This window comes from Trifolium pratense, linkage group LG5 (genome assembly GCF_020283565.1).
Source record: "Trifolium pratense cultivar HEN17-A07 linkage group LG5, ARS_RC_1.1, whole genome shotgun sequence".
Classification (NCBI taxonomy): domain Eukaryota; kingdom Viridiplantae; phylum Streptophyta; class Magnoliopsida; order Fabales; family Fabaceae; genus Trifolium; species Trifolium pratense.
In genome coordinates, this window is record NC_060063.1 from 24,666,878 (window position 1) to 24,811,056 (window position 144,179).

A 144,179-nucleotide genomic window follows, 5' to 3' on the forward strand; every position below is an offset into this window, starting at 1 on the left:
GAAGAAGTGTCATCTAGACAGGAACGAGTGGGCATTATTCTCACAAAATTGGGTCTGAATATTTTCCTTCTACCTCTGCTGTTCAATTGAGGTGTGAGTGAATGCAAAAGAAACCCTTTGGAAAGTGATGAATATGAAGCTATAGAAGCCATTGATGTTCAATTCTCACACTCTGAAATTTCATCAAACTTACTGATAGTGGATAACTAACGAAGGGAGGGAGGACATATGTCAGCAACACATCATTTGTTTTTATTATTTATTTTTCTTTAGCTTAAATGCAGTTTTATATTCTTATTTTGAAAAATCAGAATTTTCCCCCTATTTTAAAATCCGAAATTTTACCGCCCTATTTTATAATATTTTGGATTTTGCCCCCACCAAAATTCTGCACAAAATCTGGATTGTGAGCCTCAAGTTCAAGTTTCGCACAGAACTCAATTTAGATCAATAATTCATCAAACTGGTACCGAAATGACCGCAATCGAGTTAGTTTTATACATAATCAAACTCCACTAAATTTGGAGTTACAGAGAGAGATTAATTACCGTTTTAGTGAAGGTTTGTCCAAATTAATTATTGTATGGAACTACTAGAGCACATTTGTCCCCAAAATTTCACAATTTAATGAATCTCACCCTTTAACTTTTTTTTAAGAAGCTAAATTAACTCACCCAAATTGGTACAAAATAGAATCGAACGTGACACCTCAAGAAGGAGCACACTCCCAGATCCCAAGCCAATACCACCAGACCAACCCAAATGGTTGTCTGACCCTTTAACTTTAATTTTGATTGCGAAAGTAAGTCCTTCAAATTTGAAAAAAGTATTTTTAATTCTCAAAGTTTCATAATCTGACGAAACTTTATACTGTCAATTTAGGGTTTGTTTGGTAAAAATAAGCTAGTTGATAGCTGAAAAGCTAGCTAATTGAAATAAAGTATTTGGTAAAATTAGCTTTTAAAATAGTTAATAAATATAAAATGACATAATTGATAATGGGTTGTTTCTTTTTTAGAGTGTGTAGTTATTAAATTAAAGGGTAAAAATGGAATAAAGTGTAAAAAGCTATAAGCTATAAGCTCAAACGTTACTTGAAATCTACTAGTAATCTAAGAAAGTAATATGATCATTAAAAACCCTTCTTGCCCTTAACTTTAAATTTTTTCCGTTTTTGTTTGTTCCTTCATTTGGGGGTAAATTTGGAATATTTTGATCAAAGTTCTCACATTGATCTCAGCCAAATTTTCGCAAGAATGACAAATACACCCTTTTGTATTTCAAATACGATTTTAATCTATAAGGGCAACACCCTCACCAATTTGGTAATTTCCGCAAATTGTTTCACATTCTCCAACCAAATTTTGAACCACAAAGTCAAGGTGTCAAATCATAACAGATTGTGAACCAAAAGAACACTCCTTCTCCTTCTCCCTCCACTTTCTGAAGCTCAAAAGAGTTGGAACTGTTTCTTCATCCAAAAGCTCAAAAATACCATTTTTATTTCGTTCTTTGTAAAGCTATTCCGATGGAGGGGATAAAAAAGGTAGACGATGTGTTGAAGTCTTTTCTTCTATTTTTTCTGATGTTTTTGGATTGAGTGATGATGAAAAACAACTAATCATTTTTGTTTGCTTTTATAGAAATCAAAGTATGGATCTACTAATTTGGAGGTAGTAAAAAAGGTTAAGATCTTTTAATCTCATTTGTTGTACTTTCTGCTTTAACTTTTTTAAGCTTTCGATGGATAGTGTGAATTTTTTGGAAGCTGGTTGTTGTTAAATATCTGTAAATGTTTGTTACTCTTATACTTTGTTGAGTAGGTTTGTTCAGTATGTGTTATTTGTTCAATATGCTTCATCTGTTTTTGTTAATTAAGTGTTATTCGTACAATATTTAACTTTATTGTACATATGATCATTATTTGTATAAATCTGATGTAGAAAACTCATGTTTCTCAGATAGATGGAGGATCTAAGGGAAACATCTATTTTGGATGACAATCTTATTATGTTTACATGTTGTCTTTGCACAAATTTGTCTACTTTATTGTATGTATGCTCAAATAATGTTTTTATTATTATGCAGAAATCTCAGGCTTCTCAGATTGATGGAGGATCTAAGGTACACATGTATTTTGGATCAATGACATATGAAATTTTTAAGTGGTTTTGTTCAAAATTGCATACTTTTTGTATTTATCATCAAAATTATTTATAACTAGCGGGCCAGACAGGCGCGTTCCGCGCCTGCCTGTGTCTAACTTATGTCCAACAAAAATGTCTTATGTTATGATGAATTTGTTAATAAAAGATTTTTATTGCTAAAAAAATAAGGATATTGTTAGTATTATGAAAAATCGACACCAAAAATATTTGTATTCTCTTTTTATATAGTATAGATGTAGTATTAAGTTGGTAATCATTCATGTATAGGCAACTCATTTGCCACTTATTCACATTTTTATGATTTAAAATTTTTTTATTTTTAAATTGATTAGCTAATGGAAGTTGTGAAACTAAGTCAAGGGTAAAATAGGTATATTGAAAAGTCCATCCCAAACTCACCTATCCTTTTTATATATTGTTATAGATGTACTGCAGAAATCTCAAGTGTCTCATAATGAGGGAGGAACTAAGGTAATTTTGTCTTATGAATGCATAACATTAATGTTAATACATACGATTTTGTTCAAAATTGTCTATTTTATCTATTTATGCTCAAAATACTTTATAATGTACTGCAGAAATCTCAAGTGTCTCATATTGAGGGAGGAACTAAGGTAACTTTTTCTTATGAATGCATAACTTTATGTCAATACATCTGGTTTTGATTAAATTGTCTACTTTATTTGTATTTATGCTCAAAATACTATTTTATATTTGCAGATATCTCATGTTACTCAGGTGGATGATGTAACTAAGGTACACATCTCTTGCTTTGATGCATAATATTAAGATGTGTACCTTATTAGTTTTATGGTTAAAATTTTTTATAATATAATGCAGAAAGCTCAGGTTACTCACATGGATGATGGAACTAAGGTATACATCTTTTGAATGAAGTACATAATATTCGGTCATCTGGTTTTGTTAACATTCTAATGAATAATGTATAATTTATTCATTGTGGCTGGTTTTTACAGGAAAAAATCCCAGATGAAGCTGTAGAACATCAAGAGGTACTGCTATTATGCTTATCAACCCTAAAGTTTGTAATTTTTACTATTGTATCTATTTATGCTCAAGTTTGTTGATAATGCATGGCAGCCATGCAAAGTTAACGAAATGGATGATGGCTCTAAGGTCAGGTTATTTTCCATTAAAATTTCATAATATCAACAAAACCATAAAATATATTGTTGAGCTTTGACATGTTTAATTATTTGTAGGATTCAAAGCCTATTGAGTATGATTATGATGCTATTAAAGATATCACTAAGAAGAAAGAAATTTGGAGACTAGGAGTGATTTTGGATGACATGTGGATTGTGTCGAAAGGAGAAAACGATGTTACCTTGGAGATGTTGCTAAGGGATTTAAAGGTACCTTATTCCCTATATAGTGTTCCTGCATCTGCATAAATGTTGATTATTCTTTTGTTTAACGATATGACAATTGCCTTTAAAATTTTACAGGGATCCACAATTCAAGCTACTGTGATGACTGACAACATTCTCAAGTGGAAAGATGAACTAACACAAGGACATACATATTATATGCGTAATTTTAAAGTCGGAGACAATGATGCACAGTATAAAATGACTCCCCACAAATTTCGCTTAACATTTGTTGGTGCAACAAGAGTTAATGCAGTTGAAATTTCAGGAATTCCAAAAACACATTTTTACTTTAAAGACTTTGAAGAATATCTAATGGGAAGTTTTGTAGTGATATGTTAGTTGGTAAGATAATCAATTAATGCTTTATTTGTTGGAATTTCTAAATATATATTTTGGAAGCTTATATCTTATAATATTCGTTGTTTTTTTTAGATGTTATAGGAGTTGTTAACTCTATTGGGAAGAATGTTATATCAACTGCAACAAGGGAAGCTAACATTGCTTTTACCATCGAAGATCTACGGTATTGTCTTTTCAATTTTTCCCTCAATACTCAGTTGTTTTATAAACATATATATTTGATCTTGGGTTTTATTTTTTCAGGAATAAGGAACTTGATTGTACTTTGTGGCATACTTTATCTGAACAATTTCTCAGTGGTTATAACCAACAATCTAATAATAACCCTGTTGTCATTATTTTGCAACATGTTCGAGTCAGGGAAGCTCAAGGTTTGTTGTATTTTTTTAACTGTTCACACCAGAAAGTGGTCAATTAGCCATATTATGATATTTTTGACACTTGTGACACTGTTTAACTTTGTAGGACAATATCCACTACAACTCACAAATGTGTGGAACGGAACAAAGATTCTATTTGATCCATCAATTCCTGAAATAGAAAAATTTCGTGCCAGGTTGTTTATAATATTATTACATCTCCTCCAGATATTTTATATAATAATAGTGATATACTAATATAGTTGATAAATGCAGTTTGCCCAATGACAACATCTATCCATCTCAAAACATAACTTTTTCCAATTCTACACAATTCTACTCCCAAAGTTATGGTGGATCTCAATACAATTCTGGTGAAACTTTCATGAATCATGCCCATGTTCTTTCATTGGGAGCTATGAAAAAGCTTAAAAAGGTAGCATATACAAATTCTGCATATTTAACATTTTAGTAATTCTTTTAGAAGTTTAACGAACTATGTAACCATCCTTCTAATAAATATATCTGCAGGAGACATATTGTGTGACTGTTGTTACCACTTCACACATCAGAGTTTCTAATGGAGGTTGGTTTTTTTATGGTTGTCATGATGGTGAGAATGACTGCTCTTTAAAATGCGAAGGAAGTGAACCCCCCTTTGTATGTCGAAAGTCACACATGACAACTGATCCTCTAATAAAGTATTAGTTTCTAAGTTCCTTTGCTTAATGATCATTTTGTTCATTTTGTTCATTATTTTATTTTTTGGTATAACCATGTCACTTTAACTAATAGGTAAAAGTTGGATGTTGAAGTATACGATGGTGATGATACAGCCAAGTTTGTTTTTTGGGATAATACTCTTAACGAATTGGTTGGCCTCAATGCAAAGACTTTACTTGATCATGAAAAAAAGGTTCGTCTATTTGTCAATACTTTTAAATAATAATTATAAATTGCCATTCACCGTATATAAAACTTTTTTTATTTACTAATCAACGACAATAACAATTATCGTATAACAAATTTAGTTCGTGTGTTTCGATATTTTTTTAAAATTATTTTAGTTATATTAAATTTTTGTTATATTTTACTTTACCTTTACACTTCAAATAAAATGTAACATTTTTCTATACCTAAACACTTTGAACATTTTTTTACATAACGCCACATTTTTTATCCAACAGTTAAGTTAAAAAATCTGCAAAATTAAACCAAAATAAATAAACCAAAAAATAAACCAAATTTTTGTAATACTTTTAATAAAATGGCCGTACATCATACGTAGTAATTAAAATACTTTTAATACTTTTAATATATATATCATCGGTATAAAATTATTTTATAAAAAATTCAATAAAATGGCGGTACATCATATGTAATAATTAAAATATATGTGTCTGACAATTATATATACTACATAAATTTTTAGAAATACGAACGCTACAAATATCTTATATTTGACATCTTTATTATATAAAGAAAATATGATTCCCATATTCGTGGGACTAATAAACATTTTGGGAACTAAATCTCCGTGTCTTTTCAAGAAAGATTTAATTTAATGTCACCAACAGTGTAAATTTATTTTACACAGTCGATAAATACCAACAATGTGGGAATCATATCAACCCACTTCAGGCCACTTTCTTGATACCAACTACTACTCTGTCCCAAAATATAAGCAAAAAAAGATCAACAAAAGTGAATGTATCTGGACTAAATTTTAAACCAAATATATAAACTTTCATTGAACAATTTTTGCTTATATTTTGCGACGGGGGGAGTATTATTCAACATATAATATTTATGTGACCAAATAAACATTCCAACAATTGCGGTCCTAATTAATTGAAAAATACCTATATCTCTGTGTATTTTATATTAAACCACATGAACAGTCACAAAATCTTTGTAAAGACTTCTTTATTGCTTACACCACATCACAAACCATTGCCTTTTTCCAACAAAAGGAATACTTTCCATATTCTTCTTTACCTTTATGAGATAAAAGCCAAAAACCACTTTCCTTTTCAACATTTAACTATCATAACGCAAGAACCTTCTTCCCAGCCATTAGATCCGCCAAAACTTTCTTCCCTATCAAACCAAAACCGTTCAGATTCATATGGCATCTTCTTCAAAATGGTAATCAATTTGTACTTTCTCAAGTTTGAATCGTTTGTTCCTTTTATGTATTTGGTCATGCATGCTTAATAACGTTTTTAAATCATCATCTTCTCCAGTTTATCATTTAAATTGATAAACTACTAAATTCATACAAATGAAGACTTTCATTGGTCATTGTTCTTAAGTTTTACGAAAATCGTAGCATATATGTCATATATAAGTTGAAATATTAAACCTATGAATGCAGGAAATGGCAACAAAAGCTAAAGGAAGTTCAAAACTGATGAGTTTGTACAAATTGTGGTCAGAATTAGATGAAGACTTTCATTGCTTTAGAGTTTAGGGCCTGGCTCCTATCAAATCCACAGCACTGCCTATCATGTCTAGGGGCTAGGGCTGTTCAAAAAATCCACAAAACCAAACCGAACCATTGTGAAATAACCGAACCACTATTTACTAAACGGTTTAATAATTGAACTGAACTGCAGTTAACCAAATCAAATAGTATAGATACATAAATGAGAGAAAGGTAAAGTGAACTCACATATATAATACAGTTACTATGTAATGCAAAAACATGTGTACATAATTGATAGAAACCTCACGTATATTCATATATAATGCAGTAAATAGATAGTGCATGCCCTACATACAACAACAACAACAACAACAACAACAACAACAACCATTTACCTGGGTACCATTTGTAACATCTGGGCAACTGCACCAATTTATAAACCTCATCATCTCAAGAATATCAAAGAGATTCCGAGCTTTATTTGGGATGTTTTCTTTCTCTGCTACAGCATTATTGTATGTTTTTGCCAAATCATACCACATGGCTCTGTGGCGGAAAGAAATAGGCTCTGTGGCGGAAAGAAATATTGTCGGCTTTAATTTTTGGGAGATATTTCTCCTCGTACAGATCTTTTAATATTTGCAACTCGGACTTCAGATACTATAAAAAAAATTAAAGGTAATTGTCATTCATATAATCTACTACATATAATCCATTTATTGCTCAAGTTCAAAGGATTTGTCAAGAAGAAGCAATGCAAAATGTTAACCCAGTGTAGTTTCACAAATCTTTCTAAACATTACTCATGGACATTCAGATTTTCATGGCTCTCTTTGTTTCTCTTTACTTCTTAGATGAAAATAGAAAACATACCTTGAGCATGCTTTGTTCTTGATGACCACTATCAGTTTTTGGTGGAGTAGCACTAATACGACTACCCCCTGAGCTAGTTGAAGTTGATTCTGTCTAAAAGAGAAAGAATTTCACATTACAAAGAGAAAGAGATTAGGTTTTCCAAGCTTTCACATTACAAAAAGAGAAACAAAAAGTGAAAGTAATACCGAATACCAGTTCTTTATGCTTTTGGACATTAGGTTTTCTGAAGTTCTCCTGCAACTTCTTTTAGGATCCGGTTCCTGAAAATTTGATCCAGTTGATGAAGCAGGACTATTTAAACTCATATTCAATTGATAAGATGGAAAGGTTTAGAAAAATTAATAGGTAGTTGGGAACTTCTTCAATTGATAAGATGGGAAGGTTCAAAAAATTTAATAAGTTAGTTGGGAACTTCTTCAATTTGATAAGACATAAACCAACCAATATACCTTCTCGGAAACTGTTTATTCCTCTTCATTGAAAAACAAAAGAACTGAACGGTGGAGGTAAAAGAAAATTTGGAAGTAAAACAAAATTCTTCTCTGTTAAACATATGGAAGTAAAAGAAATGGATTCGCCGGTTCTATTTCAAAAGCTGCGCTTAATTTGGGTATTCAGGTTTCGGATTCGCCGGGTAGAAAATTTAGCTTACTAGTATTAAGAAAGAGACACGTGATGAAGAAAAGCAATTAAGTGATGGTACAAATTGTGGGTCTAAACCGCAGAATTCAAAATACCAACAGTAGAATTCAACCATATCAATCACACAACATTCCCAAACTTATGGGAATTCAAGAACGGAAGTCACGAGTGGTTCAAGGCGGATCGAACCATGCTCTGATACCATGTTAAAAAAAGAGACACTAAAGCAGAAAAGGTGGGTAATTGAATCTCCTGCTGCGTTCGTTTCCTTTTGCCTCCTGAAAACATATGAATCCAAAATTGGAATACAATTTTAAATACAATTTTAATGGAGAGTGTAAATGTAGAGGAGTTATATCTTTGAGACTTTGAAACTTTGAGGAGTTATATCCAATTGATGGCATGTCCATTCCAATTGATGGCTACTCAGCCTTTTCAAATCACCGCCGTATGGCAGAGATATTGGGTAGGGGAAGATATGCAAAGAAGATCTGCGAAGACCAGAACAGATACCGCGTGCGATTACTATTATTGAGGAGGGATATGGATTCAGTGCAGTCAAACTGCATGCAATCAACATCTTATCCTATCCAACTACCACTTTTTGTTATGTCAAACTCACAATCTCCTTCCCAATTTGATTGGCACAGTTAACAATTGTGGCTTCTAAATACATATTAATTTTTTAATTTTATTGGTTAATATAAGTTGTGAAACTAAGTCAACGATGAAATAGATTTATTGAGAAGTCCATCCTAAACTCAAATTTTCTTTTTATATAGGCTTAATTAGTCTATTGGTCCCTTAAAGACATTTTAGGTTTCACAATGGTCCGTTAAAGAAAAAAAAAGGCTTGGATTAGTCCCTTAAAAAAAAAAGGCCCGGATCGTTCCCTTAAAAACATTTATGAGTGTCATATTGGTCGTTTCCGTTAAATTTTAAAACCACATATAACAAAAAATTCTAATGGTTAAAATTTAAATAATAATAAAAAAATTTCGTGGACCACTTACACTTAATTGCATCCACAATCCAGTCAACTAAAACTAACGTTTTTTTAAAAATTTTAAAGGAAATGACCAATTGAGAAAAAGATGTATCTTTAAAGGACCAATTCAGACCTTTTTATTTATTTAATGGGACATCATGAGGCAAAATAACAAGTTATGCTTTTGATGTACTGCATTTTATAAATCATCAAACTTTTTGATCAATATGTAAATTATGTATTTCCAATCTCTAATTTCATTTTGAAACTTATTATGTTATATGAATGTGTACTCTAATTGGGTAATATCATGATACGCTGTATGATACGCAATGTTTTGTGAATGTGTGATATATTAGCATATCAATTTATAACTATTCATTGCCATAACTTAAAAAAAATTAGACAGGTAACCCTCCTCTTCAAAACAATAAAATTATTCAAAATTTTTGCCAACTACTTATTAGTGTTACTGGTTTATCTTGATACAAGTCAATAAAACAAAAATTGAATAACACTTTGATAGGAATATTGAATTTATACATTCTCATGTAGATCAAAAACATATTTAATCTATTTGCATTCATTTGTAATAATATAATGCGTTTCATCTTTGTTTTATGTAACAAAATGATTTCAATTCGATAATACATTTTTTCCCATTATTCCAAATTTACATGTGCAAATTCAACATATGAAAAAATGATACACCTCTCCTAATTTCTAATTAAATTTTCAGCAATAAATAAGTAACTTTTCGACAAACGATTTCAAATTTTACAAAAACCTTCGGCAACACGGAAATAATATTTAGTTTAATCAATTTTAAAATTATAATTAAACTTTCTTTATTCTACAATATAGGACATATATTTTGTAGTGATATTTTTGGGTATAGTCTATATTTTCATATTAAATAAAGCCTTCTTATTTTTTTATTTTTTACATCTTTTTTTGGCCCAATTATGAGACCCATTTGGCCCAATTAAAACCTCAAATTACCAACTCCACTTCCATGTTACCATTACATAAGGAAAAACGGCTGATGGACAAGCTCCATCAGGAAAAACGAGTTTTGCAGCTCCATCAGGTGAGATTTCTTCCTCCTTCTTGCTTAATACGATTTTTTCATAGGATCTGCAATTTTCGTTTTCCCTTCTTCCTTAATAAACCATTTTTATACTTCAACTTACCATTATTATGAATTAGTTAATCCTTCAACAATCATGTTTCTTTGATTATTAATATTAATTTTCTTTATTTTTCTTAACTGATTTTGTAAATCATCATATAGGATACAAATGGATTCATCAGATAACAGGTATACTTCGGTTTTCCTTTGCTTTCTTATTAAATCAACTTATTTTTTAAACGAATTCATCAAATTTTAGTTCATATTACTCCTGGGAATTAAAATAATATAATGAACCCTAATTGGAAAACATATTAGATCATTTCTTTGACTGATATTGTTTACTCCTCGATTCTATTTCATATCAATTTGATTTATCCAGATTTCATTATGCTTCAAATTTTTCAATGTCATATTGATAATTAAACTTATATTAATTTCATAATTGATGAGCTGATACGGTTTACAACTATTTTTTTTTATATAGTGATATTAAAATTGATGAACTGGAAGTAGAATATGGAAAATTTCTTGATGAAATTGCAAAAACCTATGACAATTATGATGGTCAAGGATCATCTCTAAATCATGACAACATTTCACATACTGAAAATAACATAAATCAGTGTACTGATAATGTTTTCGGTCAAGTTTTCGGTGGTTATACAGTTACCAGTCAACTAACTGAATCATATGTTTTTGAATTGACTCTTTGTGACCTGAACAATGCTACAAAGACTCAATTTGTAAGTTGTAATTCAACCTAATGTTTATATGATTCATTTATTCTTCTACTGGAATGTTGTTTATAGTGCCATATTCTAATAAATAATCTTACTTTTTGTAGACATTACCTTCTGAATTTAGCGATTATGTAAGGCGATACAATTTTCAAAAGCTGGTTCTGCATGTACCAAACAAAGATATTTCAATAGTTCACTTGAAATATCCAAACAATCCTTCAGAGAATGTCAAGATTGCCAGAGGATGGAAAAATTTCTGTTTTGACAACAATATTCAATTGGGAGATAGACTAAGTTTTGAATTCAAACACATAAGCTTGAATGTTTGTCAGGTTTCCATAATTTAGACTAACAATTATGTTATTTCGTAAGTTATTTATCTTCCGATATAATGTTGTAATGAATTTGATGTTAACTTTTTATTTTTTATCTATTGTCGAAAACAAACATTGTGTCGATTAATGATAAGGCAAACTTTTATATCAAATGATTATACTATTTATCATAAAATTTTCTTTCTTTCGCAACGCGCCGAAGGCACGTGCAACGCGCCGTTGAACATTTACGACCTAACGAACAAACGCAACTGTTGAACTCTTTTATTATTAAGCCTATCTTTTAACTATATAGTACAGATGGACTATAAATCATAAACTTCAATTTTTAAACCAAGGAGAATATTAATTCTTAACGATTAACAAATTAAATTAACATACTTATCAACCAAATTGTTAAACCCAGACCACAAGGACCTAACATTACTCAATGTGTGATTCTTTCAATATTATACTTTTTTTCCTTCATAAAACAATGAAACGTGAATTTTTTTTATTGCTCATACAAATTAACTTTTCATCAGAGATAGCAAACTGTAAAAAGCCTATTGCAATCTCAACAATAAGATACACAACTGTAATATGCAAATCAAGATATTCATAATAACTAAATATAATAATGATAATAATTAGTTTAAATCATTAAATTTTTACAAATTAAAATCCAATTTTTGAATTTTTGTGTTTTTTCATTAGTCCATAAATAATTCATTAAATTTTGTCAAATTTAAGCTTTAAACTCTAAACACCCACTTTAAACTTTGAATTCACACCCCAACTTTAAAATCTAAATTAATTAATATAACATTAAAATAAGGCAACAACCAGATTGATTCATTACAGACCATAAAATAAATTCAACCCAAATCATAAAAAACAAACTAAAACATTCAGCCTAAACATGAATTACATAAAGAAGAACAAAGATTCTAACATAATCATCCTCCAAATCTTAAAGAACAAACATTAATAACTAAATTAACTTTAAACTAGCCTAAAAAAGTGCATACTTAAAACTAGCCTCCAGCAACTTCTCTTTCCAATCTCCCTTTTTTCCAGCAACAACAATCCTCCAACTTAATCATCTTTCCCAATTTAGATTTTAAAAACGCGCACAACATTATTACCAGAGTTAACAAGTGAAAAATTAAAGCATAATCCATCACCAGCACGAAAACCATTTTTGCGACAAAAAGCAAACCACCCAGGTCCTAAAGCAGTGACCGGGAAAGGATTGTCGTGAATTGCAATTTGAAGATCAGTCTTTGTTCCATTGTCACAGCAAGCAGTTATCACATTCACATTACAATTTCGCACAAAAATTGCAAACAAATCCCATATGCTCTGTTTTGCAAATGAAAAAATCGTCAATATATATCTTCAATAACTGTCATCCTAAACATATTTAGAAAACATAAACATTATATAAATTATAAAACTCACCAAATATGGATTCCTAATGTTCTCACGCGTGAGTTCCACTTGAAATCTAGCACAATTACCACGAGTATATCGGCTATGATAGTTTGGAATTTGTTCTTCACTTTCAAATCTTCTTGAAGCAGTGATACCAAACATACCTTCACCATGATAGGCAAAATGGATTTCTTCATTCTTATGAAGATCAAAGACCTCTCTCATTTTTGTCCATCCGTCAGTCAGAAGAGGATAGATTTCATCTTTGTTGTATGTAACAACATGATGCTCAAATCGATAATCCATTATCCTCCATTGTCCAGGAAGTTCATGTCCAAAATCACGAATGAACTTTGGATCCACCTCTCCAAATTTCTAATTCAATTATCAACATATCAACATCTATGAAACATAAAAAATTGCAAGATAATAACATAAGTTTCGTTTTACCTGATTTGAGAAAAACATGGTTACAAAGTTCCCAAGAGGTGTAACATCGATGAGATCACAGTAGTAGGTCTCCATGAGTTGTTGGAAGAAAACAGGAGAAATGATATATTGTTCACTGATGAGATGAACCGATCTATGTATCTGTCTATATCTCCTTTATTTATCTTTTGTTTTACATCAAAATAATCAATTAAAATAATAAAATATTAGATTACATTACATAAAATCTTATCTTATCCAATTAGGAATAGTAACTATGACAAGGTCACAATAATAGATACTTCTTTCGTCGTAATTTTATCGACAAAGTTAAAAGTTGTGCGTTATATAATACTTTTTTTATTTACTAATCAACAACAATAAAAATTATCGTATAACAAATTTAGTTCGTGTGTATCGATATTTTTTACCTTAACACTTCGAATAAATTGTAACATTTTTCTATACCTTAACACTTTGATCTTTCACTATATCGTTGTACTGGATTTTATGTTAAATTATTATTTGATTTAACTTTTATCGCAAAAAAAAATTGCGTCAATTACTTATAAAAAATTATATTTATAAAAAAAAAAAATCGTTGAAACCAACTACATAACGCGCCGAAGGCGCGTGCAACGCGCCGTAGAACACTTGCGACCTAACACACTGACGCATAAACGCGCCGAAGGCGCGTCCCGTGCGTACGCACGGGTTTGTACCTAGTAGCATATGAAAAAAAGTTATAAGTTAGTAAAAAAAGTTTGTTACCAAACACATCTAATTTTTTGAAATAAGTTTATAAGCACATATAATAAGCTATAAACTAACTTACTAAAGACACATCTAGTTTTGAAAAAAATTTGTCCCAATTACTTACTATACAACTTTCAAAATCATTTTCTAATAACAATCTCATTGTGGGTTTTGCTTCATTCGTTCAAAAGATTCAAACTTTGCAAATATTTCAACCAAATTTCTTCTTCCGTTGAAAATGTGGATCTTGTAATAAAAAATACATTTTTATCAGTTTCAGGTTGTTCCACTTTTTCCTTTTTCATTAGAGAAGATTAGAAGAAATTTAAAGGTGAATTAGCTTTTAGGGTTGTTGAAAAAGTTGTTACTTTACATACTAGAACTTTGACCCATGCGATGCATGGGTCTAATTAGGTGTAATATGTAACAATAAAAAATAAAATACAAAAATTCTAAGAGCATTTTCAATAAGAGTAGTATAGGGAATTTCATGGACTAATTATTCTATATTTGTTTATGTGCTTATTTTAGATTTTATATATTTTTTAAATAATTTTTGAACCCCATCGTTTTGTTTACTTATTAAAAAAAAATTGCTGATAACTAAAGGTTAAAAAATTGATGATAATTAAAGGTTAAAAAAAAATTAAAGACGTAATCAAGAACATAAACTTAAGTAGACATCCATAAATAAATAAAAATTGTGATTAATTCCGCCGTTCAAATTTATTGAAAACAGGGTTAACATATTAGGATTCCTAAATTCTTTCATAATTGAAGCACATTTTAGCGGTTGAAAGGTTTTATTGTAAGTAAGAGATGCAGGTTCGATGACAAATCTGTATATTTTTAATATAAAGCTGCAATAAAAAGAAAGAGAAAATGAGGGGGAAAAATTTGGTTTATGGTTAGCTTATGTTAGCAAGCTTATAATATAAGAGATTATCGGTTTTTAATTGTTTAAATTGTGCAATGAAAATTGATGGTGCTTAATTGTCGTATGAAATCTTTCCTATGAAAGTTGATGGAGCTTAACACTTTGTGGACATAATTTAAATCACAATTGATCTGCTAGTACATATTATATCAATTGATCATCGGTTAATATTAAATCTGCAATATTAAAAACAAAATAATGAATGTGATTAGTGACATGACTATGGTTGTGTTTGGTTGTATTGCAAAAAAAAATTGATTTAGTAGAATTGAGTTTGATAATAATTTTCCAAATTACACGTGATAATAACTTTCCAAATCTCACATGATAATTATTCTCTAAATTTATGATCCGGCAGAAAAAAATCATTGATCAGGAAAGATATAAAAATATTTTGTGATGAATAATATAATCAACAATAATTTTGATATGATATACTTTTAAAATTGATGGTGCTTATCAATTATTGCACATAATTTTAATCACAATTGGTATACTTGCCATAATGGTTGGAAATATTGCCTTGCATTGAAGGGTTGTGGGTTCAAATCCTAGTCAAGACAAAATTGTATTATTTTTTAATAAAAATTGCAAGATAAAATGGAGGGAAAACATGGAAAACAAATTAGGGTTTAGAGTTTGCTTGTGTATACAAGCTTATAATATAAAAGATTAGTGACATGACTATGGTTGTGTTTGGTTGTATTGCAAAAAAAAATTGATTTAGTAGAATTGAGTTTGATAATAACTTTCCAAATTACACGTGATAATAACTTTCCAAATCTCACATGATAATTATTCTCTAAATTTATGATCCGGCAGAAAAAAAATCATTGATCAGGAAAGATATAAAAATATTTTGTGATGAATAATATAATCAACAATAATTTTGATATGATATACTTTTAAAATTGATGGTGCTTATCAATTATTGCACATAATTTTAATCACAATTGGTATACTTGCCATAATGGTTGGAAATATTGCCTTGCATTGAAGGGTTGTGGGTTCAAATCCTAGTCAAGACAAAATTGTATTATTTTTTAATAAAAATTGCAAGATAAAATGGAGGGAAAACATGGAAAACAAATTAGGGTTTAGAGTTTGCTTGTGTATACAAGCTTATAATATAAAAGATAACATTCTACTATGAAATGAAAAAATGAAGACATTAAAGTAAATAAGTTGACTTTGAAAAACAGAAAAACCGGTGCCGGCCGGACCGGTTGAACCGGGAACCGGAGTTTGTCCGATCTGGTTCATACGTTGGATCGTCCATGCAGTTGGACGGTGGGAACCGGAAAAACCGGTGAACCGGCAGTTTTTCCGAACCGGCGGTTTGATTACTCCCGTTTTTTTCGTCAAAAATGACTTCGTTTTGTTATTATTATTACTATTATTATTATTATTATTTGTTCAAAATATTGTTTTCTCGTTCTTTTGGTGGTGTCTTTCTTTTGGTGCTGTCTGTTAGCTTTTGCTATGTTTTTTAGAGTTTGTTGTTGTTGCTGTTATGGACGTTAGATGTGTGCTTTGTGGTGTTGTAATGCTGCAGTTTGGGACTGCTGGAAACGAAAAACAGTAGAAACAAGAAGAGAAATGTAACATAGATTTTGAAGAAATTAATTAGAAATAAAGGAGGTGAAGATTGAATCTCTAAAATAGAAAACTACCCAGACTAACTATTCCCACAAACAAATAGAGAGAATTTTGAAGGGAGTTGAAAGAAACAGAGAAGAGGAGAAGTGAAGAAATTTTGATGAAATAGAAGAAGAAGAGGTAGGCGGCTGGCTGATAAGAAAATAGAAGATTAGGGTTGTTTCAATTATTGATGGTCTTATTTTAAGAGTGTGTATTGGGCTGTTATTTGTTTAAGCTCATATATTATTTTTGAAGCAAAACCCATATATAAACATTCAAAAATTAAAGAAAAATATATAAAATAAAACGTGAGAGAGAATGAGTATTTGATTAATTTATATTACTATTTTTTTATATAGAGATTTTATTTATAAAATGTGGGTGAAATTTAACCATTATTATGGAGAAAAAAATTTAAAACTTCCTCAACTTTCCTACACCATATTTATTTTTTATTAAAATTAGAAAATAGAAATAGACTTTGTTCAAAATTTATTTGAATTTCTATTTTGTACTTTTTTTTGGGTACAACCTATTTTGTACTATTTAATTGTATGTGTGAATTATGACTATGTTTATAATTTAAATTTAAAGAATAAACTTGAGAAATTATGATATTCTAAAATTTTCTCATTTTTTAGGTGTCATGATTTTTTTGGAGAGCGAGTCATCTGGTTAAACCTAGTTTAATAACTATATAGTTTTATTATAGGAGACCGGTTCATTCCACTAGTTTAATTCAGTTTAATCCGGTTTATCATGTGGTTCGACCAGTGACCCAACGGTTCGACCAATGAACCAGTGAACTAGCATCCTCACCGATTTGATGTCCGGTCCGGTTTTTAAAACACTGATATAGCTTATGAAAATAGCTCGTGATATAGATAAAAACAATTCATCTTTATTTTATCTTTTGCTATAAAAATAGCTTATTTAAGCTTATATATAAGCGCTTGTGCTATAAGCTGCAAATAAGTTGTTTATCCAAAATGGCCCTAGTCAATTTTTTTATTTATTTTTATTAAAAAGAAAACTAATTAAATTGTTAGTGACGAGATTCTATAGTCGTAGTTTACGTGAGGTTTTCATGATTATGAATAATGCTTTGGATCTTTAACTAAGAAAGCACATCAAAATTTTGTGCTAATAGAGTACTACTAGTCGAGAGAAAATTGTGTTTTGGACATCTTATCATATAAGCACTTATATATACACGCTATTTTTTGAATTATAATCAAACTTATCAAAGGATTGTGATTAAATTGTTTTTATCTAAGATATAGTAAGTTTTTTATTTTTCAGTTCATCGATGGTTTCAACAATCTATGCACGGCCCAGTTTTTGTTGTCTCGCAAATGAAATGGCTCAGGAAGCGCTGATCAACCGGTTAAAAAGACTTATATGCAATGAACAACAACGATTACTTAGGATCAGTTTGCGAATTTGTGACACCGTAGTAGAATCATTACCATTGGCACGATGTGCACTTAAGTAAGAAAAACATCATTTGAAGAATATATAAAGAGCTACATATATAATTAAAGTAACACTAGTCCAACTTGTTTGGCTTATATATGCAAAATTAACTGAAAATTTAAACTACCATGGCTCTCTTTGGGAAGACACGTAAGCTAGGTTATAACTTATAAGCTTATTTGGATAAAAAAGTTCTGCTTGGTAACAATTTTTTAAAAAGAGCTTATAGCTTATTTTACTAACTTATAGCTTATTTTTCAAATGCAAGTAGCTTATGAGCTTATAGCTTATCATTTGTTCTTTAAATTTTACCCCTACCATCTTATTACTTTTAAAAAATTAAATATTAATTAAACATATTTTTTTTATGTCATTTTATATTTATAAGCTAGTTCAACCGCTAATTTTTTCAAATACTACAAACTCAATCAGCTAATTTATTCGCTATAAATTAAAAGCTAGCTTATAAACTATTCACTATACGCTCATCTCTGATTAACTTATCTTGTGCTTTTGTTAAAAAATTCTATGTTTAGTGTTATTTAATTTAAACAATATAAAATAATAATATTTTTATTTCATTCCAATTTTGGTATTCCAAATAACAGGTGTCTATTTAGATTATGTATCATAAAATTTTTATGGCAAATCCAGCATATATCCCTGTATAAGAAAAGTATGACAACTGTAATAACATAGTTGGATTTGTTGAGAACACAATAAGCAGTCAACCATTTAGAAACAATTAATTGAGCATGACAAACTTTATTAGAATTGCTAAACGCACAATCATTTTGTGTTTTCCCTAAAGCAAGACATGCTACAAATAAAAATGTTGCATAAGCATCATTATGTGGAAATGGGAGAATGGATTCCCTCTAGTGGTCCAGTTGCATCACAGCCATCTATGTTATTTTTAATAAATTAAAATTGTATTTCTTCCGTTCCAAAACATAAGCAAAAGTCAGTCAATAAAAGCGAATATATTTGGTTCAAATCTTTAATCAAATACATCAAGTTTCTTTGACTCATTTTTGCTTATATTTTGAGACGGATTGAGTAAATGTAATCAAAATGAAAGGTTCAAATTGCACTAGACATAAAGTCTGCGCGAGAGGATGAGCTCTCGAGGGTGCTTTATTATCAACAAGTATATATAATATTAAAAAAAGACCTATTAGTATATATACTTCTCCGTCCCATAAACAAAAATATTTTCACATTTATTAAGAAATCTAAAATATGATAATTTGAAGTATGAATTTTTATGTTTTTGATGAAATAAGTTGTATGAGAAAAAATTATCCATAGCGATTGGTTGCCATACTATGCTAAACAAAGTACTAAATTTTACTGTTCTTCATATTTAATCTGAATCCTCCAAAACAATTAGCGGCGGATATTACATTATTAATTATTATTTTTCTTCATATTTTTCGTTTTCAATGTGTCAATTCTTTTTGTTTAGTACTGTTTTTTCTTTAAACTACAAAATTTAAAATATTTATTGTCAAAAGAGTACACTATATGACTTTTGTTAGAAGTCTCACATGGGGATATGACATAGATAATTTTTATAAAAGTAGTGCAAATCTCAACTCTTAAGCTAGTTTTTGTGGTTGAGTACATGTCTCCCAAATTCTGATATGGTATCAGAGCATATCCTAGATCTATTTGTTGTTTATTCTGGAGACCTCCCATATTTGGACCACCCGTTGTTGTTGATTTCACGTTCCAGCTTGTTCAGTCCTGGACGTGAAAGGTGTGCTAGAAGTCCCACATTGGCTAGAGATATGACATAAATAGCCTTTATAAGGGTAGTGAAAACCTCAACTTAGCTTTTGTGGTTGGGTATATGCCTCCTAAATTCTGATAACTTTTTTTTATATATAGCAACAAATTTAATTCATTTCATTTAACAATTCTAGCCACTTATTCACCTTAAGGGTGAAATTTCTATCCATCATACTACTTTACTAAAAAAAATAAGAATGAATCCAAACAGTCAATAATAAGTTGATTCAAGTTGTAAGAGTTTTGGTCATCTTAAATATGTGATCAGGGCTTCAATTTTTGGTTCATGTATATATAGAAAATTCGGTTGAAAGATGATAGAATCTGCATTGTGTGATAAAACTTGTAGGGTTGAATATTAATTTTAAATGAATTCATCTTGTAATACCGACCTAGATTAAGAGCGAGTTACGTAAAACAATATATTTATGTACACTCGTGTGAAAATGACTTGCACAATAAATTTGATATCAATGTTCAGTTTTAGTGGCAAAAACTCGTGAGGACAATTCTTAAACAGATTTTATTTATATTATGACCGAACTCTGAATTTCAGGGACCCATTTTTTTGAAAATCAGAAGATTAATACAAAAAGAAAAACTTTAAATTGGAATCAATTTTCAAAGAAAAAATAATTATACTTAAAAACATCCAAACATATTATTAAAATAACAAATAGTAGTTGTATGAGATATGATTTAAATATCTTCTAACTTAAACATATATCATAAGCTCAATGGTAATCGTAAGATGGGGTGGAATGAGTGGCTCAACTCGTTGAGCTAAAAGTTAAAAAGTTGGCGGTTGAGTTCATGTTCTAGCAAAGAGAAAAACCTAACATAACAATTAAAACATTGGCCCAAATTCGATTCCTGGTAAAACCAATTTAGTAATTGTACAATTCTCTCCTTTATTTATGCATTTTTCTTAAAAGTGTGTGAAATAGTCAAATAGATCATTTAAAATGAGACGGAGGGAGTACCAAAAATTAAAGTTATTCTAAAATGCCAAATAAATTTAAGGAGAATGTTAACTTGTGCCCTTAAGGCACATGTTAAGGAAAAGCAAAAATAGAAATTATTAAATGCTAATTTGTGTATTTTGACTTTTGAAGCATTAAATTTCTTGTATCATTAAATGTTGAATTTCTATTTTGGTATATCTTAACATGTGTCCTAAGGGCACATGTTAACAAGACCCTAAATTTAAAGCTTCATAGGGCTTGTTTTGGTTTTTCCATCATCCAATCCACAACAAATCGAATGAAACCCGGCGAAAAAGAAGTGAACACTTTGCTGCCGAGGAATTTTTCATACTCGAAAGAAAAATGAAGCTTCATGGTTGTTTTTCTTCAAACCCCAATCGGCTCTCGCCCGCCGCTTTTCTAAGTTGGCAATCAGAAATGACATTTCAACAACAATTTTATTGTCTATTTTTTTGTTTACAACAAAGTTAAAAATCGAACATAAAATCTTTAGTATACTATTTAAATCTTTCACCACTTGAGCTAATATAATAACTTACAATTTTGTTGTCTATATATATATAATATAGAAGTTTGTCTTTTATTAGTTGCAACTTAAATATGAATATATGTACCAAAAAAAAAAATGAATATGAAAATTTATCGATAGGCTATGTGTAAATATTTTTGCTGAGGTTCGTAGTTAATTGGTGGATTTTTTATTTTAATCTTAAAACTTCAATTTTAGTTACAATTCATATTTTTTCCAACAATTCATCTATAATTTGATCTTATAGTTTTAGTCAAGTATAATCTTATTAAATAAATGTGTCTTATCTAAATTTACGTTGATGTTATGAGTTTTTCTTTTTCTTTGACTAATTATATAATGAATCTTTAAAACAATAAAGAAAATCCAAAATTAATATTGAAAAATAATAATAAAATAAAAAATAGCAGGCAAAAATGTGTTGTGCCAACAAATCATTAATAAAAAAATCACAAAAATCAAAATAACATTAAGATTTAAGATTACAGATCTTTGAATCTACATACTCATAACATGCACTCATGACATGTCGGTAATAATTGATTTTATTTCCATTTTTTATAATTAAAAAACAAAAAAATATCCAAAAAATAAAATGTTAGAAAAACCCAAAAGCATGCTCTATCATTCATCACCCTTTTCACATTCTTCTTCTTCTTCTTCTTCTTCTTCTTCTTCTTCTTCTCACACAGATCTTCACTTTCTCTCTCTCTTTTCAATTCATTTTCTAATAACAATCTCTTTCTGGGTTTTGCTTCAATCGTTCAAAAGATTCAATCTTTACATAAATTTCAACCAAATTTCTTCTTCTGTTGAAAATGTGGATCTTGTAATAAAAAATACATTTTTATCAGTTTCAGGTTGTTCCACTTTTTCCTTTTTCATTGGATAAGTTTAGAAGAAATTTAAAGGTGAATTATCTTTTTGGGTTGTTGAAAAAGTTGTTACTTTACATATAACATTCTACTTTGAAATGAAAAAAATTAAGACTTTAAAGTAAATAAGTTGACTTTGAAAAACAGAAAAATTTCAAGAAAAATGAAAACATAGATTAATGTTGTTAATATGCTAGTAGGTAGGATATGATATTTGAAGTTATAAATCTTCAACATGTGTGTTTGTTTATGATGTTTTACTTTTGAATATTTTGAGGAATGCAAGTTAGTACTACATCTTTAAGTTTAATGTTGTTTAGCTTTAAATGTTAAGATGCTAGTTGTTAGGTTGTCATAACTCATAAGTAAGGAGCATCTAAATAAGGGTTGTTTTTGGTATTAGTTTTTGTTGTGAAAACATGAGATCAACTAAAAAAGTACTTTTAGATTCTTTTTGTTTTTATTGATTGTTAAAAAAAAAATTCAGCTACTTTTTTCTTATATTAGATTCTTGATGTTGATGAGTAGTAGTAATAACATTTGAGAATTAAGTGTAAAATTGATTATTATTGTATGAGTACTAATCAAAGACTATGTTGATATGTAGTTTGCATTAGGATCAAAATTATTAGTTCTAGCTTAGTGTAGCTTACCATTTTATAGCTTTACTTAGACAAAGATTTTGAAGTGATTAAGCATTTAAGCTTGTAGTTTTGACTCAAACATGTTACTGATACTAGATTTTTGTAACCAGTTATTAGAGCCAATATGAAGGTATTGTTTGTCGGTTCATAAGGTTGATAAAGGCACATCATTGAAAGTGGAAGAGATTTTCGAAACTTCTGAGTTTGATTTTAGTACGTTGAGATGGGGATTCAGTGCTCGAGATTTCTTCCGTGTTGTGTGACTTCACAAGTTAAAGCTTCTGTTCTTGAAACTCCGGATGCTGGTAGGTTGACTCATATTCTAGTGATTTATAATATGTTCTTGGTATTTGATAAGGAATTTTGATGTGTTTATTTTAATATTTGTTCTAGAAAATGATGATAGAAGTGAGGTTAGTAACTGGCCTACATTCCGTGAATTTACACTTGATCAACTTAAGAATGCGACGTCTGGTTTTGCTGTCGAGAATATTGTATCTGAGCATGGAGAGAAAGCTCCGAATGTTGTTTATAAAGGGAAGCTAGAGAATCAAATGAGAATTGCTGTTAAACGGTTTAATAGAAATGCTTGGCCTGACACTCGCCAGTTTTTGGTAACTGTTCCTTCTTCCTCCATCATTTATTCAACCGCACTCTTATGTTTATGGCCTGTTTGGATAAACAACGTAATCAAGCGCTTATAGTATAAACATTTGTATACGCTATTTCTTTAACTGAAGATAACATAAATTTAAATTGTTCTCTTATAAGCTATAAGTTGTTTTCATTAACTATCATGGAGAGCTTATGGAAATAAGCTGAAAAAGGCTTATGGACATGTCATAAGCTGAAAAAAGCTTATGGACATGTCATAAGCTGTTTCCATAAGCTTTCTTAAATAGTCTCACACTTGCTTATGCCGGTAGAGAAGCTCATATAAGTCAATCAAACAGGTCTTTTAAGTCCTTTTAGGCAGTCGTTTCATCTAGATAGGACACCTTCCTTTCCCACTTTTTTTGGCTTTCAATTGATCAAAATAGTAATTTTCCTTCACAACCGCAGGAGGAAGCAAGAGCCGTTGGTCAGCTACGTAACCAAAGATTGGCAAACTTACTAGGTTGTTGTTGTGAAGGAGATGAGAGGTTGCTTGTTGCAGAATATATGCCAAATGAAACACTTGCTAAACACCTTTTCCATTGTAAGTGCTCCTTCCATTCATATACTTTTATCCTTTTATTCGTGATTCACAATGTCGCGCTGTCACTTCAATGACTTGTTCTCTACAATATATTGTCATGATTATGTTGTTAAAGTGATGCTTTATATACGTCAATCAGACTTTGAGGTTATGTGGTGTGAAATATTGTGTTCATGATGTAATCATGTCTCTAATTCAGGGGAATCGCAACCTATGAAATGGGCGATGCGACTAAGGGTTGTTCTACATCTTGCACAAGCTCTAGAATACTGCACAGGCAAAGGGCGTGCTCTCTATCACGACCTCAATGCATATAGAGTTCTCTTTGATGAGGTGAGTTTTTGTGTCTACCTTTTTATATTCATCTAAATAATTAGAATGATATAAAAATGTGTTAGAATTTTTTCAGGATGGTAATCCTAGGCTTTCTACTTTTGGACTTATGAAAAATAGCCGGGATGGGAAAAGTTATAGCACAAATTTGGCATTTACCCCTCCTGAATATCTCAGAACTGGTATGCCATATGTTATCACTATTGTTTGTTTTGTTTTTCTAACATATGTTATGCAATTTGTCACCTGTTTGGATTAACTTATCTGAGTTTACCTACTGACATAAATGCTTGTGAGACTGTTTGGGAAACTTATGGAAACAACTTATGATATGTTTATAAGCTGCTTTCAGCTTATTTCCAAAAGCTTTCTAGGATAGCTTTTGAAAATAACTTATACGGAGTAGCTTATATGAAAACAATTTGATTTGATTTTATATTATATTTTATTATAGAAATAACTTATACATGAGCACTTATTCTATAGGCACTTAATTAAGGTTTTTATCCAAACAAGGCCTTATTCTATTTTAAAATCTGTATTTCTTTTTAAAATTTTCATTCATATTTGTAAGATTTGAGCAACACGTGATTTCTTGTATATATTTTCTGTAGGGAGAGTGACACCCGAAAGTGTAATTTATAGCTTCGGCACTCTTTTGCTTGACCTTCTCAGTGGAAAGCATATCCCCCCGAGTCATGTAAGTCATTCTTGTAGGGCACAAAGTTGACACTTAAAAGCAATACATTTTATATTATATATAAACTTGATTGCATGTTTCAACTTTTTGGTGAGCTGTAAACTTGTGCATATCTAATTGTTAGGAAACTTGGTGCAGGCCCTCGATTTGATCCGGGACAGAAATATTCAGATGCTGACAGATTCTTGTTTGGAGGGACAGTTTTCTGACAATGATGGAACTGAGCTGGTACGCTTGGCATCTCGATGTTTACAATATGAACCTAGAGAAAGGCCTAATCCAAAATCATTGGTGTCTGCTTTGGCTCCTCTTCAGAAAGAAACTGAGGTTGGCAGATTTATTTATTATTTATTATTATTATGATGATGATGATGACGATGATGTAGTAAGGTTAAAAAATCCTGTTTCGTGTCAGATGACTTGTGTAACACACTTCAGGTTGAAGGCATGTTTGGTATCTGATACATGTTGGTGTTGGAAACCGACACAACATCGACACATGTGGTTACATTTAGTCACTTCTATTTTTCTAAATTACTACCGGTGTCTAAGTGTCAGTGTCATGTCCAGTGTCATGTCCGGTTTCGTGTCGATGTCAGTACTTCATAGATGATGACAATATATTGTAGTTAATCAATTATGGAAGTGAAAACTTGATTCTCTTCGCTGAAAATTTATTGATACTCGTTTATTTCTAGGTTCCTTCACACGTGTTGATGGGTATCCCAAATAGCACAAGTTTTGCTACACTGTCTCCACTAGGTGAAGCATGTTCAAGAAAGGACTTAACTGCCATACATGAAGTTCTGGACAATCTTGGTTATAAAGATGATGAAGGAGTGGCAAATGAGGTTCTATATCTAAATCATATTATAATAAATTTCTACATAACTTCCAATTTATTTTTTTTGCGCAGATTGTAACTTACGTATTCTCTTTTCTGATATTGCAGTTATCATTCCAGATGTGGACTGATCAAATGCAGGACACGTTAAATTGCAAGAAAAAAGGGGATGCCGCTTTCCGACAGAAAGATTTCAGAGAAGCGATTGAGTGCTATACACAGGTAGAGTTCTTGTGCTGATAAGTTGGATTTTAATCTAAATTTGGCTTAAAAAGACATGTCATAAGTTATTTTATTTATTAAGCTCTCTACTGGCGCTTTAGTTTGAAGATAAGTTCAAATCAGTTCTAAATAATCTCTTTCTAACAAAGCCACATATTATTTGAATCTAAGTCAAGTCTATTGATTTAGCTTCTATTTAGCCGTTGTGTTCACCATTAGATTTAGTTTCTAATAATGAGAGCTCATTGTGTATAAATGCAGTTCATCGATGTCGGAACAATGGTTTCTCCAACAGTCTATGCACGACGCAGTTTGTGTTATCTCATTAGCGACATGGCTCAAGAAGCACTTAATGACGCAATGCAAGCACAAGTTATTTCGCCAGTATGGCACATTGCATCTTATCTTCAATCAGTTTCCCTTGCAACAGTTGGAATGGAGAATGAAGCACAAGCAGCACTTAAAGACGGCACAACACTCGAATCAAAGCGGAATGCAACTTCGAAACAAAAGTGAAGACTTTGTACAGAGACAAATACTTGTTGCTGATTTTGTCTTGGATGATGATAATTACCATCACAACATTTGATTATAAATTGCATCTAATAGATACACCCCCCCTCCTTAAAGAAGTCGAATGTTCGTTATTTTTTTTTTTTTGAAGACTTTTCCTTAAAGAAACTATGATTGGATGAATGTTTTGTTGGCAACACCCCTTCCCCCTTTTTGTTGGGTTGGCTAGGATGTTCATTTTAGCTCTATGATTTTACTTGATTGATTGAGCATGAATAAAAAAATTTGTTTTTATAAAAGGTTAAAAAATGTAAAGAGTGAAATGTATCTTGTTTTGGAATGTCAAGGAAGGGTTGCCTTTTCTCATGTGCAAATCATTTCCCATATATGTTGTGCAGATTCGGCTACTCTAAAGTGAGTGATTCACTTTAAAATGTAAAATAAGTAATATCAACCGTTCAATCACTTTAGAGTGTAAAATAAGTAATATTAACTATTAATTACAAATTAAGACTAAATTCATGTTGTGCTATGATAGTTGTAAGCATGCATCTCTAGTTATAAGGTAGAATTTGCCAAAATAAATCCTCGTCTATTTATATTAAATTTAAGGGAGTCATCAGAGTGGCTTAGGGAGTATGGGATAAAGGAGTTGGGAGTAATTCACCCAAAAAAAAGTTGTATAGAAAGATGATTCGGTGACTAGAGTGGAGTGCTAAGGAAGATCAATTACATTTTCACCGAATCATCTTTCTATACATTTTCATAACTCACAAATCCAGATATAAAAGGAAAAAAAACCCATTTTTTTTGTCCCAAATTATAAGGGGAAAACCTTGTCAATTACATTTTCATAACTCACAAATCCAGATATAAAAGGAAAACACAAAGGGAAGAGAAACAAACAACATGGAGGAAGATATTCAAATACATGATTTAAGAGGAAAAAAAGGGAGGTTAGGGGAAATGGGATGCACCCTAAAACATGAGTACAAATCCTCGGCCCGTAGTCAATCGAACATTAGATTGAAAACATTTACGGAGTTCACATGGCTAAAAGAAAACTTTTACTCAGAATAATATTCATTTACATGATACCATGAAGTTATGGATGATCCTTGTTACTGTCCAATTTCTCTATGTGCTTTTCTTGAGATTCTGTTTTTGATCCAAAAATATATTCTTTCACAGTGTTCTGTGCTGAAAGTAGCTGCTTTTTAATCTGCAAATAAAGAAATTAGACCATTAGATTTCTGCTAGATGATATGAAAATATCTACGGTTTGGGATAGCGGAGTGCAGGATGACCGGTATATGATATATTTGGGAATTATTATGGTTGATGATACTAATAACACATAATTGTTGAAAAATAAAACAAATTACTCAAAATTCATGAAATATTCATAAATGGAAATAAAAGTCACAAGCAAAACATGGTTGTAAATACCAACAAAATTCAAGGAAACAAACAACTTAAGCCTCTAAAGTTAAAGTAACTAAATATTAAAACTCGGATAAAAGTTCTCATCAATCAACAACATCATTGAGATCTAAACAAAACAGAGACAAAAGAAGTCAAAACCAAAATCAGAAACAGAGAAACCAGAGCAGAAGCAGCGAAGATGATGCTGGGCACAAGGGTTTTAGCGAAGAGAAGAAGAACAGAAGCAGCAATTCGCAGGAGAAGCAGAGAAGGAGCCGTCCACATGAGAGAAGAGAAAGGGTTCAGAATAGAGGTTAGGTTGTCTATTTGCTTCGTCTTCTTTGCGCCTCTGTTGTGCCACAATCTGTATGATCTGTTCTGCGAAATCATGCCACGAATGTGGCTGGATCATTTCCGAACACCTCCTACCATTTCAGGAATGGACCTTTGAGGCTTTTTCCAATTTATATGTGATATGATTTCTCGTAAACGGCCACCACTCATTTCTAAGCCGCGCCGCCTCCGCGAGAGGGGCACTATTTCCCGCTAATGGCAACATAGAGTAATGCTAAGATCACACCCTTTAACACAATCTTTTAAACACACCCACACATTTGAAGCCACGTCATCTCATTCTTTTATTCTTGTTCATGGTTACCGGTTTCTATTTATTTGGTCTTACCATTTATTTTATATTTTTATTTTTATTTAAATTAACTTTTCATCTTCTCTTCTGTACTTACCCTCCCAATCCCATCAAAATTGTTTCTTCTGGAAAGTTTCTTCGCCGATCAGTGCACTTTATGTCAATTTATCACAAGAGAAACAAGATTATCTACTGTCGTAATAACAATAATATCAATATACTGGAGTTTGCTTACACCCTTTAAGCATAAAAAATGTAAAGAATAACACACTAATAAAAAAACAGGATAACAACAAAGGCAACAATTGATTCACAATAACCAGAAAAAAGTGGAGCAAACAAATCTGAACTCCCAACAAATAGGATAGAGATCACGAAAGAAAAAAAAAAGCATATAGCTTTGACAAAACGATGGATATATAATTGACTGCAATAACTCGCGACGGATACAGAGTTAGTGGCCGATTACCAAGCGCAAGATGAATCAGATCGGAAAAACCATGGAGCTTGTGGAGATGGGGATAATGTCAAAGTTAAATTAAAAAAATTGTGTCTCTCAACTTGCACAGCCGGTTACTAGGTAAAAGTAAAATAAAATGAGGGGACGTGGCTTCACATCTATGGGTGTGTTTAAAAGGGTGTGTTAAAGGGTGTGACCCTAGCATGAACTAAATGTTCGGTCCAAGGCATGAACTAGGGATATGACCAAAGTAGTCCTTACAAGGTTGGGACAATCCTAAACCATTAATCTAAATTTTGGGTTTGAGGTAGGTCTAACCTGAATTCTAAGTAGTCCATTGAATGTTACTTTAGAAATTAGAACCTTTCAATGGACATCCTGAATACTACCAATGAAGAGATTTTAGAACCTTTCTAATGGCAAAGGATACATATTTGTTGGCATTTGCAATGCCTCAGGTTATGACTTATAATTCAATAAGGAAGCTCCTAATTATAGCCATATGTTATGCCTCAAGTGATTTTCCAGACAAAAATGCAAGTCCAAGAAGCCTACTATGGTCCATTTCTCTAGATCTAATTTTCTTTTTTACAAAAGAGAAACTAATGCAAATGCAGTCATATCACAATATACAAAAACATTAAAAAAATTGATCTGTTGACATTTTAAACGAGAAAATAGAATCAGTTTTCTAAGGGCATGAAACCCTCATGAGTCATTTCCAAATGGTATAAAAGAAAACAAACAGAAAACACAAATAATTCTAAAAACACAGCCATCGTTGGAGAAAAGTTTCTCTGATAATTGTCAACTCTACGATACATGATATGAATATTGCACTTAATGCCTTTAACATCTTAGCAAAGTGCAAACACAATTTCCATACTTCACATAGCATGCCATCAGTGCTCGAAAAGTCACTTTTTCCAAACGATCTATAGTTTTTCAAAAGCTTTCGACTTCTTACAAGAGTTACAGAAAAGTTAATGTGCTTGTGCACACAATTCTTATTTCCTAAAGCAACTTGACTAAGCTAGAATGAAATCTGATTCTGACTAACCTGAGAGGAAAAACACGTAAACAGGCAGATCGATTGGGTGGTGGGACTGCAGGACAAAGTTTTCAGTTTGAGACAGTCTTAGTTCGGCGGGATCAGATTGGGTTAAACAAATCAGTCGGAACTCAACCCGACCGAAACAATAATAATTGTTGCATTGCGACATTGTTTCTTAAGGAAAGGTAGGGTTGGGTCAAAGGGTTAAAAGTTTTAGAAACCCTAACACTATCGCCCGTTCCATGTACCATTAGAAACCCTTTAAAGTTTGATTTTTCCATTATGATCGAGATGCCTTTCATTATATTAGCCCTAAACCATTCATTCATAAGGATCTAAATAGGTGAAGCTTAAACATTGAGTTTTTACAAGAGGCGAGAAGCCTTGTGAGACTGCTCTGTTTGGCAAGAAATAGTGGATAGTTGATAAGGTAGCTTATAGCGAATAGCTTATAAGCTAACTTATTACGGATGAGCTAGATGATTGAATTTGTAATGTTTGGTAAAATTAACAGTTGAACTTAGCTTATAAATATGAAATGACATAAAAAAAATATTTAGCCTCTGTTTGACAATGCCAAATTTTGAGCTTATGGCTTATAAATTATAAATTCATATGACAAAAAAGACTCATTTGGTACCTTCTTTTTCTCACGAGCTTATAGCTTAAAGCTTAGCTTATCACTTTTTCTCTCAAATTTACCCCTATAATCTTACATAAAAAAATTAAATATTAATTAAACATATTTTTTCATGTCAATTCATATCTAGCGAAACCACTAATTTTATCAAACACTACAAATTCAATCAATTAGCTTATAAGTTCATCTGTTGTAAGCTAACTTATAAGCTATCCACTATTTTTTGCCAAACAAAATGTTTTTTTCAAGATGAAAGGGGTAAAATTGAGAGAAGCAATGATAAGTTATTCACTTATTTGAATTAGTTTATCAAAATAAGCTATAAATTCGTGTAAAAATGACAGTTACCAAACAAGTACTTTTTAATCATATGAGCTTATAGGGCATCTTAGGGCATCTTTTTGGGTCGGGTTGATGGTCTGGTGATTGTGGAGTGTGTACTAGGTGGTGTCTGTTTTTAGCTTTTTCATTGGTTTTCCGCTTATATACGGCGCCTTTGTTTTGTAGTTCCGTTTTTCCGGCCTCTGTTCGTCTTGTGCAGAGACCGGTTATTATTAATAAAAAATTTGCCGTTCAAAAAAAAAAAAATCATATGAGCTTATAAGCTATAAGCTCAAAAATGTGTCTTGTGAAATAAGCAATAAACCTACTTTAACCCCAAAATGATTCACCATTACAATTTGTTTCAATAAAAACCTTTAAAATACCCTTAATCAGAAAATTCGTCAAAAAAAACCTATGTTGAGTCAACAACATAACCCTCCGATTTGAAACTAACATTCATGAATAATAAGAACTATTCCAATTTCTAAATGATAGTATAAGTAACTAGAAACAGAAAACCCACATAGAAAAGAGGGAAACACTTACAGGGTCAAGAGCATTGGGTCTGGGGCCATAATCAGCGGTTAAGAGAAAATAAGAAGCAGTAATAGTTGCGACAATGGTTAATCTTTTCAGAAGCTTCTCGGTTTTTGGCTTGATTAAACTCATCCTTGATTCATTGATTGATAATCCTGCACTGCACAATAACTTCTGATTTATTGTAGGTTGGTTGGTTCTATGCACTCTCCTTATTTTTATTTTAATGAGAAATTCTCTATTTTCTTAAAAAGTTGTCAAAATAACATTTATCTAAATATTAGCCAAAAATTTCTCAAAAAAAAGAAATTATTAGCCAAAAAATATTCAATTATTTATTCATTAAAATTGATAGTGTGATTTAGAAACAAATACAAACTAGTTTAGGGTTATAGACTTTTATCAATATTTGAATTTGTCACTATATTAATGTAGAAAATTTATTTAAAATTAAATATTTAAAAATTTGTTATATAATATTATTAAAATATAAATAGAATTATTGTGTTAATTAGTATTTCTTGTAAATTTATTTATTCAATTTTTGATGTTTCAGTGACAAATAATGGTCCCGTGTATATTTTTAATCAAAAATTAGAAAATTTATTAGAAAAGTTTAAGGTAATTTAGTAAGTTGGATACTAATTAACTTTATTATATTATTATTAATAGTTAGTATTAAACTTTTTTTTGTAGAGTAATATTGTTTATGTTTTTTTTTTATGAAAATATTGTTTATGTTTTTTTTATAGAGTGTTGTTTTTTTTATATTCCTATTTTTTATAGGACTAAACTTATGTACAGTGCTTTAGACACAGTTTTTACTGTGCTAGATACAAGGAGGTGGTTATTATTATTAAAAAACAGTTTTCCTTTATTTTTTTTAAATTAAAAAATGTAAATAACTAACTTTTTGTGAGAGGCACAGTAAAAACTGCACCTAAAGAAAAGTATATAAGTTTTGTCCTTTTTTATATTCTTTCTATATTTTTTTTATTGAATTAACTTTCTATTATTTTTTTTATTTTTTTTCTTCTATTTTTTTGTATAGATTGTTCTGTTTTTTTTTTTCTATCTATAATCTGTTTTGTTCCTATTTTTAAGCATATATGATCTTTCTATATTTTTTTAATATTTTTTTAGTAAAATTACAATGAAGGATATATAACTTGCAGTGTGGTTAAAAATAATAAGGATAAATTAGTAAGTTTGGTGGTTATCGATTTTAATATATTAGTAATAGACTACTTTATCGTTAGTTGGTTGTGATTGACGCTAGATTTGATATGGAGGACTACGATTTATCTCCACAACTGCGATCGGGAGGGGTTCGAACCACTTGATGTCTAAACTGACACTCTATTTACACTGATTTTTGGTAAATGGGAGCTAGTTTAAATTAATTGCTTAAATGGGTGCATGCTTTGTGCATTGTATTTGAGAAAGTTATTAGTGTTCATCGTTTGAATAAACATTTATTATGTTTGAAAGCATTAAGGGTCTGTTTGGTTCGGGGGTTTTGGAGGGGAGGTGAGGGGAGGAGAGGTAATATTTTAATTTTTTTGTGTTTGGTTCAATTTTTAGGAGGGGATATGAGGGGAGGGGAGGTAAGCAGAATCCCTTCTAAACTCAATTTTCGCTTCCCCCCAAATTGGGGGGATTTGGAGGGGAGGGGAGGGAAGCTTTTTTAAAGTTTATTAAACTGACAAAATTATCCTCAATATATTTTAGAATTCCAATATTATTCTTATTACCATTTTTATTATTAGGTCTTTGTTGTGTGTATTGCCTATACTCCTTGAGAGAACGTCAAAAATCCCCATCTCTGTCAATGTTCCAGGTCTCTCTTTAGATTGCTTCATTCCCCCCGCCGATTTGAAGACAGGTTCTATTAGTGAAGCTTGTGAACTTCCTCATGATGAAAGGGGAAAGAACTCACTTGCAGTACATCGAACCAAAGTTGTTGCACTGGAGAAATCACAAGATTGCAGCATTGAGAAGATGATATGGAAGATGGAAATCTAATGATGACAGTAGGATCAATTCAAGGCAATTGTTCATAGCAGTCACTAGTTTTTGACTACTAACGTTTAGATTTTAGAGTAGGGGTTTCAATTGGTTATTTACATGTGGAAGTTTGTTTATGCCTCTATATATAATCTGTAAATAGAGCGTAAAAATTCACAGGTGTTATGCAGACCTGAGTGAATATTTATACTCGATGCAGATTCCAACAAAGGAGTTGGAGCTTGTTTTTCCATTTCGTGTATGTGATATTTCTTTTCTTTGAAAAATATGTGTTATTTATTTTGATGTAATAATAAAGAGATATTAGTTTTAAAAATATGAGTGTTATAAGATATTAAGGGTAAAAAAGTAAATTGCTTTTAAAATACCTCCCCTCCCCTTGTGAACCAAACATATATTTAATTAAAATATCTCACCTCCCCTCCTCTCCCCTCTTTTGAACCAAACACATATGTAATTAAAAAATTTCCCTCCCCTCCCCTCCCCTCCCCTCCCCTCTATAAAAATACCTCACCTCCCCTCCCTCTATTTTGAACCAAACAGACCCTAAATATAAGAAAACTTGGAAAGATTGAAATGCAAATTTAAAGGAAAAGAACAAGTTCATTCGAATGAATGAACCATTTAAATGCTGAACTGTAAATCGATGTAAAAAGATTTACTAGAAATGATAAATTGCATTGAATTGTAAAAGTTTACAAATGAGAATGATTCACAGATTCATACATTCTTCCATTTACACTATTTTTCTCGAACGCATGGATACTTTGAGTTTGTAAGGTTTTCTCCATGTGAATTAATTGTGACCATGATTTCGACTAAAAAACAAGTATATATAGTTACAAGAGAAATAACTGCTAATAACGTCCCTATACTAAGCTTCTGACGCGCCTGTCTTGCCACATATTCCTTGCATTTGAATTGCTTTTTTCAAACGACATACTGCATTAGTCGAAATCGAACCAGAATCAGGAATAAATGGTTAAATATTCTAAGTCCAATAAGTATAAGATTATGTTTTCGAGTAATTTATGTTTGAACTCGAGAAACATCAAATTCAAGGCAAGACTTAAATGAAATATGAGAATTCCAGACAATGTTTTCTCTCTTGCCTTCTCATCTACAATAAGAGGGTTCATGAACCTCTTAAAAGAATCATTAAAGAGATAATTACTCTTGTGGATACTCTATATTAGACTAATCAATGCTTTTGTTTTGGACTTGTGAATACTTTCCATTCGTAATGCTCCTCATTTACCTCATTAGATTAATTTTTTTCAATTTTAATCAACAAAGTATAACTTCAAAGATTGTTAGCAATTTTAAAATAACTATTATATATAGTAAATAAATTATACATGAGACAAATTATGTTATTGGTTCATTGAACTCATAACAATCTCAAAATAACTATCATATATACTAAATAAATCATACATCGGAAAAATTATGCTACTTATTAATAGAACTCGTAACAATCTTAAAGGTAAAAATCATATATACTAAATAAATCATACTTTAAAAAGCACTTTTTTCAATTGTAATTAACAAAGTGCAACTTCTAGAAATATCGGCGTAACGTTACGACCCGTGCATTAGCACGAGTCTATTACTAGTTGTGCATTAAATGCACTTGATCGAAAACTTGAGATAACACACCCGAACTAGTTTAGACGGTCCAGTGGGCCAGATACTAGTGATGGAAAAAAAATTGTGTGAGTTTAACTCAATTGGTAGGAATATCACATTTTATATTCAGAAGTTGGGTTCGAACTTCGAACATTTTACTTATTTACTTTAAAGTTGAAATTCTAGTCATTAGAATACTTGACCAAAAAAGGGAAGCAAATACAAATTCAACATCATTAAAACCGACACCACAATGATATTTGTGAAAATTGTTCCTGAATGGGCCAAAGCTCATATCAACAACCAAATTATCAAAGTCCCAATCCATTACAACATCGGCGGATTCGTAGTCACTTATGTAGCACATTTGTACTCTTGTACTCTCACCATAGCGAATTGGGTCCTCCAACAATTCTGGACTATTAGATTGATCTCAACGACTCTCCACCATATTTCTCACATACAGTTACAATGGACTCGTACTATTTAAGCCGAGCGTAAACCATGTTCACGCCAATGTACGATTCATTCATATACGCTTTTATTCTACCTTGATTTTATACTGACTTGAGCGTCAAAGTGCTAACATATATTTTACGGATATACATTTGCTATCGTAGACTACCACATTGTGAACCTATCTCTACCGTATCAAAACCTCCCAGAAACAAATAGCATCACCGAAGTTATTATTTCTATCTTAACCATTTATTTTAATATGATCTACATGAGCACCATTTATGAAAACCAAAGGGGAACAGGGAACTATTATAATTTGTGATTTAAATCAATGGTGCTGCAACCTCCTTGGGTGTCACTTAGAATGTTTCAGGCATTTGTTGGTACTTTTCCATTTTTATTATTGGTCACGAGGTTATGTTGGCGCATGTATTTTGCACTAGTTTGATATAGTGTTCTCTTTTTAATGAGTGTCGCATAATTTGCCAGCAAAAATTAACTTAATTGATAAAAAGTTGACTCATACTCTATAAAAATATGAGTTTAATTTTCGTTGCTAGCATGATAATCTCTTTGATATGTGATTTACCTTTATAGGGATTAAACTTTACGATCGTGTAATTTTAGTCCTCTACCTTGTTTGAGAGATTTTGACCTTGCTTTCTTCGTTTATAATTTAGAAGTTCCTTTCCAATTAACTCTCTTATTTGCACTTAGTAGATATTTTGACCTTGTTTTGACCTTGCTTTCTTAGTAGATATTTTTTATTTACTATGATTATTGGCATACCAGTGTTACACTTTTGTATCTAGATTTCATCCATCATTGCAAAAATAACTTTATTCAATACGTATTTGACACTCGGTATCTCTTCAAGATGTATTTGACGTTAAATATCTTTTACCAATGAAATTCAAACACTGTTTTTTTACATTGTTAAGAGTTTAATATCTCTTATTTTAAATTCGATTTTTGTTTATACTCACTCCAATCTAGTATATACTCCCTCCGGTCCTTTTTATAAGGAACAATTTGGAAAAAAATTTTGGTCCTTTTTATAAGAAACAATCATTAAATTTATTCTTACAATTCCATTTTTACCCTTATTAAATTGTATCCATTTCAAAGTTATGCATTAATTAGAGTGATATATTCCCTAAGGATAAATTAATACACCAAGGTTAGTTTTGGAATAGATTGTAAAATTTTAGAATTTTTATTAAGAAAGATAAGGTTTCTTGGTATGTGTGTTTTTTCCAAATTGTTCTTTATAATAAGGATCGGAGGGATTATTATATAAGCAAAAGTTGACTTTTTACTCTTACATGATACTACTTTATAAGTCACACTGTTTTGTTGACTCATCGACATGTTTTTTTGACATTTTACTCCTATCAGTATCATACACCACCACCACACCAAAGTAGTATCTATCTTTCTCTTCTCAAATATCTCTATTTTTGGGTGGAATTTGTGAGGCATATCTGAAACGTGTAAAAGCATGCTTCACAAACAAACACTTACTAATTTTTCTAAAGAAAACATTTAAAATAAAAATTGCTAACTAATAATTCCAAAACACTAGTTAAAGAATAAAAAAGTAATTTTTGAATTGAAAATATTTTTTTATTTTTATTTTTATGATAATTGAAAATATCTTTTTATATTTTAAAAGAAAAATTGCTATACATTGCTCCGGAACATTAATTAAGGATATTAATTAATAATATATAAATTTTATCTTTTAATTTGTGCATTAAATGCTCTCAAGATGTAAAAAGTTATCTTCTTATCTTCCTGATCAGTTGACGGCACCGTCAACTGATACTGATAAGGAAGAGAAGAAGCTCTAAGGAGTAGTTCAATAACTAATTTTACCCAACACTATAAAATTCAATCAGCTAACTTATCACTATAAGCTAAAAACTAACTTATCAACTATACGCTATTTTTAATCGAACCTAAAATAGTAGTAGTATGTTAGAGAATCTAAGCCCCATTATAAATAAAAAAATAAATTAATTAGAGAATCTAAACCCCATTGTAAATTAAAAAAAATAAAAATAAAAATAAACTAACCCAACTACCACACCAACCAATTTTTAACCAACTCCCTCACTCTCTTCTTCTCCCTCCACCATTAACTACCATTTTTACATCACTCTCATGCTCTCTTCTTCTTCTTCTTCTTCTTCTTCTCAATGTACCATCCCATTCCCAATAACCACCAAATCAAACCAACCACAACAACAACCCTAATTTCCCAATTCATCCCAAAATGTCACACTCAACAACTCCTCTACCAACTCAAACCCTTCAAACCCAAAACCCTAACAACAACAACAACAACAACATGCTCCTATTCTTCTCCTCCACCACCACCACCACCACCCTCCCCAATCAAAACCCTAATCTCAATCCTCCGTACAATCCCCGATTGGGCAGACCAAAACCAAGAACGCGGTATGCAAAAAAACCGCACTCTCTACAATCACACTAATTGGGTTCAACATCGTAGCTCTCTCCGTCACGTGCGTCACTTCTTCTCTAGTCTCTCCTCACGTGTCATTCTTTCTTTAGTCCCTCCTGTTCTTTTCTTCACTTCTTTCGCCGCCGTCATCGCCGCTTATAACACCGCCGTACTTCTCGACTTCTTCCCGGAGTTTTTTCCTGTGCTTAGAGCTTCTTCTCTTCCTTATCAGTTAACGGCGCCGGCGCTTGCGCTTTTGCTTGTTTTTAGAACGGAGGCTTCTTATTCTAGATTTGTTGAAGGGAAGAAAGCTTGGACTAGTGTTATTTCTGCTGCTCATGATTTTGCTAGACTTGTTATGTCTGTTCAATCTGATTTTCATCTCAAGAACGCGCTTTTGAATTATATAATCGCTTTTCCTCTTGTGCTTAAGGTTGTTGTTATACTTACTTACTTACTTACTTACACTTTCACATTGTCATTGATTTTCTATTAACCATAGATATATATATATTTTTGAAGGAAAAATAATTGCATTTAGTTTTTATAAGCTATGATGAAACACTAGTATAGACTACATGGCACTAATATATCTAGATTTGAGATAATCTGATAATACTATTTTTGAATGTAATCACATATGTCTGTGTCTTGTCCGGACACTAGACACGCCTTCAATCTAAAGTGTTGATGTTATGTAGGTTATAAGAAGTGTTTTAATTTGTGGTTGTGGCTGCGTTACGATCTTTGATGTATTACGAAAATTTGCAATCACTTATGAGTTTAAACCACCCAATTGCATTATAGTGGCAAGGATATAAAAAACATTAGTGTTGTGGCCTAAATTGTTGTAACTACAGACCTTATTTTTGTTTCATAAGTGAAGTAAAGTCTTGTAGCCAAGAAGCTAATTCAACTTAGGTGTAAGTTGTGGATAGTTGGGTTGCTAGTTGTTTGTGGTAGAAATAGTTATAAGCTATGATGAAACACTAATATAGGCTACATGACACTGTATATCTATCTAGACTCAGGATAATGGAAATGATTGAATGTAACCACAACTGAAGTGTTGATGATGTTTTGTATGTTATAAGCAATGTTTTAATTTGAGATTGCGGTTGTGTGTTATGATCTTTAATGTATTGCGAAAAATTGCAGTCACTTATGTGAACTTAATCCCAATTGCATGGTTATATAAAACATCGATGTTGTGGCCCGAATTGTTGTAACTAAAGACCTTATTTTTGTTTCATAAGTGAAGTAAAGTCTTGTAACCTAGAAGCTAATGCAACTTGGGTGTAAGTTGTGGTTGGTTGGAGTTGCTAGTTGTTTGTGGTCGAAATAGTTAAATGGTTATTGGGTGTTCCTCAATTTTTTTTTAATGATAGAGTGTTTAAGTTGTTGAGGTTTAGAATGTTGGTTACTTTAAGTACAGAAAAGTTCAGTGGTTGTTGGGATTCCATTAGTTTTGGATTTTTTTTCATAAATGATTTTGAAGGGTGTTTGAAAGGTTTTTTTTTCTTTCATTTCCCTCAAAGTGTGAAGGGTTGAGCTTTTAGTTGCTTAAGGTTAAACTAGTTCTATGTTTGTTGGCTTTTCATGTTATTTTTCTACTAAAAAATGATAATGTTGAAGTTGTTCTGTTCTGGGTTAGAACGTTGGTTACTTAAGGGCAGAATTGTTCAATGGTTGTTGGAATTTCATCAAGTGTTTCTTATTTTTATTTTTGTGTAATAATTTTGAAAGGTGTTTGTAAGGTTTTGTTCAAGTTGTGGGGTAGCATTTTGGGTTGGTAGTCGGAATTGATAATGAAACTGTGAACATTTGAATGTAGTGACATGCTGTCTAGGGTTGGTTTTAGTTGCTGAAGGTCAGACTAGTCCTATGGTTGTTGTGTTCTGCTCAATTTCGATTTTTCGTAAATGATAATGCTATTGAAGTGTATAAGATAAGCAAGGTTCTCTATGGTCTGAAACAAGCTACCCAAACTAATTTATCATGGTATCAAAGTCTGGTTAAGGATAACAATGTCAGAATTGGACCTAGAACCCGCACTAGGCGTGTAGGTGGGTATTGAAGTTGTATTGGACTTCCAAATTGCTAAGGTTCCTAGGCAGTTCGGTATATATATGTGCTTCGGCATCCTCATCCTCTAAGTTAGCTTTTGGGAATGAGGTTCATGCTCATTTAACAATTGAAAGGGCTTTATTATGTGTATTCAAGTTGTCTATGTGTATGGTTGAGTTTTTAGTTGCTCAAGGTCAGACTAAGTTCCATGTTCATTGGGTGTCCCTTTGTTTTTTTTTTAAGGTTTTGTTCTATTTGTTTAGAGTACATTTTTTGGGTTGGTAGTTCTAGTTGTAGTTGATGGGTCAAACTAACCATTTGAATAATTTGAATGCAGTGTCACGTGTTGTATGGTTCAGACATTGCGAGAGATCTTCAAAATTTGCTAGAAGTAGATGATATAGCATTGATCATGAATTCGAAACATCGACCTCGCTGCATTATTGAGTTTATATCGCAGAGTATTCGGCTACTAAAATTGGAGGATTCTAGAAGAAATGTCCTGGTAAGCACACTGTTAGAAATAATATAAAACCATTGATATGGCTCTATCCTAACACCTTAAGGTTTTGGGATAATCGGTTATTTGACATGGTATCAGAGCCTCTATGACTAAGTGGTCTAGAGTTCGATCCCCGCTCCCCTCACTTTCTAATTAAAAGGTGGAATTTAAGCATATGGTAGGTGGGCCTATGCATTATCCACGCTTCAAGCCCAAGTGGGCTCTTGCGTGAGGGGGCGTGTTAGAAATAATATAAAACCATTGATATGGCTCTATCCTAACACCTTAAGGTTTTGGGATAATCGGTTATTTGACACACACATGTTGGAATTGTTGAACTTTAGTACGTATTGAATTCATGTAACATTGTAGTATAAAACAAAAAAGAATTTAGGTAAAATTATTTTTGAAAACACGCAAGTGCCAGAAATGCAAATTTGTAATTCCTTGGTAATTAGGTTGAGAAGTGTTCGATGCAAATCTATTGATATAAAACTTCACTCTATTAATTCTTTGTTTTCAAAACATTTTCCCTAATTGTGGCACAGGAATCAAAGATCACTTGTTTCCATGAAGGAATTGGCTTATGTGAACAGCTTATGGGTATTCCCATTCCGTTATCATATACTCGCTTGACTTCAAGGTTTCTTGTCCTATGGCATCTGACGCTCCCTATCATACTTTGGGATGATTGTCATTGGGTTGTGGTTCCTGCTACCTTTATTAGCGCTGCATCTTTGTTCTGCATTGAAGAAGTATGTTCCTCACCTTACTTCAGTCCTAGACTATTTGAATATATCAAATTGAACTCATATAGAAGTGATTGATTGATAGATTCTTAAATGCAACTCCGATTTTTGGCTAAAAAGCTAATTGAAAAATGTGAAAAATGATTGTTGTAGGTTGGAGTTCTTATAGAGGATCCATTTCCGATGCTTGCACTTAATGATCTCTGCCAGAAGGCCCAGAAAGACATTGAAGAAGCAATTGCAACCGAAAATGTGATTCATGCGCACCTTGTTGCAAAGCGAAACTACCACTCTAAAGAGCATTCACCAAATGGCTGGCCTAACTCCTAAAAGGAAGAGAATTTTGCTTTGGATGTCTTCTACTTTTGCTTATGAGGTGGCTCTGTATGTTGTACTTGTTTGGAATTATATCATGTAATTAATCATGATCATTGTGCTACACTTGCACTAGCTTGACAATTTCTTTAGGAAATTGCCTCAAATACATCAGGATTGCTTTAGGACTATATTCTGCTAATGTAGTGGGTGTGTATATATCACAAATCCATAATCATGTAAATATAAACATCAATTCAGATATTCATTTTGATGGTTTTATCGATGTACATTTAGTTTGAACTGTAGGTTCTAATAGTTGTTCAATAAAATAGCTCTACAATAAGTAAATGTTGTGAATATTGCACACACCAATTTGCACCTAGTGCACTAGTTATGTTTCTAAAATCTTTTGAATTGTTTAGTTACCAATAGTCTAGATTAATGGTTGCACCTTTCGTCCCCCATCCCTCTGTCGCCCCAGCCTCTGCCTCCGCCTCGAATATTCTCTTCCTCCACTTCCATTCCCTAGATACAAGCCTCACTTATGCTAAGGGACAATGTGCATGACCTTGACCTTATTTCCAAATCTTTCTATCATATCATCAAACTCTCATTCTTATTGGCCATGAGACCACACCCTCTTCTTTGTCTTCACTTTGCCTTGTTGTACCTTACTAGTTGTCCGCGTCGGCTCTCCAAATCACACTCTCAATCTTCCTTCATTGATCACAACTTGTCATTGATCACAACTTGCAATCTCACTAAGATGCCTTGTTCTAGCCTTGATGCCCATTGTGCATATTGGATCTTTCTAACTTCTATCACTGGGAGATGACCTCCCTTCGATGCTGGCAATGAACCAGATAAAACAAAATTGTTGAAAGGCTTAACCTCCTAAAGATGTTCATATAGTGTTTCAATTCATTCTATATTCAGCACATAACTTTGGCATGCCGTAACCTAGAGCACCTCCTCCTAGCTCGCACTTTCAATTTGAGGTACTTTAGGTATGTTCATGATGATGGATTAAGATTGATTAAGATTTACTGCTGTTATAAATACATGTAGTTTCACACTACAAAATCAGCTTCTAAGACGAGGATTGTCTTCACTTATAAACACATATCCAAGTCATCTCACAATCGATGTAGGACTTCTTTTAACAGTGAATAATTCAAGCCATTTGCATTCCAGTGTTGCTCTATTTTAGTGCCATGTTGTTCATACCAATTATGGCTTAGTATTGCAGAATTTTTATTTTCAAAAACACTGCAACTGCAATATGATGTACTCAGCAATTTATATATAATAATATAATTCAGTCTGAAAATATTAATTGTAAAAACGACAATCATTAAAGTAGAGGAAAGAATTATTGTCAAAAAAAAAGTAGAGGAAAGCATTACCGTTCCTTGTCATACACAGACCAAAGGGTGGAAGCAAATATCATGAAATGTGCTAAAAATGAAAAGAACATTAATGTCTGAGCCCGGGTTCGAACCGGGGACCTCTAGTGTGTGAGACTAGCGTGATAACCGACTACACCACCCAGACGCTTCTTTTGTTGTTGTGTTAAGTGTTCCAACTAAATATACTTATAGACAATCGTTGCAAATACTGAAATTAGAAACTCATGAACATAAGTGAAAATTCAAAATTAGCTTAGGAGTTAGGAGGGTATAAAGTATAAACATGCTTTTATGATCTGGACCTTATGTGTGCACAAAGCTGAATGAAACATGAAACCGAAAAATAAAAAATTTATATTTGTTCCAAGTGTTTAACTATTAATTTTTATTTAGGAAAATGCTAAACAGTGCCCCCGGGGCACTGTTTAAGGAACCAAATATAGTAATATCATATTGAAGTTTGTGCAGTCAACGACTCGAAAGTCTAAAAAGTGTTATTTTCAATTTTAAAATTTCCTTTTATGGTTTCCTTAACCAGTGCCCCGGGGGCACCGGTTAGCATGACCCTTTTATTTATTTTATTCTTCCTAACTTTTTTGTATCACACGCTTAAATTATTTTTTTAATAAGTCAAAAGAGATATATTAAGGGCACGTTTGAATTAGTTTATTTTTGAACTTATGCAAAATAGTAGTATATAGAAATAAATAAGTTTTTATGAATTATTATAAGTTTGTTAACATAGTTTTACACTAACATCCAATAAGAAATCACCATTCTTCTATGTCATGCAAGAGTTTCAAAATCAAAATAATCATACGTGAGTGAGTTCATGTGACAAATTGGTTGATTTTCATTAGATGTCTGTGTAAAATTGTTTTACACTGACCATGCATATCTTTAAATTCAATTTAAAAATGTGGATTTAAAGACTATGCAAAGACAAAGTAAAGTGTGTTTACACAAACATCCAATAATCTTATTTTATTTTTCCATGTCATTATTTTAATTTATTTTTGGTCAAGGTCATTATTTTAAATTAAAATAAAAAATTTTGGTTTCACATTGATCCTTAATAATAAAAAGGCACTAATAAAAATTCTGCTTTAGTCTCTTTTAGATACACAAAACATTAACAATCGTTTTTAAGAGGCAACATATTGTGTTGTCAAGGTCTAAAAATTGCAATTAATTCAATATTTATAATATTCATAAACCAAGTTTCATCTTTGTTCGTTAATGAAAAGATGCAAACGGAAAATCATTAGGTTTGGTGGAATATGGATAGTATACTAGAATTTCTGGATTGGATCCTGAGCTCATATAAATCAAAGAAAAAAAATGCAAAAGGAGAATATAAAAAAGTAGAAAAGAAAAAAAATGCAAAAGATCTTAACGGGTTTAAATACATAAATGTTATAGACACACAAAAATCAAACAAAAATACAACACAAAAGGGGTATAATGGTCAATTTGCATGTGAACTGCTTTTCAGTTTTTATATTTTCATTTTTTTTCCTTCTCACTTCCACTGCGCAACCTCACTTCCTTCTCATCGCAAAAACCAACGCGAGAAACCTCCTTACTGCGCAAGTTGCTCCATCATCGCCATCTTCATCTCCATCTCAGCTCAAGCTTCTCCCTCTCTGCAAAATTCCTTCTCCCTCTCTGCGACAAAACCCTAACAGATTTGTCCCCTCACTTCAACGAAATCAGAGATGTTACTACTTTGAACTCATTCATACGATTAAAGGTTATTTCATTCTTCCTTTTGATTATGCTCTTCTCCTTATTCTTCAAAATATTCTGATTTTAATTTCCCTTTTCCTTATGGTTATTTGATATGCATGATTTAGGGTATAAATTGGAGATTCTAATTCGTGAATATGTTTAATATTGATCTTCTCAACTTAATTTCATGATTCTAGACTTAGACAAAACTGCAATCATATTATTAGTAGTTTAAGTTGTGGAATTATGTTTGTTGTAATTTTATGAGTTGAAAAAAAATAACATGATAATAACAGTAAGAAAAAATAAACAGTAGTCATGTGTTTGAAATCCTTCGCAAACATAGAAATCCTTTCCCTAAATGATTTATTGTGGTCAAACAATATTCGTTGTTTTCTTAAAATAGCGGTTGCATCAAAGTCGGTGTCAATATCATTCGTATGCATAACTTCAGACTGTCGAATGACTTCAGCAACAACATCGAATTGTTGGTCTTCTTCGGTTGGAACCAAATCTTCAACCAACTAATCACATTAAACAAACTTGATTAGTCAAAAACAAAGTGAATTTTTTTTTATAAAAGCATACACATGCATTAATATACAATGTGAGTGTTAACCTTTACATTTGCAAATATATTTTGCATTTCGTTACCGTGAAATGAAAGTGTTGTCCACTTATTAATACATGGAAAACACTTTGTTGATATGTTACATAATTGCAGTTATTCAACAACTCATATCTATATCAAAATAAAATAAAATATCACACACCAAATCATAAATAATTTATAAATTTATACAATTAAACCAACAATCTGAATTATCTATGGCAGAACAACCTGAAAGAATCATTTCTTTACCTGAGTCTCCTCCACTTTGAGCGTATTTGGCAGCAGTAGTGTTTATGCTTTCGACTAAATCTTCATACACCGCTTGACCCCAATTATACGTTTCAAGCAAATTTAGATCGTCCAGCAACTTAAATGGTACACTAGTGACATTCATACTTTTCTTAGGAAATTATAATGCAAAGAAGGCAAAATGTATATATACTCTACAAAAATCTTCGATGTCTTGTTCTATGTTAAGGACATTAAGTTTTTGTTGTATACTATCAATTGTAACATCCTCCCCATTAAACAATGATTTAACATGACAATCACTGTTATCGTTAAGAGGTACAGGTACGGTTGTTCCTACAATTTGTAATCCTAATGCAATACATACATCTGCCGGTGCAAATGCAACTGTCTTACAACCTACTCTAAATCCATGACTAATAGAGTCTCATCTACTCAACAACTCTTCTAACAAAGGTCCACTAATTAACCTTTATGTGGTATGTCATATCAACAACCCATTTAAAAGGAGTTTGACGAAGTCGGTTCTTTTGCGCTACGTTCAAGTTAGGATTATAATCGATCAACTTATTTAGATGGTTCAGTGTATTCTTTATCCTCATCTGAAATTAAATATTGATATGCATAAAGTAATAATAACAAATGGTTAAAGAAACATTACACTATCATATTAACATGTATCATTCTTTAGCAGGATATGTAGTTAAGAAATTAAAATTCATGGTTCAGGTGCTTTTTTTTTTTTGAAAAGCTAAAGATCTATTAATAGTAAAAGTACAAGAAGTACTTAAATATGTACAAGGGGCCAATAAGCCTAAAACGGCCTAACAAAAACGCCAAAACACAACAAAAGGGATACAACAATACATAGCACACACAAACAAAAAACCAGAACATAAAAATAGTGCAGCAATTCATGCCTCCCTGCCCAGCAAAAAAAAAACACAGACACACCATGAGAAATCTGTCAAAACCACACACAAGACTAGCTACCAGCCCCAACCACCAATTATCAGAAATATATCAAGACTAGCTATCAGCCCCAACTACCAATCTGTCAGGTGCCTAACTTAAACATCATTGCAATTCTCATTCCCATTTCATCTCACGAACCACTTTTTATACAATCATATGGGACAGGAAGCTAGGAGAATTCAATACATGCTCAATCAATGAAGCATATGGTGAAATAACTTATCAGAAATTAAAGATCTATTAATAGTAAAAGTACAAGAAGTACTTAAAATCCAACCTTACACTTGACCGGCCCTGCTCACACACCAGTGGCACAAGTGTAAGGAAATTCAGGGCCATGAAACCGCATGAATTTACTTACTTTACTACTCAAAATAAACAAATGGACGAACCCACTTTCGATCCAACCTGATTAAATCACATTAAGCAGACATCATGTATAACAACACTAAACAATCTGAACTGCAAATGCATACTTCATAGCAACAACATGAAGTCATGAACACACAAAAATGGATAACATACAACATCTAGAGAAAGCACACAATGTAACATTCCAACATAATCAGAACAATAACTATTCAGAGCAAGCAAACCGAATAGAATCGAAATTCAAATACAGTTATATAGCCCACAGAAATATTCAAATACAGTTGGTTAATTTGAGCATCCCTAAGCAGCATCACTTAGAACAACAGATTTGCCATAAAATGTACGGGGCATATCAAGACAAGTTATATACATTTCACTTTTCTTCAACAAACATGGATGAAATGGGAAACAATTCATCACTGCATTCAGAAACAAAGAAATAAGCACAAAAGCCTAGATGACCATGAAATTTAAAAAAAACAAAAAGGAAATTATTCTTCTCTCATTTGTTTAAACTGAAATTAAACATACCTTTCTCTTTCTTTTAGCCCAGATAGCTTTGACGTGATCGTCGGAATGCGTAAATTTCTTGTTTACCCACAGCCCCTTATTTACTCTTGGTCCAGTTACAAGATATGATGTAGGAGTCGCCATGCCAGGTCTACAGTGTTTGCGATGCCCCACATTCTCCCCCGCATTTTCCCCGGCTGCATATATCACATTATTTAAACCCGGCAAATCAAGAATATTTTCATAATTAAGAATGTAACTAAAAACATAACATAGTTAAATATTTTACCTTCACTAGTGTCAAACATAACATGGTCTGATGGTGGAGAAGAATGCACATCACCGTCGGAGAGATGCGGGGAATTGGTTGGAGTAACTTCCAATGTGGCATTATGCGCGGGAGTGGGTGAATGGTGAGTGACTTCTAGCTCAAAAGTGGGTGTTTGGTGAGCAGCTTCTGGCTCGGGAGTGGATTGTTGAGCAGGCTGGAAGTTTTCTGCTAACCGATGCCCAAGGCAAATCAAGAATATTTTCATAATTAAGAATGTAACTAAAAACATAACATAGTTAAATATTTTACCTTCACTAGCTAGTGTCAACCTGTTCGGAGAGATGCGGGGAATTGGTTGGACTAACTTCAAAAGTGGGTGTTTGGTGAGCAGCTTCTGGCTCGGGAGTGGATTGTTGAGCAGGCTGGAAGTTTTCTGCTAACCGACTACCAATTTCATCCCATTGTACCACCTCTTTTTTATAATGATCTCGGAAATTGATTGAACAATTTCCTCTATTTGCTTTGAATTTTATCGTTTTCATATCAGATCCAACATCTTGTAATTCAACTCCATCAAGGACCTCAAACTGTTTTGCTACAACATGTGGACAATGACGCTCCACATAGTTGTAGCAAAATAAAGGGGCGACGACTGTACGATATTGGATTTGATCGTGTAGGTGGGGGGGCAACATTTCCAAATTGTATGGATGCCAAGTAATGGGTCTCACATCTGCTTCTATATTGTATGTTATACAAAAAAAAAGAAGATAAAGATTAAAAAATAAAGATATAATTAGTGTTATATCATAATGGTTTGTAAAATTCTTACCTCCTCATGTCTCAGGAGCTAATGTACCAAATTCAACTGCAACTGTAATTAGGCATGGCAATGGGTACCCGCGGGTACGGTTTTTACCTTCCCCGTTCCCCATACCCGAATCATTGATAAATACCCGTTCCCCGCCCATTACCCGACGGGGATGAAAAATTGAACCCAATCCCCGTCCCAAATGGGTTCGGGTATACCCAAATGGGTTCGGGGATACCCGAACCTTGCCCCGCCCTGCTGAACCTTACCCGAACCCAAAATTTTCCCGAACACTGACATACATACAATACAAAAAATTTCAAATAATAAAGTACAAACCAAAATTTCAATGCATTAAACATACAAATAAAATGATATTCCAAAATATCAAACCAAAATTATCAAAACCATAAAATAGTACCGGTACAAACCAATATTCCAAAATACCGTCAAAACAACCACATAACAAAGAATGTTCTACATCATTGTTCACTGAAATTGCTAAAAAAACAAATAACTAAGAACCATTGTTTATTAAAAATCCTAACTCAAGTAGATAAATTATATGATCTGTGACATTATAAATAAATAAATAGGGGTAATATAGTAATTTTATATAAACGGGCGGGTTCGGGGACGGGGACGGGTTCGGGGTGGGTACCAATATCTCCGTTACCCGCCCCATCCCCATGTTTTGAAATCGGGGAAAACCCAAACCCGAACCCAAACCCAGTCAAATCGGTTTTTCCCCGTCAAACTTGGGGTGGGTTCAGGCGGGTACCCGCGGGTACGGGTTCTGTTGCCATGCCTGACTGTAATGCGCTGTTGATCTTCTTGTGGTGGTTTGCGCCGGTTCTCCCAAGTGACTCTATCAAATATGCCAGTTTTGGCTTATTATGAGCCTGATTTTCCTCCGCAGTAATATTAGAGACACAAAAATCAAATAAAAATACAACACAAAAGGGGTATAATGGTCAATTTGCGTGTGAACTGCTTTTCAGTTTTTATATTTTCATTTTTTTCCTTCTAACTTCCACTGCGCACCCTCACTTCCTTCTCATCGCAAAAACCAACGCGAGAAACCTCCTTACTGCGCAAGTTGCTCCATCGTCGCCATCTTCATCTCCATCTCGGCTCAAGCTTCTCCCTCTCTGCAAAATTCCTTCTCCCTCTCTGCGACAAAACCCTAACAGATTTGTCTCCTCTCTTCGACGAAATCAGAGATGTTAATACGTTGAACTCATTCATCCGATTCAAGGTTAGTTCATTCTTCCTTTTGATTATGCTCTTCTCCTTATTCTTCAAAATATTCTGATTTTAATTTCCCTTTTCATTATGGTTATTTGATATGCATGATTTAGGGTATAAATTGGGGATTCTAATTTGTGAATATGTTTAATATTGAATTTCTCAACTTAATTTCATGATTCTAGACTTAGACAAAACTGAAATCATATTATTAGTAGTTTAAGTTGTGGAATTATGTTTGTTATAATGTTATGAGTTGAAAAAAAATAACATGATAATCACATTAAGACAAAATAAACAGTAGTCATGTGTTTGAAATCCTTCACAAACATAAAAATCCTTTCCCTAAATGTTTTATTGTGGTCAAACAATATTCGTTGTTTTCTTAAAATAGCAGTTGCATCAAAGTCGGTGTCAATATCATTCGTATGCATAACTTCAGACTGTCGAATGACTTCAGCAACAACATCGAATTGTTGGTCTTCTTCGGTTGGAACCAAATCTTCAACCAACTAATCACATTAATCAAACTTGATTAGTCGAAATCAAAGTGAAAAAAAAATTATAAAAGCATACACATGCATTAATATACAATGTGAGTGCTAACCTTTGCATTTGCAAATATATTTTGCATTTCGTTACCGTGAAATGAAAGTGTTGTCCACTTATTAATACGTGGAAAACACTTTGTTGATATGTTACATAATTGCAGTTTCTCAACAACTCATATCTATATCAAAATAAAATAAAATATCACACACCAAATAAAAAATAATTTATAAATTTATACAATTAAACCAACAAACTCAATTATCTATACTTGTAAAATTGCAGAACAACCTGAAAGAATCATTTTTTTACCCGAGTCTCCTCCACTTTGAGCGTATTTTGCAGCAGCAGTGTTTATGCTTTCGACTAAATCTTCATACACCGCTTGACCCCAATTATACGTTTCAAGCAAATTTAGGTCGTCCAACAACTTAAATGGTACACTAGTGACATTCCTACTTTTCTTAGGAAAATATAATGCAAAGAAGGCAAAAAGTATATATAATCTACAAAAATCTTCAATGTCTTGTTCTGTGTTAAGGACATTAAGTTTTTGTTGTATATTATCAATTGTAACATCCTCTCCATTAAACAATGATTTAACATGACAATCAATGTTATCGTTAAGAGGTACAGGTACGGTTGTTCCTACAATTTGTAATCCTAATGCAATACATACATCTGCCGGTGCAAATGCAACTGTCTTGCAACCTACTCTAAATCCATGAATAATAGAGTCCCATCTACTCAACAACTCTTCTAACAAAGGTCCACTAACCTTTATGTGGTCTGTCATATCAAAGACCCATTTAAATGGAGTTTGACGAAGTCGGTTATTTTGCGCTTCGTTCAAGTTAGGATTATAATCGATCAACTTATTTAGATGGTTCAGTGTATTCTTTATCCTCATCTGAAATTAAATATTGATATGCATAAGGTAACAATAACAAATGGTTAAAGAAACATTATACAATCATATTAACATGTATCATTCTTTAGCAGGATATGTAGTTAAGAAATTAAATTTCATGGTTCAGGTGCTTTTTTTTTTTTGAAAAGCTAAAGATCTATTAATAGTAAAAGTACAAGAAGTACTTAAATATGTACAAGGGGCCAATAAGCCTAAAACGGCCTAACAAAAACGCCAAAACACAACAAAAGGGATACAACAATACATAGCACACACAAACAAAAAACCAGAACATAAAAATAGTGCAGCAATTCATGCCTCCCTGCCCAGCAAAAAAAAAACACAGACACACCATGAGAAATCTGTCAAAACCACACACAAGACTAGCTACCAGCCCCAACCACCAATTATCAGAAATATATCAAGACTAGCTATCAGCCCCAACTACCAATCTGTCAGGTGCCTAACTTAAACATCATTGCAATTCTCATTCCCATTTCATCTCACGAACCACTTTTTATACAATCATATGGGACAGGAAGCTAGGAGAATTCAATACATGCTCAATCAATGAAGCATATGGTGAAATAACTTATCAGAAATTAAAATCAATAAGCAAAGTTAAGAATCAACTTAAAATGAAATAAAAAATATCAGCTCCTAAACATGTATAACTCGATCGAAAATTTCAATCAGAAATATATAAAAATTAACATAGAAATATCAAAGTTAAGAATCAATTTAGCACCCAATCAGAGAATCAAAACCCTAAGCAAAGTCAATACCTCGAAATCGAAATTTGAGGTGAAGAAATTTGAGTTGAACGAACAGAATTTAAATTTGAGTTGAATCAAAATTTGAGTTGAACATAATCGGAGTTTGATTTGAATCGAAAAATGAAATTGAATCGAAATGTTGAAGCGATTTATGTGAAGATGATTATGCGAGATGTGTGAGCAAGGTGAAGATGAATCGATTTCTAAGAAGGTGAAGAATGATGAAGATGAAGATGAAGTGGTTTCTATGAAGGTGGAGATTTGGAAGAATGGAGATTGAGGATAACGAGAGAGAGAGAGAGAGAGAGAGAGAGAGAGAGAGAGAGTGATATAAAAATAAAGGTATACTTTAAAAGCAGTTCACACACAAATTGACCATTATTCCCCTTTTGTGTTGTATTTTTGTTTGATTTTTGTGTCTCTATAAAATTTCTAAATTTTATAGAGACACAAAAATCAAACAAAAATACAACACAAAAGAGGTATAATTGTCAATTTGCGTGTGAACTGTCTTTTAGTTTTTATATTTTCATTTTTTTTCCTTCTCACTTCCACTGCGCAACCTCACTTCCTTCTCATCGCAAAAACCAACGCGAGAAATCTCCTTACTGCGCAAGTTGCTCCATCATCGCCATCTTCATCTCCATCTCAGCTCAAGCTTCTCCCTCTCTGCAAAATTCCTTCTCCTTCTCTGCGACAAAACCATAACAGATTTGTCCCCTCACTTCGACGAAATCAGAGATGTTACTACGTTGAACTCATTCATACGATTCAAGGTTAGTTCATTCTTCCTTTTGATTCTGCTCTTCTCCTTATTCTTCAAAACACTCTGATTTTAATTTCCCTTTTCCTTATGGTTATTTGATATGCATGATTTAGGGTATAAATTGGGGATTCTAATTCGTGAATATGTTTAATATTGATTTTCTCAACTTAATTTTATGATTCTAGACTTAGCACTACTACAGAATAAGGCTACTATAGCACTTTTTTTGGGCTTTAATAGCACTTTATAGTGCTATAGAAGCTGGTGCTATTAAAAGTCTGTGCCTATTATAGCACTTGTAAAAGCGCTATTGTATGACTAATCTTTAATAGCACTTTTAGACTAAAGCGCTATAGTAGACCTGTTTTGTAACGCTTTTCACAACATTCTTTAATAGCACTTTTTACAAAAGCGCTATCATAGGTTTCAGTTACAATAGCACTTGTGTTCAAAAGTGCTATCGTTTGCCCTACCTTTAATAGCACTTCATCACAAAAACGCTATTGTATGTCATTTTTTTTTTACAAGCTGCAATTTTTTTTTTTCAACATGTCTGTTTTGTTTTTACAAGCCGCAACTTTTTTTTTTTAACAGGTCTGTCATAGAACTTAAATTGTATTTTTCACCGGAAGCTTAATTTGAAACTTAAAACATAGTAGCCAATAATACAAAAGGCAAAGTTATATTAATAAAGACATAAAAAGGCACAAAGAAGGCCAATAAGTACCATCAAATTACATAGTCTCCCATCCTTCACAAAACAAACAAAGAAGCAAGACAATTTTGTGTCCAAGACAAAAACAAACTAATTATCCTAACCCGCTAGATGATGTTCATGACACTACTTATAACAAGACAAACTAATTAACCTAAACAATTCCTCTGCCAATTGTCCAACCAAGCAAGCATCTTTCATGTTTCCAAGAAGTCCCTGAAAAATTAAAAAGAAGAGAATGGAAAAGTTTAGCAGCAACTACATTTCATAACTTTATAGTTCTCCTAACATGCTTAACAAAGACAAACTCAAAGTTAGACATTAATTAACCACTTGTAATCTAAAATAGTAGACATATAGCAACAGAACGATCATTTTCCAAGGAGAACCGAACTCCCAAAAAAGAACTAAGCTCTCAATCGAGGATTACCGAAAACAATCATCATGACTAAAAATTGGAATAAACCCAAATCAGAGAAGAGTATACTTACATTATCCAACTTCCGCCGGGGATAACATTTGTGAAAATATATCCCGCCCATTCATCCTTCACTTCACTTAACTTATCCTTAGAGTATGTACCACATTTGTATTCATCAAAATACTTCAAGTAAAAAAAACCACAAAATTTAGTTAGAATTGAATTACATTACTTATGCTTATGATTACAAATTAATAATAACAATAATAATTAAAATCATGTACATTATCGGGGATCTTCTTTGGATATTGCATGACAACCTCTTTAAGACTGCGGACAATCTTGTGAATTTAGTGCATCCATCATACAATGGTTTCTCTGAATCACTTACTAGTCTGTCAAACATTCCAGGACAATCACGAATATCCTCTTCAATGACATTCACAAACTCTTCGACACGATCAAACTCTTCGACACGATCAAAATCTTGCGTATCTTTTTCAAAAACATTAGATGTATATGTCACATTGCTCCTCAAATTAGTGGACTTAGTTTTTTCTTCCCCATGCATTGTCCAACATGTATAGGTTTTATCAATTCCATTAAATATTAGGTGACTTGCCAAATCCTTTTCACTAACAGGTCCATAACAACATTTTAAGCATGGACATATGATTTTACTAGTGTCCTTAGCATGAGCAACAACAACCTTAACGAATTCTTTCACTCCATCTTCGAATTCTTTTGACATTTTATTGGCTGACATCCATTTTCGATCCATAGTTCCTATGTCTTAATAGGTAAGACATCGAATATAGATAATTTGAGTTAAAATAATTAGTATGGTCTTAATAGTAACACATTGAATATACTTATAGGTATTTTTTAACAACAATGGATAGACTTATAAGCAATGTTTTAAATAACGGTAATGGTCGCGGTCGCAGTCGCATTAAGGTTTTTGCGATTTCGGCTATTACGGGTGTTGCGTTATAGATTGCGGTTGTCGCGGTGTGAATTAACCATAATGTTGCACAAATCTTTCCTAAAATTATGCATACTATCATATAATGTACAATTTTTTTTTTTGAACAACAATAATTTTATAAAACCACTCTACCAAAACACAAGGAGTGTTTGGAGAGGCAATGATACAACCCACTAAAAGTGGAAACAGAAAAGCACAATTGGAGGCATCCAATATGCAATACGCAAATCACAACAAAAAGCCAGGATAGCTACACAAAAAACAGGGCTAATAACAAAGCAGTGAGGCCAAGTAGCAGAATGACAGCAACAGAGAAAACAACATAAAAAACATAGCAGAATCGCAGCTCCCAGCACAGCACAAGTAGTCGCCGAAATCATCTATGGAAACAGGATTCCATCTCCATTCATAATGTACAATTAAACATTGTTTTCATATAAAACCGAAAAACATAAATCAATCAATACTGGTGCATTCCAAAAAGTCAAAATAGGAGTAAAAATTAGTGGAATTATTCACTTTCCTAACCCAACCCAATTACAGCCACTTTCTCTCACTCACCTCACCTTGTTCTTTCTTTCTAGGTTCTTCTTTCTCATTTCCTTTTCAGAGATCAGAAGCAAGTTCACACACACCAAAAATCTCATCTCCAAAGTTCAAATTAACACACACAAAACACTCTATTCAAAGTCCAAATTTTGTTTCTAAAACTTATATTATCTCTATTAATGGACTGGTTTAAATCTTGATCATTTTTGTTAGTGGAAAGTTCATATATTTTATGGAGCAAAGATGAACATATGTTAAAAAAAAAATCATTATATTTTTATTTATAATCATAGTAATTTCTAGCTTCTGTGTTGGTTTTGGCCCCCTGTTTATGCTATGTTTCTGCTGTACTTGAGTTCTGGTTTTGGCCCCCTGTTTATGCTAAAGCTTCTGTGTTGGTTTTTACATACGGCGTGTTTCGCGGTCGTAAAAGTGTTATGTAACGTCGTTTCACTGTGATCTTTTTTCTCACCGTTAAAATGGCCAATAACGGTATCAGTGGCTGTCATTATCGTTTTGTAACGGCCGATTTCGCGGTAATGTTCCTTTATTTAAAACCTTGCTTATAAGTATTTTTTAGTAACTTTTGGTCTCAAAATTGTGTTGTGTTTTCATGCATACTAACCACACAACAGGGGAAAAGACACAGGAAGGAAAATCTAACGAACAGGAAAATCAATTACCAATTTCAATACACAAATAATTACCAATTTTAAGTTATCTCTTTTCTTAATGCATGTATAAGTTCTTCACAGAAACTCAACTTGCAATTCAAACTCAAAAAGTAACTAAAAAATAATTAACAAATTATATATCTACTTTAATTGTTATCACACAGAAACAAGCTTTCAACCACTAATCACTTATCAATCAAAACACAAAACCCATAAACCCAATATGAAACCCAAAACCCAATATGAAACAAAGTGAAACAGAAGCAATTAATTCTCCTTCCATCAACATCTAAGCTTGAAGAATTCATACAAAAATCCAAAATATAAAAGGCATCAACAACAGAAAAATACAGAGAGGGGAAATTTGTACCTCCTTCAAGCCTTCAACAACAGTAACAATGGAGACGATGGTGCGAAGATTGAAGAGAGGAACGATGGAGACGACGAGTTCGTCGGAACGATGGGTTTGTCGAGTTATGAGTTCGTCGGTCGTGTGAGAAGACGGTAGAAATGAGAAGCTGGTGGTTCTAAGACGGTGGTTTCTGGGTCGGCGGTGAGCAGTTCTACGGTAGACACAGAGGTAAAATTAGGTCGACGGTGGTTTGGGTAAGAAAGGAAGCAGTTGGTTTGGGTAAGAAAGTGAAAAGTGAGAGTGAAAAGTGAAAATTAGAGTGAAAAGTGAGGGCGCAAAATGTTTTTTAAATTCAGCGCCAAAATGAAATTTTCAGTGTTTATTTTTTTTTTTTTTCACTTAGAAGGCCCGATAATAGCACTTTTGAAGAAGTGTTATCTAAGGTAACAAAAAGTGCTATCTTAAGTACACTTATTATAGCACTTGCACAAAAGTGCTATTAAACGCATTTGATAAAAAAAATTCACTACCTACAATATCACTTCTGTTAGTAAAGTGCTATTATATGAATTTGAGTGACATATTTAATAACACTTGTGTTTAACTTGTGGAATTATGTTTGTTGTAATTTTATGAGTTGAAAAAAAAATAACATGATAATCACAGTAAGAAAAAATAAACAGTAGTCATGTGTTTGAAATCCTTTGCAAACATAGAAATCCTTTCCCTAAATGATTTATTGTGGTCAAACAATATTCGTTATTTTCTTAAAATAGCGGTTGCATCAAAGTCGGTGTCAATATCATTCGTATGCATAACTTCAGACTGTCGAATGACTTCAGCAACAACATCGAATTGTTGGTCTTCTTCGGTTGGAACCAAATCATCAACCAACTAATCACATTAAACAAACTTGATTATTCAAAAACAAAGTGAATTTTTTTTTATAAAAGCATACACATGCATTAATATACAATGTGAGTGCTAACCATTACATTTGCAAATATATTTTGCATTTCGTTACTGTGAAATGAAAGTGTTGTCCACTTATTAATACGTGGAAACCACTTTGTTAATATGTTACATAATTGCAGTTTCTCAACAACTCATATCTATATCAAAATAAAATATCACACACCAAATCATAAATAATTTATAAATTTATACAATTAAACCAACAAACTCAATTATCTGTACTTGTAAAATGGCAGAACAACTTGAAAGAATCATTTCTTTACCTGAGTCTCCTCCACTTTGAGCGTATTTGGCAGCAGTAGTGTTTATGCTTTCGACTAAATCTTCATACACCGCTTGACCCCAATTATACGTTTCAAGAAAATTTAGGTCGTCCAACAACTTAAATGGTAAACTAGTGACATTCCTACTTTTCTTAGGAAAATATAATGCAAAGAAGACAAAAAGTATATATAATCTACAAAAATCTTCAATGTCTTGTTCTGTGTTAAGGACATTAAGTTTTTGTTGTATAGTATCAATTGTAACATCCTCTCCATTAAACAATGATTTAACATGACAATCAATGTTATCGTTAAGAGGTACAGGTACGGTTGTTCCTACAATTTGTAATCCTAATGCAATACATACATCTGCCGGTGCAAATGCAACTGTCTTGCAACCTACTCTAAATTCATGACTAATAGAGTCCCATCTACTCAACAACTCTTCTAACAAAGGTCCACTAACCTTTATGTGGTATGTCATATCAACGACCCATTTAAAAAGAGTTTGACGAAGTCGGTTCTTTTGGGCTTCGTTCAAGTTAGGATTATAATCGATCAACTTATTTAGATGGTTCAGTGTATTCTTTATCCTCATCTGAAATTAAATATTGATATGCATAAGGTAACAATAACAAATGGTTAAAGAAACATTATACAATCATATTAACATGTATCATTCTTTAGCAGGATATGTAGTTAAGAATTTAAAATTCTTGGTTCAGGCCTTTTTTTTTTTTGAAAAGCTAAAGATCTATTAATAGTAAAAGTACAAGAAGTACTTAAATATGTACAAGGGGCCAATAAGCCCAAAACGGCCTAACAAAAACGCCAAAACACAACAAAAAGGATACAACAATACATAGCACACCCAAACAAAAAACCAGAACAGAAAAATAGTGCAACAATTCACGCCTCCCTGCCCAGCAAAAAAAAAAACGCAGACACACCAGGAGAAATCTGTCAGAACCACACACAAGACTAGCTACCAGCCCCAACCACCAATTATCAGAAATATATCAAGACTAGCTATCAGCCCCAACCACCAATCTGTCAGGTGCCTAACTTAAACATCATTGCAATTCTCATTCCCATTTCATCTCACGAATCACTTTTTATACAATCATATGGGACAGGAAGCTAGGAGAATTCAATACATGCTCAATCAATGAAGCATATGGTGAAATAACTTATCAGAAATTAAAATCAATAAGCAAAGTTAAGAATCAACTTAAAATCAAATAAAAAATATCAGCTCCTAAACATGCACAACTGGATCAAAAATTTCAATGAGAAATATATAAAAATTAACCTAGAAATATGAAAGTTAAGAATCAATTTAGCACCAAATCAGAGAATCAAAACCCTAAGCAAAGTCAATACCTCGAAATCGAAATTTGAGGTGAAGAAATTTAAGTTGAACATAATCGGAGTTTGATTTGAATCGGAAAATGAAATTGATGGTCTTCTTCGGTTGGAACCAAATCTTCAACCAACTAATCACATTAAACAAACTTGATTAGTCAAAAACAAAGTGAAAAAAAATAATTATAAAAGCATACACATGCATTAATATACAATGTGAGTGCTAACCTTTGCATTTGCAAATATATTTTGCATTTCGTTACCGTAAAATGAAAGTGTTGTCTACTTATTAATACGTAGAAAACACTTTGTTGATATGTTACATAATTGCAGTTTCTCAACAACCCATATCTATATCAAAATAAATTAAAATATCACACACCAAATCATAAATAATTTATAAATTTATACAATTAAACCAACAAACTTAATTATCTGTACTTGTAAAATGGCAGAACAACCTGAAAGAATCATTTCTTTACCCGAGTCTCCTCCACTTTGAGCGTATTTGGCAGCAGCAGTGTTTATGCTTTAGACTAAATCTTCATACACCGCTTGACCCCAATTATACGTTTCAAGCAAATTTAGGTCGTCCAACAACTTAAATGGTACACTAGTGACATTCCTACTTTACAAAAATCTCCAATGTTTCGTTCAGTGTTAAGGACATTATGGTTTTGTTGTATACTATCAATTGTAACATCCTCTCCATTAAACAATGATTTAACATGACAATCACTGTTATCGTTAAGAGGTAGAGGTACAGTTGTTCCTACAATTTTTAATCCTAATGCAATACATACATCTGCCTGTGCAAATGCAACTATCTTGCAACATACTCTAAATCCATGACTAATAGAGTCCCATCTACTCAACAACTCTTCTAACAAAGGTTCACTAACCTTTATATTAAATATATTATTGTAAAAAAAATAAAAAAATAATCTTAAACTTTATGGAGTCGACATTTTAATTATGGAGTCACCATTTTAAAAACATAGAAAATATTATTTTTTAAGTTTAATTGTTGTGCACCATCGGTGTAAAGATTTTTTACACATACATTCAATGATGCGTTGCCACATCATTTAATGAGGCGACACATCATTTGTTTTTAATTATCATGCATAATATTTCCGTATATTCCTGCGTGTTCCTTTCTTGTCTTGCAGTGCGCTTTTCAGACGAAATCCCTAATTCTGTGCTCGTAAGTTTCCCTCTTCTCTTTTCCCCTTCCACTATTTCGATCTTCGCTTTCAATTTCCTTCATTCTTCATATTTTACTTTCAATTTATAAACTTTTGAAATCTTAAATTAAAAAATTAGTGCCCATTTTCGTATTCGATCTGAAATTGCAACGGTTTGCTTTCAATTGCAGAAAATCAAATTGGGGGAAAACTCTCAAAAGCTAGGTTTAAGAAATTGAATTGCTTTACATTTTTTGGGTAGATGTAAATATTGATTCTTTGTGGAAAAACTATAGTAGAATAAGTAACCATGTGATTATAGTTTGATGGTTTTATTCAGCTTATTTTTTAATTGTGTGGTTTGAATTTCAATGTTTGGAAAATTAAATAATCATTTTTTGTTGAAGTTGTTGGTGTGTAAATAGCGGTGGAAATAGGCTGGGTCGAGTTAGGCTTTGCAAGTAGTCTGTCATAAGCTTATTTCCTAGGCTAAACAGTAGGTCCTATAGGCCGGCCTGTACATGTTACATTGCAAGGAGAAAGAGACGAGTTTTGTTTAAGTAAACTGTGGTATGCTTGCATATTATTCAGTCTGCATTCTGTTTAGTGAGGATTGTATTGAGCTGATCAAGGTGAATATAAAAGACGGAGTGTATGATTATGCTATGTCTTGGTGAGAATATCAAGCCTTAAAAAGTGTAAGAACCCTGTCACGCAAATGTGACAATCTTGATCTTGTTTCTTTGACTTTGAGGGTTGGATCTATCACGGGTCTGTTAATTACGTGTCATAATTTCAGATTGGGAACATAATGGGTAGATGCTTGTCATGCAATATGTACACAAATGAATTGAAAATTTGAAATGACGATTTGATGCAAGCTTTACTGACATGTACCTTTTCTTTTCAGGTCCTTTGAACTATTACCGATGGAGGATTTAGATGACGAGGAAACATCATCAAATAATGTTGATGAAGTAAAAGTCACTAATACTCCATTGATTTGTGGCCTTCCTGATGATATTTCTCTTTTGTGTCTGGCAAGAGTTCCTCGAAAATATCATTCAGTTCTGAAGGCTGTCTCAAAAAGATGGAGGGACTTAGTTTGTAGTGAAGAGTGGCTTTATTATCGTAGGAAGCATAAACTTGATGAGACATGGATTTATGCTTTGTGCAGGGACAAATTGGATCACGTTTGCTGTTATGTATTGGATCCAACCTCATCAAAAAAATCTTGGAAGCTCATTCATGGGCTTCCGCTTCACATCGTTAGAAGGAAAGGCATGGGTTTTGAAGCTTTGGAAAATAAGCTATTCTTATTGGGTGGCTGTGGCTGGTCTGAAGATGCTACTGACGAGGTTTATTCATACAATGCTTCCTCGAACTCTTGGGTTGAAGCTGCTTCCTTGTCAACTGCTAGGTAAATATCCTCATGTTTATCCCTTTGGGAAACTATGTTAGTAAGTGTTGGAGGAAATAAGAGAGATAGTTTGACACTATCAATCTGCTAGGTGTTTTTGGAACAGATTATAGTTAGAGTTCTTACATTTACTTGAACTTTAAGGAATTTTTTTATGCTAGAAAACCATAAACTAAGCCACAAACTTAGTATTGTACTTGGAAAAAATATATTTGGATCCGCAAGTTTTTTATGATTGAAAATTGAAAATACGGGGATTGGGAATACCGAATAGGCGAATACCGAAGAAGGAAACTTATGACTATATCTTGACTCATTTTTTTCAAGTACCTTGTCAACTTTCACTCCTCCATTTATTCTTTTCCTAGTTATATTTTTTTTACGGGGAATGACCTTGGAGCTTGTAAGTTAAAGCTTCTAATATCATGATAGTGTCGCTTACAGTTATATAAGACGTAGGTGGCATTATATATAATCTAGTATTTTAGTATTCGATATTTCACTTGTTTGTGTACTTGACTTCGCAAAATAGCATTAATGAAGAACTATTAGCTCACAAATTCTTAGTGATTTATGCTTTACTTGTTTTATACATTATTAAGGAATTATGTTTTCCCTTGATTAAATACGCAACTTAATCTCTCACTTTTATAGGGTGTATCAATTTGGTCCCCCACTTTTATAAAATGTCACATTAGTCCCTCACGTAGCAGAAAATTAGTCAAGTCAGTCACTTCGTCCACATCAGAAAGTTGTTCATGCTAGGTTGGTCCCTGGAATCATATAACGGAGTATCAGGTTGGTCCCTAAAATTACATATTTAGTGTCTATTTGGTCTATGAAACTACATACTCAGAATCAACGAGGTCCCTGCAATTAAAAAATACAAGACAACTAGACCAACTTGACAAACGTTTTGCAAAGTGAGGGACTAATGTAACATTTTATGAAAGTGAAGGACCAAATTGACACACCCTAGCAAAGTGAGGGACTAAATTGGGGATTCACTCGCTTTCCTTCATGCCAATAGCACAACTGTTTTTCTGTTGTAATTCATGTTTCCCCCCACTTTCTACATGAGCTTTTTTGAAGCCTGCAAGAAAAGTGGAAGTTTTGGTTTTTTGTATTTAACTATATAATCAATAACTACTTTGGCATCATGCTCTCATGAATTATGGTAAAAAAATGATCTCTGTAATTTTTTGTCAATTTTCATTTATCATTATCCCCTACTCCAACGTAAGAATCACCATTTTCCTTCACAAAAAAATTTCAGGTGCTACTTTGCTTGTGAAGTTATGGATGAAAAACTATATGCTATTGGTGGCATAGGTTCAAATTCAAGTGATCCTCATTCATGGGATACTTTTGATCCATACACAAATGCTTGGACATCTCACAGAGATCCTAATATCGTTCCCGAAATTGAAGATTCAGTAGTTATGGATGGTAAAATATACATCCGTTGTGGCAAATCTCCAGTTACACCTCATGTGTATGCTGTCGTTTACGAACCATCAAGTGGCACATGGCAGCATGCGGATGCTGACATGGTTTCAGGATGGAGAGGTCCTGCAGTTGTTGTCAACGGAATCCTTTTTGTTTTGGATCAAAGTTCGGGCACTAGGCTGACAATGTGGCATAAAGAAAGACGCGAGTGGATACTGGTTGGGAAGTTGTCACCATTGCTTACAAGACCACCCTGCCAACTTGTTGCAGTTGGTAAAAGCATTTACATTATCGGGAAAGGGCTTGGCACCGTCGCTGTTGATGTTGGTGATATTGGAAATATGGGAAGGGTGATGGTGGGTTCTTCTATACCCAAATTAGTCTCTGATTACAATGTAATTAGTTGTAAATGCTTGTCAATCTGAAGATTAAAGTGTATTATTGTTGCATAATTCTTTTTTCTCTTGTGTACTATAATGATTGTTGTATTAAGGTTTGTTTGAACTTATATGAGGAACTTATTGAAAACTATACAAACTTAAAAATTAGTGATAATATTAGTAATAAACACTAATAATTGGATATTAGATAACAAATTATTCTTGCCACAAAATAACACCTTTTTAATGGAAAATAAATAAATAAAACTTGCATGAACATTAAACACTTTGATCAAGGAAAAGGTTTTAATCCTAAATGAAATAGGTGCACTATATGCAAGAAGGTGGATTATGTTGGCCATAAGAAGCACCATTAACATTTAAACACACATTGCTTAGACTTCCACTATCACTAGCATAAGGCCACAAATTAATATTATCCATTGTAATGCCTTGGCATGGTTTATTTTGACTGCATTTGAAACTTGCTGCAACTTCTGAATTTCCACTTCCTCTAATATTTTTGTAAGCCACATTGCTTATTTGTACACTTGATTGTACACTTGAATCCTCCTACACAAAATTTGTTGGTAAAGTTTAATTAAATTGTGGTACATTTAGTAGTATGGATTATTGTAAAAAAACAAACTAAAATGGATATGAATATATGGTATTTTTTAAATTAATAAACAAAGATGAAAAAAAGACAGACCTAAACAAACTTATGCAATCAGAAAGAACGTACACAATAAAGTAGTGAAAGAATATCGACCATTAAATATCAGACAATTCACATTTTGACTTTTAACAAATCAACTTTTAAATATATATCTCAAAATTAATCGTCTAATTTTCACCTAATATATACTACCTCCATCCCTAAATATAAGACATGCTATTTTTTTGTCCTTTTTTATAAGACCTCTTTCATATTTTCAAAGGCATTAACTATTTCTTTACCAACATACCCCTAATTTAATTGTATATTTTTCTATAATCTGTAATAAATATTTTAGAAAAACAATAACTTATTCTCTTTCTTGAAGAATAAAATTGCAAAATCAATATCAATTGTCAACAAATTTAATGTCACAACTCAATTTCTTAATCTCCGCAATTTTTTAATGGGTCTTATAATTAGGGTCAGATGTATTAACATTTACGGCTACCTCACTATCGAGAACTCGAATCTAGAAAAGAGTGATTTGGGTCTAAATTTATAATATATTCAAATGTGGCATAAGAGTACAAACCTGACATGAAGAATGTGGACAATAATCTTGATCAATGATAATAGGAAATTGCACATTATCCATCACAATATCTTCATAGAGAAAATTAGAAGCCATCAAGGTTTTCTTCAATTGAACAGCCCATGATTTAATTCTAACACCATTATTTGTGCCACTAATAGTACAATTCTTCACAACTATGTTATCAACATCTTCTTCACCCTCATTTTTACCAAGACTTCCAACACTAATTCCATGACCAGGACCACAAAAAACATCTGAAATCAAAACATTCCTCGTACCGGCGAGCATAGCTATGCAATCATCACCGGTTCCGATGGTCACACTTGTGATATTTATTCCTTTTGACTTCCCTATTTTGATACCATCTGTGTTAGGGCTCTCATCAGGAGCTATTATTCTTAGTTTTGTAAATGTCATCTGGTCACATCCAAATACCACAAAATGGCTTTGTTTGCTGTTTATAGAGCGCAAGTGATGGATATTACCATTTGTGATGAAGTCAAATTTCATTGTCTGGTCAAATATATCCAAAAAATATGTAACATGTTAATAACTTAATATCACAAATTCACAAGTGAAGCAACATTATCTTGCTACAAAATATAGTATCGACAATTAATGAAACGAATGACTCAAGTATAACACGTAAACATAAAAAAAAAAAATTACTACAATACCCAAGAGTTGAATAGTGAATACAAAAGAAGATGATATAATAATGCTAGGATACTGACAAGTAAAAAGTCAAATGATATTAGCAAAGAGATTTCTAGGAAGAGAAGTACCAAGGATGGAAGCAATTTGCAGCATAAAAATAATAGAGATAACCTAATTTTTAATAGCTTTAAAAAAGATAATTTTGGGATTTTAAAATAAAATTGTAAATATTAAATCTTCCCTTCCCTCACCTCCCCTTTTAAAAAATTGAACCAAACACAATTTTTTTAAAATATTCCCTCACCTCCCCTCCCCTCCAAAATCCCCGAACCAAACGAACCATAAGTAATCAGTCTGTAATGAATGAGAAGTATAATTACTCTACTTAAAGAGTAGAGAAATCTCCTAAAAAGTAAAGATAAGAAGAAAAGACTACTCTCTCATTTCATAATCATTGCCTAAAACAATGCAAGATTATATAGGGATATCCTTACATAATTGGTAACCAAATAATCACAAAATAATAACAAACTTATTCTAGAATATAGATGAGTCACTACTTCATTCTTTCTTGAACTTGACACTTAATTGGACTTCTAGGATCATAACACAATCGAACTCATAATCATTTGCTTACGAGATCCAAATCTCTTAATAGTTAAACCAATGGATATTTTTATTTGTTAAGATCAATCAATATAGAGATTAAAAAAAAAAAACTTGATTTATATTATATGAAATGAACTTACAGTAGGTAGAGGGCGACAATTTGGATTCTTAGTGCAATCATTAGTTTCCCAAGCAGAAGATCCTTGACCATCCAATGTGCCACCTCCACCAACATTCAATTTGTTAATATATCTAAAATTTATCCAATTCTCAGTCTTAAATGAATATGGATCACTTGGAGCCTTCAATGTTCCTTCTATTTTAAAGTTCATCCAAGCATTGCATGGACCACTAAATATAACTTCTTTAAGCATATATGTTCCTTGTGGAATCAAAATAGTTGACTTTCCTTGCCATCTACATGCATCACTCCATGCTTTCAAAAATGCCTTTATATATATGAGAATAACAAATTATACATTAGCTCGTCGATGAGAAACCCTCTACAACATCCTAGATATATTAAGATGAAAATAAAAGAAAATACTGCGAGACATCAACCAAAAACTTAGTCAAACCTAACATCAAATCAAACATCAAATAAGTGTACCGATAGTCCAAAATACAACAAAATTGTCTAATAAAAATAGAAGTAAACACACACATCACAAACGCTATCCAGCGAACTCGCCTACGCAGGTGGAACCAAATAACAAAAAAAAAACATGTTGTGTGAGCATTCACAACTAATTATAATGGTAAAGAAAAAAGAAAAACAAAAGCGAGAAGGAATTAACATGGTTAATTACCACACTATTGTCAGTATTGCCATCAGCATTTGCACCATAATCATTCACATTAAAAACCTTGTATTGAACTTGTGCTTCTGTACTATAAACTAGTAAGCACATCACAAACAAAAAAATTGCAACCATTTTTGAAGTTTTTTTCTTCCTAGCTTTGGTGATTTGGTTTTTGGTTTTTGAGAATAATAAGTACACTACCTTTATATAATGTTAAAGAAATCAAATAAATTTAATGTTGTTGATTTCCATATAATGTTTTTCCGATAATAACCAAGATGATTAGTAGGATTATTAGTAATTGACAATTATCCCTCCCCTGAAATAGTGGGTTGATTACTTACCTTCTAAAATTTGCGAATGGGATGATAATTTTTTTTTTTTTTTAATAAACAAAGATATATTATAATTTATAACGGAGTATATAGGGTACTCGATCTCTTAAAAAGTTATTATATGTTTTGAAGATATATAAGAGGATCAATACACCAATCAAAAAAGGAGAAAAATGACTTACTGACAGAATTCTGCTAAACCAAAATCAAGAAAAAGTGCTTATCAACAAAAAAAAAAAACTTTAATATCCTCTACTAATTGAGAAGCATTAGGGAAAACTCAATTAAAAATAACATTATTTCTAAGCTTCTAAATATATCAGGTAGTGGTCAGCCATATTAATTAATATCGATATAATCAAAGATTTATTTAATACTCCATCCGTTTTCTTAAAAGTGTCCAGTTCTATCATATTTAGTGTTTCTATTGAACTGTCCAGTTTGTGTTTTAAGGATACAATTTGTCAATTATACCATTTGTCAATTATTGTTATCTTTTTTGATATATTTTATATATATATATATATATTTGAAAAACTGAAGTTTTTTTTTTAAAAAAAAAAGAAGAAAGTTTGTTCTTTTTTTTTATGATAGGAAAATTTGTTGTTTCCTGGTTATATTCAGATTTAAACAGAATTTGTTACCTATAATAATGGTCCATTGAAGATTTAAATAAGATGAGTACTAGGTGCAAAAAAATAGAAATTTATTGGTGAATTAAGACAAGGGTATAATAGAAAGATAGGGTGCAAAAATCCACTTTATTAATTTGGTGTTATCATTCTAACCGGATACTACGGAGGGAGTAGTAAGTAATAAATTTCATAGATAAATTTGCCAGCAAGAGATATAATTCAAAGACTATTTTTACGGAAAATTATAATAGAAAGACCAAATTGCATAATGTAATGAATGTACCAAAAAAAAATTGCATAATGTAATGGAATAAAAAAGTCTTTTTTTTGTTTTGTCTATTCGCAAAATTTTAAAGGCTTTTTTTTTTTGAACCAATTCCATAATATTACTTAAAGAGTATTATATTCGTCAATATATCAATATCAATATCTTTTATATTTTGGGAAACACTAGACTAGCCGTATCCATCCCATGCATATACAGCAATCAAATTAAAATGTTTTCCGTAATAAATGTCAAATAGAAATGTATCCTATAAGTTTGTTCTAGTAGTAAGGGGATTGGGTAAAAAAATAAAGTCAAATAAAAATGTAACTTTTTTTTATAAGCAATGTTAGTTGTTAGTACTAAATGTTCTTTGTCAGGACTTGAACCGTAGACCTCATGCTCTAGCACCCTTAATTCAACTAGCTTAACCAACTGAGCTACCCAACCCACCCCAAAAAATGTAATTGGCTAATTATTATTAATTGGGATATGTACCTGTACACGGCTTGGATGGATGATTGTGATTGGTTCACAAATAGTATCTAACAAAAAATTAATAAATATTATTTATAAACCATTCAAAACCATTCACCTCAACAAATGCACTAATACATATCCAAATAATATATGTAGAGCCGGGTATACGGACCAAGGTCCGCGGGCCGACCCGTTTAACCCGCAGCCCGCACGGACTTAAGACCAATTTTTTTTGGCCCGTTTACATTTTTGCCCGTGTGGGTTGGACCGTTTAAACCGCGGGTTATGCGGGTTAAATCCGCGGGTTAGCCCGTGGCCCGCCTTCTTTTTTTTTATATAATTAATTACAAAATTCATCAGATATAAATAACTTGGTCCATGTCCAAATTCAACTTTTTTAACCACAAAAAAAAACTTAGTCTAAACCCTAATTATAAAAAGCAACAACACACTTCAATTTTAATCAAGTAGACAACAACACAAAACATCATGATTCAAGCATGTTCTTCTACTTATAATTTTTTTGTTCTTTTTCACTATCTTTTACTTTGTCTCAGCTATATATACATTTGCTAGTATTTAAAAGATACATGTCCAAATGGGAAGTTATTTTTCTTGGGGGTATTTTTCGCTATTATGTTTTGAATAATTTGGTTACCTTGATGTGATTTAGTTAAGTTGAATATGTTAATCTTTTTATGTTTTTTGGGTACATGTAGAAAGTTTTTCTCACTAAAATGGACGATACAAAAATGACGATAAGAATCAGTTGAATTTGATTTTAGTTACATTATTTACAAAGAGAAGATAGATAAACTCAATGATATCACAAACTTTATTTATTTTTATTTGTTAGTTACAATTTATATGTTATAACATAAAATTATTAATAATATAATTTTTTTAAACTTTCATTATATAAATATTTTATTAATTTAGTTTATTTTTTGAAAAAAGTGAATTTTTTTTTTTTTTTGGTAATAGTCCACGGGTTAACCGTTTAACCCGCGGGCTTATGCGGACCGAACTCGGACTTAATATTATAACTCGTTTATATTTGCCGACGGGTTTGTTCGCCCCGTTTAATATGCGGGTTTATGCGGGGCGGGTTAAACGGGGCGGGCTAGCCCGCATACCCAGCTCTAAATATATGTACCAAAGAATTAACCAAATTGTAATTATGTGATTGATTGTGTCTAACCATTAATGCTTAGATGATGACTCACCGAAGAATTTCTCATAGAAGGAATACTGTAAAAAGAATGAGAGAAGCACTATCAAGTGAAATTAAAAATTTAGGGAAATTAGGAGTTGTTGTACATTATGTTTTAATCTCAACTGTTCCTTTCAATCTAATGGTTACAATTTATTCTCGTCATTCCCATATATATATATATATATATATATATGGGTCAGGATCAAATGACACTAACTAGTTTGACACCAAATGTTATATCTCTCAATAACGTTTTAACCGATATAAATTTTATAAAATACACCGTTGGATTGAAAGTTTATTTCATATAGATCATTTGTGTAAGATTTCAGACAAATTCAAAATCATTTGATATATTATTGAAATACATCAAAGTTAACGATTTGCGTCTTTTTTTTTTTTATATGCCGTTAATCTTTATGTGTCGCAATAGCATATCAAAAGATTTTGGATTTGTCCGTTGGTTGAAAATGTTGATGGTTAATTTCCTGAAATGCTAGCTAGGGATGATGCATCTCCGAAAATAATGAAAATAGTTGTTTTGACATTTTTGTTATTTCTGAAAATGCAGACAATTATTCATTTCAAGAGTCTATTTTTTCCTTGTTAACAAGTAAAACTAACACAAAATCATGAAAATGAAATAGAAAATGTTTTTACAAAGTAAAAAGACCCTTAGTTACTTGAACTGATTCCTTGGGCATTTTTTGTCAAAGCTGGTATGTAGTTGTGCATATAACTTCCTTGGATGCATTTTATTATTTATGTTACTTGATTATTTTTAATATCTAGTGATATTACAGATGCTAGTAATTTCAGTAAGTTAACCCAGTTAAAATTGTATTATAGGGCTTATCTCAACCCCACAAGACGCACTTTGACTGACCATATTCCTGAAGCTTTGTCACTTGCAATGCACCGTATGGCCACTATCATTGCATCTAATGGAAGGGTGTCAAATTTAGGAGCCACAGCTTTTACTCGGTATTTATTGAAAAAGTACAGTAATGTTGCTAGTGTCATTGAGTGGGAGCAAACTTTTAAGTCTACATGTGATGCAAGACTCTCCGCCGAACTTGAGTCTGTCAGGTCAGTGGATGGAGAGTTAGGGTTTCCCTTTGGAGTTCCTGCAGGAGTTGAGGACCCTGATGAATTTTTCCGTTAGAAGATAAGTGGTAGCCGGTTACCATTCAGAGTAGGCGCAGGCATGAGAGACAAATTGCTCAACAAATAGTTATGAGTTTGATCGATAGCATAAGACAGACTGGTGGTGCTGCTCAAGAAGGGGATCCCTCTTTGGTCTTGTCTTCGATTTCTGCAATTGTTGGCAGTGTGGCTCCAACTTTAGCCAAAATGCCTGATTTTTCATCTGGCAATAATCAGTCAAGTATAGTGTCATTGAACTATGCCAGCTGTATTCTGCGAATGCATATAACCTGTCTGCGCCTGCTTAAGGAAGCCCTGGGGGAACGTCAAAGCCGTGTGTTTGATATTGCTCTTGCAACTGAAGCTTCTAATGTTTTTGATGGTGTTTTTGCTCCTAGTAAAGCATCTCGAGCTCAGTTTCAAATGTCTTCTTCTGAAGTCCATGATACTAGTGCCGCTGCTAATTCAAATGATGTGGGAAACAACTCTGTTAAAACTGTGGTTACTAAAGCAACAAAAATTGCTGCTGCTGTTTCTGCAGCCTGTTGTTGGTGCAGTTATATATGGTGTTACCAGCCTGGAATCACTTTTTTTTTTTTTTTGAAGAAGCTAAATTAGCCCACCCAAATTGGCGCAAGAGAGAATCGAACCTCAGACCTCAAGAGGAGCACACTCTCAGGTCACAAGCCAATACCAATGCACCAACCCAACTCGAATCACTTCTAAATGTTCAACAAAACAAAAAGCACTATATGAGCAACGTCCCGTGCCTATTGCAAAAAGCACTTAGCCAACCTAGTACGTTAGAATCACTTCTAAATGGATATATGTGCGAGAAAAAAAATAAAAATGCACTGAATCAATTTAGAACTAGACAATTGAGAATGGTTTTTGCTCTAACTCTAAGAAGAATAATTGGGATATATTGGCAATATAGACAGAGCCCTGAGAGTATCTTTGTTCAAGGGCAGTAGTCCGGAGAAGGCTGCTGCTGTTCACGGTCACTACAGGATTCAATGTTGTTGCAAGCTAAATGGTTCCTTGGAGGCCAAGATGTCCTCTTTGGTCGGAAGACCATCAGACAAAGACTACATAACATTGCTGAGAGTAAAGGACTTTCTGCTAAGATGCAGTATTCGGAGCCATGGGGTTGGTGTAGTCCTTGTACTGATCCAGTGACAATCAAAGGGGAAAAGAAGTTTGATGCCACATCACTCGAAGAAGGAGAAGTTGTTGATGAGGGGATAGATCTGAAAAGGAGCCTAAAAGGGCTCTCTCAAGTGTATTAGGTTCAAAGATAGACTGTTTATTTGTTTTTTTTTATAAAAATAAATAAAATTAGTTCGATTAGATCTAAATCATTCTTCATGGTTTTACTTGTGTTTTTCCTTGGTTTCTCTCTGCCTTTAATTATTGCACCACCTCTTCAAATTTCTTAAAATTGAGGAAAAAAAAATTACAATGTGATTTTTTATAGATTTTTAAAAAATAAGGTCCTCTATTATATGATGTATAATCATTGGCTTGTAAAAGATGCTACCAGTGATGGTTTGTTTCTTGTATCAATTTTCCAAATAGATTTGAGCATTAAAGTTTTGGTGTCGGATATCAGTTAAATTAATTAGTTTAGAAATGAAACTTTTGTTATTTGTATAAAAATTTCATAGCATGTTGAGAATAGAAGATCTTTGGCTTTATTAATTCTAAACCTTGATCCTAAAAATGAACTAAAAAGGTCCAAAGATTAAGATTAATGTAACATTTGAAGACAAAGTAAGGATTCACTCTAAGAAAGGTCAGATTTGTCACTGAGGTGAAGCGCGGTCTAATCGTCCAAATAATCCGCCTCAAACCAATAATAGTAAGGTCAGATTTGTCCTCCAGTCATAACACTATATATGTAAATAAGTAAAAATATTTGGGATCTAATAAATTTATTTGTGGTACTTTGTTTGAATATATATTTTATCTTAATCAAACTTACATACTCTGCATTACAGAGCAAAATCTTTAAATCATTAATTCCTCCAACAGAAAAAGAAGAGGGTAAGAAAGATTAACTGTAAAAGCACAGGCTACCATCTACTGCATTTTTTTAGCAGTTCACAACTTAGATTTGATGTCTGAAATTTCGGAACTAGCATTCCTGGTTAAACCTTCTTGAATTAATGTTACAAGAAGCTGCAAGTTCAACAGAATAGCACACTGTAAGATAGTTAAACAAGGAAGATATCTAGATGAATTAATGTAATTTATTAATCCTTTACCTGTCCCTTCTGATTGAACATTTGACCTATGACAAAACCGCGTGCTTCATAGGCACTGGGAGTGAAGATCTGTAGAATGATCAGAATTTCAATCAATATAGCAGAAAAATAAAGAAAAAAGAATAGAAAAGAAGTCCTTGGTGGAAATTTTTTTGACAATGAATTAATTAAGGCCCATTAATTAATTGGTTCCTAGATCATAAACTGAAAATATTTTCATTGAAGAACTTCTTTGCTTTAATTTCCCAAAATTTATATACAACAATGCACAAATTATTATAGAAAGAGTTTGATTTGTATACTCAAACAGTGTAATAAAATAGAATATAGGTTGAAATAAAACGATAAATATACCGAATGCGAGTTTAGAAGATCCTAAGCTTAGAGGCAAAAAATTAGAAAACATACAATACAAAAAGTCTCACGTTTGAAGTACTTTGGTTATATTATACTCCCTCCGTCCCAAAACTTTAGTCTTTTTTGGAGTTTTGCACGGATATTAAGAAATGATAAGTAAACCCATTTTTACCCTTACTTTATTAAGAAAGAGAAAATATATTTAATTAATGTTTTAACTTTTGTAAAGGTACAAATAGTAAAGTATCACTAAATGTGCATTGGTTTCTTAAAAGGACTAAAGTTTTGGAACAAAATTAAAAATTTAAGGCTTAATTAGTAAAATGGTCCCTTAAAGACATTTTTGGTTTCAGATTGGTCCCTTAAAGAAAAAAAAGGTCCAAATAGGTCCCTTAAAGAAAAAAAAGTCCGAATAGGTCCCTTAAAGACATCTCCGTTAATCAGTTTGGTCCTATTTATACCTCTTTTTAGGGACCAAACTGATTAACGGAGATGTCTTTAAGGGATCTATTCAGACTTTTTTTTCTTTAAGAGACCTATTTGGACCTTTTTTTCTTTAAGGGACCAATCTGAAACCAAAAATGTCTTTAAGGGACCATTTTACTAATTAAGCCAAAATTTAAAAAGACTAAAGATTTGGGTCGGAGTGAGTACAAAACTAAAAGGATACCGTGAAAGATTTTAACCATGGGATCTAAGCAAAGAAGATGAAATGGATGGATACTTTAGGTGTGGTTTGAGATAGTAAAGCACTCTTAAAGCTCAAAGGGGAATTTTAGTATAATGTTGTATGTGATTGAATGTTGGGTGGTAAAGGACCAACAAGAAAGCAAAGTCAATGTCGTAAGATGAGAATATTATGACGGATGACGGAGTGGATACACAAAAGAAGATGGGATCGAAACTACAATCATTAGAGATAAAATTATGGCAGCTATGATTGTAGAAAAGCTAGCAAAGTCTCATCTTAGGCAATTTAGGGATCAGTGGAGAGGACCCGTAAAAGCAACACAATGAATACCGTTAACCAAATGGAGGAAAATCAAATAGTTAGAGATAGATGGAGAATACAAAAATCAATGTTTAAATACAAATGATTAATCCTTGGATTTAATACAAGACAAGACATAGTGGCTTCATGCAGTTGACCCCACTTAGTGTGAAAAGACTTGGTTATCGATGTTGTTCTATACATAAGAAACAAGGAAACTCACCTCAAATAGAACCCACTCATCAGCTTTTAAGGGTCGGTGAAACCACATTCTGAAATGAAAATTAAAAAAGCATTCAACAAAAAGCAAGAAAGCAAATTCATGTCTTGAAAACTTGTTTTGCATACCTTGCATCATATGAATTATAATGTCAAATAAATTACTTGTCATGCAACTGGTAGGACTCAAATACTTACGCATGATCCAGACTAACACCACGTGCCCTGAAACCTTTCCCACGATGTGGATTCAAACTTACTTGAAGAAATATTAGATCTGAAGCATATGCCACAACACACCTGCAAAATAAAGTACAAGATACAAATGATATGTGAGAAATCTATTTAATATCTTAAAGAAATAAACAATCTGTATTTCTTTGATAATTTAGTGAATAATACATGAAAGGTATATATAGAATACAATTGACAGACCAGTAAGCACTAATCTAGTCTGAGAATCAGGGCAATTATTCTTCCTATAAATGCTAATTCTAAATAAGGAAACAACTAATTATTATTTACAGTCAGTGTTATGAGCTGCACAAAAAATAGAATATGCTGATTCTGAACTAATCTCTAATAACTTCCAACACTCCCCCTCAAGTTGGCATGAATATGTCATTCATTGTAAGCTTGCTGACCATATCATCAAACTGTCTCTTTGGAAGACTCTTTGTGAGAACGTCTGCTACTTGACTTGTGGTAGGTACATAGGACATACAAATTTCACCACTATCAATTTTTTCTTTAATGAAGTGCTTGTCCACTTCAACATGTTTTGTTCTGTCGTGTAGGACAGGATTATGGGCAATGGAAATAGCTGCCTTATTATCACAGTAAACTTTAATTGGTGTTGGGCTAGAGACCTTCAATTCCTCCATGAACTTTTTAATCCATAACACTTCACAAAATCCATGGGCCACAGAGCGGAATTCAGCCTCTGCACTGCTCCTAGCTACAACATTTTGTTTTTTACTTCTCCATGTAACTAAGTTTCCACCTACAAAGGCACAATACCCTGAAGTAGACCTCCTATCATTTATATTACCTGCCCAATCAGCATCTGTGTAAGCTTCCACTTGTATATGCCCTCTGTTTTTGAACATCAACCCCTTCCCTGGAGTTCTTTTCAAATATCTCAATATTCTGAAAATAGCTTCAAAGTGAGTAGGTCCTGGTGCATGCATAAACTGACTTATCACGCTTACTACAAAGGCTATATCAGGCCTTGTATGAGACAAATAAATTAGTCTACCGGCCAATCGTTGGTAGCGTTCTCTATCTACCACTTCATCTTCAGATGCTGCCTTCAGTTTTACATTGGGATCCATTGGTGTGTCTACTGCCTTATACCCTGTCATCCCTGTTTCTGTGAGTAAATCAAGTATATATTTGCGCTGGTTGAGAAAGATACCCTCTTTAGACCTTGCGAACTCCATCCCGAGGAAATACTTTAATTTTCCAAGGTCCTTGATATCAAATTCTGCTTCAAGTCTTCTCTTTAGATCACTTATCTCGTTAACATCATCTCCTGTCATGATAATGTCGTCAACATACACTATTAAAATAGCAATCTTACCTTCATGTGAATGTTTAAAGAACAATGTGTGATCTGCTTGACTTTGGGTGAAACCATGTTTCTTAACAACATTTCCAAATCTTTCGAACCAGGCCCTTGGTGATTGTTTTAATCCATATAAGGATTTTTTCAATCTGCAGACTTTGTCTCTTCCAAGATTTTCTTCAAATCCTGGAGGTAAACTCATATATACTTCTTCATGTAATTCTCCATTCAAAAAGGCATTTTTAACATCAAATTGATGTAGTATCCAATTGAAATTTACTGCAAGAGAGAGAAGAATTCTGATGGAATTAATCTTAGCAACCGGGGCAAAAGTCTCTTGGTAGTCTATACCATGAGTTTGTGTAAAACCTTTTGCTACTAACCTTGCTTTGTATCTTTCCACATTTCCATCAGCCTTGCATTTCACTGTAAAGACCCACTTACACCCAACTGCCCTTTTGTCATGAGGTAGATCAGTGATGCTCCAAGTATTATTTTTCCTCAGAGCATCCATCTCTTCTTTCACTGCTAATTTCCAATTCGGATCACCTAATGCTTCATGAATAGTTCTGGGCACAAACAAATTTGAAATCCTAGACACATATGCTTTGTGAGTGTGTGATAACTTGTCATATGACAAATAATTAGACATGGGGTGTTTAGTGCATGTTCGAGTACGTTTCCTATCAGCAATTGGAATATTGAGGTCAGGAATTTTTTTCTCAAAGAAATTGGAAGATTAATATCAGGAAAAGACAAATCCGGTAAATCATTAGAAGGGTCAGATGGATTACCAGATGAAGAACTAGAAGGTAAAATTTCTGTAGGACCTTCACTTGGTAAATCAGATTGGATTTCTGCCGGAGAGACAATTGGATCTGTAATACCTTGTTGAAACTTTTTTCGGACATACACTTGAAGTTGAGGAGTATGATCCTTAATCAGTGTTTGTCCCCCTGTTTCAGATACTATATTTTCCGGCAATTCAAGATTAAGCATTCTAGGTTCCATTATCTTTGCATCTGGATTATTTATAGTTACAATATCATCCAATGCAGGTAAAGTTTCCCAAAAATTATCTTCGTTATTAGTACAATGATTCTCCCCCTGAAGAGAATTTTTATCAAAAAAAGGCTGATTTTCAACAAAGTGGACATCCATACTTTCAAAAAATTTCTTTGTTACTGGGTTAAAACATTTGTAACCCTTTTTATTTGAAGCATAGCCAAGAAAAACACATTTTTCAGCTTTAGGATCCAATTTAGAACGAAAAATATTTGGGATGTAGACATAACAGAGACAACCAAAAACTTTAAGGGGAAGATCCGCAATGATGCGAGACATGGGAAAATAATTTTGTAAAACCTCCACAGGAGTCTCATATTTTAAAACACGAGATGGCATTCTATTTATGAGGTAACAAGCAGTTAATAAGGCATTTCCCCAAAGATATTTAGGTACATTCATAGAAAACATAATAGCTCTAGTAACTTCGAGGAGATGTCTATTTTTTCTTTCAGCAACACCGTTTTGTTGTGGAGTATCACGACAAGTGGATTGATGTATTATCCCCTTAGTTACTAGGAATGTACTTAAATATTTGTTGAAATATTCAGTGCCATTGTCAGACCTTAGAATGCCAATCTTAGTTTGAAATTGGTTTTCAATCATTTGAAAAAAAATCTTTAAACCGTTGTTCCACTTCTGATTTTTTTTCCAAGAGATAAACCCAACACACACGTGTATGATCATCAATAAATGTCACAAACCATTTTTTTCCAGACATAGTTTTAATTTTTGAAGGCCCCCAAACATCACTATGAATTAAATAAAAAGGTTGCGAAGCAGAATAAACTTTTGAAGTAAAAGACACACGGTGATCTTTAGCTAAGTGACAAGCTTCACAATGAAACTGTGAGGAATTTATTTCTTTTGCAAATTTAGGAAACAAATACTTAAGATAAGGGAAACTAGGATGACCTAATCTTTTGTGCCATAACATAACTTGATCTGAAACGAGAGGTGAACTTGCACTGTTTAAACCACAAGCCGTTGTATTTCCAAGAGGAGTTTCATCAAAGTAGTACAGTCCATTCATCTCTCTAGCAGTTCCAATCATCTTCCCCGAGTTCTGGTCCTGAAAAACACAAGTGGAAGAACGAAAAAGGACGGAACAATTAGTATCCTTAGACAATTTATGAACAGATAGAAGATTGCAAGCAAATTTAGGAACATGTAAAACAGATTGCAAAGTAATTTGCTCTGAAATTTTTATGCTGCCTTTGCCGGCAATACTTGAATAACTACCATCAGCTATCCTGACTTTTTCAGACCCGGAACTAGGAAAATAGGAACTGAATAAATGAGAGCAATTGGTCATATGTTCAGATGCCCCTGAATCTATTATCCAAGGGTTGGAGTGGTTTTGGACAGATAGTGCCCAAGAATTCTTACCTGTTTGTGCCACAGTTCCAACAGGAACATTAGGTGATGAATTGAACTTTAGACGTTTAAAAAGGTGATCCATCTGCTCCTTAGTAAATGGAGACGAGTTAGCTTCATTGGTCGAAGACGCAGGGCGGTCACCAAGCTTACCAGTCTTTCTATTGTTTGGCCTACCATGTAGTTTGAAACAACCTTGCCGAGTGTGACGATTTTTACCACAGTAGTCGCAAACTAAACGGTCCTTGTCATCACCTCGTGGAGGGAAAGATTTGTGATTGACTTGAGGAACAGCCAAGGCAGATCCTTCGACTGGTGGAGGGACAATGACTGCTTTTTTTCCAAGCATCACTTGCCTACGACTCTCTTCGCGACGCACTTCAGCAAAGACTTCACCAATTGGAGGGATAGGATTCCTGCCAAGAATCCGGCCACGAACCTCATCAAACTCAATATTTAGACCTGCAAGAAACTTGAAGACACGACTAACATCCACCATCTTCTTGTAGTGCTTGCAGTCCTCGGTTGACTTCCACTCATATACATTGAACAAATCCAGATCTTGCCAAATACGCTTGAGACAATTGAAGTATTTGGTGACAGAATCGTCAGCTTGCCGAATTTCTCCAAGCTGGAGAGTTAATTCATAAATTTGGGATTGGTTGTCCAAATCAGAGTACATCTCAGCGACACCTTCCCAAAGATCTTTTGCAGTAGCATAACAGAGATAGTTTGCACCTATCTCTTCAGTCATGGAATTGACTAACCAAGTCATGACCATGGAATTTTCGGCATCCCAAGTCTCATAGTCTGCGCTTTCCTTGTCTGGTTGTTTCTTGTCTCCAGTGATGTAGCCAATTTTTCCTCTCCCCCTGAGATACAAACGGACAGACTGTGACCAGCGAAAATAATTAGATCCGCCTTTCAGCCGAATTGTTGTGATCTGAACAGGGTGATTTTCATGGTATGTCTTGACAGGTTGTGGTATTTCAGATTTAAGTGAAGAATGTTTGGGTAAAGACTGGGACTCAGTATCAGACAAGTCATCAGACATTATGTGGGATGGAAAAAAGGAAACGGAAGCAAAAAAAAAAACCCTAAGGAATTCTTCCTGCAACTGATACCATAAAGAAATAAACAATCTGTATTTCTTTGATAATTTAGTGAATAATACATGAAAGGTATATATAGAATACAATTGACAGACCAGTAAGCACTAATCTAGTCTGAGAATCAGGGCAATTATTCTTCCTATAAATGCTAATTCTAAATAAGGAAACAACTAATTATTATTTACAGTCAGTGTTATGAGCTGCACAAAAAATAGAATATGCTGATTCTGAACTAATCTCTAATAACTTCCAACATATCTAAATATGTAGGTTCAAAATAAATCCATTTAGTACAACCAGAATATATTTTCAGCAATCTCAAATTTCTACAAACTCTCCCAACTAGTAATTTTTAAGGAGAAAAACTTTTCATCCATGAGACACAAATTTCAACATATCAAAACTATTTCAGTATCTCCAAATATGAATGCATTCAGTCACAGGATTCCAAGGGATACAAATACTGACTTTGGCATATCAGTAAAAGTTCTCCTTACTAGTTATGCTAACACACAATGAACCAGAGTTACCAGAAAATTCTATAGTAAAAAGATGGCTAAAATACATTTTTTCCCTTATCTTACTTTTTAGTTTCAATGTGGTCTTTTTTGTTTGAATTGTGTTTCAAAATGGTACATTGGTATAACTTTTGGAACACAAGGGTTTATTTCGAAACAATAAATGGACCATATTGACCATCTCGGAACAAAGAATAGAAGATAAGGGACTTAATTGGACTTAATTGAAACTTAAAAGTTAAGGGACAAAATTGAAACTAAAAATAAAACAATGGACCAAAAATGAACTTTAACCCAGAAAGATATGTACCTATGCAAGGCCTGATCATCTGAAAGTTTTCCCTTTGTACGAAACCAGTATCTCAAACTGCATACAGTGTGTTAACAAGTTCAGATAATACGGAGTTAAAAACAGCTTAAATTTGATTGGAAAATTGAAGTATCATTAAATTCCTTTCCAAATTTTTCTCACCAAAGCATTGCATGAATACTCAGTGTAAAAGTAAGCAAAAAATTGCATTAGAGCTCAAGCTAACCTGGGAGGAGATTTTGTCATATTTGTTGCAATTCTAGGCTCACAGAACCGTATCTCTATGGGCCAGGGAACGAACTCAGTTGTAGCAACTTTATTCCGATAAATTCTGAAGTAACAAATTTTGTCATTATGGTACAGAAAATCATCATGCAGACATGAGGGTGTTTGGACAACAATGTTACAGCAGGTCACTAGAGAAAACCTGGACTCTTAGTTTTTTAAACACTGATACAGAATCATTTACCAGTTTAGTTTTTCCCCAATCAAACAGTTCAAAACCAAATTTTACAGGAAAAATGTTGAGTTTCCATCAATTTTATTTTTATAATATGAAAATTCATAAAGAAAACCCATTTCAATTTTATTTTTACAACATGTAAATTCCTAAAGAAAGCCCATTTTAATACCATCTGTATCTTGCTTATTCTTTCATAATAATATAATAAAGCCAGTTTTGTTTTTCCCACCAATACTTAAAAAGTAAAAATTTCCACAATTTTTTGCTGGAGAGATGTTTTCTATATTTTTATTAGAGACTTTAATCAGAAAACAATTTTGCAGTCTACACTGTTATTAAGATTATAAAACTCTTTTCAGGATTAGAGGAAATTTATTCTTCAAAAGTAAACAGATCCAAATCTCAATGATGCAAGAACTCTGGAATCAGATCCAAATCTCGGCTTGTAAGGTGAGGGTTGCCAAAGCTATATAAACGCTACACAGGCCATATCTCTTAACAATGTGGGACTAAATCCACCCCTTCACACCCAACACAATGAAGGTGTTGGAGGCTGCAATGAAGGCCATATCTCTTAATAATGTGGGACTAAATCCACCCCTTCACACCCAACACAATGAAGGTGTTGGAGGCTGCAATGAAGGCAACCCAAATGCCGCAATTAGGCAGATGGGGGCGGACCGCAATGAAGGCGGAATATCCAACACACCCCCTCACGCTTAGGCCCAATGGGCCTGAAGCGTGGACGATGCGGGAAGCCCAACAATAGATCTAGGATAGGCGCTGATACCATGTCAGATTTTATATTGGGCCTAACTCATCCTCACAAAACCGGCTTGTAAGGTGAGGATTGCCTCTAGTATATAAACACTACACAGGCCATATCTCTTAGCAATGTGGGACTAAATCCACCCCTTCACACCCAACACAATGAAGGTGTTGGAGGCTGCAATGAAGGCAACCCAAATGCCGCAATTAGGCAGATGGGGGCGGACCGCAATGAAGGCGGAATATCCAACAAGATTAAATCAACCAAAAACTTCGGCAAATCTCAAATTGGATACTATTTTGGCTTAGCCGCTTAGGCAAAAAAAAGAAAAAAGAATAGGAATTGAAAATCCTTTAACTAGACCCTGGAATATACATGATGGCAGTTATAGTTCCTAAAAGTAGAAAGAAACAGATGGAAATGCAGTACGATCAATTGAATTACAAAAAAAGAAAATAGAAAGTGAAACAGAAGTAGTCCAGCAACTGTAGTTGAAGCTGTTAGGAAGGTTATTTACTGGGGTGTTTTTGCCTTCCACTATCATCTATCGTTTTATCAGTCATCATTAATTGAAACTTAATAAAATTGTGCAGTTATTTGTAGGAAAAAGAGGGAGCCAGAAAAATTCTTAGATACATAATGCTTAGAAAATTAACTCTCCACAGATTAAAGTTCTTATGGTTTTCCCCAAGGAGACACCGTGATGATTGTGCACGACCTACTTCGACTTGGAGGTCCCGGGTTCAAATTTTTATTAATGAAAAGGATGGATTGGTGAAAAGGATGCAGGTTTCCTCTTTCATGTAACCCAAATTCTTAATGAACAGAACACTGTAATTTTATGAGAAGCCTTTGTATTGACCAGAAAGATACGTTTTGATATAAATTGGAGATTGCCAGATGGTTTAATAGCTTGCAAACACAACTATATAGAAACAAAGATGAAAACAGATATATAGGTAAATTGCAACTATGCAGCAATAAAAAATTCCTAACAAAAATCTTACATTGGTAGCCGAGGGTCGGTTAGACGTCTCTCCCGTAGCTCTTCTAATGGCAGAAGCTATAAGTAGCAAATCAATAAAAGATATTAATAATCTGACAGCCACAACAACAAAAATTTGTAATGAATATAAGCTTGTATCTTGCCATTTCTGGTGCAGAGACAGATGGCATGGCTACTTCCTGGTGATCAAACGCTGATTCTTCTCTCTGGAATAGAGAAACAACAATCATAAACGTGCTCTTGAATTTAGAACATAATTCCTCCACTAGAGCAAAAGCTCATGTGTTAAAATAACATTTGTTAGTCACACTAACAACAGCCAAATTATAGTTTGCAGTCATGAAAAAATCTAAAGATAGATAAACAGAAACTTATCATGGAAGGATAAAATATACAACTTTTAATGGATTTGAACCAAAATTTTCACATTATTCTATCAGCAAGTGAATTTAAATTATTTTTTTGTTTCTATGTGAATTTAAATTTTTAGACCATAAATCCTGCATTTCTTTTCCATGAGCTTCCCATTTTGTCATCCCTTTCTGTTTCTGCAGATCACAACTGAGATCTACTGCAGCCACATGCGTCAGACCAACGTCACTGCTGGGAATTTTCCGGCTATTCAAGTTTTTGGCGACACGTCTCTTATTTGGTTGACCCTTCTCATAGGCATCATCAGTCACCGCCAACACCACCATGATCATATTGTTTTCTTGAGTCTAGCTACGTGCCGCCACTCGCCAGAAACTCTTTCAGCGTGTTTTCTTGCAAAGAATCCAGCTAAGTGAAGCAACTCATCCTGGTTCACCTGCTGCTCTTCTATAGTGTCTGCTTGTGGATCCCATTTTCTGAGGTATATTTCAAGAGCTTCTTTGCTTAGATTTTTATGCGATCTTTTCTCAGGCCAGTTCTCCGTTGTGTCAACTTTTCAGCACGTCTTCTCTGCCACCATGTCATCCTTGTCATTCACTATCAGCCGCTTGATAGCTTTTGATTCCAGATTTTTTTTTATCATCAATTAAAAGAATAGCCTGCCTTAGAGTGTCAGGGATGTCAACTAGGTGCATTATCTCACATATTTTAACCAAATGATCATTACATGTTTTAATACCTAGTACATGTACAAGTGTGTAAAGCATCAAGCTGGAAGATGGCTAATTATTCCTAAACTAAAATATTTTGCAAAAACTTAGATTCTTTTTAGTGAAGAATATATTACCTGAAATGAAGCCAGCAAAGTGAATATGACATTTCCTTTTTGCATTGCATCCACTTTCCGTGTAGCAAAGTTCTTTCCGTTGCGGAGCCGGTGGACTTGATATATAATAGGCACTGGAAAATAATTGTTTTTAGTATGTCTATTCTGTTTATTATTCTCTGCCAAAACAAACAAATGAACTAGAAGCACAGATAATGTAGTTTAAGTGCGACAATAGTAGGATGTATACATAGATTTTAAGATCATAAAGAGTATTTTGCATGATAGTTAATTATCTTAAACGACAGAAACTTTAGAATCTATTCTCAAGATAAAGTCAACAAGAAAACAACATAAAAAATATTCTTGAACAGAGCTTAGAAAGGGAAATTCATTCCAAAGCATAGCAATATAGTTTCATTTTTCTTAGTTTACGCATGAATAATAGCATCACATCTCATCATGCGAGAAGTAAAAATAAATAGAATGGGAATTATTTCCAAAGCATATCGTTGTCGTCAAAGTCAAGTGATTTGACATGCTTACTGTTTAAGTCTCCTATACGAAGAAAATAGGCATGCATACTATGAAGTAACTTAAGACAGTCAACAGATTTTGATGCTGCGGCTAGTGCCTGCATGTTAGATATTATCTTGTAAGAAATCTATACAAAGGAGCTACAACAAACATGAGCAGCCTGCTATAATAGGAAGAAAATAATGCAGTTTCATCATACCTGTCCAACCAGCTGTCCCCCAAACACCTTTCCAAAATTTGGAGCATCTGGAGGAGTGATTCCTTGAAAGGTATCTACCTTCCAAAGAGAATAACAAAAAGCTGTAAGGTGAAACCCAGGATAAGCATTCTACTACTTACTAATAAAGATAAACAATTATGTGCTGATATACTATGGTGCTACTTGCTATCGAAGATAAACCAGGGAAAACATCTGACTGTTTCTATTTATCCTTTTCAAGTGGTAATCATATATCTATCCATATTCAATGATATTTAGATATCTGTATCATCATTCCTGTCCTTCCCCCACTTATCTTAGTTTTCATCATATGCATGTGAGCATCTATTTTCGATGAGTCGCGTGTAAGTGTAAGGCCGGATACCAAGTTTTCAAAAAAAAAAAAAAGTGTAAGCATCCAAGTATGTTGAAATGAGAATAAGCATCGTAAGTGGGCACAGTTTCTCATATAGAAGAATATATAATTAATTTTCTAGTTCAAATAATCAGTCCACAAAAGCCTTATTGTGCAAACACTTTGCTGAAAATAAGTGTTTAGATAGGAAGAAGGAAAAGAGAGAATAAAGATTCTGAATAATAATATTCACTTATATATAGAAGCATGATGAGTGTGATAAAAAGATAAAGTGCTAAGTTCTATTTATTATATCAATAGAAAACTATTCAGCCTCATTAAAAAAAAAATCATGAAAATAAACAAAAAATATGGAACCTATACATGTGAGATCATCAAAGATACTCTAAACTATTATTCTAAGTTTTTTTTTTTTTTGAAACTGTAAACTATTCTAAGATATAATCATGATATCAAGAGATATCCTCAAGGCATTCTAACACACTTCAACCAGAAGAAATCAATAATTCAAATTCAAATTAATATATAATTAATAAGAGACCTTTAAAGGTTCTAATTGCAATATATTCTCCACAGCTGAGCGTCTCTCAGGACGTTTTTCTGCACTCCATATAGACTTTGGCCATAGCAGTGCCAAGTGCTCACGGGGCAGTACTAAGCATGTTAGCTGCCACAGAAAACAACAAAAGTCACCATAGCAGTAAATAATTCATTTCACTTGAGTGTATCTCAGGTTTTTATACATTATACTTTGAAATTAGAAAGCAGTAGGAAAAGAAACTAAAGGGGAACCTTAGATAAAGCAACAACATCTGTGTTGTGGACTGTATTTGACAAACCTGAAAGTTGCACGTTCACATTATTCTCAGATATTACCCCACAAAACATCTCTAGTAACAACATAAATTGAGAAGAAAAAAATTACAGCTTTATGCACAAGAAAATGGTTATACTTGGAAAATGAAAGACAGTTTAACCACAAATAGGTTAAAAGAGGGAAAACATAGAATTATGGTGGCAAAGTCCTACTTTTTAGTGATAGCAATAAACAGTAGAGTACAGAAAGTGAAGCATTAGAGAAATTATGACAAATCGACAATCAAAACTAGCCAACCGTCTTCCTACTAATTTTACGCAACCACGTTCCAGAAAGACTTGTGCTTTCTAAAAGAGTAGAAGACTGCGTGAGTTAGAAAATAATGACCTTATTGATAAACTTAATAGTGCAGAAGAAGAAAATAATTAGGAATAACCAAACCACAATGGTACAAACTAGCATACGACCTATGGAATGAGAGAAATAAAGTGTAATTTGAGGCATAAGAAGAAGTTTACTACCACAACCAAAATAGTCATATTTATTCAACTGGAACTCTGGACGATTTTCATCATTGGCACTAACAGATCCAACAACCTCAGCCTACAAGCAATGAAGCTAGACTTTTAGCGAAAAATTGGCTAAATGAAATGCTAAGTAAATGCAGCTCATTGTCATTTTATTAGCCTCTAGATTAGTGCAGGGTCGGACCAAAGTTGTACTACACTAATCCCAAAGTAATTCAATGCAATTGGTTTTGGTTTTACTTTTAGTTTTTGTAAGGTCTATGATATGATGATATTAACATACCTTTCCATCCCATATGAAGTAAGTGCCATATCCTGGTTCATCCTCACGAGCAACATACTCCCCTCGCTCTACAAAAAGAATCCATCGATTGAGAATTGAAAATGTCAATGCTTGTATCCTCCAATCGATTGTTACAATTCCAAATGTTAAATACTAGTGTCTTAATGAAAAGTTTAAGAACAATTTTCAGAGCATATTTTCAGATAATTCATTGCATGAATTCCTATTCACAAATACAGTTGTGCATTATAGGTCTCCACAACATTAGGTGCTCATTTGGATGAACGCAAAGCTTAAGATTAACTTTTGGAAAAGCTAAAAGCAACTGTAGGACTTAAAGCTTATATTTCCTTGCATTCCTACTTATCCATTTTCGTGTCCTGAGACATGTTTATGTGAAAAGCTATAAATTGTCGATTCACCACGAAATCAAACATATGCAAAACTGATTTTGCTATCTCTGAGGGTTCATGACTATAATTGATTTTTCCTCTAGAACCGATTCTATTTTATTTTTTTGATAAAATACTTGAGATTCTAACTTGTAGCTTTCGCCTCCAAACATGATTTTTACACTCAAATTTGTTATTCAACTCACTTTCATGTGAACATATTCAAATATTAAGCATTTGACCTTAAACTCACTTTTAACTAAACTCAAATTTTTTTCCTAGTGAAACACGGACACAGACACACATATACGTCAACAACGATAATAATTTGAGAAAATGACATAATTCAATGTAATCATAAGTGTCGGTGTCGGACACCGACGTGTGTCCAACACCGGACACACCTAATCCGAGAAGTGTCCGTGCTTCATAGGCCAAAACATTAAACAAATCAAAACCTAAGAATTCACTTAACTGCAAATTCATATAACCATATACAATTTTTTCATAATTTCAATGAAACTATAATACAAAAAAAAACATGAATTTGATAAATTGAAAATATACCATAGTGTTTAACAACCACAAGTTCTGAAATCTTCCTTATAGACGAGTTAGGTAACCTTTGTAGTAGCGGAACGCATCCAAGAAACTCTAATACTGCAAAAAATAACACAAACCAAACAAAATTCAACAAAATAAATAATTATTACACAAATTCATAATCAAAATTGAACCGAAAAAACACAAAATGAAAAAGAGAAAACCAAACACAGCGCAATTGGAAGCAATTTTTCAAACAGATAATTTTTGTTTCTAACAGAAACTTACCTTCTTCTTCCTTGAGGTTCATTTTCAGAGTTTCACCGATTTTATCGCATTCTTGCAATAAATTTTTCGAGCTATATATATGTATGGAAGAAGAAGGGATAAGGATCTGGTGTGAGGCGGGTGTAGTGTAACAGTATGGGCCCTCGATTCTGAGTGTACAGTGTGTGAAGTGATCAATAGAAAGAAAAAAAAAAAATCGACGTCCACACGTGAACAACGATGGTTAGTGGACGGTAGTTATAACTTATATGACTTTAAAATCGTACTCCAAACAAAATTGACAATATATGTGAACTTACGACTTTTCACACACAACCGTCACAAACTCACAATCTACTACTACTATTAATTTTTGGTATTCTGTACAGTGATATCTTATGCGTTAAATTGTAAAGATTAATCTTTCGAATCTTGTGAAATCTAAATGAATAGTATACTCTTTTTAAGAGTTTTAAGTTTTAACTTTACTGCATATCTAAACTAAGGATCGAATTCAGGATATTAGTTAAACTAGGAGAGATTTGTGTCATATGATCATCCCATCTAAGTGATCTTGAGTACAGTCTACTACTAATTTATTGTTAAAAAAAAAAAAATTACTACTAATTTATTGATGCGCATTTGATCTTTTTAAAAATTTATGATATATAATAATTATTATTATTATTATTATAGGGGGTTCAAATTTTTTGAGGCCCTAAAATTTGCCGCAAAATTTTGAGGCCCCACACCCGATACATGTATTGTGATCGGGCTTGACTGGTGGTAGTAACTACTAAAAATATTATTGAAGGGGTTGGAGTTCTGACCTTAGATTTTAAACTTGTGCAAACTCTACTTGTTGTAAGCCTATTTTGAAATAAAGGAAATTGAATCACGTCTTTCATAAGTCTATCATTTATGATAAATTTGTATTAAAATATCAAAACTTTTATAATAATATTTTACGAAATAGATTTTTTTTTGTTTAAAATGAGCTGGGGATCGAACTCAGAACCTATAGAGTACTACCCAAACATTTCACCACTAGACCAAACTCAGTGGCTTTACCAAATAGAGCTTTACCAAATAGATTTAACTTAAAAGTGATAATTAAGCTGAAAAAAATAATAAATACCAAACAACTTCAACTTTAAGTTTAAAATTTTTATTTTCAACTTTATTCATAAAAGTAGCTTTAAAGTTTTAAGCCTTAAAAAAGTAGGGCTAAATTTCTTTATTATAAAAAGATTATACTATGGAGAGAAATAAAAAGTATGAAATTCATGTTGTTTTATTAAAAAAGATTACACGGAGTACTAAGCAGAGACGTTAAGAAAAGAATTTCATAAAATTTCTGCAAGGATATATTTCTACTCGTATAAATATAAAGCGATTGTATTTTCTATTCATATATTACCGGTAACCTATTTTTTTTTGTAATTTATATAAAACATATATCTATAATCAAATTCAAATAAATCATAAAATTATACGATTTTTGAAAATTGAATGATAATCTTTCATTTTACAATTCAGAACTAATAACCAGTAAGGAGCGGCAACGTTCAAGTTCCTTTTTGTTCTTTGGGAGTGGAATTTCCATGACAGCTTTTACTTTATTTTTATCGACTTTGGTTCCCTTCTTGTGGACTAGGAATCCCAAAAATTTGCCAGCGACGCACTAAATCAGGGAGAGGGAGGTTTAAGTAGACTTCGATGATGGAGAGGATGAAGCCAAAGGGGATCCAGGCAAAGCTAATGGCGGCGTTTAGTGGGTCTGGACGTTGTATGAAGTGGCCGTGGAAGATGATTCGGCTCTTGAGACGCTCTTGTGGAACTGGTTTTGCTGATTTGTTTGGAGGCACCATGTACCCTTCCTGTTATTCATCAACATTAATGTTATTATAGATCATAGTTTAGAGAGATTTTTGCATCATATTGCTAAGATTTATGATCAATGCTTAACAATAATACTTGTTCACTTCATTTATCAACGATAAATAAAGATGAAGTCTCATGCGATTAATTAGAAAGAATTAATGAACATTCAAGCAAAAAGTAGAAGGAAAAAGTTTAATTTCTTGCAATAGCTATGGTACAATCATGCAAGGGTAATAATATATAATAATAAATTAACAAGCAAGCATTAGGGTTGAGAAACATGTATGCTTTGAATGAGTGTTTTTGGATGAGGGTATGTTTTGAAGTAAAGTAATTAAAATTCTTCTATGTAATTTTTATGGTTTAATTTGGATAATTAATTTGAAGAATTTTAAAATAATTAGAATTTATCAAGTATTTTGCTAGTTAGAGATTTAAAATATCTTCCTCCTATATGTTTCAAAAAATTTAAATGGCTTAATTAATAAAATGGTCCCTTAAAGATATTTTTGGTTTTACATTGGTCCCTTAAAGAAAAAAATGTCTGAATAGGTCCCTTAAAGAAAAAAAAAAGTCTGAATAGGTCCCTTAAAGACATATCTGTTAATCAGTTTGGTCCTATTCGGACCTTTTTTTATGGACCAAACTAATTAACGGAGATGTCTTTAAGGGACTTATTCGGACCTTTTTTTCTTTAAGGGACCTATTCGGACCTTTTATTCTTTAAGGAACCAATCTGAAACAAAAAATATCTTTAAGGGACCATTTTACTAATTAAGCCAAATTTAAATTGATCCTTATAGATTTTCAAAAAATTACAAACTGGCCCTTAAATGTTTCAAAATTTTGAAATTGATTGCCTAAAAATTTCAACTTGGTCCTTTGAATTTTCAAAAATTTCAATTTGGTTTCTATTTTTCAGATTTTAAATTTGATCCAAAACTTAAAATTTATAAAACAAACCCAAAAATGTTTAAAATAAAATTTTCCATTAAACAAACACCTTTAAAAATAAAGGTAATTCAATCGAATCATTTGAATGGTTTAGAATCCTAAAATTTCTAATTACTTCATCCAAATATATCTGAGACCTTTTTAAAACGTATCATTTAGGTATTTTATTAAATAATATTTAGTTAATAAGTATATATTAAATATTATCTTCTTGGGTCAATTTCATGTATAACTAAAGTAGTAACTACTAAGGGTCTGTTTGGTTCGGGGGTTTTGGAGGGGAGGGGAGGGGAGGTGAGGGGATATTTTAAATTAATTGTGTTTGGTTCAATTTTTAGGAGGGGAGGGGAGGTGAGAGGAGGTGAGCAAAATACCTCCAAATCCCAATTTTTGCTTCCCCCTAAATTGGGGGGATTTGGAGGGGAGGGGAGGGAAGGAGAAAGATATCATTATCATTTTAATTATTTTGACATAATTGTCCTCATAATTATTTTAAAATGCCAAAATTATCCATTTTTTAGTTCTAATTTTTTTTTCAAACTTTTTTTTATTGTTACACATGTCTTTTTATATTCATAAACTGTTGTGCTAATTTTTTTTGTATTACATTGTTATCTTGTAAAGTTCATATAATTTTTTGAATCAACGTTGTTATATTTTTTTTTATAGAAAATCAACGTTGTTACTTACTTTGTACCTCCATCATATTAGTTAGTATTTATATGCACTATTATATTTTTTAAAATATCATTAACTTTGTTACGTTATAACTTATAATACAAGAGTTTTTTTTTTTTTACAATATTAGTATTAGTACAAGATCTTTATACTTATAAATAAATATTACTTTTTTTGTACAATATTAGTATCAGTACAAGGTTTTTTTTTTGTTAATAATTATCAAAAAATTCTTTTAAATATATTTATAGGTAATTTAAACTTATAAATATTATTTTTGGGTTAGATCAATCATAAAAATTGAGAAAATATTGCGGATATATAGGTTAATTCACACCAAGTAGCTATAAAATTGTCAGACTACATGAAAATTATAAGGATAAAAAAGTAAATTAGTTTTAAAATCTATCCCCTCACCCTCTTGAACCAAACATATATCTTAAAATCCCTCACCTCCCCTCCCCTTCCTTCTTTTGAACCAAACATATGTGTAAGTACAAATTTCACCTCCCCTCCCCTCACCTCCCTTCCCCTTCATTAAAATACCTCTCCTCCCCCTATGTTGAACCAAACAGACCCTAAGTTAGCATTTCTCCTAAGTGTGAGTTCAGCAACCATATGAGTAAAATAAATGAGAAGAAAATTGTAGGTGGCAAATTTCCTACTTAAGTAGTATAGTACAACTAGTACATGGACTATGACAGGATTAATTAAGTCGTGAAATCCCCTCTAAGAGTACTAGAGTAGTATGTATGAAGAATGAATAGACCATGGAAGCTGGCTGTTGGCTGGGATGGTTAATATTGTGGGTCCAACATAACTTACAATTTGGGAAAATATAGCCAAACAAGATGAAAACAGATTATCAACATAAAACAAAGTAGAAAACAATATTGCGCTTTGAACTATTCCATAACCATGTATAAAGTTATTGCAAAGAAAGAAGGACAAAAAAACCTACTAGTATTCCATAGAAAATGGACCTTTTTCACACAGATAAAAAAAAATGTATATTACTCCCTCCGTTTCAAAATTATTGTCGCAATTTGACTGTGTGCACTATTCATACGAGCTACTTTGACCAAATTTTATTTAGTAATGTATAAAGATAAATATTAGCATATGAGATCTTGTTAGATTTGTCTCGACGAGTACTATCAAAATATCAATTTTCATAACCCACTTGGGTTGGTGCATTGGTATTGGCTTGAGACCTGGGAGTGTGCTCCTCTTGAGGTCTGAGGTTCGATTCTCTTTGGCGCCAATTTGGGTGGGCTAATTTAGTTTCTTCAAAAAAAAATCAATTTTCATAATTTTTAATAATACACAACTAAAAATATTAATGGCTTAAATGCAGTTTTACCCCCCCTATTTTGAAAAATGCGGAATTTTACCCCCCCTATTTTAAAATGCGGAATTTTACCCCCCCTATTTTAAAATGCGGAATTTTACCCCCCCTATTTTATAATTTGTTGGATTTTGCCCCCCCACCAAAATTTTGCACAAAATCTGCTTCTGAGCCTCAAGTTCAAAGCTACGCACAGAACTCAATTTGGATCAATAATTCACCAAACTGGTACCGAAACGACCGCAATCGAGTTAGTTTTCCACAGAATCAAACTCCACTAAATTTGGAGTTACAGAGAGAGATTAATTACTGTTTTAGTGAAGGCCTGTTCAAATTAATTATCGTATGAAACTACTACTGGTATTCTCGTCATTCCTCTCACCCTGTAGCTCATTTTTTAATACTATTTACATGTATGGAAATCTAACGAAATTATCCTTGTTGGAATTTCAATTTCGTCGAATTTGGAGTTACGATGTGTTCGGTAGACGATGTTGAATTTGAAGATCACAAGTAGATTTCTGCAGAATTAGTAATTGGACAGACCTTCACTAAAACGGTAATTAATCTCTCTCTGTAACTCCAAATTTAGTGGGGTTTGATTCTGTGGAAAGCTAACTCGATTACGGTCATTTCGGTAGCCATTTGGTGAATTATGGATCCAAATTGAGTTGTATGCGAAGCTTTGAAGTTGTGACTCGAAAGCAGATTTTTTGCAGAATTTTGGGGACATACCTTCACTAAAACGGTAATTAATCTCTCTTTGTAACTCCAAATTCAGTGGGGTTTGATTATGTGGAAATATAACTCGATTACGGTCATTTCGGTAGCCGTTTGGTGAAATATGGATCCAAATTGAGTTGTATGCGAAGCTTTGAAGTTGTGACACGAAAGCAGATTTTTTGCAGAATTTTGGGGGACATACCTTCACTAAAACGGTAATTAATCTCTCTTTGTAACTCCAAATTCAGTGGGGTTTGATTATGTGGAAAGATAACTCGATTACGGTCATTTCGGTAGCCGTTTAGTAAATTATGGATCCAAATTGAGTTGTATGCGAAGCTTTAAAGTTGTGACTCGAAAGCAGATTTTTTGCAGAATTTTGGGGGACATTCCTTCACTAAAACGGTAATTAATCTCTCTTTGTAACTCCAAATTCAGTGGGGTTTGATTATGTGGAAAGATAACTCGATTACGGTCATTTCGGTAAATTATTGATCAAAATTGAGTTGTGTGCGAAGCTTTAAAGTTGTGACTCGAAAGCATAATTTTAGGGGGGGCAAAATCCAACAAATTATAAAACAGGGGGGGTAAAAGTCCGCGTTTTAAAACAGGGGGAGTAAAATTCCGATTTAATCAAAATAGGGGGGGCAAAACTGCATTTAAGCCAATATTAATTATCAAAATTGTGCATCGGCAAGTCTGCGATAGTAAAATGTGACAATTATTTTGGGACTGAGGCAAGTAAATAATTAAAATGTCCAAATCTGCTGAGACATAAAATTGATTCATGCAATTCACACCAAAATTCAAAATGTAAAACTTGATGATTAGTTTAGTGGAAGCCAAACCTTGCAAATTGACATGAAATCATGATCAGTTTTCCGATCTCCAAGTCCAAAATCTGGCAATTCATCACCAAACTCTTTCACAACTGCCAAACGCTTCAAATCTCCAACAAGCACACCAGGTTTCTTCACAAATCCAGTCGCCTTCTTTGTCTTAGGGTTCACCTCAATTTCCGTTCCCAAAACCTTATCTCCGCCGAGATAATCCTTCACAAACGCATCCACCATCACCGTCGGATTCGCCGTCACCACTACCTTCCTCTTACACCGATCAAACACTTCAAAACTCTCTCTCCTTACATCCGCAGCATAAAATCTGCACAAAAACACATCAAATTGAACCTAATTGAACAGAATCAGAAAAAGAATGAATGAAAGAGTAAAGTTACACTGTTACGGTTGTTACAGTACCTTGGAAGAACAGCGCGTGAAGCGAGTTCGATAGCATCAAATTGAAGACCAGCGAAAGAGATGAAAATCAGCATCTGAATACCGAGAGATTCAGAAACAAATAGATAAGCGAAGATAATGAAAGGAACGGAGAGAAGAAGAATGAAGCCACGGAGGAGACTTCCGGCTTCAACAGCAACAAGCATGAAGTAAGGAAAAGAGCTTCGAGAAATGAGAAGTGTTCCGTCGAGATCGGCGGCGACTGATTCATGCGGGGAAGAAGTTCCGTTGTATTCGGTTATCGGAGGGAAGTTACGTTTCAGTTTCGGCGGTGCCATTTTTCTGTTACGACGGTGACAGGTGTACTCTGCTTTTAGAGAGCGCGACAGAGGAACGTGAGGGAACGTTCAGTTTTAAATGTTAGTTAAGAAATCGTGAATTACGGATTTAACCTTGGGAATCCTCGTGGTATTGTTTCTTGTCAAGTACTACTCATAATAACTACCATCGTTTTAAATGTTGGTTATTTATGACTAGATTTAATAAGCTAAAAAAGTTGGTTAATAGTATTTAGATGAGATGACGCGAGTCTTTTCTAGCCTAATTAAGGTTCTGAGTTTGATCTCTGTTCTTAGGCATGCAATAACGTTAAAACTTTTAGAAGAGTTTGCCATTCATTAGTGTCCCATAAGGCTCAAGATATTAGTCTCTGCAGTTGCGTGTAGAGAATACCCGATTTTAAAAAAAAAGTTGGTTAATCAATCACTTACAATGCCATTGAATTCATTTTGTCTTTTTTTTTAAGGAAAATTTGGCATCCAACAGATTAATTAGATAATTTGGAGAATCTGAAACTGGATATTATCATTAACCTGATACCCTTTGAATTTACCAATCTCGACAGCTCTTCGCATCAGCCCGGCCAATCCTTCAGCAACAATAAGAAATAAAAACGGGGTTAACGGATCACCTTGGTGTAAACCACTTTCCACCTTGAAATCCTCTGTAGGGCTTCCATTTATCACGATAGACATCGAGCTTTCAAAAATGCAAGCTCTCATCCACTTTAACCAACCTTCCGAAAAACCCATTTTTAGCATCATACGTTCGAAAACATGCCAACTTACAGTATCATAAGCACGTTCGAAATCGACTTTAAACAACAAGCAATCATCTTTTCTTTTCTTGGCTAAATCAATGATCTCGTTTAAAACCACAACACCATCCAGGATCTGTCTCTGAGGCAGAAAGGCCGATTGGCAGCTAGAAATTACCTTCCCCAATACTTTTTTCAATCTGTTAGCCAAAATTTTTTATAAAATTTTGTAGAGAGTTCCAATCAAACAAATGGCCCGATAATCGAAGAGCTCTTGCGGATGGTCCTTCTTGCGAATTTAAGTTAAGAACGAAGCAGTCAACGCTTTAGGCAAGTGAGCGTTTTCATGAAATTCACTTAGAAAAGCCAACACATCATATTTGACTATCGGCCAACAAGCTTTCAAAAAATTAATGTTGAACCCATCCGGACCCGGACTTATTACCATCACAACTCCAAACGGTTTCTCTAACCTCTTCCTCACCAAAAGGTTCTAACAGAGATGCATTATCATCATCAGAAAGAGTGTTGAAATCGATACCTTGAAAAAATGGTCTATTGGGCCATTCCTCAGGGAAATGCTTCGAGGACGAGCAACAGTTTAAGTGTGGGGTTGTGATGACAGTCAATTATATGATGTTTTTAGTAGTAAATTAGAGTGGTTTTAATAGTAATTGAAGCCCAAAAGCAAGCAAATACCAGGAAAAGTGAAGTTACAAGACCTAGAAGTAAGAAAACTGGAAAAAACATCAAAAAATGGCAAAAATGTAATAAGGCAGCGCAACCATCGTACCCACGATGAGTCTCGGCGTGGCGCGACGAGAAGACAGTTTAATTGAAGAACATCTGCAGAAAATCTTTTTCATCGTGGCACGATGGCTTGTCATTGTGGCACGATGATGACTTGAAAAATACGCAGAAAATCCTGAGAAGATCTTCCATCGCACCATGATAGGATCCATCGTGGCCACGATGAGGCAAAAATACACGCCATCGTGGCCACGATGGGTGCGTAGAAAAAGCCCAAACCCAGCTGAAAAACTATAAATAGAGTCTCCTTCCTCCACTATTATACATTCAAAAATATTGAGACCTGTTCAATATTCACTCTAGAGTAGAAGAACTCTAAGGAGAAGGCAAGGAGGCCAAGAAACTCCAAGGCCAACAAGGTTCTTTTCTTTCTGCTTTTGTAATTTATTTTTCCCAAGTTAGGTGGAGTCGAGGAACTCCCTTACGAATGTTTGGTTTTGTAATTTATACAATTTGGGTATAGTTCAATTGCTTTGTTATTGTTAACTCTTTTATCCTAGTATTATATTTATTTTAATATTGATCACATTAGAATAAAATCTAAGGACCTAGCGGATATCGCATAGGAAACAAAGCTAGTATTCCCGAACGAAGGACGGTATGCTAGGGCCAACATGAGACCATTAAATTCAGTATCTGAGGTCTTAGTATAGGATTAGAAACGATAATTTCTACCTTACAGAGTTGCTTCTAGTAAGTGACTAGTTTTAGGCACACGTGACAGCTTATGACACACGGAGTCACCTGGGTAATGATACCAAAGTTTAAACGAAAAAGTGGGGGCGATGATGCTTAAATAAAGTAAGGGTAACCTTTAACTAGGCTCTGTGTAACACCCAAACCCCTTAAAGGCGAATTTATTGAATATAAATAAATAAAACACTTAAGACAATCTAGGCGTCACATGGTAATAATACAAAATCACGGCATAATTAAAATCATGCTAGCACAGTGGAGATTTAAGCAAAAACTAACACAATGTATATCATACAATAGTCATAATTGTTCACACAATATCCTTAGACTCTAGGCCATATCAACAAAGGATATTATGTTTACAACAAAAGATAGGATTAGCAAAGTTAAATATGCCATCACGGGCTTAATACAATCCAATCGAATAACCTGACCCGGTAAATACCTAATCAGAGCAATTCTATACAACCCATCAAAAGATATACAAAATATATCTAAGGAGTAGTCTAAGCTAAACTCCTCACCAAAAAGCGCACTACCACGAGCACGAACAAACCTCTAACTCTGATCGGGATCCTCAACCTGAGAATCTGAACCCCCAACGGTCCAGCACATAACACAAAGCATGAGAGTTAGATCACATAATCAAAATATAAGTGTAAGTAAATTGATAGTTAAACACTTCTTCAATAATCATGCATATATCATACATTCATCCATATTCATCAACAATCTACCGCTCAATTATAAGTACATAAATACAGATAATCGAACACTCACACAATCAATTATCACAATTATCACAATTATCACAATTAGCCAAGTATGTGTCACATATCACTTATCACATAAATGTACACATAACCTAATGCATTCTAATGCGTCAACTTCATGCAATGTCACCCTAGACATATCTAAGGCATGTGGTACCGTTTCGTCTTTATTAGAGTATCTCACCTCTACTATCCGTCTTTATCGGATAAATATAATCCGATATCCGTCTTTATCGGAATATCCAATATACAACAACAAAATTCATGAATGCATGGATATGTTTTTCATGAATTCACCAACAATTATTTAGCATAAAGCTCGTCATTTACTATGTGGAACACTATCCAACATACGTCATTATTAAGATTAACAAAACCTTAATATTCGTCATTTACAACTTCACACACGATTAACAATCATATAACGATTAGCAATGAGCATTATAAGCATCAACAAGTGCATAAGAACACAGTTAATCCATGTTATAAACAATCAATAGCATTTAAAACCATTAAACAACAGTTCAGGTAATACCCCTGCTAACACAGAGTACTCATACTATACCAGAGAACCCCTACTACAAATAACAGGTAATACCCCTACTAATACATAAAACCCCTACTATCATGCAAGAACCCCTGCTAGCACATAGAACCCCTACTATCATGCAAGAACTCCTGCTAGCACGTAGAACCCCTACTATCATGCAAGAACCCCTACTATCATGCAGATGACTCCTGCTAACACAGAGGAAAGAAATCTACTCAAAAATCCAAGTTTGATGTTCTAAAGTCCAAATAAGTTTGTTTTCAAGTGTAACAAACATGTGTAAACACAAAAGGACGGTTCATTTCATAGATCTACATCATAAACATCGAAAAAGTAAGAATTGAACACTTTTACTCAAAACACTCAAGAACACAAAGTTCTTGAGTTTAATCTGTTATAAAACTCGTTTTTAACCATTATTTTCGCTCATTAATCATGTTAAAAGCATGTTAAACATATTATGAACCATAGAATCGATTTCCATTAAGAAAATCCATTCAAACTAAAACGAAAATGGGGTGGAGGAAGTTCGGGTGAGGAGAAATCGACATTCTCCCCTTCCTCGAGTCACCCACGATTATGAAACCTACTCTCATACCTGGATTCGAAGAAAACACGACGAAAATCTCGAATCTCTAGCTTTCTTTATGCCCTAGTTCCTCTTGTGCTCTCCCTTCTCTCTAAACTCTCAAGAACAAAAGAAAAATGAGTGTTTTCTCTCTCTACCCATGACTATATGGGCGCCCCCACTAGTCCATAAGGCCCATTGGGCCTCAAGCCCAATTGGCTTGGCCCAATCACACGTTAACTCACTCTACTCGCTTAATAACTAAAGTACTCGATAAATAACTCAAGTTATTAACTTAATTAAAATTCTACGTCAATAAAACATTTTAACACATAAAAACGAATAAATGAAAATTGGGTCGTTACAACTCTACCCTCCTTAAAGAATTTTCGCCCTCGAAAATTACCTGGAAATAACTCTGGATACGAACTCATCATCTTGCTCTCCAATTCCCAAGTCGCATTCTCGCCAGTGGGTCCTCCCCATACCACCTTTACCGAGGCGATATCTTTGTTTCTCAACCTCTTCACTTCTCTACCTTCAATCCTCAAAGGCACAGTCTCGACCGTTAAGTCATCCCTCACTTGAACATCATCTGACTCAATCACATGTGACGGGTCTCTAACATACTTCCTCAATTGCGACACGTGAAACACATCGTGCAAATTCGCCAATGATGGCGGTAAAGCAATCCTATACGCCACCTTCCCCACTCTTTTCAAAATCTGATAAGGACCAATAAACTTTGACGTCAACTTCCTCGACTTCAAAGCACGTCCAATTCCGGTAGTCGATGTAACTCTTAAGAAAACATGATCACCTTCTTGAAATTCAATGTCTTTCCTCCTCTTGTCATGATAACTCTTTTGACGACTCTGAGACGCTTTCATCTTCTCTCGAATCATTCTAATCTTTTCCGTAGTCTCTTGCACAATCTCTGGACCAAGAATCACACTCTCTCCGGATTCAAACCAACAAAGCGGTGTTCTACACCTCCTCCCATACAAAGCCTCAAAAGGTGCCATTCCAATACTCGAATGAAAACTATTGTTGTACGTGAACTCGATCAACGGCAAACACGAATCCCAACTTACTCCTTGCTCCAAAACACAAGCCCTCAACAAATCTTCCAAAGATTGTATTGTCCTTTCCGATTGGCCATCCGTTTGAGGATGATAAGCCGAACTCAACCTCAACTTAGTCCCTAAAGCCTCTTGTAAACTTTCCCAAAATCTCGAAGTAAACCTCGGATCTCGATCCGAAACAATACTCGACGAAATACCATGCAACTTCACAATTTGCTCCACATAGATCTCGGCCAACTTAGGCACCAAGGTACCTTTCTTAATAGCAATAAAATGAGCACACTTCATCAAACGATCCACTACCACCCAAATCACTTCATAACCTTTAGTAGTCTTGGGTAAACCTCCCACAAAATCCATTGCAATACTATCCCATTTCCATTCCGGTATAAACAAAGGTTGCAACAAACCAGACGGTTTCTGATGTTCAATCTTCGACTTCTGACAAACTAGACAAGCGTAAACAAACTCAGAAATTTGCCTCTTCATTCCTGGCCACCAAAATAACTTCTTCAAATCTTGATACATCTTGGTTACTCCAGGGTGAATACTCATTCCACTCCTATGACCTTCTTCCAAAATCATCTTCTTTATCTCGGGCACATCGGGCACGCACACTCTTCCATGAAATCTCACAACTCCATTCTCGTCAACTTTGAAATTAGCTTCTTTTCCTTCCTCAACTACTAGTGCCAACTTCTCCATTAACTCCTTATCCGTCTTTTGACATTCTTTGATATTCTCTAGAAAAGGATTCGTTAACTTCAACATTCCCAATTTCACACTCTTAGGAGTCAATTCACACACTAGACTCAAGTCTCGGAACTCTTCAACCAACTCCAACTCTTTCACCATAAGTGATGACATGTGCAACGATTTCCTACTCAACGCATCGGCCTGAAGGAAAATTGATACGATAAAAGCAGCGGAATTTTAAAATTTTCCTTTTGTGATCCTTACGAATGGTCATGAATTGTGTTTAGAGTTTTACCTTTTGGTTCGAAAACTCCCTTTAAATCACGAACGGCTATCGAACACTTCGAATCACGTACAAGGTCACGAACAAGAACCTCGAACCGTCACGAACAAGGTCACCACCAAGTCACCAACGAATTTGATCACAAGCGTTAAAGGTATAACGCCTCTAGCCAGTCCACACGAACAACAACCTTCAATGGAGTGCTAGCTCCAATGGTTTGAAGGGTTAGGAGAAAGGAGGCACAAAATAAGGATTAGGGTTTTTCACAAAAACTCTAGAAAGGTGATTAGGGTTTCTCAAGAGAGGAGAGAACAAAGGCTCATGAGAATGAGTAACAAAAGTGTGTAACTATTTCTCCTTACCACAAGGGTTCTATTTATAGAACCACTTGCCATGGCAAAATTACACTAAAGCCCTTTTAACTAAATGGGCTATAGTGGGCGCCGTTCTCATGTAAATATGTCTAGTACATATTTGCACCCCCTTCTTGCTACATCATACCATATGATGTAATGCTCATTTTAATTACCATAATACCCTTATCATATTTTCTTATTTCTCCAAGGTGCACCGTACCTTACGGTGTTCCAATCTCACTAGATTGTTCTTATGTGTGTGACCCTGTAGGTTTCCGTAACATTGACAATTATAATAAATCACTATTTATTACAATAAACAGTGAGCGGTATCTAGCAACACATCACTGCTACTCAAGTTACGAGAAATTAACATGTGATCTAAACATAACCTCTTGTGATAATATCAGTGTGTATAATTACCCCTTTGCCCTTTATGTCTATATTGAACACAGAACATACTTGGTGTCATCTTTGTCCAGTTCAATATTGGGCCCATGACATTTATCCTGTTATGCAGGATTGGCAAATTCCATCTAGGTCACTACTGTCCCTCAGCATGCTTTGTGAAGTACCCATCAACTGCCTTTATGGTTATCCTGTTACAGACAACGTTAGATCAGCAACAAAGTACTTGACTCCACATCTAGGGTACAAAGTGGTTTCAGGTCTAAGGGCGGTTTACACCATTATCACCATGAGAGTAACTTATGACACTTTGCATAACTTTGCATGTAGTACTCTCATAGCGGGTCAATCCAGTATAAATATTACTCCTAATATTTATACCTACGTCAAGACTTGATAACTCCTTATCCCATGATCCATGAGATGTGATCATCAGTCTATCTTCATAATAGTATTTATGCTTTAAGGTTATCCCCTTTACCTTAAAGCTCGACTACGGATACTTTAAGAATAGTGTCCTTATGTTTAATATTATCTCATGATTAAGTCACACTTAATTATTAAACGGACTTTCTATTCTAGGGACTTCATTATTTTGCAACCTTACAAATATAATAAAGAAATGCCATATTTATATTCAAACTCCTAAAGCAAATACTATGAAAATAGATTGGCTCTTAGGGCTTACTCCAACAATCTCCCACTAGCACTAAAGCCAATCTAGGTTTCTCTTAATACCTATAGACTTAGTATGCCCATCACGCTTCAACTGCGCAAGAGGCTTTGTTAGTGGATAAGGAACTATTTCCTATGTTGGTATCTTACGTATCTTCCAACGTTCTATTTCGATCTCTATCGAAATATATAAGTGTCTAAGTATATTCATGAATCGTCGGTGAGATCTATTTTCAAGTGTTCTTGCAAGATTAAACTATTACCATCACTAATGTGATTAATGTGACTTGTAACACTGGAAACATATCTTTAGCTCAATCATGAGCCAAACGATCCAATCTTAAATACTCAACTTATTTAACTGAAACAAACATATTACGAAGCTTATCTTATAGCTTTCAATGCTTGTATTCAGCCATGATATACAATACATTGGTATGGAACCTTCCTTCATTATAACTTCCTTATAATGATCCTTCCCATACCCATCTATTTCAAGAAATAGGCCTTAGTTCCTTTAAGGTCCTTAGGGATATTCTTGAAGGTAAGTTAGTGTCAAACACTAATTTCAATTTTGGTACATAGGTTATTCCTAACTCTTTAGGAATTCTTGCCTAAGTGTTTCATCAAGAGTTATTTTCCTAGTCATGTCTCACATGTATAAGAAAAATGTCTTGATGATTAATATGATATCAGATATTATCACTCCCACTAAAACTTTGTATGCACAAGATTTATATTTGTCCTTCATTTGTTTTCCACAAAACTTTCAAAAGGAACAAATATTCAAATTTATTCGATCTAATCAAAGTTAGATAGGTTTGTCCTTGTTAATTTGTTTTCATAAAACTTCATAAAAGGAACAAACAATAATTTAATTTTCTGAGAACTCTATCTAATCAAAATTAGATAGCTACAAGTTATATACCTTTCTAGCATCATTTGGATCAACAAAACCCTTACGTATATGTCCAACGCATATATATGAGGTCATTCCAATTAAGGAATGCAACTTTGTTATCCATCTACCAAAACATGTAGTACAACATTTAGCAGAAGCAATCAAATATTATAAGGTATTCTTAATACCATCCATATCAGTGTTCAAAAAGAATACTCACTTTCATCGTATGAGTCTTACTCATCTTGAAGACATAACCATTATCTACATAAGGTTAGTGTATATGGATTCTGTATGAGATTTCATGGCATTTAGCCACTTCTCATAATCTAGATCGTCTTACGACCTTTTAGAAAGTCAAAGACTCATCTTCCATGAGAATCATATCACATTGCTGAGTCATGATAAAACCATACCTTGTAGCCATATGTGATATGTTAGACTTATCTTGGATTTGTGCAACTTTAAAACAATGGTTCTTCAACAACCTTGAGGAACCGGTTTGCATTCCCTTTTAAATAAATATGTTTTGTGGTACTTGAATTTATTCAAGTTCTATATCACTCCCACTGTCTCTTTTAGAGACACACTCCCACTAGAGGAATGTTTCAAACCTAGCAACAAAACAACCTTTTGTCCTTAAGAGTGATATAGGACCAATATCCCTTTCTTTAGGATATTTCCACTTATTCATTCATTCATTTGGAATTAGATTTATCTAATAAATTTTAATCCAAAATTCTCATAAAGACAAACTTGGTACTCTTACCTCCATATCGCATATGGTGTCTTTATGATCATTTTAAAAGGGAACTAATTGTGGGTGAAGATTAATTATAAGTAAAGAGATTTATAGAAAGAGTCAATATATAATTAAACTATCCTTAAATCATGTCAAACATGATGTGATAAAATAGTTATTATAGTCTTTTAATTAAGTATTTACTGATATGACTCATTCATATAACTTAAATACTTTTGTCGAGTTCTATTTTCTTCATTGTTGAATTTCTTTGACAAATTCAAAGATTTCTAATTGGTGTCATACACCTACCAACATCTAATGATTTTAATCATCAATGTTAATGAAGTAAAATAAACTCAATATACAAAATATGTTTAGTGGTCGACATACATCTTATGTATATTGTTCAAATAGGTCATGCGTTATTTTATTGACACATCGAATATTTGTACTAAACAACAATGCTCTTGATATATTTAAGGTCCAAATCATATTTGGCTCTTATCACGATTGTTATAGATAACCCTATCAAGACCATGGAACCCTAGTCCATTACTTGACTTGGAGTAATAGTATAGAAAACTTTGCTTAAATGATAGGACCATTACTTGTCTTATCATTTAAGGCTACAATTCATATATTGTCAATACAAGATATACAATTGCTACTTCTATTACTAGATGGAATTCAATAACAATTATTGTGTTCCATTTCAAACTCGATTTTAAGTCATTGCATAAGCTCTCATTATCAATGAAACAATTTTCATTCTAGATATGGGTTGACTTAAAATTATAGCCAATGTTCTAATTCTTTAAGCATCTCTATTTTCGAAAAATTGAGATTCAACATCTTGTATCATATACTTTTGATGTAGAAATAGAAATTTTGACTTTCTATAACAATATGTGCATTATTGAAGTCTCACTTCATACTTTTGGTTTGACTCTTCCAAGAACTATTTACGTCATTTTTATTTAATGGTCTAACCATAGCCGTTCTACTTTAACAACCATTTTGTACTATTCAAATAAGAGGAATATAAATCTTATTTATATTATATCTCAAATCTTTGATAGTGCAAATTAATTCTCATTCAACTCAACAAATTCCGGTAGATATTCAAAACAATTTTGTCTATATCTATTCCATTATAATTTGTTAGATTGATCCTATGACCAACTTTTGATCCATTGAGAAATTTATCATACTCTAAAGTTCTTTCAAAAGGATCTTACTTGAGATTAAATGATCACATCATTTATTATATATTCTATATCTAGACGTCAACTTGATGCTTCTAACAAGTATCCCTTTTCAATCTAGTTATGGTAGGTTGTTCACAGTTTATAGTTCAAGACTTATAGTTTTCTCGCATTTGAGAACAATTCTCAATTTGTACCAATACAGAAACTCCTTTCTGAAAATCTTGTCCTTCATAAGGACAACTTAATATGTATTGTATTTCGAAATTCTAATTACAAAGATATGTAAGATATTATGACTAAATCATATTTAATTTGGTCTTTAATTAAATACGCTCTCTCACTATTTTACTCAAAACAAATGACCCTCGACATTTGATTCGGAAAATCCCGTTGGAAGATTTTCTAGTGAGAATGAGATCCATATTTCACTTCGTTTTAAGTCAGCGTTGGGCTGATTACACAAAACTTAGTTATTTAGGTAGGAAACTCCTTTCCAATTGTATCTCATACAACTCTCATATCCTTTCTATTGGGTGAATAACACTTATTCTAATCCATCACATGGAATGACCCAATACTTGCTTCTAAAGTCATATAATCTTATTATATTTTCTTTAGTTAAGTTAGACCCATTAAATAGCGATCGGATAAATAAATTACCTCACCGCAACTTATCAATATTGACAATGCACTTCGCGTTGGCAAAACCTACATTGATCGATATTGATCTTGAAGGGCGCTATTCGTTGGAAAGCAATAAAACTTAATATTAATTCCTTTGAGGGCTTTTATAATTAATTTGATCTCACCTTACCACGGCTTACATACAATGACGTCACTCCATTCATAACATGCATCAACATACATAATATAATAAAATGAAACAGTTATGGCCCATAGCGCATTTGTTCTCCCAAGCCAATGAGAGAACCTAATCTAACCTAAAACGATCTATACTTCTCCAAGCATGATCTCCAAGGTTGACCTCCATTGTTCTTCTTCTTCATAATATTACATAATAATATAAAAGAATACTCGTTTTACATACGAGGGAGTGGATGAGAAGAGAATATAGAGAATAGAGATAAGGCACGACACGCAGGCCGTATTTAAAAACCAAATGCAATAAAATAAATAAACTAAGGCCATAACCGATCATCAAATATAATAATAACAAACAAACTTTATTATTATTAAAGTCTCATAATTAATTAAATCTGGCGATTGATCAAATCAGGTAAGTTTGATTCAAATATTTAATTCACAATTAAATATTTCGAATCAAAATTTGCTAAAATAAATAACATTATTTTAAAGTAGAATTAAATCTTTTGACAATTCTCCAAATATGGAAAATTATTTAATCAAAACCTTTTTTGAATAAAATATTTCCAAAATTGGTAATATTATCTTTTAAAACAATTTTAAAAGATATTTCTAGAGATTTGAAACGATTTCATAATTAAATATATTTGTCAAATATGGAAAATTATTTAATCAAAACCCTTTTGAATAAAATATTTCCAAAATTGATGATATTATCTTTTAAAACAATTTTAAAAGATATTTCTAGAATTTTGAAACGATTTCAAAATTAAATATATTTATCATCTACTTTTCGCATCAACACTTGATACGTTTTGCAAATCCTAATTTTAATGACACAACATTTGTGCAACCCTTTCATGCCGTCAAAATTCCTTATGACCAAATTCAATCCAATTGATCAACATGTCATTGTTTCACCATACAAATGTCGGATTCCGAAACAAATGAACACGGCTCGCTTTAATTGAATAACTTTCATAATAATTTTAACGAAATTACTAACGGTATATCACATACACCATTTTGCATTACGGTTACTTATATCATATATAAGTTTATGGCCGTTCTTGATTGTGTAACCTTAGGACAATTAACATATCGCATGCTTCACCATACAAGTGTCGGATTCCGAAGCCGTTTCAATGTTAATTACCCAATTCATACACAAAACTTACATCACATGTAAGTATTGACCGTTCTTGTTCGTGTAACCTTAGGACAATCAACATATCGCATGCTCCACCATACAAGTGTCGGATTCCGGAGCCGTTTCAATGTTAATCATCCAATTTATACACAAACAACCGTCAAATTTTAATTACTCGATTTTAATCTTTTATTAACTGTTTTAATCATATTAAAACTGAATTCATGAATTTAAACAAACATCAATTCATGGTTTCGTAAGTGGCTCTGATACCACTGAAGGAAAATTGATACGATAAAAGCAGCGGAATTTTAAAATTTTCCTTTTGTGATCCTTACGAATGGTCATGAATTGTGTTTAGAGTTTTACCTTTTGGTTCGAAAACTCCCTTTAAATCACGAACGGCTATCGAACACTTCGAATCACGTACAAGGTCACGAACAAGAACCTCGAACCGTCACGAACAAGGTCACCACCAAGTCACCAACGAATTTGATCACAAGCGTTAAAGGTATAACGCCTCTAGCCAGTCCACACGAACAACAACCTTCAATGGAGTGCTAGCTCCAATGGTTTGAAGGGTTAGGAGAAAGGAGGCACAAAATAAGGATTAGGGTTTTTCACAAAAACTCTAGAAAGGTGATTAGGGTTTCTCAAGAGAGGAGAGAACAAAGGCTCATGAGAATGAGTAACAAAAGTGTGTAACTATTTCTCCTTACCACAAGGGTTCTATTTATAGAACCACTTGCCATGGCAAAATTACACTAAAGCCCTTTTAACTAAATGGGCTATAGTGGGCGCCGTTCTCATGTAAATATGTCTAGTACATATTTGCACCCCCTTCTTGCTACATCATACCATATGATGTAATGCTCATTTTAATTACCATAATACCCTTATCATATTTTCTTATTTCTCCAAGGTGCACCGTACCTTACGGTGTTCCAATCTCACTAGATTGTTCTTATGTGTGTGACCCTGTAGGTTTCCGTAACATTGACAATTATAATAAATCACTATTTATTACAATAAACAGTGAGCGGTATCTAGCAACACATCACTGCTACTCAAGTTACGAGAAATTAACATGTGATCTAAACATAACCTCTTGTGATAATATCAGTGTGTATAATTACCCCTTTGCCCTTTATGTCTATATTGAACACAGAACATACTTGGTGTCATCTTTGTCCAGTTCAATATTGGGCCCATGACATTTATCCTGTTATGCAGGATTGGCAAATTCCATCTAGGTCACTACTGTCCCTCAGCATGCTTTGTGAAGTACCCATCAACTGCCTTTATGGTTATCCTGTTACGGACAACGTTAGATCAGCAACAAAGTACTTGACTCCACATCTAGGGTACAAAGTGGTTTCAGGTCTAAGGGCGGTTTACACCATTATCACCATGAGAGTAACTTATGACACTTTGCATAACTTTGCATGTAGTACTCTCATAGCGGGTCAATCCAGTATAAATATTACTCCTAATATTTATACCTACGTCAAGACTTGATAACTCCTTATCCCATGATCCATGAGATGTGATCATCAGTCTATCTTCATAATAGTCTTTATGCTTTAAGGTTATCCCCTTTACCTTAAAGCTCGACTACGGATACTTTAAGAATAGTGTCCTTATGTTTAATATTATCTCATGATTAAGTCACACTTAATTATTAAACGGACTTTCTATTCTAGGGACTTCATTATTTTGCAACCTTACAAATATAATAAAGAAATGCCATATTTATATTCAAACTCCTAAAGCAAATACTATGAAAATAGATTGGCTCTTAGGGCTTACTCCAACACGGCCACCACATTAGCTTTTCCGGGGTGATAACTCAAATCAAAGTCATAGTCCTTCAAAAATTCGAGCCATCTTCTTTGTCTCATATTCAACTCCTTTTGATCGAATAGATACTTCAAACTCTTGTGATCACTAAAGACTTCAAACTTCGATCCATATAAATAATGCCTCCATACTTTCAATGAAAACACAACTGCGGCTAACTCAAGATCGTGTGTCGGATAGTTCCTCTCGTGAACCTTCAGTTGTCTCGACGCATACGCTACCACTTGACCTTTTTGCATAAGCACACCTCCTAGTCCCATCTTCGAAGCATCACAATACACGACGAAAGACTCGTTAGCATCCGGTAAAATCAACACAGGCGCGGTAGTCAACCTCTTCTTAAGCTCTTGAAAACTTTCCTCGCACTTCCCATCCCAAACAAACGCTTGATCCTTCCGAGTCAACTGCGTCAAAGGCAAAGCCAACTTCGAAAATCCTTCAATGAATCTCCTATAATAACCAGCCAATCCAAGAAAACTTCTTATCTCAGAAACAGACTCCGGCGTTCCCCATTGCAATACGGCATCAACTTTTGCTGGGTCAACCGCTATTCCTCCACTTGAAATCACATGACCAAGAAAACTTACTTCTTTCAACCAAAATTCACACTTCGACAATTTGGCATACAACTTCTTCTCCTTCAAAACTTGTAAAACAATCCGCAAATGCTCCTTATGTTCCTCTTCGGACTTTGAGTAAACTAAAATATCATCGATGAATACTACGACAAACTTGTCCAAGAATGAATGAAAAATCCTATTCATGTACTCCATAAAAACACCAGGTGCATTGGTCACACCGAAAGGCATCACCGAATATTCATAATGACCGTACCTCGTCCTAAAAGCAGTCTTTGGTATATCTTCCGTTTTCACTCTAATCTGATGGTATCCGGATCTCAAATCAATCTTACTAAACACGCAAGCTCCAACCAATTGATCCATTAAATCATCTATCCTCGGAAGTGGATATTTATTCTTGATCGTCACTTTGTTCAACTGTCGGTAGTCAATACACAACCTCATACTCCCTTCTTTCTTCTTAACCAACAACACAGGTGCACCCCACGGCGATACACTAGGTCGAATAAACTTCTTCTCAAGTAGTTCCTCTAGTTGTTTCTTCAACTCATTCAACTCTGACGCTGACATTCGATACGGTGCCATAGATATCGGACTAGTACCAGGTACCAAATCAATCGTAAACTCTACTTCTCTTTTCGGCGGTACATCTGACACGTCTTCCGGAAATACATCGGGAAATTCACAAACAACCGGTAACTCTTCCATCTTAACTTCACCTTCCATCTTCAAGGATGCAAACAACGCATACACCTCTACAGGTTCCTTCAACGATTCTACTACTTCTTTCTTACTCATCAAATGCAAACTCTCCTCCGGTTTTGGAAACACAACAGTCTTCTCGCAACAATTGATATGGACTCGATTAAATATCAACCAATTCATACCAAAGATAACATCTATTCCACTAAGTTGGATACACACTAGGTCCATTCCAAAGTGTCTACCAAACACGGTTACGGGACAATCACGACATACTAGACGAGTAGTTACAGAACCATTAGCAGGAGTTTCTATTTCCATACGACCAGACATTACAGACACAGGTATACTAAGACGCTTCATGCAATCAACGGATATAAAAGAATGTGTTGCTCCCATATCAATAATCGCAATTAAAGGAGTGTTATAGATGAAACACGTACCTCTAATGAGATTATCCCCCTGATCCGCATCATCTCCACTCAAAGCAAACACCTTTCCAATAGTCTTCTTCGGCTTCTTGCACATAGGACTCTTGTGACCCTCTTCACCACAATTGAAGCAAGTCACCTTCACTAGACAAACATTGGACCTATGTCCCCACTTTCCACAATTAAAACACTTGTCTCCTTTCCCTGGGCATTCATAAGACTTATGGCCCACTTCTCCACACCTATAGCATTGACCGCTACCTTTCTTCTTTCCACCACTAGCCTCAACAACTTTCTTTCCTTTGTCACCATAGGGCTTCCCACGGTCTTGACCTCTTCCTCTTTTGTCACTCATAGCCTTGTAGTAGTTAGTCTTGGCTTTTCCATCATCATCACAAATCCTACACTTGTCCACCAAAGTTGCAAAGTCTCGGATTTGAGAAAATCCAATAAGATGCTTGATGTCCGGGCGCAACCCACTTTCAAACTTGACACACTTGTCATTCTCAGCTTCCACGGTGTTGTAGTGTGGACTAAACGCACACAGCTCCTCAAACTTCACGGAATACTCCGCCACAGACATGTTTCCTTGCTTGAGCTCCATGAACTCCACCACTTTCTTGTTCCTAATATCAGCCGGAAAGTATTTCCTCAAGAACTCTCCCTTGAACATCTCCCAAGTGATTACCACACCACCAACTCCCATCCTCAGCTTAGCATTCTTCCACCACTTGTTAGCTTCTTCACGAAGTACATAAGTACCCAAGGTCAACTTACTCTCCTCGGTACACCTCATAGCCTCAAAGACAATCTCCACTTCCTCTATCCACTTGACAGCAGCCTCCGGAGCATAGCCTCCAGTGAAAAGCTTCGGATTATGCTTCATGAACCTCTCTAACCTCATCTCATCTTCCCTCCCGGGTTGATGATCTCTAGCCACGATGTTGGTCAAAGTAGCTATCGCATCTGCCATCTGATTGTGACCTCTACTAGCCATGATCCTGAACAACCAATCAATTCCAAGAACAGACTTAGAAAGGTAATATCAACAGTGTTATCTCTACACAAGTTGAATATATGGGCAACTAATCCTAATTGGTTCCACATGAACCGACCTTGCTCTGATACCACTATTGTAACACCCAAACCCCTTAAAGGCGAATTTATTGAATATAAATAAATAAAACACTTAAGACAATCTAGGCGTCACATGGTAATAATACAAAATCACGGCATAATTAAAATCATGCTAGCACAGCGGAGATTTAAGCAAAAACTAACACAATGTATATCATACAATAGTCATAATTGTTCACACAATATCCTTAGACTCTAGGCCATATCAACAAAGGATATTATGTTTACAACAAAAGATAGGATTAGCAAAGTTAAATATGTCATCACGGGCTTAATACAATCCAATCGAATAACCCGACCCGGTAAATACCTAATCAGAGCAATTCTATACAACCCATCAAAAGATATACAAAATATATCTAAGGAGTAGTCTAAGCTAAACTCCTCACCAAAAAGCGCACTACCACGAGCACGAACAAACCTCTAACTCTGATCGGGATCCTCAACCTGAGAATCTGAACCCCCAACGGTCCAGCACATAACACAAAGCATGAGAGTTAGATCACATAATCAAAATATAAGTGTAAGTAAATTAATAGTTAAACACTTCTTCAATAATCATGCATATATCATACATTCATCCATATTCATCAACAATCTACCGCTCAATTATAAGTACATAAATACAGATAATCGAACACTCACACAATCAATTATCACAATTATCACAATTATCACAATTAGCCAAGTATGTGTCACATATCACTTATCACATAAATGTACACATAACCTAATGCATTCTAATGCGTCAACTTCATGCAATGTCACCCTAGACATATCTAATGCATGTGGTACCGTTTCGTCTTTATTAGAGTATCTCACCTCTAATATCCGTCTTTATCGGATAAATATAATCCGATATCCGTCTTTATTGGAATATCCAATATACAACAACAAAATTCATGAATGCATGGATATTTTTTCATGAATTAACCAACAATTATTTAGCATAAAGCTCGTCATTTACTATGTGGAACACTATCCAACATACGTCATTATTAAGATTAACAAAACCTTAATATTCGTCATTTACAACTTCACACACGATTAACAATCATATAATGATTAGCAATGAGCATTATAAGCATCAACAAGTGCATAAGAACATAGTTAATCCATGTTATAAACAATCAATAGCATTTAAAACCATTAAACAACAGTTCAGGTAATACCCCTGCTAACACAGAGTACTCATACTATACCAGAGAACCCCTACTACAAATAACAGGTAATACCCCTACTAATACATAAAACCCCTACTATCATGCAAGAACCCCTGCTAGCACATAGAACCCCTACTATCATGCAAGAACTCCTGCTAGCACGTAGAACCCCTACTATCATGCAGATGACTCCTGCTAACACAGAGGAAAGAAATCTACTCAAAAATCCAAGTTTGATGTTCTAAATTTCAAATAAGTTTGTTTTCAAGTGTAACAAACATGTGTAAACACAAAAGGACGGTTCATTTCATAGATCTACATCATAAACATCGAAAAAGTAAGAATTGAACACTTTTACTCAAAACACTCAAGAACACAAAGTTCTTGAGTTTAATCTGTTATAAAACTCGTTTTTAACCATTATTTTCACTCATTAATCATGTTAAAAGCATGTTAAACATATTATGAACCATAGAATCGATTTCCATTAAGAAAATCCATTCAAACTAAAACGAAAATGGGGTGGAGGAAGTTCGGGTGAGGAGAAATCGACATTCTCCCCTTCCTCGAGTCACCCACGATTATGAAACCTACTCTCATACCTGGATTCGAAGAAAACACGACGAAAATCTCGAATCTCTAGCTTTCTTTATGCCCTAGTTCCTCTTGTGCTCTCCCTTCTCTCTAAACTCTCAAGAACAAAAGAAAAATGAGTGTTTTCTCTCTCTACCCATGACTATATGGGCGCCCCCACTAGTCCATAAGGCCCATCGGGCCTCAAGCCCAATTGGCTTGGCCCAATCACACGTTAACTCACTCTACTCGCTTAATAACTAAAGTACTCGATAAATAACTCAAGTTATTAACTTAATTAAAATTCTACGTCAATAAAACATTTTAACACATAAAAACGAATAAATGAAAATTGGGTCGTTACACTCTGTACAACTTGTAATAGAAATAGGAACATATATTGCTTCAAACCTATTTTCAACAGTCTAAATTCTCATAGAGGAAAAGAATTGAACAACCAAGTAGGAGTAAGGGAGGGATCCGGCCACACTTAACCACCTTGCGTGGTCACACACACACCTTTTATTTTCTGTCATTTAAATTCAGTATTTTATTTCCTGCATTTTACTAAATTACCCGCAAAGAGACCTTTCAAAACAAACAGAGCGAAGACAACTACTATATTCCTAAGTGAAAGTAGTAACCTTGACACATTCCCTGTGGAGAACGATACACTTATCACTTTATTACTTGGTAGCGATTCTGTGCACTTGCAGAACCACCGTCAAGGGTGTATAGTACTATTATATAGATTAAATCAATCTAAAGGTAAATAAATATTGGTCCAAGATGGACCATTCTTTTTATTGGTCCATGTTAAGAATATAGATAATTAGTTAGAGTTTCCAAAAGTTAGTTAGAGTTTTCATTAGTTTGTTATAGTTTGTTATTAGGTGGTTAGTTAGTTAACACCAAAATTGCTCTATATAAGAGCCACCACTGTGCTATTTTCACCATCTTTTATCAAATATGAATCCTTATGATTTTTACTATCTTGAAGACTTTCTAAAATTTTCTCCATTTTCTTCAAACCATTGAAATCTTAACAGTCCATTTTATACAGACCCTATGTTATGACTGAGAAAATTGAGTTGGAAGTTTCAGATACTATTTAAAAATTTGCATTGGTGATGTTGTAGTGCCCATGATATATCTTTTAGTACAATGCTAGAATTGAAATGTTGATTGTTTCACCGTAAACTAAAGTTAACTACCTTCAAATTTGAGTAAATTCCACTTATGATTGATGGAGTAAACTTTGGAAACTTGGTGTTGTCCTGTTATGTTCCAAAGTAGTTGTTTGACAATATAGGGCCAATATGAGACCATTAAATTCAGTATATGAGGTCTTAGTATAGGATTAGAACACACGATATTTTCTACCTTACAGAGTTGCTTCTGGGTAAGTGATTAGTTTTAGGCACACGTGACAGCTTATGACACACGGAGTGACCTGGGTAATGATACCAAAATTTAAATGAATCGCTCTATATTGTCAAACAACTACTTTGGAAGCATGGGATTCTATGGTATGATCTTTTGACCTGAAACCTAGACTTTAGTAGCATGGGATTTGTTGGTGTTTTGATTGGCTACATTTTGCAAAAGCCAACCAGCCAGATGCTGGATTGAGGTGCTGTAGCATTATAGTACAGCATCCTGATACTCTGTTTTTAGTGCAGAATTTTTATTTCAAATCTCAATCAAGATTTGCTGCAATTATACATTCAAGCACGTGCGCCTGGGCAAAACGAGCCTTGCTCAGCAAGTTTTATTGAAGTCGGTCAAAGGAAAGTTATTTAAAACAAAAATATAATTATATTATATTTTTGGCGTTTTTTTTGTTTGGTACAACATGAAACAAACAAATTATATTTTTGAAATTAATTTAGGGTTGGGCCGCAATTCTCACAGCTGTACATGTCTGAAGACCTAACTTGGACATCAAGACAATTGAAGACTATAAATATGTGAAGCCTCAAGGGTTTACAACTCGTGTATTCTAAACCTTGTATTACAAAAGTGTGCGTTTTTAAGGTTTAGTGTATGTGTCTTTTGTGAGCCTTTCTTGTGTCACTTTGATGCAAATTTAGGACTGGGTTTTGGTTGTTAATTGTAAACGACTCCTAAGCTTTGAAGTACGGAGTTCGTGTGTGTGATTCACTCATAAGCTTTTAAGCAAGAGTGTGGTCTAGTTTCTAGGAGAGTGTCTCCATCTTGATTATTATTATTGACAGCAACATGGTACGTGTTGTTAGAGGGAATTTGGGACGGGGTCTCATTATCTAAGAGGTTCTTAGGTAGGATTGCACGGGTAGTGTCTAGGTGATAAGTCAAGTACCGGGTGTTGGTCAAGGGCTTTGAACTAGAGCTATTATAGTGGATTCATTCCTGGATTGGTATCCCCTAGAGTAGGTGACGTTGCACTGAACTGAGTTAACAATTATCTGTGTTATTTATTGTTCTGCAATTTATTTATTTATTTACTGTGTTCTGCGACTGTGTTGCTGCAACGTATGCTATAGCATCTAGTGCAGCATTGTGTTTACTGCGTGCCAGATTTCAATTGGCATCAGAGCAGGCACCCTTTCTGGTTATAGGGTGAGCTCCAGGGAAAATGTCTGGCAACGTGGACAAAGAAGGAGGGCTTGTAAGCAGACCACCGCTTCTCGTTGGTATCTCAAACTATGATTATTGGAAATCACGCATGATTGCTTTCCTAAAATCTATGGATAGCAAAACTTGGAAAGCCGTTCTGAAAGGATGGGACCCCCCTGTCGTCATGGACAAAGATGGAAAGCCAACACTTGAACTAAAAGCTGAGGAGGAATGGACTAAAGAGGAAGATGAGCTTGCTTTGGGAAATTCAAGAGCACTATATGCATTATACAATGGGGTAGACAAACACATCTTCAAACTGATCAAAAAATGCGTCTCAGCAAAGCAAGCTTGGAAGATTCTTGAAAATGTTCATGAAGGTACTTCTAAGGTAAAGATGTCTAAGTTACAGATTCTTACTACTCAGTTTGAAAATCTACGTATGAAGGATGAGGAAACGATTCAAGATTTTCATATGACTATTCTAGATTATGATAATCAATTTGACTCCTTGGGAGAGAAAATTCCCGAAGAAAAGTTAGTAAGGAAAATGCTCAGATCTCTTCCAAAGATATGAAAGTCACAGCTATGGAAGAAGCCAAAGACATATCTCAGATGAAGCTGGATGAACTAGTTGGGTCACTCCAAACTTATGAAAGTACTGCTAATGGAAGAGGTGAAAAGAAAAATAAGAGTATTGCCTTCTCTTCTAAAAACAATGAAGATGAACTGGAGGATGAAGAAGAACATAATGAAAGCATCTCTGAGGCCATGGTGTTATTGGGAAAACAATTTAACAAAGTGCTGAAACGAATGGACAAGAGACCCAGATCAAATTTCAAAAATAATGCTCCAGGCACTATGCGCAGCAATGAAAACCAAGGAAAACAAAGGAGTGATGAAAAACCAAGCTTAAACAGGAACATTCGATGCCATGAATGTGAAGGATATGGTCACATTAGACCTGAATGTCCAACATATCAGAAGAGAGCAAAGAAAGGGCTAACTGCCAGTTGGTCTGAGGATGATGATTCAGAAGATGATACAACATCTGTAACTGCTAAACATATCTCAGTCTTAACAGGTATTGTTACATCTGATACAAAATCTTATGATGGAGAGGTAACCTATGAAGAACTTGCTGAGTCTTACAGAGAGCTCTGTCTTAAGAGTGAAGAAATATGCAGGGTCATTGAGAAACAAAAGGTAACCATCAATGAATTAAAAGCAGAAAAATTTGAAAATATATCAAAAATGGAGGAGCTTCAAAAGAAAGTAAACTGCCTATCCTCTGATCTTGAAGAAGCTAATGGAGTCATTGAAAAATTGAATGCTGACATTTGGCGACTAAGAAAGTTCTTTGACATGCTGTATATGAAGGTGTGAAAACACAAGAAGGGGGGGTTGAATTGTGTTTTAGCCAAGTTTAAAACTTTTCCAAGTTCTTAAATTAACTACAACTGCAGCGGATAAGTAACACAATAAAGCAAGATAAAGAGAGACAGATCACACAAGCAATTTATACTGGTTCCTCTCACAAAACGAGAGTAGTCCAGTCCCCTTGCACTTCCAAGAGATTTCACTATAATCACACAAGATTACAACTGCTCAAGCACACAAGCAAGAGACTTCACTACAATGCTCAAGCACACAAGCTTAAGACTTCTCAAGTACTAATGTAATGGAATAATAGAATGAATACAACAACTCTTAATCAGAACCTAGATGAACAAATACTAAATATTTGAACTAAGAGTGCAAAAACACAATACAGAGGTTCAGAGATTGTATATGAAAATTCAGAGTTTGTTAGTGCGCGTGAATAATCCTTGATAATTATTACAACTGATTCTTCTAGTATATATATATAACTAGAAAAGAGTCGTTGCAAAGAAGACCGTTGAAGAGATAACCTTTTGTCTTCAAGCATCCTGTCTTGATGCAGTTTGGTTGTATCTAAAACTGAGTAAGAGTTTCAGACACTTTGACCACTGCAGAGAAGACTTTCCTTATTCAGCTAACAAGTCTGATGACCCACGTTCTCAAGAGTGGACAGACAAAATGAGAGTAGCTGTTCTGATCAGGCTTGAAAGGTCCTTTTCTTCATTGGTAGAAGAGTTGACTTGCAAAAGAGAATCTTTACAGACTTCAAGAAAATCATCAGAGTTTGATGAAGCTTAGACCTTAAGAAGTTCTGAAGACTTCATCATCTGAAGATTGCAGCTTCTGAACTTCAACATCTTCTGAACGCTTGCGAACTTCTGAATATCTTATCTTCTGATCTCTTATTCAGAGTTTATTTGCATCTAAGTCCTGCATACTTAAATTAAATTTTTAGTCCTTCCAATTGTTTATTAATACTTTGTTATCATCAAAACCTTAATAGATTTAGGGGCAAACATTTTTAAATCAATTTTGTTCCAACAATCTCCCCCTTTTTGATGATGACAAACATAAGTATTAATTGACAATTGTTGTTAAATTAAGGCTTAACTACACATTTGGTCCCTTCTGAGTAAGTGTTTCAGATACTTTGACTACTGCAGAGTAGACTTTCCTTATTCAGCTAACAAGTCTGAAGACCCACGTTCTCAAGTGAGGACAGACAAAACGAGAGTAGCTGAACTGATCAGGCTTGAAAGGTCCTTTTCTTCATTGGTAGAAGAGTTGACTTGCAAAGGGAATCTTCACAGCTTTCAAGAATATCTTCAGAGGTTGATGACGCTTTAGTCACTCAAGAAGTTCTGAACACTTCATCATCTGAAGGTTGTAACTTCTGAAGTCCAACATCTTCTGAGCGCTTGTGATCTTCTGAATTCACATCCTCTGAGCTTTACTCAGAGCTTATCTGATGCTTATATCTGCGCACTTAAAATAAATTTTTAGTCCTTCCAATTGTTTATTAATACTTTGTTATCATCAAAACCTTAATAGTTTTAGGGGCAAACACTTTTAAATCAATTTTGTTCCAACAATCTCCCCTTTTTGATGATGACAAACATAAGTATTAATTGACAATTGTTGTTAAATTAAGGCTTAACTACACATTTGGTCCCTTACGTTTATTTTAGGTTTCAATTTAGTCCCTTACGTTTAAAAAGTATCAATTTGGTCCCTTATGTTTATTTTAGGTTTCAAGTTAGTCCTTTCTGTTAGTTTTGTCACTAACACCGTTTGAACAGTACACGTGTCAGCGTGTCCAAGTGCCACGTGTTAGTCCACATATGCAAATTGACTGCCACATGTGACAAAATTGACGGAAAGGACTAACTTGAAACCTAAAATAAACGTAAGGGACCAAATTGATACTTTTTAAACGTAAGGGACCAAATTGAAACCTAAAATAAACGTAAGGGACCAAATGTATAGTTAAGCCTTAAATTAACTTATCATGTTTCTCTTAGGTTTATGAGGTTTGCAAGCTCCCCCTAAGATTGATACTCCATAAAGCCTAAGCTTTAAGTTTTATCCATGATATTTTAATTTAGTATAAGATTAAGATAGTTTGGAATAAACAAATTTCATATCTTTCTTCAGAGTGAGAGGTCTGCAAGCTCTCCCCCTAAGTCTCATAAGGCTAAGTTAAAATTGCACTTTTAACTTATCCTTACTTATGAAATTTATTTCAGTTTCAACTTACTTAGTCTCCACATTGAAATACGTAAAACAACTTAGAAAAGAAACAACTTTTAACTTAGTCAAATAAAAGCGTGGTTTCAGCTTTGAAACTTATCACTTATCAATTAATGCATAACCTACTCCCCCTTTTGTCATTATCAAAAAGTAAAAAAATTTAGAAAACCAAGACAGTCAAAGAAGGAAATTGGTTGTTACAAAGGTGAATTTATTTCAAAAAGCGAAAACCAAAGCGCCAAAAACGCTATGAAAGAGAACTTGGTTGACAAACATTCTTCACACTAAAAAAAATATAAATAGTATATCAAGAGAAAGTGAAGAAGAATGAAAAGATTCAGTGCTCGAATTGCTGAATTTCGCAGAAGAAAAGAAGAGCGCGAGAAAGAAGAACAAGAGAAAGAAGAAGAAGAGAAAACACCACAAGAAGCTGAGATCATAGTCATCTCTTCAGACTTTGAGTCTGAGGAGGATGAAATTGATGCTGATTATGCAGAGTATCTGGCCGGCTATGTTCTTGAGGAGGAACAAGAAGAAGAAAAAGAAGAAAATCACAACCCATAACCCATTGAAATATCCTCAGATGATGCTGAGCAGAAATCTGAGATTTCTTCTGAGAATCACTCTGAGTAGGATTAGGTTGTTTTGTTTCTTTTTCTTTTCACCAATGTACTCTACATTTTCAGTTTATCAATAAAAGTTTCTTTTAAAATAGTTCTTGTGTTTTTATTTTCTTGACTAATAAAATAACTGAGGTAAACCATAAATAAACATTCAAAGAGAATATAACATGTCAACTAAATAACCAACTGGAAATTTAACATAAAAAAAATTGTTCAGATGATTAGACATAAACATAAAACCATAAGCAATAAAAATGTGCATAGAATCCTAAGGTTTTTGAAGAAAGGCTAAGAGTATGTCGAATTTGTCATTCAGAGAGCCCACGTTGGAAACTAGGTCGTCAACCTTAGACTCCAAAGTCAGTTGAGCTGTCCTTTGCCTTTCTAGACCTTCTTGTTGTTGCCTCAGAGCTTCTTGAAGAGTCTTCAGCTAATCTTCAACCAAAGGAGCCTTGCCTTTATCAGAGGAGGTTTCACCATCCTCTTGATACTCAATCATAAGAACATCAGCTTTTGGATCATCCTCTTGGGGCAGATCAGAAGTTACTTCAATCAGTCTTGCAGCAGCTTCAGCTAAACGTTCAGTCTCTATCCTCTGATCTTCTAAGCTCTTAAACAGTTTAGAGTCCACCCAGCAATCCTTAAAAGCATTCAGACGACTCACAGCAGCAGATACAACAGCAAATTTTGCACGCTCACTTTCTTCATGACTAACCATAGTCAATCTCTTTAAACCAGCCCTTGCTAAACCTTCCTTCGTCAGATGGACCACTTCCATATCCCTTTTTCCAATAACAGACTTTATATCTTCACCCACTGCATCCAGAGCATTGCAGATTTTGGCCTTGAGAAGAGCTACCTCAACATCTACATCAGAAGGACTGGCCAAGAACCTGTTCTTAATATTGGACAACCTAAGCAGATCATCATAAAGCTGATTGGAAAGGTTACCAAAAATGTCAGAGGGTGAGGGTGAGATATAAGGAATAGTGGAGTGTTGGGGTGATGCAGGAGTAGAGTTGTCAATATGAACAATCTCTACTACTGAAGGTTTAGGAGCACAGGTGTGAATACGTTCAGGAGAAACATATTCAGCACTTGGGTTAGGATTGGGTGTAGAAGTTGGGTCAGGAGTATTTTGTTCAGAGGTTGGTTCAGGAGATATGTGAGCAGAGGTTGGGGCAGGAGATTTGTGTGGAGAGGGTTGTTTGGTGGGAGAGGCTTGTTCAGCAGTAGGAATATCTGGTTGAGGTTCAGATGATGGAATGATATTTTGTGGTTGAGGTGAAGGTGAATTAGGTTTGGGGGGTGAAGAGGGTGTGATTGTGTCAGAAACAAAGGATTGATTATTTAGAGGGTCAGGGCTCAGATGTTTCTCTAGTTCAGATAAAGGATTATCAGAAGACTCATGTTTATCCTTCTGCTGAATTTTATCAGAGGAGGTAAGTTTTGAAATTTTATTTTTACCTTCTCTGATGAGTTCATCAGTGGGACTGTCATGTTCTTCAGAAGAAATATTTATGGGTTCAGGATCAGGCAGTATTGTGTTTAAAGGTTTAGTGTAACCTAATCCTATTTCAGCTTCATTGAAAACAAGCTTAGGTGTCTTACCTTTAGAAGCAGGCACTTGTTTCTGATGCATCATGGTACTCAGAGTTTCCTCATCAGACTGAGTTTCTGAATCAGACTGAGTTTCAGAAGAATCACTTTCATCGCTCTCCTCTTCATCAACACTAATAGGCTTCTTAGATGATGTTGCAGCAGTTTTTCCAGAATCAACTTCATGTTTCCTCTTCGTTCTTTGCTCAACAAGAGTTTCCTCAACTTTAACCTTCTTCTGAGCAAGAAGATCTGGCTTTGCTTGTTCAGCTTTTCTCTTAGGCTTCCTCTTAGGATTATACATATTCACAGGAGCTGGAGGAACCATACTCCTGTCAACAGTAAAACCTTCTTTTCTAAGAACTTCCAGATAATCTTGAATTACTTGTTCAGCATCAAGTTCAGAAATAACAGGGTAGTCATCCACATATAAACGATCTTCAAGACGTGCTTTAAACTCTTGTGGAGGCGGAACCAATTTGGTTGAGATGAGATGCATCTTGGTCAAGAAACTAGCATTCAGGATTTCTGGAGTAAATTTGTTTTCAACAAGTTCTGGATGGAACTTCTTCAGATTATGAACAATGTGACCTTGATGAAAAATATCTGATAGCAGTCTTGGATAAACGATGGTTGTTTTCCTCTGAGACTTGCTTAAGAAGATCGCTTCACATATCCTCTCAAAGAAATATTCTCCCAGATTCACCTTCTTTCCTTTCAGAAGGAAGTATATCAGATGACGATGAGTCCAGGAGATTGTATCAGTACCACCAACTCTTGGACTGATAGCTGCTAGTATGATCTTGAACAACACTCTGCATTCATCAGTCAGACCTTTGACTTTACCCTTCAACTTCAGATCAGTACATATCAGATGCAGAAGATCATCTCTATATCTTGTGTCTTTCTCAAAAGCATCTAACTCTATCCCAGAGTTAGGCAAACCAAGCAATGCATTAAAGTGAATAGGAGAAAGAGAAAGATTCATACCACAGATGTTAGACCTAATCTGTGTTCCAGTAAACTCCAATAAACCCATTTCCTTCCTAGATTTACCTTTTAAACTAGGATCCCTTTCAATAGCAGCACGTTCTTCCTGCTTTGCTTCAAACTTATCAAAGACCTTAGCTTTCATCCAGAATTTCTTCAAAAGATCTGGGTAGATAGGACCATTCAACATGTCGAAGTACTTATCCCATCCTTGAGTAGAGAAGTACTTTTTCACATCAAACCCGTTCGCCTTTAAGCTGTCAAAGTCTACCATCTTTTCAGAGAGAAAAGTGAGTTCAGATTCTGGGAATTCCATCTCGTTCCCAACGATTTGAAGATGTTTAAACATGAACGGAGGAATCTTAGATGTTGAAGAAGAAGAAGAACCGACCATGATGGAGTTTGGGTAAGGGTTGGAACTAACGAGAGAGAAAGAAAATTTTGTTGGAGGTTTAGAGAGAAGAGAAAGTGTAGGTTGTGAGAGTGAAAAGTGTGCAAGTGTATTGTGTAAGTTTATTTAAATGCATACAGTTAACCAAAAATGGCAAATTTGGGAAGTTACGCTAATTGACAAAAAGTTGAATACTAAAAGTCATCATTAACCACCCACTACCTGACACACGTAGACCACGTGCAGAAAATTACTCGGTAACTGCTATTTTAATGGACAACTGTTCAGTAGCGAATACTAAACGTTTTCCATTTAAATAGTTCAGAGCCTCTTAACATAAATTCTATCAGAGTTAAGTATTTCAGATGGTCTGAACCATAAGTTCTGATATGCATAACTTCTTACACTTAAGTTGCCAAAAAAAATTTTATTCAGAGATTGAAAACATGTTCAGATGTTTCTTTATAAAATCAAATCTTTCAACAGGTAAGGCTTTAGTAAATATATCAGCCCATTGATTTTCAGTATCAACAAACTTAATATCTATTATGCCTTTCTGAACATAATCTCTGATAAAATGATGTTTAATTTCAATATGCTTGGCTCTAGAGTGTAGGATAGGATTTTTAGATAAATGAATGGCTGCAGTGTTATCACAATATAAAGGAATATTGTGACTGCTTACCTGATAATCTTCTAGCTGCTATTTTAACCAGAGCAGTTGTGTGCAACATTTAGCTGCTGAAATGTATTCTGCTTCTGCTGTAGACAAAGCTATAGTAGTTTGTCTTTTACTAGCCCAGGAGATAATGTTTTCACCAACAAATTGACAATTGCCACTTGTGGATTTTCTTTCAATTTTATCTCCAGCATAGTCAGCATCACAGAATCCATTCAGCACATAATCATTGGATTTCTTATAGAGAAGTCCAAGATTAGTTGTTCCTTTCAGATATCTAAAGATTCTCTTTACAGCAGTAAGATGAGATTCTCTAGGATCTTACTGGAATCTTGCACATAAACAGACACTGAATAAAATATCTGGCCTAGAGGCTGTCAGATAGAGTAAGGAACCAATCATACCTCTGTAGACTTTTTGGTCTACTTTTCCTTCATCTTCTGATTTGCTCATGTTGGTAGTTGAATGCATGGGAGTGTTCATTATCTTGCAATCATCTAGATTGAACTTCTTCAGAAGTTCCTTGGTGTATTTTGATTGATGAACATAAGTTCCTTCCTTCTTCTGATTAATTTGAATTCCAAGAAAGAACTTCAATTCTCCCATCATGCTCATTTCAAATTCATCCTGCATTATCTTAGAGAAATTCTTGCACAAGGAAGCATTAGTTGAACCAAAAATAATATCATCAACATAGATTTGAATGATTAAAATGTCTTCTTTGGTTGTTTTTCTAAAGAGTGTACAGTCAACCTTCCCTTTTTCAAAACCCTTTTCAAGAAGGAAATTACTGAGTCTATCATACCAAGCTCTTGGAGCTTGTTTCAGACCATATAGTGATTTCTTTAATCTGAAAACATGTTCTGGTTTTGAGACATCTTCAAAACCAGGTGGTTGCTTAACATATACTTCTTCAGAAATAAAACCATTTAAGAAGGCACTTTTAACATCCATCTGATACAAGGTTATTCCATGATTAACAGCATAAGATAGAAGTAACCTGATTGCTTCAAGTCTAGCAACTGGTGCAAAGGTTTCAGTATAGTCAATCCCCTCTTGCTGACTATAACCTTGTGCAACCAATCTAGCCTTGTTTCTTACCACTTCACCTTGTTCATTCAGCTTGTTTCTGAATACCCATTTTGTTCCAATAATGTTCTTGTGTGAAGGTTTGGGCACTAGAGTCCATACATCATTTCTTTGAAATTGATTCAGCTCTTCTTGCATTGCTACTATCCAAGCATCATCTTTCAGAGCTTCATCAATCTTTGAAGGTTCCATCATAGAGATAAGACCAACTAAGGATTCCTCATTTCTTAGTTGAGATCTTGTCTTTCTTGGACTATCTGTAACATCCCGAATTTTTATCCAAGATATTTGTAAAAAAATCTTATTTAGTTAGAAAACGTGCCACTTTTTTTTTTTTATCAGATAAAATAGTATAATAAAATCTGAATTGGAATTCACTTAAAATATAAACTTAATTAAAATAAGTAATAGTTTAAAATGCCTAGAGGAATGAAATCAACATCCGCATTTCTAAACAAATTTAAAAAGTCGAAATGAACTGAAATTGAAATAGTGTACCATAATGGCTTATTCATTACATAATTATTAAATTTGCAAAAACCCAAGTTTTCCCCCGTACGTAGCACTTCAAGCAAGCATCATTCAACTTTCTTCGGTACCTAAAATGTTAATTGTAAAGGGTCAATTTCCTTATCCATATTGACTCATACTCACCATAGAAAAATGTTATAAAACAACAACAAAACACTTCACCTTATGAAAAAAATATAGTTATTAGTTTAAAAAAAGGTTTGGTGTTCAGAGTACTTATATACAAGCATAGGCAGCATACCATTGTTACACGGCAGAAGTAAATAAAGTAGCATAATAACACATTGCAAATTGTACAACTAATCAAATGAACCGGGAGAAGCAACAATCACACACTTATTTACACGAAAACAAGAAAGAAAATAGATTTCCATACATAATCGTACCCACACTGAAACATAGGATAATGACATAACAATACACACAATACTCAGCATGTCACAAGACAAGTATTAGTAGTGCAATCTTTCACAATATATACTATACTGACTGTAACGACCCAATTTTCATATTATTAATTTTTGTGTGTTAAAATATTTTATTAACTTAGAATTTTAATTAAGTTAATAACTTGAGTTATTTATCGAGTACTTTAGTTATTAAGCGAGTAGAGTGAGTTAACGTGTGATTGGGCCAAGCCAATTGGGCTTGAGGCCCAATGGGCCTTATGGACTAGTGGGGGCGCCCATATAGTCATGGGTAGAGAGAGAAAACACTCATTTTCTTTTGTTCTTAAGAGTTTAGAGAGAAGGAAGAGCATGGGTGAGCTAGGGCAAGAAGGAAAGTGAAGATCCAAGAGCAAATCTTCGAGTTTTCTTCGAATCCAGGTAAGAGAGTAGATTTCATATTCGTGGGTGATACGAGAAAGGGGAGAATGTCGATTTCTCCGTACCCGAACTTTCTCCACCCCATTTTCGTTTGGGTTTTTAGGTGATTTTCTTAAAGAAAATGATGGAGAATGTTCATAACATGTTTAATATACTTTTAACATGTAGTATGAACGAATTTGTGGGTTAAAATTGGGTATTTGTTATGTTTTGTTTTGAGTTGTTGTGTTCTTGAGCTTTTGAGCTAAAAATGGTAAATCTCTACTTTTTCGTAGTAAAAATGGTAGATCGGTGAAATGAACCGTCCTTTTGAGTCTATACATGTTGGTTACACGTGAAATCAAACTTATTTGGGATTTAGAACATCAAACTTGGATTTTTTGAGTAGATTTCTTTCCTCTGTGTTAGCAGGAGTCATCTGCATGATAGTAGGGGTTCTATGTGTTAGCAGGAGTCATCTGCATGATAGTAGGGGTCCTATGTGTTAGCAGGAGTCATCTGCATAATAGTAGGGGTTCTATGTGCTAGTAAGGGTTCTTGCATGATAGTAGGGGTTCTATGTGCTAGCAGGGGTTCTTGCATGATAGTAGGGGTTTTATGTGTTAGTAGGGGTATTACCTGAACTGTTATTTGTAGTAGGGGTTCTCTGGTATAGTATGAGTTCTCTGTGTTAGCAGGGGTATTACCTGAACTGTTGTTTAATGGTTTTAAATGCTACTGATTGTTTATAACCATGATTAATTTGTATTGTGATGAATTGTTGATTATATGTGTGGAATATAATTGTTGTTAATTGTGTTGAGGATGTTTGTTTAAATGTCAAAGAAGTATATTAAGGTGTTAATTAACTTAATAAAGAAGGATATTAGAGTATGTTATTCTAATAAAGAAGTATATCGAATTATGTTATTCGATAAAGACGGATATTAAGGTATAGTGTTATCTTAATAAAGACGGAATGTTGGATAGTGTTCCACATTTATAAATGACGAGCTTAATGCTAATTAAAATGATTGTGAGTGAATTCATGAAAAACATATACATGCATTCATGAATTGTTGTTGTATATTGGCTTGTCCAATAAAGACGGATATCGAACTATATTTGTTCGATAAAGACGAATATTAGAGGTGAGATACTCTAATAAAGACGATGGTACCACATGCATTAGAGGTGTCTAGAGGATATAGCATGAATGTGAAGCATTAGATTGCATTAGGGATTATGTGTGCATTTTATGATAAATGATGTTTGACACATACTTGGTAAATGTTGATTGTTAATCCGTATGTGAGGAGCAGAGTCCGTCATGACTATAAAATGAACAACGCAGGGTCCGTCATGACCATAATCTGAACAATGTATTTGTGGTGTTAGATTACATTAGGAACTTTATGTATATTCCTATTTGTGACTGAGTTATGTGATATTTGTGGATGTTTTGGTATTGTCCGAGACGACGTGAAACTATATGTTTGGTGTACTTTGTGGATGATTGAATATGTAATAAATGAAGTGTATGCATGATATATGAATATGCATGAATGATGGTGATGTATATGTATAATGTATGATTATGCATGTTTTTATGAAGAGGTGTTTAAGTACCATTTACTTACACTTGTATATTTTGAGTATGTTGTCTAACTCTCTTTTATGTGTTATGTGCTGGACCGTTGGGGGTCCAGATTTACAGGTTTTGTGGTATTCGATGTCGAGTCGTCGGTGAAGCTCTGCTCTGATTGTGACACGGGAAAGGGTTGTATTTAGACTATAGGGTCTTTATGACTTTCGATATTTATTTGTAAAACTATACATTTTGATAAATGATTATTCTGTATAAACACTGTTTTTACTAATTAATTACATTAGTATTATTTTGATTGAAGAGTGTAATGCTCGAACCATGACTTTTATAATAACAAAACTTTGATTTTCCGCCGTGTATTTAGAGAAAGATTTTATTAAAGGTAGAAATATAAAACTAATGGGTTTGGGTGTTACAATTGGTATCAGAGCCCCGTTGTCTTCGGACTGTGTGGGTTATGTGTCGATCAGAGCAGGTCTGTGCAGTCAGACCAAGTGAGTGTTGTGCGTCAGTCGTGTTTGTCTAACAATATTGTTGTGTTTGTTCTGTGAAATCATTCATGTTGTTCGTTTAGGAACTATGAGTGATGTGAATTGGATTAATCGATCCATTGTTTTGTTGAGTAATGGTGTGAGTGCTATACTTCTATGTTTATAATAGTTGTATATGCTTAGAGTTTAACCTTTGTGTAGTTTAAACTTGGTTGATTGATGCTTATTTGCTAATTGTTGACGATCCGGCATGATATAAAACTGCATGTGACGATCCGACATGATATAAAACTGCATGTGACGATCCGGCATGATATAAAACTGCATGTGGTAATGATTTGAAATAGTTTTAAAAGAGAAACTAATGTTATTTCTTGATGATGAAGATTTTGGTGAAAATATAGAGTTATTTTCTTTTGAATAAGTGAAAATTAAATTTTCAAGATAGTGAGAAGAGTAGGATGTTAATGAATCCTAGTGTGTGTTGTTATATGTTTGTTTATAACATGTGCTAGATGATTACTAGGAACTTGAATTGCTATGCGTTTTATGAGTAAAAACATGAAGATCTCATAATCCTATGTTGTAATTGTGATGCATGATTTTAATTGTGCTTGCAAGTCTATAATGATGTTATATGCTTGATGTTTTGGATTTTGTGGATTAGTGAGTCGAGAAAACGAGAGTTTAGTGAGCGTAAGTTCAAAACCGTAGCAGAGCACCCAGATTTTTGGATGTGCTCGTTAGGCGAAGAATGAACCTCGCTGAGTCTCGCTAAGTCTTGCTAAGTCCTGTGAATGTTTTTGACTTGCCTTGCCGGGAACTCGCTAGCTTTTGCTAAGCGAGGGAGCCAGACAAGAAAATTATTTCGTTGACGTCTTGTTCTGAGTTGATTGAATGTGAGTATGAATTATTGCTATGCAATGTTCATTTTTCTTGTGTTGTTTTGATTTCCTAACTTTGAGAAGTGAGGGAAGTATAGGTTACTTGAATGCTTGCATGAATTTGTGTTAGTGTTTAGGTATCGTTGGGTAGGCTTTGTCCCTTGTATGCGACATGCGTGTAAACGATGTCGATACTAGTTTCTTCTTTTGGGAAGAATATGTTTAGAGACGATAGAACCGTTAGGTGTGAGCACCAGAAGTTATAGTGGAAGAGTGTAGGTGGGTTTGAGATAAGTGGGGGAGAAGGTTATGTCCCTCCGAGATGTTTCGAACGTGAGAAGATGAGATGAGTAGAGATGTTCTTGAAGTGGAATATTCAGGAAGTGGTGACGTTGTTCGAAGTGGAATGAATGGGCGCAACAAGTTGTGAGAAACTACTAGAAGGGAAGTTGTCAGACCAAGTGTTTCGCCGTGGGGCGTTAGTGAGATTGGTTAAGTGAGATGAAGAGTATTCGGAATGATTGGAAATCGTGTGTTGCACTAAAAGTATGGAGGCGTGTTTTGTGGACCAAGTTGAAGTACCTATTCGATTAGTGTGAGTCGAATATGTAGAAAAGGAAGTGATTAGGATTCTTGAGAGGATGATGATTTTGAAGTAAGTTGTCATCCAAGTAGGTCGGATGTTGTAGCGGATGCTTGAGTAAGAAGTTTTAGGTGAGTCGTGCATATGGTAGTAGGTTGAATTGGTTGAACAATTTGGAGTTCTAAGTCTAGTGTGTGAAGTGATTCTCGGAAGAGATTTGAGGAGCTTAGAGAAAGAGATGTGAAGATTAGTGAACCGTTGGTGTTAATTAATCGAGGAAATTAAAGGAAGTAGGTTTTAAAATAGATGAGAATGGAATTGAGAAATATCATAATAGGATTGGTATGTTTGTTGAATCGTTGGAAGTAAGGATTGTATGAGTAGTCGAGTTTATTCGAAGATGGAAGTAGGATAACAATTCGAAAGATTTTGTGAGAGGCTTGCCGAAGAAAGGGTAATTGGATTTGGATAATGACCGGGCAATTAGTGTCGCATGTTGAACGAGATCGTAGATTCTTGGAGGTTGAGATGAAGCTAAGTGAGTAGTAACGTTTTAGAATGATTAGAAATAAGAAAGTTAGCCGTTGAAGAACGTGTTGAGAAGGAGTATATGAGGTCATGTTGGAAGTGACTTGTGTTAAGTGAGAATTTGCGAAAAGGATTATCGCACATGTGAGTAGATGTCGTGTTTTAGCACTTATAGTAAGGAGTTGAAGGCGATGCCTAAGGTAAGTGTCGGAGAGCATTTTGTGTTGTCCAAAAGATAAGAGTGAGTAAGTATTTGCTAAGGAATTTGGATTCATGGAATGGAAGAGTCGGTAGAGACTAGTTTTGTTAGATGCATCGTGGATGTTGACGTAGTATGGTCACAATCGGTGACAATGAAGTAAAAGATTTTAAATTGTTTCATCATGGATGATGGGACGGTAGTGATTTGGTGAATAAGAAACCGATGAGTGAATAAACGGAGAAGATTATGCTTGTTGCAATGCAAGATGATGAGGAACATTGATAAATGGATTATGGGCAAATTGAAGATGTCGTTTGGAATCAACGAGATAGAGGTTATGATTGTTTGGAGAACCAATTTTAGGCGGTAGCCTAATTTTGAAGTAGCAAATTACTAAAAGATTAAGAAGTGGTATTGGAAATTGTTTGTGTTAAGGAATGCAAAGGTTGGTTAAGAGATTACTTGGGAGTAGAATAGTCGTAACGAGATTCGACTCAATGATTGGAGATATGTTAGAAAAGGAATTTGACGGTTAGAGACGGTAGTTTTTAGCATGTGTCGAGGAAGATTTGAGAATGTGGGTCATCAAGTGATCGTTGGAATTGAATTATCGAGTGATATGTTTGGAATGAGATACGATATGAATAAGTGATGTAACACGGTTAAGTGATTCATGAGTGTTGGCGTTGTATGGTTGGCCTCATTTTGCTAAAACATGTGAATCCTCTTGATGTGGAACTACGCGCTTCCACCATCCAGTATAAGCAAGATGTTCGGTACAATGCTTCAACATTGGATACCACATCCAGTAGGCCGGGCCTGTGTATGTTGAGATCTCGCGCCTAAGTTCTATTTATGGAATCCACAATAAATGGTCGTTTGTGATAAGGAGCGTTGTCACGCATAATTATTAATGGATCTCGTGATCAAGTGTTGCTTGTTAATCAGATCTTCAAGTTAAGGAAACAAAACATTTGAATTAAAGATTATTTCTTGAAAGGAACCATTAATCATGCTGAGCTATTGAAGCCTAAATTGAAGACCTAGCCTGAGCTCGTGAAGGTTATTTAAAGAAGGTTGACTCCATTGTTCAAACAACTGAAACCAGAATTGAGTCTTACAAAGCGTGAGTTTAGGTTTTAGTATTGTGTTTATTGTGTTCTAAGTCTTGTGTTGATTTCCCACTAGACTAGGAACTGTGTGTTTGTGCATTGTAATATCTCTGGAGCTTCTAAGCAAGGAGATAGTGTGTGTATACCATTCCAAAGCTTTTAAGCACGGAAGTGGTGTGAGTGTTTTATGAAGTGTGTCTTCACATATTAAATCTAGTATTGTACGATCACAGTGGCTGTGGTCAAGAGGAGGTGAGCGGAGGTTCTCATACCTAGGTGTGTCTTAGGTAGGATATAACACGGGTGGTGATTAGGTGAGAAGTCATAAACGGGAGGTTTATTGAGGGCTTCAAACTAATACTATCATAGTGGATTCACTCCTGGATTGGTATCCCCCAGAGTAGGCTTATGCTGAACTGGGTTAACAAATTACTGTGTTAATTTACTTGCAGTATTGTTTAGTTTACTATTCCTTGTGTATGCGCTGTTGGATGTTGGATCATTGATTCACGCATTAAAAGTATACTATAGTGGTGAAGCGTTGAGTACAACATCTTAATACTAGTGTGCCAGAATTTCAATTGGCATCAGAGCAGGCACCCTGCTCGAAACTCAGGGTGAGCTTCAGGGACGGAAAATTCTGGTGAGATGGACAAGGAAGGAGGAACGGTTTCTAAACCACCATTACTAACTGGGCCTGAGAACTATGACTACTGGAAAGCTAAGATGATGGTGTTTCTTAAATCCATTGATAGCAGAACATGGAAAGCTGTAGAAAATGGATGGGAACCCCCTATGGTCATTGATAAGGATGGAAAGGTAACAGGTGAAATCAAGCCTAATAAAGACTATTCCAAAGACGAGGATGACCTAGCTCTGGGAAATTCAAAAGCCTTGAATGCCATATTCAATGGGGTGGACATCAACATGTTCAGACTTGTTAAACGATGCACTGTAGCCAAACAGGCGTGGGAAATACTCAGGAAAGCACATGAAGGAACCAACAAGGTAAAGCTGTCCAAACTTCAGATGCTTCGCACAAATTTTGAAAATCTGAGTATGAAGGAAGAAGAGACTATTCATGACTTTCACATGAATATTTTAGAATTTGCAAATTCATTTGATGCCCTGGGAGAACCCATATCAGATGAAAAACTGGTGAGCAAAATTCTCAGATCTCTACCTAAGAGGTTTGACATGAAAGTAACAGCAATAGAAGAATCTCAGGATCTGGCCAACATTCAAGTGGATGAACTAATAGGCTCACTTCAAACCTATGAGATGAGCATAAACCAAAGAAAAGAGAAGAAAAACAAAAGTTTGGCTTTTACTTCTAATACTACAGAAGATGATGAGATAGATATGGAGAGTGATGAAAGTTTATCTGAAGCCATGGTGTTACTTGGTAGACAGTTCAATCGTATCATGAAGAGGATGGATAAAAGAAATAAATTCAATGGTCCAAACACCAAATCTGACTTCAACAATAAGTTCAATGGTCCAAGCACCAAATCTGACTCCAACAAACCTGTATCTACTCAAAGGAGGACCAGAAGTGATGACAAAGGTACTTCATCTAGAGGAGTTCAGTGTCATGAGTGCGAAGGATTTGGCCATATCAAATCTGAATGTCCTACTTTTCTGAAGAAGAAGAAGAGTCTTGCTGTTACTTGGTCAGATGAGGATGATTCAGAAGAAGATGAAAGTGAATCTGCTAAACTTGTCAATGCATTGACATGTGTCTGTGAATCTGATGCTGAATCATGCGATGAAACATCATATGAAGAACTGCTGGCTACCTATAAAGACTTATTCATCAGGAGCAATGAATTTTGCAAAGCCTTGGAAAAACAAAAGGAGACAAATTGTCAACTTCAGGCCGAGAAGAATGAATGTCTGGATATAATTAAGACTCTCAACAAAGAGATTGAAAAGCTGAATGAAGACTTGGAGCATGCTAGAAAACAAGTTAGAGTTTTTGCATCAGGAGAAGAAAAGTTTCAAGCCATGCTGCTAAAACAAAGTGCTGGTAAGAAACCTATTGGCTTTGATTACGAGATAGTGGATCAAGAAATGGGTTACAACAAAGCTACAATCACTACCCCCATTGATAAAACTTTTCCTGTTAGTGGTGGGCTACTACCTCCTCATCCTCCCACACATCAGGGAACTGACACATGGTTAAAACCCAAGCAGCATGTCCAGACTAACTCGATGCCTCAACACCCGCCTCACCATCAATACAACAGGACAAGATCTAGGACTAAAAGAAGGAATTGGAGGTGTCATTATTGTGGTAGGAAAGGGCACATTAGACCTTATTGCTACAAGCTGTACGGCTATCCACAGAATTCAAGGCCATTTGAACCCAAATCTGAGAACGTGAATGTCAAGAAAGAATGGAAGAAGAAGGAAGATGGTGTAAGCTTGATAGCTCATACATCACTACGGGCATCATCTAGACAAGATTGGTATTTTGACAGTGGATGCTCTAGACACATGACTGGAGTGGAAGGGTATCTAGCCAACCTAAGGTCCTATGCCACAAGCTTTGTAACATTTGGAGATGGAGCTAAGGGAGAAATAAAAGGAATTGGAAACCTAATTGATAATGGGTTACCAAACTTAGACAATGTTCTGTTAGTAAAAGGACTTACAGCAAATTTGATTAGCATCAGTCAACTATGTGACCAAGGCATGAAGGTGAACTTCACACAATCTGAATGTCTTGTTACAGATGAAGAAGGAAAACTGATAATGAAGGGAGTAAGGTCCAAAGATAATTGTTACTTGTGGGTGTCTGAAGAAGGAAATTATATGTCTACCTGCCTCATAAGCAAAAATGAGGAAGTCAAACTCTGGCATCAAAAGTTGGGTCATCTACACCTGAGAGGAATGAAAAAGGCCATAGCTGAAGAAGCAATCAGAGGATTACCCAAGCTAAAGATAGACGAAGGAACAATATGTGGAGAATGTCAGATAGGCAAACAAACCAAGGTGGCGCACCCAAGGCTTCAACATCATTCTACTACCAGAACACTTGAATTGTTACACATGGATTTGATGGGACCTATGCAGACTGAAAGTCTTGGAGGAAAAAGGTATGCTTTTGTTATGGTGGATGATTTCTCTAGATTTACATGGATAGACTTCCTTAGAGAAAAATCAGATAGTTTTGAAACATTTAGAAACTTATGTGTACAACTTCAAAGAGAAAAGGGGTCTGTCATCATAAGGATCAGAAGTGATCATGGAAAGGAATTTGAGAATAGCAAATTCTATGATTTCTGTGCAGCAGAAGGTATCCAACATGAATTCTCTGCTCCCATAACACCACAACAAAATGGTATAGTAGAGAGAAAGAATAGAACCATTCAAGAGTCTGCTAGAGTAATGCTTCATGCCAAGGGTCTTCCATATCAGTTCTGGGCAGAGGCTATGAGTACAGCCTGCTACATACACAACCGTGTAACACTCAAAAAGGGAACATCTGCAACCTTGTATGAATTATGGAAGGGAAGAAAGCCAACTGTGAAACACTTTCACATTTTTGGGAGTAAATGCTACATTCTTGCTGACAGAGAACCAAGACGAAAACTTGATCCTAAAAGTGAAGAAGGTATATTTCTGGGATATTCCTTGAATAGCAGAGCCTACAGGGTCTATAACACAAAAACCAAAGTCATTATGGAAACGATCAATGTTGTGATTGATGATGCACCATCCACTCAACCATCGGAGGTGGAAACTGATGTTGAACCATCTCCTGACAACTCTGATGAGATGACACAAAGTGAAAAGTCTGAATTAAAAGGTGATGAATCTGATCAAGACTCTGCACCTGCTCCAGCAAAAGCACCATCTATTAGGACACAGAAGAATCACCCTAAAAATCTAATCATAGGTGATCCAGACCAGGGCATTGCTACCAGAAGAAAGATTGATGCTATCTCAAACACTTGTTTTGTATCAAAATTTGAGCCTAAAAACATAAAAGAGGCTCTTACTGATGAGTTCTGGATTGAAGCAATGCAAGAGGAATTGAATCAATTCAAGAGAAATGAAGTCTGGGACCTTGTTCCAAGACCACATGGAGTAAATGTCATAGGCACTAAATGGATATACAAGAATAAGTCTGATGAGAAGGGTACAGTAACAAGGAATAAGGCAAGACTGGTAGCTCAAGGCTACACTCAGGTGGAGGGAATTGACTTTGATGAGACCTTTGCTCCCGTGGCAAGACTAGAATCCATAAGGCTGCTTCTTGGTGTAGCTTGCATCCTCAAACTCAAACTCTACCAAATGGATGTCAAGAGCGCCTTTCTAAATGGGTATCTTCATGAAGAAGTATTTGTTGAACAGCCCAAAGGTTTCATAGATCCAAATCATCCGGATCATGTCTACAAACTGAAAAAGGCTTTGTATGGCTTGAAACAAGCACCAAGGGCTTGGTATGAAAGGTTAACTGAATTCCTGATTAACCAAGGATACAAGAAAGGTGGAAATGACAAGACCTTATTTGTCAAAGAAATGAATGGAAACTTGCTGATAGCACAGATATATGTTGATGACATAGTCTTTGGAGGGATGGCGGAACCGATGGTCCAACACTTTGTAAGACAGATGCAGTCTGAATTTGAGATGAGCTTGGTAGGAGAATTAACCTATTTTCTTGGATTACAGGTGAAACAGATGGAAGACACAATATTTGTGTCTCAAAGCAAGTATGCTAAGAATATCATAAAGAAATTTGGCATGGAAAATGCTGCACACAAAAGAACACCTGCTGCCACACATCTAAAATTAACCAAGGATGAGAAAGGTGTAGATGTAGACCAAAGCCTGTATAGAAGCATGATAGGGAGCCTACTGTACCTCACAACAAGCAGGCCTGACATCACCTTTGCTGTTGGTGTATGTGCTAGGTACCAAGCTGAGCCAAAGATGAGCCATCTTACACAAGTAAAAAGAATCTTGAAGTATGTCAATGCAACCTCTGATTATGGAATAATGTATTCCCATACCAACAATGCTAGGTTGATGGGATATTGTGATGCAGATTGGGCTGGATGTGCAGATGACAGAAAAAGTACCTCTGGAGGATGTTTTTATCTAGGAGAAAATCTTATCTCATGGTTTAGCAAGAAACAAAACTGTGTTTCTCTATCCACTGCAGAAGCTGAGTACATTGCAGCTGGGAGTAGTTGCTCTCAATTATTGTGGATGAAGCAGATGCTTAAGGAATACAATGTTGAACAGGATGCTCTAACATTGTACTGTGACAATTTAAGCGCCATAAATATTTCAAAAAATCCTATTCAGCACAGTAGAACAAAGCATATTGACATTCGCCATCACTTCATCAGGGATTTGGTGGAAGAAAATATTGTGAAACTGGAGCATGTTGCAACTGAAGAACAGGTAGCTGATATTTTTACCAAAGCTTTAGATGCAAATCAGTTTGAAAGGCTTAGGGGCAAATTGGGGATTTGCCTATTTGAGGAATTATAGCAGTTAAGGCATTATGTGCGCGCAACCGTTTTGTTCTCCAAATTTCATCTATTGGCGCACGTAAATCAAGGAAAGACAAAAAATACTTTCCATAACTGCTCTAGTACACGCTATCAACTCTCATATCATCATTATTTCGTTCCAAAACTTTCAACTTCCTCTGAACTTTCTGCTGCGATCCTCAAACACAAATCTTCATCTCAAATCATCAAAAATCTCAAAAACTTCAACAAGTCCTTTGTGAAAATGTCTCAATCTTCCGGTTCCGCTCAGATCAAAAACAAAATTGCTGATACTGTGAAAACAAGATCAAAGTCTAAGAAGGAAGGAACAACTGTTGTGGTAGATGCGATGCCTTTATCAAGTATTCCTGCAACTACTTCTAAGAAGAAGAAATCTGCAAAATCCACTAAGAAAGTAAGTGAATCGTCTCCCTCAATCTCTATTAAGTCTGATTCTGTTAGGTCTAAGAAGAAGAAACCCCAATCTCCCATAAAAAGGGGTTGGAGCATGTCTGATCTATACTTGAATAAGGATCTTTCTGAAACTGCGAATGTGGAATCGCATGATGTTGCCTCCGACAAAAATGCGAATGTTGAATCGTCTGTTAAGTCTGTGTCTGAAAAGGTGAATCAAGAAAACCCTTCTGTAGAGGAAAACCCTAGTTCTGTTGAAACCCTAGGAAAAACCCAAAATATTGCTGAAAATGTTGGTGTGAGCAATAATCCTAGTATTCCTGAGAGTATGACAGTTCCCACGAATGTCATAACTGATGTTGCTGAAAAATCTCAAGAAAAGGCTGTTGTAACCGATGCCCCAACTGGTGTTGAACCATCCTCTATACCAACTGATGCTGAGAAGGATGTTGAAGCATCCAAAGGAGGATCTAGCCCACATGCTAACACTGCCACTGGGTCGTTTGGCAGTGGATCTAATACTGAAGCTTCCACTGAAGAGGAAGTAAACAAAGAAAGTACCCCTGAAGATGTGGCTGATTCTGAACCAGAAAATGAAGCTGGTGAAGATTCTGAGAAAACCACCAATGAAGAGCAGGACATAGTAGATGTTGATGAAGTCCCCTCTGAAGAAGATCTGCAACCTCCACCTACTCAGAAAGGAATTGGGAGAAGACTGAGAAGCAGGACCACTACACCTGCACCTGCTGTTACCACTACCCCTGCTGTCACCAAGAAAGCAAAGGACACTACTCTGAAGCCTGTCAAGTATGGGCCTAAGAAAAGTTGGAGCAAGTCTATACCTCCTCCTGAAAAGAAAAAGGGTGTACTGAAAAGAAAGAGTGCACCATCAAGTGACTCTGAATTTGAAGCTGAAAAGGATGACTCAAGCATCAAGCCTCCTGCTAAGAAGGCTATGTCTGCTAAGAAGGCCATGCCTCAATCTGTTGCTCCTGACATTGAAGACTTTCCTTGTGACAATGTTTCATTTCATCTTCCATCCTATGCTCAACGATGGGGAATCATTTGCAAACGAAGATTGGCTCTGGAAAGGGAACTAGGTAAAGATATTCTGGAATGTGAAGAGATTGTGAGTTTGATCAATGATGCTGGATTGATCAAAACTGTGTGGGGCTTAGGCTCCTGCTATGAGAAGCTGGTTAGGGAGTTTGTTGTCAACATTCCTATAGGTTGTGACAATCCCTTGGACAAAGAATTTCAGAAGGTATTTGTTCGAGGAAAATGTGTGACATTTTCTCCAAGTGTGATCAACAAGGTGCTAGGTAATGCTGATGATCCTCACCCTGACATAGATGTATCTGACAATGTGGTCTGCAAAACTATCACAGCTGAAAAGGTGAAAACCTGGCCAAAGAAGGCGAAGGTACCTGCTGTCAAGCTAACCCAAAAGTATGCCATCTTGAATCGTATTGCATCTGTCAACTGGGTTCCTACAACACATGCATCTGATATTGCAACAAATCTGGGTAAGCTCATTTATATGATTGGTACTGGTACTAAGTTTAATGCTGGTCTATATATTTTCAATCAAGTTGTGCAGCATGCTAAAACCTCTGTCACCAAGCAACCCATTGCATTTCCAACCTTGATCTGTGACATCATCTTGTCCCAACATCCGAATATAAGGCATGAGGATGAGTCTGCTAAGAAAAGGGCAACTCCTTTGTCCATTCATCAGAAGCTGCTCAGTAAACAGCATGCTCCAGATATTGCTGGACCATCAAATACTGCTGCTGACACTCCTATGACAAGGAAGGAGATGATTGCTATGCTGGAAGCAAACTGTAAAGAGCTAGATGAAAAGAAGTTGCAGTTTGAAAGGATGATACATGCTCTCAGGGTTGAAGAGGCTGCAGCTCAAGCAGCTGATGCAGATGATGATGATTCTAGTGGTGGAGAAGAAGCTGACTCAGATACTGAAGGAGAAGAAAGTGATTCCTCCCCAAGTGCTTCTGTGTAATTCTGATGTTTTCTCATTTGGATTTTATCTTTTTTTTGTTTTGCATGTCTGTGGGCTGAGCCCTGAATTTAGCACCTAGTGTGCATGGTTTGTAATGTTTTGTCTGCACTTTATGTTCTGCTACTATCTGCACTGCGTTTGGATATTTTTTATGCAGTTCCCATTTTGTCTATTTTGTGGCTAAAAAGGGGGAGTAGTTATTGTATGCCATATTAGGTTGCTGAGGCTTGTATGTGCCACCAGATGCTGGATCATCTGAATAACCCTATGCATGAATTAAGGGGGAGTAACATGATCCTGGTACTTGATTCTACCTTTGAGGGGGAGCAATATTTCCTGCTTAGCACACAATGTGCTACTGCATGTTGAAGCATCATCTGTTCCTGAGAATTTATTTTTCTCAGCTTTGAGGGAATTTATTTTTCCCAGTGTTTCTTTTATGAGAATCTTATACTCTCTATTGGCAAAATTCCTGTGAGGCTCTTGTGCTTATCCTTCCGCTGTTGCATGCCTCTGAAGGTCTAAATTGATACATATTAAATATGCTATTTTTATATGAGGAGTTATTAAAACAAGCATGTTAAATTGATCTACTTTACTTCATGACTGTGTGCCTACGTTGAGTTGAAGAAAGGTAGCTTGTGTATCTCTCTAGAAAGGTTGAAATAATCTTAGGATGTTTTAGCCAAAAAATTGCCAAAGGGGGAGATTGTTGGCGTTGTATGGTTGGCCTCATTTTGCTAAAACATGTGAATCCTCTTGATGTGGAACTACGCGCTTCCACCATCCAGTATAAGCAAGATGTTCGGTACAATGCTTCAACATTGGATACCACATCCAGTAGGCCGGGCCTGTGTATGTTGAGATCTCGCGCCTAAGTTCTATTTATGGAATCCACAATAAATGGTCGTTTGTGATAAGGAGCGTTGTCACGCATAATTATTAATGGATCTCGTGATCAAGTGTTGCTTGTTAATCAGATCTTCAAGTTAAGGAAACAAAACATTTGAATTAAAGATTATTTCTTGAAAGGAACCATTAATCATGCTGAGCTATTGAAGCCTAAATTGAAGACCTAGCCTGAGCTCGTGAAGGTTATTTAAAGAAGGTTGACTCCATTGTTCAAACAACTGAAACCAGAATTGAGTCTTACAAAGCGTGAGTTTAGGTTTTAGTATTGTGTTTATTGTGTTCTAAGTCTTGTGTTGATTTCCCACTAGACTAGGAACTGTGTGTTTGTGCATTGTAATATCTCTGGAGCTTCTAAGCAAGGAGATAGTGTGTGTATACCATTCCAAAGCTTTTAAGCACGGAAGTGGTGTGAGTGTTTTATGAAGTGTGTCTTCACATATTAAATCTAGTATTGTACGATCACAGTGGCTGTGGTCAAGAGGAGGTGAGCGGAGGTTCTCATACCTAGGTGTGTCTTAGGTAGGATATAACACGGGTGGTGATTAGGTGAGAAGTCATAAACGGGAGGTTTATTGAGGGCTTCAAACTAATACTATCATAGTGGATTCACTCCTGGATTGGTATCCCCCAGAGTAGGCTTATGCTGAACTGGGTTAACAAATTACTGTGTTAATTTACTTGCAGTATTGTTTAGTTTACTATTCCTTGTGTATGCGCTGTTGGATGTTGGATCATTGATTCACGCATTAAAAGTATACTATAGTGGTGAAGCGTTGAGTACAACATCTTAATACTAGTGTGCCAGAATTTCAATGAGGGAATCAAAGATTTATGAGAATTATGGAGTTGTGGAAGTATTCCACGGAAGTATCTTTCGGAGAGTTCGATTGGTTATACCTGTTTTGGGGTAGAGTTGTGAGTACCGTAGAATGTGAGTCTGTAGATGTTTCGTGCGAAGTTGACGTTTTAGCGGTTTGATAAGAATGGTTTATGCCGATATCATGATTGTTGACTATCTATCGACAAATTGAGGAACTGGCCGTCCTTGATCTCTTGTTGATAAATGGACAAAAATTGTGTTGGATGGGATAAACTAATTTTGTCAAACTTGGTAATGTGTAGTGTTTGAACGTTTCGTTGGAGGGTCGGATACAGGAGTTATCCGGAGTGGTTTTAGTAGCGTAATTTTCGAGGGCGAAAATCTTTTAAGTGGGGGAGAGTTGTAACGACCCAATTTTCATATTATTAATTTTTGTGTGTTAAAATATTTTATTAACGTAGAATTTTAATTAAGTTAATAACTTGAGTTATTTATCGAGTACTTTAGTTATTAAGCGAGTAGAGTGAGTTAACGTGTGATTGGGCCAAGCCAATTGGGCTTGAGGCCCAATGGGCCTTATGGACTAGTGGGGGCGCCCATATAGTCATGGGTAGAGAGAGAAAACACTCATTTTCTTTTGTTCTTAAGAGTTTAGAGAGAAGGAAGAGCATGGGTGAGCTAGGGCAAGAAGGAAAGTGAAGATCCAAGAGCAAATCTTTGAGTTTTCTTCGAATTCAGGTAAGAGAGTATATTTCATATTCGTGGGTGATACGAGAAAGGGGAGAATGTCGATTTCTCCGTACCCGAACTTTCTCCACCCCATTTTCGTTTGGGTTTTTAGGTGATTTTCTTAAAGAAAATGATGGAGAATGTTCATAACATGTTTAATATACTTTTAACATGTAGTATGAACGAATTTGTGGGTTAAAATTGGGTATTTGTTATGTTTTGTTTTGAGTTGTTGTGTTCTTGAGCTTTTGAGCTAAAAATGGTAAATCTCTACTTTTTCGTAGTAAAAATGGTAGATCGGTGAAATGAACCGTCCTTTTGAGTCTATACATGTTGGTTACACGTGAAATCAAACTTATTTGGGATTTAGAACATCAAACTTGGATTTTTTGAGTAGATTTCTTTCCTCTGTGTTAGCAGGAGTCATCTGCATGATAGTAGGGGTTCTATGTGTTAGCAGGAGTCATCTGCATGATAGTAGGGGTTCTATGTGTTAGCAGGAGTCATCTGCATGATAGTAGGGGTCCTATGTGTTAGCAGGAGTCATCTGCATAATAGTAGGGGTTCTATGTGCTAGTAAGGGTTCTTGCATGATAGTAGGGGTTCTATGTGCTAGCAGGGGTTCTTGCATGATAGTAGGGGTTTTATGTATTAGTAGGGGTATTACCTGAACTGTTATTTGTAGTAGGGGTTCTCTGGTATAGTATGAGTTCTCTGTGTTAGCAGGGGTATTACCTGAACTGTTGTTTAATGGTTTTAAATGCTACTGATTGTTTATAACCATGATTAATTTGTATTGTGATGAATTGTTGA

General features: G+C 34.2%; 13 protein-coding genes and 1 non-coding gene across 17 annotated transcripts in view; 5 read left to right on the forward strand and 9 right to left on the reverse strand.

Annotated features, from left to right (window-relative positions):
- Positions 1-257, reverse strand: part of LOC123884932 (probable ribose-5-phosphate isomerase 4, chloroplastic) — a 5,123-nt gene extending 4,866 nt beyond the window's left edge. The window contains exon 1 of the mRNA XM_045934156.1: positions 1-257. This exon is cut by the window's left edge and continues 25 nt beyond it. Within this exon, the coding sequence (XP_045790112.1) occupies positions 1-152 (152 nt within the window). The 5' untranslated portion in view covers positions 153-257.
- Positions 258-8,813: 8,556 nt separating this feature from the next.
- LOC123885536 lies at positions 8,814-11,557 on the forward strand. The gene is made up of 4 exons (XM_045934817.1): positions 8,814-10,305; positions 10,510-10,536; positions 10,835-11,093; positions 11,195-11,557. The coding sequence occupies exons 2-4, from the start codon at positions 10,517-10,519 to the stop codon at positions 11,435-11,437; spliced, it is 522 nt and encodes a 173-aa protein (XP_045790773.1). The 5' UTR covers positions 8,814-10,305; positions 10,510-10,516; the 3' UTR covers positions 11,438-11,557.
- Positions 11,558-12,248: 691 nt separating this feature from the next.
- Positions 12,249-13,422, reverse strand: LOC123885546. Its single transcript, XM_045934825.1, has 3 exons — positions 13,292-13,422; positions 12,869-13,216; positions 12,249-12,769 (listed from the first exon to the last, which is right to left on the reverse strand). The coding sequence occupies exons 1-3, from the start codon at positions 13,364-13,366 to the stop codon at positions 12,521-12,523; spliced, it is 672 nt and encodes a 223-aa protein (XP_045790781.1). The 5' UTR covers positions 13,367-13,422; the 3' UTR covers positions 12,249-12,520.
- An 8,564-nt stretch (positions 13,423-21,986) lies between these two features.
- Positions 21,987-26,901, forward strand: LOC123884801 (serine/threonine-protein kinase BSK3-like). 2 transcript variants are annotated; one of them, XM_045934017.1, is made up of 11 exons: positions 21,987-22,300; positions 23,019-23,213; positions 23,302-23,522; positions 23,971-24,106; positions 24,306-24,439; positions 24,516-24,621; positions 25,054-25,139; positions 25,278-25,466; positions 25,838-25,990; positions 26,092-26,205; positions 26,467-26,901. In XM_045934017.1, the coding sequence occupies exons 2-11, from the start codon at positions 23,132-23,134 to the stop codon at positions 26,719-26,721; spliced, it is 1,476 nt and encodes a 491-aa protein (XP_045789973.1). In that variant the 5' UTR covers positions 21,987-22,300; positions 23,019-23,131; the 3' UTR covers positions 26,722-26,901. The 2 variants fall into 2 exon arrangements, with proteins under 2 accessions (XP_045789973.1, XP_045789974.1); XM_045934018.1 differs by having other exon boundaries at positions 21,987-22,249.
- A 602-nt stretch (positions 26,902-27,503) lies between these two features.
- On the reverse strand, positions 27,504-32,011 carry LOC123884798. The gene is made up of 2 exons (XM_045934015.1): positions 31,814-32,011; positions 27,504-27,940 (listed from the first exon to the last, which is right to left on the reverse strand). The coding sequence occupies exons 1-2, from the start codon at positions 31,934-31,936 to the stop codon at positions 27,824-27,826; spliced, it is 240 nt and encodes a 79-aa protein (XP_045789971.1). The 5' UTR covers positions 31,937-32,011; the 3' UTR covers positions 27,504-27,823.
- A 5,990-nt stretch (positions 32,012-38,001) lies between these two features.
- Positions 38,002-42,309, forward strand: LOC123885723 (UPF0187 protein At3g61320, chloroplastic). The gene is made up of 4 exons (XM_045935038.1): positions 38,002-38,823; positions 40,795-40,962; positions 41,508-41,714; positions 41,862-42,309. Exons 1-4 carry the CDS (start codon positions 38,122-38,124, stop codon positions 42,036-42,038), a joined length of 1,254 nt encoding a protein of 417 aa, XP_045790994.1. The 5' UTR covers positions 38,002-38,121; the 3' UTR covers positions 42,039-42,309.
- Positions 42,310-43,506: 1,197 nt separating this feature from the next.
- On the reverse strand, positions 43,507-43,580 carry TRNAV-CAC. The gene has a single exon. It is a non-coding gene; the product is annotated as a tRNA-Val (tRNA).
- A 4,294-nt stretch (positions 43,581-47,874) lies between these two features.
- On the reverse strand, positions 47,875-48,440 carry LOC123887210. Its single transcript, XM_045936493.1, has 2 exons — positions 48,175-48,440; positions 47,875-48,082 (listed from the first exon to the last, which is right to left on the reverse strand). Exons 1-2 carry the CDS (start codon positions 48,419-48,421, stop codon positions 47,886-47,888), a joined length of 444 nt encoding a protein of 147 aa, XP_045792449.1. The 5' UTR covers positions 48,422-48,440; the 3' UTR covers positions 47,875-47,885.
- Positions 48,441-50,493: 2,053 nt separating this feature from the next.
- LOC123886308 lies at positions 50,494-51,674 on the reverse strand. Its single transcript, XM_045935636.1, has 2 exons — positions 51,036-51,674; positions 50,494-50,727 (listed from the first exon to the last, which is right to left on the reverse strand). Exons 1-2 carry the CDS (start codon positions 51,672-51,674, stop codon positions 50,494-50,496), a joined length of 873 nt encoding a protein of 290 aa, XP_045791592.1.
- An 8,966-nt stretch (positions 51,675-60,640) lies between these two features.
- LOC123885400 (F-box/kelch-repeat protein SKIP4) lies at positions 60,641-64,103 on the forward strand. Of its 2 annotated transcripts, none has more exons than XM_045934674.1 (3): positions 60,641-60,725; positions 61,616-62,125; positions 63,402-64,103. In XM_045934674.1, exons 2-3 carry the CDS (start codon positions 61,635-61,637, stop codon positions 63,997-63,999), a joined length of 1,089 nt encoding a protein of 362 aa, XP_045790630.1. In that variant the 5' UTR covers positions 60,641-60,725; positions 61,616-61,634; the 3' UTR covers positions 64,000-64,103. The 2 variants fall into 2 exon arrangements, with proteins under 2 accessions (XP_045790630.1, XP_045790631.1); XM_045934675.1 differs by having other exon boundaries at positions 60,667-61,403.
- Positions 64,104-64,262: 159 nt separating this feature from the next.
- Positions 64,263-67,411, reverse strand: LOC123886309 (exopolygalacturonase-like). Its single transcript, XM_045935637.1, has 4 exons — positions 67,286-67,411; positions 66,617-66,931; positions 65,208-65,723; positions 64,263-64,527 (listed from the first exon to the last, which is right to left on the reverse strand). The coding sequence occupies exons 1-4, from the start codon at positions 67,409-67,411 to the stop codon at positions 64,285-64,287; spliced, it is 1,200 nt and encodes a 399-aa protein (XP_045791593.1). The 3' UTR covers positions 64,263-64,284.
- Positions 67,412-73,257: 5,846 nt separating this feature from the next.
- LOC123884129 (acyl-CoA thioesterase 2-like) lies at positions 73,258-88,757 on the reverse strand. 2 transcript variants are annotated; one of them, XM_045933140.1, is made up of 17 exons: positions 88,538-88,757; positions 88,274-88,366; positions 87,315-87,382; positions 87,026-87,107; positions 86,480-86,526; positions 86,229-86,354; positions 85,312-85,389; positions 85,122-85,209; positions 84,597-84,709; positions 83,521-83,583; positions 83,379-83,434; positions 81,366-81,470; positions 81,140-81,196; positions 75,389-75,490; positions 75,195-75,243; positions 73,624-73,692; positions 73,258-73,537 (listed from the first exon to the last, which is right to left on the reverse strand). In XM_045933140.1, the coding sequence occupies exons 1-17, from the start codon at positions 88,557-88,559 to the stop codon at positions 73,460-73,462; spliced, it is 1,296 nt and encodes a 431-aa protein (XP_045789096.1). In that variant the 5' UTR covers positions 88,560-88,757; the 3' UTR covers positions 73,258-73,459. The 2 variants fall into 2 exon arrangements, 1 of the variants encoding a protein (XP_045789096.1); XR_006800707.1 differs by lacking the exons at positions 73,258-73,537; positions 73,624-73,692; positions 75,195-75,243; ... (11 more) ...; positions 88,274-88,366; positions 88,538-88,757 and adding exons at positions 77,552-78,894; positions 79,212-81,060.
- Positions 88,758-89,860: 1,103 nt separating this feature from the next.
- On the reverse strand, positions 89,861-95,817 carry LOC123884130 (probable glycerol-3-phosphate acyltransferase 8). Its single transcript, XM_045933142.1, has 3 exons — positions 95,360-95,817; positions 94,952-95,264; positions 89,861-90,396 (listed from the first exon to the last, which is right to left on the reverse strand). The coding sequence occupies exons 1-3, from the start codon at positions 95,674-95,676 to the stop codon at positions 90,142-90,144; spliced, it is 885 nt and encodes a 294-aa protein (XP_045789098.1). The 5' UTR covers positions 95,677-95,817; the 3' UTR covers positions 89,861-90,141.
- Positions 95,818-138,715: 42,898 nt separating this feature from the next.
- LOC123886311 lies at positions 138,716-140,905 on the forward strand. The gene has a single exon (XM_045935638.1). The coding sequence runs from the start codon at positions 138,716-138,718 to the stop codon at positions 140,903-140,905; it is 2,190 nt and encodes a 729-aa protein (XP_045791594.1).
- Positions 140,906-144,179: the final 3,274 nt, after the last annotated feature.

Excerpts from the sequence above, each read along its gene's own strand:
- LOC123885536 (XM_045934817.1), top strand. The coding sequence starts at position 10,517 with ATGGATTCATCAGATAACAG. Across the intron at positions 10,537-10,834 it reads ATGGATTCATCAGATAACAG|TGATATTAAAATTGATGAAC; the intron begins GTATACTTCGGT and ends TTTTTTATATAG. Across the intron at positions 11,094-11,194 it reads ATGCTACAAAGACTCAATTT|ACATTACCTTCTGAATTTAG; the intron begins GTAAGTTGTAAT and ends TACTTTTTGTAG.
- LOC123885546 (XM_045934825.1), bottom strand. The coding sequence starts at position 13,366 with ATGGAGACCTACTACTGTGATCTCATCGATGTTACACCTCTTGGGAAC. Across the intron at positions 13,217-13,291 it reads CCATGTTTTTCTCAAATCAG|AAATTTGGAGAGGTGGATCC; the intron begins GTAAAACGAAAC and ends TAATTGAATTAG. Across the intron at positions 12,770-12,868 it reads ACATTAGGAATCCATATTTG|AGCATATGGGATTTGTTTGC; the intron begins GTGAGTTTTATA and ends TTTGCAAAACAG.
- LOC123884801 (XM_045934017.1), top strand. The coding sequence starts at position 23,132 with ATGGGGATTCAGTGCTCGAGATTTCTTCCGTGTTGTGTGACTTCACAA. Across the intron at positions 25,140-25,277 it reads AGCATATCCCCCCGAGTCAT|GCCCTCGATTTGATCCGGGA; the intron begins GTAAGTCATTCT and ends AACTTGGTGCAG. Across the intron at positions 26,206-26,466 it reads CGATTGAGTGCTATACACAG|TTCATCGATGTCGGAACAAT; the intron begins GTAGAGTTCTTG and ends GTATAAATGCAG.
- LOC123884798 (XM_045934015.1), bottom strand. The coding sequence starts at position 31,936 with ATGAGTTTAATCAAGCCAAAAACCGAGAAGCTTCTGAAAAGATTAACC. Across the intron at positions 27,941-31,813 it reads GACCCAATGCTCTTGACCCT|ATTAAAAAGCAGCTACTTTC; the intron begins GTAAGTGTTTCC and ends CTTTATTTGCAG.
- LOC123885723 (XM_045935038.1), top strand. The coding sequence starts at position 38,122 with ATGTACCATCCCATTCCCAATAACCACCAAATCAAACCAACCACAACA. Across the intron at positions 38,824-40,794 it reads CTTTTCCTCTTGTGCTTAAG|TGTCACGTGTTGTATGGTTC; the intron begins GTTGTTGTTATA and ends ATTTGAATGCAG. Across the intron at positions 41,715-41,861 it reads CTTTGTTCTGCATTGAAGAA|GTTGGAGTTCTTATAGAGGA; the intron begins GTATGTTCCTCA and ends TGATTGTTGTAG.
- LOC123887210 (XM_045936493.1), bottom strand. The coding sequence starts at position 48,421 with ATGAAAATATTCTTGATTTGCCTTGGGCATCGGTTAGCAGAAAACTTC. Across the intron at positions 48,083-48,174 it reads TATGTTTGACACTAGTGAAG|CCGGGGAAAATGCGGGGGAG; the intron begins GTAAAATATTTA and ends TGATATATGCAG.
- LOC123886308 (XM_045935636.1), bottom strand. The coding sequence starts at position 51,674 with ATGAGGATAAAGAATACACTGAACCATCTAAATAAGTTGATCGATTAT. Across the intron at positions 50,728-51,035 it reads GTTGTTCTGCAATTTTACAA|TTGGTTGAAGATTTGGTTCC; the intron begins GTATAGATAATT and ends TAATGTGATTAG.
- LOC123885400 (XM_045934674.1), top strand. The coding sequence starts at position 61,635 with ATGGAGGATTTAGATGACGAGGAAACATCATCAAATAATGTTGATGAA. Across the intron at positions 62,126-63,401 it reads GCTTCCTTGTCAACTGCTAG|GTGCTACTTTGCTTGTGAAG; the intron begins GTAAATATCCTC and ends AAAAAATTTCAG.
- LOC123886309 (XM_045935637.1), bottom strand. The coding sequence starts at position 67,411 with ATGGTTGCAATTTTTTTGTTTGTGATGTGCTTACTAGTTTATAGTACA. Across the intron at positions 65,724-66,616 it reads ATTGTCGCCCTCTACCTACT|ACAATGAAATTTGACTTCAT; the intron begins GTAAGTTCATTT and ends ATATTTGACCAG. Across the intron at positions 64,528-65,207 it reads GTCCACATTCTTCATGTCAG|GAGGATTCAAGTGTACAATC; the intron begins GTTTGTACTCTT and ends AATTTTGTGTAG.
- LOC123884129 (XM_045933140.1), bottom strand. The coding sequence starts at position 88,559 with ATGAACCTCAAGGAAGAAGAAG. Across the intron at positions 83,435-83,520 it reads CTGTCTCTGCACCAGAAATG|CTTCTGCCATTAGAAGAGCT; the intron begins GCAAGATACAAG and ends TGCTACTTATAG. Across the intron at positions 81,197-81,365 it reads ATGACAAAATCTCCTCCCAG|TTTGAGATACTGGTTTCGTA; the intron begins GTTAGCTTGAGC and ends CACTGTATGCAG.
- LOC123884130 (XM_045933142.1), bottom strand. The coding sequence starts at position 95,676 with ATGGCACCGCCGAAACTGAAACGTAACTTCCCTCCGATAACCGAATAC. Across the intron at positions 95,265-95,359 it reads TCACGCGCTGTTCTTCCAAG|ATTTTATGCTGCGGATGTAA; the intron begins GTACTGTAACAA and ends GTTTTTGTGCAG. Across the intron at positions 90,397-94,951 it reads ATTTCATGTCAATTTGCAAG|GAAGGGTACATGGTGCCTCC; the intron begins GTTTGGCTTCCA and ends GATGAATAACAG.
- LOC123886311 (XM_045935638.1), top strand. The coding sequence starts at position 138,716 with ATGTCTCAATCTTCCGGTTCCGCTCAGATCAAAAACAAAATTGCTGAT.